This window comes from Brienomyrus brachyistius, unplaced genomic scaffold (assembly GCF_023856365.1).
Source record: "Brienomyrus brachyistius isolate T26 unplaced genomic scaffold, BBRACH_0.4 scaffold36, whole genome shotgun sequence".
Classification (NCBI taxonomy): domain Eukaryota; kingdom Metazoa; phylum Chordata; class Actinopteri; order Osteoglossiformes; family Mormyridae; genus Brienomyrus; species Brienomyrus brachyistius.
In genome coordinates, this window is record NW_026042311.1 from 2,657,401 (window position 1) to 2,759,863 (window position 102,463).

A 102,463-nucleotide genomic window follows, 5' to 3' on the forward strand; every position below is an offset into this window, starting at 1 on the left:
TGTTTTGCTTCCAACAGAAATCATTTACAATTAGAAATGTTCCATTCACTGAGGACCACAGTAAGAGGATCTATGAACAACTGTTATATATTTTACACTGAATCTCTCTTTTCCTTTAATGTATCTCTTTCTAACCAGAAAATCACGCTCAGAACATGCATTTCATTTCTTTGTTTAATTCTGTGAAGTTCCATAGTCCTTGAGCCGATGATGGTTTGTGTGCCCTGGCTGCACAGCTTCCAGTTCCTTAGGCCATTCCAAGCTCAACTGTTCTTTCAGGACCTGTCTTTGGCAGGGCTGGAAATTTGGGAAGTCCACTGGGTACTGAGGCCAAATGGGCAGCATGCCATGCTTTCCCGTCAGCCAGGATGGGTCTCGATGGGTGCAGAGAATTTCTAATGCCCTTTTTGCACATGCGCTGGTTTCCACAGCCGCACTCTGTGCCCTTCTCTGAATGAGGGAGTGCAAGCTCCCTGTCTTGCATCACAATACTGTTTCATGCGAGGTTGGCAAAGAGACACCCAGCAATGCACTTTATTATCATGTCACTTAAATATCACTTATGCCCCTTCAGTATCAGGCCAAGTACAAACACTACACAAGCAGAGTATTCTGTGGGGAAAAATTAATGTCCTCAACTGCTGAGAGCAGCGTGCTGGTGATGCTCTGTGCTCATTACATCTGTGAGCTGATTACTTTCTGTAGTGCTTTTTGGTGCTGGTAAGGTGGGTGATTTACACAGAGTACAAGGTGCAATGAACCAGCAAGGTTACCGCTCTGTTTTACAACTCATGCCACCCCCTGTGGTCAGCACTTCTATCAAGCAGCAAGGCTGATTCAAAGCACACTGGTGAAAGATGAGGAATCCAGAGAACTGTCCTGCTTGACTGGCCTACAGAATCATCATATCTCCAGCCTATCAAGCTCATGTGAGACCAGCTTCACCGTGAGGTCAGAGAAAATACCAAGCCAGTCCCACCTCTGGGAATAGCAGGATTGAAATTTCCCTTAATACTGTCATGAACGGACAGCTCTAATGGCAAAGGACTGCAAAGCTGTAATTGCTGCAAATATAGTTTTCATACAGTTTGATTAATTGAAAATGAAGATGAAACTTATTGCAATATTTATTATATCACAAAGCAGAAGGCAGCAGGGAAAAGTAAAAAAAGAATCACCCCAGATGGGACTTAAAACCACGATATCCAGCTCAGAAAGTCAGAGCCGTGGGCGTTTGGCCAGTGGGGCAACCGGCAGACCTGAGCTTATGACCGGGACACTTGACTCACAATGGAAGCTCAGCAAATTATAAGCAAGCCTGCAAAAGTGACATGAATGGATCTGTGTAATCTATGGTAAAATGCATCTTGGGGCTGAGACATTAACACTCACAGTCCATGAGAAGATGACATCCATCACTGGATCTCACTCAAATGCGCTCATCGAATTTCCGCTATGCCTTTGGCATTTAATGTTTTTACTTAGCTGAAGAGCTAACTGCAAACATTACTTGAATGGGAAATAAATAAAAAAAACATTTGCATTACAGCAATACGTCACACATGACTATGTAAGGGAATAGATGAAACCCTGAAATGCCGAACCTGAACAAGGTTTTCTGGATTACATTCATAATCCTTTGGATCAGCGACGACTGTTCAGCAATAAAACCAATAGGTAATGGACACAATCCACTCACCTACAGTAAAGGGGAGCTTCTCCAACTGCGGTCGTCTATCACTTCAAGGCCGGCAGTTGCTCTTCCTCTGGAGTTTCGCCTGAGTAAAAGAGGTAGGTGAGGAGGTGTACGCTCCAGGTTGAGGAGGAGACCCTTCAGACCACCGCTACTCCCCATCATACTGGCCAATGTATGTTCACTCCAGAATAAAATGGACTTATTGCATGCCAAGTGTCGGGTGGATCGGTATCACCTATGTTATTGCCCTGACTGAAACCTGGCTTGATGACACCATCTCAGACTCTGAGGTTATTCTCTCTAATTTTATGATCTGGCAGACTGACAGGATGTCTCAGTCAGGTAATAAGTGGGGTGGTAGGGTCGGCATATTTGTCAACGAGCGGTGGTACACGAATATTAAAGTACACCGCATTGTTTGTACACCTGACAGAGATGCTGATTCTATCTGTACGCCCCTTCTACCTTCCGTGGGAATTCCCTACTGTCGTAATTAGCTGTGTCTACATTCCACCAAGCACCAACACCAAGGCAGCGGCGGAGCTAGTGTGTGAAGATGCCACCTCCATGACGGCAAGATATCGCGACGCCCCGGAGTTACTGCGGGTGATTTTAACAACTGTAATCTCAACGCTGTTTTGCCATCTTTTCATAAGTATGTGGATATTCCCACTAGGAAGCTTAATACTCTGGACTTATGTTACAGTAACATCTCTGACGCCTTCATCGCGCGTGTACATCCTCCACTTGGCCACTCTGACCACAATGTTGTCTTCCTGCTACCTCACTGCAAACCAGAACTGATACATTAAACATTAAACCGCATGTGCACCTGGCCACCCTCTGGTCGGAGGAGGCAATTGAACGACTATAAGGTTCACTTGCATGTACAGATTGGGACATTTTCCAGGGTGATCAAAACCATAAAGTTTCTGTAATTACAGACTACATCAAGTTTTGTATTTATTCCAATATTCCCACCAGAACTGTCTGGGGATATCCTACCTACAGACCCAGTATTACTTCCCATGTTAAGCACAGCTTGAAGGAAAACACAAAGCATTTCTATGCAAGGACTGGTCTTCTGTCCAGTCACTCAGTAGACAAGTAAAGAATGAGATAATCAATGCCAAACTCAAATATAAGAATAGACTGGAGCAAGAGTTCAGTACAATGAACACCAAACAGGCCTTTTGGTTACTCACTGGTCAAATACCCTACCATGACCTTCATCCCATAGGTAATGATCTTACAACTTTTGCTGACTCCTTAAACTCCTTCTATACAATGTTCGATAAGCAGGACTACTCTGCTGTCTGTGAGGAGCTGCTCAATGGCCTTCCCTCTGATGATCCTACAAACCCCCCCTTTACTGTAGAGGATGTGAGGCAGCAGCTAAGCAGATGCAAAGCTGGCCAGGCCGCCGGGCCTGATCGTGTACCAGCTAAAGTTTTGAAGCTATTCGCCACAGAACAAGCTCCCATCCTTCATTCCATCTTCTGAAACTCATATAGATTGGTGAGCATTCCTACAATTTGGAAAACTTCTACCATCGTCCCGGGTGCTAAGAAACCTCGTCCCTCTGAGCTAAATCATTACCGGCCAGTAGCACTCACATCGATAATAATGAAATGCCTAAAGAAAATTATACTCCGTATCATCCAGCCAGCTGTCAGACCGCAGCTGGACTCATACCAGTTTGCCTCCTGGGTGAAGAGCGGAACAGAGGGTACTGTAGTATGTCTCCTCCACTCCCTTCTCCAACACCTTGAATCTCCAGGCACCTTCGCTACTGTCCTCTTCATTAACTCCAGTTCCGCTTTTATTATCATTCAACGCCACCAGATGATCAAGAAGCTTCAATTGAACATATCCCCATCTCTCATCCGTTGGGTCCATAATTTCCTCAGCAATAGACCACAGATTGTAAGGATAGGCACAGCCAGATCAGCAACTGTGATCAACAACACTGGACCCCCTCAAGGGTGTGTCCTCAGCCCCTTCCTCTTTACACTCTATACCAATGACTGCATTATTTTTCTAACTTTTTCAGTGTGAGATGAAGCTACTTCAGAAAAATGTACATTTTTTCTAACCCTTTTCACAAATATTTACAAGGGCTGCCAATAATTGTGGAGGGCGCTGTAGCTTCTCTAGCTATATTTTTATCAGTGAGCTCCCTTGCCTGCAAGTTTTCTTTTACATATTCTGCAGCACCACCTCCCTTCTTGCTTATCTGCTCCCTACTATGTAAATGATTCTCACTGACTGAACAACATTGAAATAATTGCTGTAGTTATGTTACAGTTTACTATGAAATGTTTCTGTGCAACAGGTCAGCAAAAGAAATGGGTGTGCAGAGGCCTAACAGTGAGGATACGTAAAGACCACCATCCTCAGCCTCAGCAAGTGGTCCATCAACGTCAAGCGGATGACAGTGAACAGCAAACCCCAGTTCTGCCAACCATAGTTACCCCATCAGCTTGGAGGGAATCAGTGGCTGAGGAGATGAGGAGATCCACGGGGCGGAAGGACCCATTCTCTGTGCCTGAGTACGAGATCCACCACTGGTCCGGAGTGAGATACTGGTCACGACAGCCAGAGAAGACATCTGTAAATGAAAAGTCCATTCTGGACCTTTGTAATGCCCTGCAGTCGTTTACTCTCTCTTGAGGGGGAGCATTATAGATTTCTAAGGCTAACAAGATGTCCAACACCCAGAACTGTATTTAAACCTTTAAAATTATAAAATAAATTCAGTCTGATATTGTGTCTGCCAAATAGTGTCATCAATTTGCATCATAAATATAACACTTAGCTGATGGTGGACCTAAATTTTCCAAATAAACCAGGAATCATACGAATCATGCCAGTGCACTTCGTACTGAATTGCACTGGTATAGTGATGTATGCAGGGTTTCATCTATTCCCTTACATAGTCATGTGTGACGTATTGCTGTAATGCAAATGTTCTTTTTTTTTTACAAAAAAACTTCCCATTCATTTGTGTTCCTGCCACTCTATAGCTAAGCACAAGCATTAAATGCCAAAGGCATAGCGGAAACTCAATTGCCGCGTTTGACTGAGATCCAGTGATGGATGTCATCTTCTCCTGGACTGAATGTCTCAGCCCCAAGATGCATTTTACCATAGATTACACAGATCCATTCATGTCACTTTTGCAGGCTTGCTTATAATTTGCTGAGCTTCCATTGTGAGTCAAGTGTCCCGGTCATAAGCTCAGGTCTGCCGGTTGCCCCACTGGCCAAACGCCCACGGCCCTGACTTTCTGAGCTGGATATTGTGGTTTTAAGTCCCATCTGGGGTGATTCTTTTTTTACTTTTCCCTGCTGCCTTCTGCTTTGTGATATAATAAATATTGCAATAAGTTTCATCTCCATTTTCAATTAATCAAACTGTATGAAAACTATATTTGCAGCAATTACAGCTTTGCAGTCCTTTGCCATTAGAGCTGTCCGTTTATGACAATATTAGGGGAAATTTCAATCCTGCTATTCCCAGAGGTGGGACTGGCTTGGTATTTTCTCTGACCTCACGGTGAAGCTGGTCTCACATGAGCTTGATAGGCTGGAGATGTGATGATTCTGTAGGCCAGTCAAGCAGGACAGTTCTCTGGATTCCTCATCTTTCACCAGCTTTGAATCAGCCTTGCTGCTTGATAGAAGTGCTGACCACAGGGGGTGGCATGAGTTGTAAAACAGAGCGGTAACCTTGCTGGTTCATTGCACCTTGTACTCTGTGTAAATCACCCACCTTACCAGCACCAAAGCAGTCCCATACCATTTTACTCCCTGTGCCATGCTAGGCAGAAGCATGGCAGCTATTCTTTGAAGTTGTGCTTCTAAGGCCAGCATAAAAGTTGTATTTTCCCTGTTGCAAAAAACACTGGTAGAGATGGCACAACGAGGCACTGAAGGTTTGAGCCTTTTTAACCATTGTATTGAAAACTGGTTCACTACTCGAAGACACAGTGCACATGGGTGACATTTTGTGGTGAAAGTATCACTCCTGATTTTATATATATATATATATATATATATATATATATATATATATACAGGTATGAATGCATTTGACTGTTCGTGTGTGTGTGTGTGTGTGTGTGTGCAAACTGACAGACAGCGTGCAAAGGCTCTTAATTTGGATATGTTTGTGAAACGTTCTGCTGCACAGCACAACAAAGAAAAACAACTGGTCAGTGATAATGAAAAGTACAATCAGCATTGTTTTAACCATGAGAGTCCAAATGCTTAGATAAATTGTCACTTTTTCAGTGTAAGTATGCTCCTGAGCTCCACGATTCTGAATGATAGTCGGTTGATTATGATTCTTTTTAGTTCCACAGTACATGCAGATACTACAATCCAAGCATGCACTCTTAGGTTAATTGCTATCAGTTTATATAAAGATTTATAGAAATTTCAGTCAGAGACTGGCTTCTGATATAGAAAGAATGTTTACATTTTTTTTGGCCGTGGAATAGTTTTTCAGTGCTGCATGTAGTTTCTCTTTATTGTTTGAATAGGGCACACTTACACATCAACAAGTGCAGTGGCAGTTGTGATGTTCTCGCATATGAGAAAATACAAGGACAACTTTTATTAAAGAAAACGAAAGGCTTTACTCTCCATACTCCAGTCAATTGCATGCATAGGCCTACTGCCGCATCTCACTTTGCCAACTTCCGCTTCCGTGCGGCTCAGGAGGATCTGGCTGCAGAACACTGGAAAGGGGTCCACAGCTCAAGGGGACCACCAGAGGACAGATGGAGTGGAACCGGGAACCAAGGGATTTGCCAGTGACTGGCACTCACTGTTGTTTTCGACTACAATAAAAACAGCTGTACTGGCTAAATAATGAGCATACAAAAGTAAAAAAAGACATGGATAGGAATAAAAAGGTAATTAAAAATAGAAAAACAACTGAAGAGTCATTCACACTGAACACACGTCTCTGCTCTCAGGACGATGATCCTGCCAACTGCGCCAGACTGTGACAGACCGAACTACAAAACTGTAGACTCAGTGGACAGCTGACTACGCCACCCTAGGAATTTCATCCAGCTTTCCATTGAGACTACAGTTTTGCAGTCTGTTCTGCCAAACAATGTATTAAAAAGTACAGTGTTATACATGACACTGTAATTAGTTCAATTCAAGAGATCTACTATCAAGTTATAATAGTGTGATTATCATAATCACACAAATATATGAATTCCTCTCATACTGAATTAAACAACCCTTTATGCTGTCCCTTTTGTGAATTAGTAAAAATCTCAATAGTCATATGCAATTCCAATTCCCCCTTTTATTTATTTTATGGCAGACAGACAGCAGTGTATTATTATATTATAATTATATTATATTTATTATAATTATATAATTATATAATATTATAATTATTATATATATCATTATATTAGGGTGCCCCTCGCAGAAGGTAAATTTAATCTTATTTAATTACATTTTCTATATAGTGTCAGATGACAGCAGACGTCATTTACTGTAAGGTTACCTTTACTATAGAAGATATAACAGCTCCCAAAGTTCTTCATCTGGTACAGAAAACATACGCCTGACAGATGTTGAAGTTTATTCCGTCTTTATTCTTCTAGACACCGTGAAAAACTATAAAATAAACATATTACTAAATTCCTGCATTACATTTAATCTTACAAGACATTCTAAAAGATCCATGATATTACCGCTAAACAGTGGCTCATACATCACCGCAATTCCACTTTTCAATACAAGACAACAAGTAAATACAATAAATATAAATTACCGTATGCGCCTTCTGACCAAATGCTTAGGAGTTATTACAGATCCTGCCGTGACAAGCCGACAAACCACAAGTTGACTCCATGAATCTCCCAGCATGCATTTACTCCTACCCTATTCCGTCACATATCATGTATTCAAGGGTTAACACGGATCAATTAAATAGTCAGCAGAGGGCACTGGCATACATTTCACAGTATACATTCTATATTAAATCAAACCAGCAAAAGGTGATTATAAAATAACCGTCTTAGCGACAGTTACAGAGTGGCGTAGTCACCCTTTCGCTCTATAGCGCCCCCTACCCCTACTACGATTATAATTATAATAATTGCCTCATGTGCAGTTACGCTGGTTAAATTACCTGGAAATGTTATTAATGCACATTCTCCTAGAAACTAACAACGGTGCTCACTCAGGTATATTTATAATGGTCAGAAAGCTGATGTAAAGTCTGATATAGTGCTGATGAATGTGTTATTTTGTAGACAGTAATAGGTTTAATTAATTTTATATTCCATTACTGTAGAAAGCTATACTTGCTTACTTAAGGTATTTTGCGTTATTAATATGTGATTTAAATGCAGGTAGTTTTATTACAGTCAGCTTTTATTCACAGTGAGTAGCTTGTCATCATGAAGAGGAAGTGTGACAATCGTGAGGTTTTGGGCAACCACAGAAAAGCAGGAAAGTAAGTAGAGACAGTGAGATAATTAGTGCCAGTCAGATGATAGATGTATACAGTATGTGAGTCAAAGGTTCTTCATATATTAATCATCCCATTCAGGTAACAAATCCTTAGAAATCCATTCCTGAGCATCATGCCAAGAAACACCACTTGTTTACTGATAACTGCTTTCATGTAAACTCTGCTGTGCTGAGAGTAAAGATGAAGAGGGAGAGACAGCAAGAGGCTGCTGACGGCAGAGAATGCAGGCAACATGGAGGGGAGTGAGAAAAGGAGCAAATATTGATGGTTAAGAGTGAATAATGACGTCACAGCAGCCTGATCCTGATGTTAGTTTAATATGCTTCTTAGTTTGGCCTGTGGTGTGTATTTCAGATACAGCATTTAATCAGGGAGACTGAGTGTGAGTCAATGGCAGAGAGAGAGAGAGAGAGAGAGAGAGAGAGCAGACAGGCAGATGAAGATGAAGGTGTATTAGGGAGGAGGGGGGAGGAGCTTGGACCTTCACCAAATCAGCCAAATGTAAATGTCACGTCTATCAAACAGGAGACCCTGCTTTCAGGAGAAATGGTTTAAAGATCACACTGGGCTCCCTTACAGCCCCCCCTCGTCTTAAGGGGGGTTCTTTGTTTCTACTGTGCAAAATAATTTGTAACACAAATGTCTAAACTGGCATGAAAGACACATTCAGCTCTTGTGAAGACTGGCATGTGAAACTGGAACAGGCACTGGGGAAATTCAGTGCACATAAAGACAGGCAGTGCCACAGATTAGCACTGATGACATGGATTCAGAAGATCAATCCTGTTAATATTCAACCTTCAGATGAGCTGGAAAGAGCAGCAGCAAGTGAGGAAAAATCTTCTGAAGTTAAGTACTTGGCACGGCAAGGCCTGGCTTTTCGAGGTGTTGGTAAGGAGAGTGGGAATTTCAAGCAGCTTCTAATGCAAACAGCAGAGGGCGATGCAGAGCTGACCATGTGGCTGAAAGGTCACTTTGATTTCACCAGTGCTGTTTAACTGTAACGCCTGTTCCTGGGTTGCCCTCAGTCCTTGTTATTAGTTATGATTCTCACTGTCCTGCATTGTGTCTTGTTAGCTGTGAATTTAAGTGCCTGTTCTGCTTCTGTTCTTTGATGCTTCATTATAGCTGTATGTTGTATGTATGTATATATGTATATAGTTCTCTAGTTGTGTTTATTCCATCATTTAGTTCATTCCTGGTCATTTGCAGTTTATTTTGGATCCATCCTGATCCTTTTGGTTTTGATGTGTGTGTTGTAATAAACCCTATTTTCCACCCGTGTCATGCACTGCCGCAACCAGAAGAGGGCAGAAGATATGGCACAAAAACAAAGGAAGAAGCCTAACTTTAAAAAGAACAAAAAACATCAAGACTCATCCAGCATGGGGTGGTGGGTTAACGAATAACACAAACAATCAAAGAATAAGATGCAAACAAAAGAGTGAAAAGATGCAGAGATGACTGAGAAGCAGAGGATGACTGGAGAAGAGACGACAGGACCAGAAGACAGGAGGGATACAGGGAAAGCGGAGAAGACAGTATAACTGAAGAATGGGAGAAGAGGAGAGACCACAGAGGAAGGAGAACATAGATGACTGGAGGGGAGGGAATATAGGAGCAACAGAGAGAAGGAGGAAGGGCTGCGGAGGAGAAGACAGGATAAGAGGGGAAAATGTGAGCAGAGAAGGACAAACACCCCCACTGCCCACCAAAGTGGACTTTTAAGTAAACCACAATTTTAGCCTTGGGCTCAATATCTGGACTTGTCTCTGTGTAGCAATGCATAGAATCCTTGACACTGGTTATGACTGTACTGTATTAGTCCTAAACCTGCCATTATAGTGTAAGGAGAAAAGATTTTTTTTTAAATAAATCATTTAAAAAAAAAGGTAGAGCGATGTAGCCCCCGGAGAAGTCCCCCCCCCCCCCCCAAAGCCCTGTTTGTTCCCTTCTAGCTACCAGATGAAACTCACAATGCACCCCAACGCCACCTAACTTCTCTTCCACATGATGCACCTTATTTACCCTCTGAATCCTGTCTATTATTGAGCGTTTTTCTATCCATTTGATTATAAGTTTATTACACTGTATGTACATTAGTCAGCCACATATGCTGTACGGCTTTGTTTTCCGGACAGTCTGGGCTACTCAGATGTGTCATAATTCGATTTGTAAATGCTGATAGTCTTGATATTATCCTTCTTATCAGGAAAAACTACTTCTGCATATAGATATTTCTCAATTTTTAGTCTCATCTAATATAAAAATTGGCAGGTAGTACAAATATAATCTTATAAATGCTGAGATTAGAGTATCTGCGATGCAGGAATGCAGGGGTTTCATTGGGGCCCTTTCTATGGCTTAGTACTGTGAAGGAGTACATGGTTAGTGCCAGGCGCAAATGAATATCTTTGATTTTGCATCCATGTGGTAACTTGTTGAAGTTGTCTGATAGTCAGTAATACATGGTTTAATTATTATGATTGTTTATTTATTACTTTATAACATCTAAAAGAAACTGAAATAGGAAAGCTTATTTTAATTTATGGTCCACTGGATAAACACAGACATTACAGACGGTTTTAGAGTCTAATGCTGAATGTTTTTTGCGATCATTTTTCTGCCTGCATATGCTGTGATTGGTGCAGTGAAATTTGAGAATGTGTTTGTGGTCAGTATCATAGCCTCAGACAACAAACCAACGCTGTAGCGTGTCACTGTGTTTACATGTGAGAGGGGTTCCAGTTACATAATGAACTCGTTCTAATTGTTTTGACGGAGCTCGACAAACCTAAAAAATAAATGCTGGTGTTATCAAAAACTATGTCATATAGCTATATTCCAGATTTATTACAGCCAAACACATCTCGGAGCTCCGAGGAACCTCCTTCTCCTTACATTTTCCTCCATCCCACTCTTCTCATCCCTCCATCCCTCAAATACTGTTACATTTGTCTTTTTTCCACATGCACACCCTATCTTGATCATACTCTGACTGCATGGCATCCATATGCAGGGCAAACTATTTTACAGTCTTATCTAGTATAATAGGACATAAACATTGAATTTGATAGTTATCTTTTATTTACACATTAGAACACATCGCATGAACATAAAGGGATCGTTTGCATTTGCAACCAACACCTCCGCAAACCCCCCTGCGGAATACTGGCCGCGGGCAGGGGTGGGAATCCCCAAGCTGGAAGACTGTACTGCGTCATGTTAACATTAGCTAGCTAGTTAGCATGGATACAGAGTGCACCGGACTAAAACTATAAAGGACGTAAGGTGTGTGATATAGTAAAACACTTACTAACTGGTAATGCACGTTAGCATTACGTTAAATGACAACTTTACCTGTTACTTACCAGAATAGCCTCCTATACGTGCGACGAATGACAGCAGGCAGAAGGCTGCGCGTTTTTCAGAAACACACCGGAGTTAAACTTACGCCGCATTATTTACCGGCACTTCTAACACCAACATTTGCAGCCATTAACTCATATGTGGTAGTAACACTGAAATTACTTTCTCTGCGTCAAAATAAGGCAACACTGTGATTTTGATACTTTATCATTTATACTTAACTGTACCTTCCTCCCATTCCTCAGTCTCTGCTTATTGACATTTAGGAGAGTGTCAGATATAAATTAACAATTCAAAATTATCAAACAAAGACAGACACAACACTGAAGAGATGACAAAGACACAGTTTGAAAAGTAAATATGTTTTATTGCAAATCTCTTATCTTAACATAGCCTACCTTATCATATGTTAACTTAGCCTATCATATTTTATCTTAGCCTATCTTGTCATATAACTTAACCTATCTTATCTTATTATATTTCAACTTAGCTTATATTAATATATTTCGTCTTAGCCTATCTTATATTTTAACTTAGCATATCTTATCCTATCGTATCTTATAGCTACATTAACACTTAAACAGTATCTCTTTCCGTTGGGTCCCGCGGGATCCCAGTCCCAATGCAGGGCTCAAACACGGGTATTCTAAGAAAAAGAAAATAAACACTTTACTTAACTTTACTTAAAGCAGTCATATAGCTGCATTATACATACCCAATTAATGCCTTATAAATCATTTATAAAAGTATTAAAAACACGGCTGTAAATACTTATACAAAGGCATAACACATTATAGCTATGTTGATAATGCATTATGAATGCTCTGATCTATATATACACAATAAATATCTTCATAATACATTATATCGGCCATTAATCCATAATAAACATGGCTATAATGTGTTATGCTTTTTTTTCTTCAATATTTATACCCATGTCAATAATATATTTATGGATGCATTACAGTGCATTGTGAAGGTGTCAATAATGTAGTTATATTACTGCTTTAAGTCATTTCTAAACCTGAATTCACAGCCTTATAATTACTGCCTCTTGCTACTTCTTCTGAAGGGCAGGGGACAGCAGAAGAAGCACCACTTCATCTTCTTCTTCTTCTTCTTGTGGCTCTTCTCAGTATCATCTTCAGAAAGATCTTCGGCATTCACATGGAATGATACTTCTTCACTGTAGATCTTCTCAGCAGCATCAGCATCTTCTTTTGTTTTATCTGTCTTCATCACTTCAGTTTCGTCCTCTTCCTCAGGTCCTTCTTCTGGTATAGTCAGTAGCTGTGATCTGTCTTCAGATGCCACCATACACTGAAACCTGACCAGTGTGGTAGCATCAGCATCTTCTGCCTGCTGGAATACCACATCAGCTTCTTCATTTTCCTCAGGTCCATCTTCCTGTAAAGTCTGCAGCCATATTCTGGCTACATATGCCGCCATGCACTGCCAACTGTCCACTGTGGCAGCATCAGTGTCTTCTGCTTCCTGAAGCTCCTCATCTGTTTCTTCATCTTCCTCAAGTTCTTCCTCCTGGATGGGTTCTAGCCAAGTTCTGCCTACTTGTGACACCACATATTCCACAGCATTCCCTGTACTTTTCCCTCCTCCTCCCTTAACCTCCTCCACATTCACTCCCACCTCACATCCATTCTCCTCACCTCCATTTAGCATATCCATCATACTAATACTAGCCTCTGTCCCCTCCATCACAACCCTGGAGGCCTTACCCTCAAATGTTCCCCACTCTGGTACCTCCACATATTCCTCACTACTCTGCCCCCTTACCTCACTTTCCCCCCGGCTTATCCGGTCCTTCCTGACTTTCTTTTTTTTGTTAAGGTAGCAAGTTTTATAAATTTCCCAGTCTTCAGATGAAAGGCCGTAATTACTCTGAAGACTTTGAGATGAAATACTAGTGCTGGCTAGCAGTCCATCCTTTCCCACACTCTCCCCTCCCTTACCCAAATCAGTAGACCCCCCCAATCCCCCCTTAACCCCCCCAGCCTGGACAGTGGGGAGTGTCACTGGTGAGAACTCCTCCACACCTTCTCCCCAGTTGATCACTTCATCCCACAGGTTCCAGGCTTCCCAGTGTTGGGTGTTGGTCCATCGATCAGCTCTCTCAATTTGCTCTCTGGGGAATAAATGAGAGATTAACCAGCACTTAAGAGAGATAATAAAATAAATAAAGAGCTGGAAATTCTTCAACCATACAGAAAATACAATTGTTATAATTATTATAATAAATAATTACAGGGTTCACATATATAAAAAAGAAAGAATAAAAGAAACAGCGAGCAAGATTGCAAAAAAAATCTACTGTAAAATGCACGATACTGTAAGTGCAATAGCATATTAAACAGTAATGTCACCAAATTATAACTAGAATCAAATACGAAACAACTGTGCTCCACATCAAATGAATACCCAGATGAATACTACCAAGAACTGAGTTAACACTAACCAAGCTAAGAATATTTGAAAGTGTTAATCCTGTGTAACAATGTAAATAGATGTAATGATAAACTTAGAAGCATCTAGCCTACTCCGAAAGTAATGCCCCAATTTTTTTTTAACAATTTACCTACCACCCTGTACAGTAGGGGGTCCCAACTTCCGGTCGGTGTTCCGGTACCGTCCGCGCGGAGTATTGCACCGGGCGGCAGACAACCGGGGTTAGAGGAGCCATCCGTCCCGTTTATTAGGGGATCGCGCCGTTTTGGAAAGAAAGCTGCCCGTATTGATGTACGGAAATACGCCATTAGCCCCGCATGTCCGTATACACCGTCAATCTCCCGCCGCTCGGCATGGGAACCCCCAAATTATACCGCCGTCTTACCCATCCGTGACACTTTTCTACGACGGAAACCGATCCGCGGACATCGAAAGGTTGGGAAGCCCTACTAAACTAGCATGTTTGAGATGAATTTACTAACCAAATAGTCTGTCATTATTTAAATATTAGCAACCACAGTAGCAATAAAAACCACTGCACTTTAAATGACGTTAAAAAATATGTAATATTAAAAAAATATGTAATGTTTTTTATTGTATTATAGACATTTACTATGTCATTATAGTATAAAAGGCTAAATAATCAAAGTAGCACAACATCAGTTGAAGAATTCAAAGACATTTTGGAGAGCTAACAAGCTACTCACCTCTGCGCCATTTTCACTCAGAGTTTGTTGTGCTTCAAACGGTAAAGTTTGTTTACGTTGTTTCTATGGAAACTGCTCTGACTCTCCGCTTGACCGTAATATAAAGGCATGTATGCAGTAATTTTCTGATTGCAGATTTGATCTGGCAAAAACTGGCACTATGATGGAAGTTATGCAGAAGTGCAGAGTAGATGGAATAATTTTTGTACCTCAATAAGATTGTATGCCGTTTGCCTGTGTCTCCAGCCAGTGCCGGGGGTGAAACGCGCCTGCAATTATCAGCGGGATAACATTATCGTTTTTTTTATTCTATGGAAAATGAAAGACCGATTTGCTGGCCAGATTTATTTATGAATCATAAACATGTTGTGGGCTATATAAGTAAAGTCAGGGCTCTCAAGTTTTATGCATTGACTGTGAGACACTTGCATTTCAACCAGTTCACATGCTCACGCGCCGCACCTTATGTTTGTCAAGCTGAGAAGTAAGGGTTAGGGTTATAATTATCAATAAATAATGTACTTCCCTGTGAAATAATGATGCTGGATGTTTATTTGCATATCATGATATGGTGCAGCCTTTTAATAGGTTTCTGTTTTTCTGTTAATCCTTCATGGTGTTGAATAAGTCAGCAAGCATAAGTGTAAGGCTAGTGAGTGACTGGTGTTTTCGGGGGAGACTCCCTAGAGCTGGAGAGAAATACCTTAAGGCACGGGATGAAAAATCCCAAATCTTCCAGGAAAAATGTCAGCATTATATGTATTTGCCACACAGAACAGAACAAAAAATTCCATAGGGAATCACACGCCTACCATAGTCACTATACTACTCAGAACGCCTGGCAGCCACCAAATCAAACATAGGAAAAGGTCCGGATTTATAGCGTTAGAATGTGGTAGAGACTAATATCCATAACGTACCATCCTAGAACACACTGTGTTCTAAAATTTAAGCCCAATTAAAATCTGAATATTAAATGAGGAAAATAATTTGATTTGTTCTTCTATCCCAAGTTGTGGTCTAAAAGCAATAAGACCACCATCCATTATGTCTGCTTTGGGGAAAATGCACTCCTGTAGCCACTAGGGGAGCTCTCACCTCTTCTGGGCCCAGCTAAATAATTATGTTACGCATTCTAACAAGCTTTATTATCTGTGTCAATAAGCCCTGCTTTTACACTAACACTCCTGCTGAGAGGCTAGTTTGATTACCAGTCTTGCCCTTGTCATTAGGAACACATGGGAATTTGCGCAGTGCTGTTTCACAGTGGATTCTCACTGGTTTTCCCCAAGACTGATACGATACATTTTATTCAGTTTCATACCACAGGTTATTGCAAGAGGGACCAATTGGTTTACTTTTATACTGGTGCAAGGAAACTATTATTATGATGGTGGGTTATCAAGCACAGTAGCTGGCTACCTCAGACATAAGACGCCCATTATGTACCTGTGTATCACCTATATGGGCTTGGAATCTGTATATCAATTGAAATAATTATTCATAGCCCAGATAGCATCATATTATTGTTTCAGCGTTGAAGTATAGTTAAATGCATTGAATTATGGTGTTAAATTATCAGCATTGAAACTGAATTGATTTTTGGTCAGATTTTCAATATTGAAAAATTAATGGTGGCGAAACCTTGATATAAAGTGACTTTTTCAACATTGAAAATAAGATGCTGAGTTAACATCAATATTATTGAAAATAAAAATGGAAAAATGAATTTATGGGGGGCGGCATGATGGTGCAGTGGTTAGCACTGTTGCCTCACACCTCTGGGACCCGGGTTTGAGTCTCTGCCTGGGTCACGTGTGTGGAGTTTGCATGTTCTCCCCATGTCGTCGTGAGGTTTCCTCCGGGTACTCTGGTTTCCCCCCACAGTCCAAAAACATGCTGAGGCTAATTGGAGTTGCTAAATTGCCCGTAGGTGTGTGTGTGAGAGTGACTGGTGTGTGAGTGTGCCCTGCAATGGGCTGGCCCCCCATCCTGGGTTGTTCCCTGCCTCGTGCCCATTGCTTCCAGGATAGGCTCCGGAACCCCCCGCGACCCAGTAGGATAAGTGGTTTGGAAAATGGATGGATGGATGGATGGATGTGCACCAAAGCACACACGTTTTTTTCTGATGGCTTAAACACATTTTTGTAACTACTGGCTATTTTGCAAAAACTCTGCACACAAATAAAAAAACCACCAAATCAGCAAAACATTGTAGGTCTCTTGCAAAAACTAATAAATCTTGCTTAACTCTTCAAACCTTTGTAAAAATGGTATTTTTGTACCAATCAGTTAACACAAACCATCATCTTAATAAGCATACAATGCACCAACTACACACTGATGGTAGGAATGGAAAACACATCTGGCTTTTGCTTTCTCTGTGCACGAGGTATGTCAATTTGAGGTCATACTTTTGTCATAAATAGTTCTGTAAACACAATTCAAGATTCAAATTTCAAGTATGAATGTTTATTCACATGCATCAAAAGAAACACAAGACAACATACAATTTCACTGAGAGAGAGAGAAAAAAAATCATTCTTGTCGTCTCTTTGGGTCCGGCCACAGAATTTCATCAACATCACATGCAATGCTTTCTATACCAAGGCACCGGGGAAACTCTCCTGGAGTGCCTTATCCTGGCCTGACATGATGCCTGGTCAATATTCTCACATGCCTCCTCCATTGCCTGTAAAAGAGCCATGCGTTGATGGGGATGACGATCATAGACCTTCCAGCACCAGGCAGAGAAGAATTCTTCAATCGGATTCAAGAATGGAGAGTAAGGCGGGAGGTTGAGTACAGTGAAGAGTGGGCGACTGTAAACCAGTTGCGAACTAAAGTAGTCCTATGGAAACTAATATTGTCCCATATGATGACATAACTGGTCTGTGAACATTAGTGAGCATATGATGTAGGCTGTCCAGGAATGTAATAATGTGTGCAGTGTTACATGGGCCCAGGGTTGCATGATGGTGAACAGCACCGTTCTGACTTATAGCTGCACACATAGTTATGTTACCACCACGCTGTCCTGGGACATTGGTTATGGCACCGTGTCCAGTAATGTTCCTGCCATGCCAACGCGTTCACTGTTTCTTTCAAAAGGGACTCTGTAAATGTGCTTCATCCTGATTCTGTTGCATGCCAGTACACGAGATAATGCAGAGATGCTCACATTGTTTATGTTTCGGAAGGTGGTGTCATCCTCTATTATGCGCTGCTGTATTTCTCGTAGCCTAATGGAATTATTTGTGATCACCATATTGACTATATGGGTCTCTCGTTCTTCAGTGAACAGTCTTCCTCTGCCCCCAGATTCTGGATGTCTAGCAGGTCTGTAGAGTAACCATTTCAGTTTTTACCTGTACAGCATTGTTGTGTTTCTCATTAGAGTATGGTACTATTACAAAACGTACTGTGAAGTAACTGTACTAACCGATTCTCATTTGGAACCGTCCTTATGATGCCTGCTACAGCGTAGCGGCTCAGGTCAGGCTGAACCCATTGGCCAGCTTCCCTCAGGGTCATTCCATGGTTGATCACATGATCCACTGTTGTAGCTCTGATGACATCAGTTATTCTTTTTCTTCTTACCCTTCCTTCTTCCTCTTCACCTCCTCATCCTCTAAATTCACCTCCTAGTCTTCATCCTCTTCCTTGCCCTTCTCTAATTCTCACTCTTCTCAGTCTTCCTTCTCCCTCCATTGTTCTCCACACTGAAAGCTTACTGTACCTGTGGCTTATTTATAGCGCTCATGCTGATTGCAAAGTGAACTAATTATCTAAAACCGTTTTCACATGTGACAGTGTGGCCAGACAGCTGGCAAAGTAGTGTAAACAATAGCCATAAATGTGTATAGTTTTACTAGGAGTGTGTTGATCATTTAGAAATTGTGTGTAAAACAGTGAGTTGTGTTTACAGTTCCGCAAAAAGAGTGCTGTGCAGTGGATTGTATTTACACATTTGCAAATTGTGTGTTACAAAAGTGCAAACTGAGTGCAAAACAGTGAGTAATTTTCCTATAACTATTAATAGTTTTATAAGAATCATTGTTAGTGTTTAAGTATTCAGAAAAACTGTAAAAAAATTAAACGGGGGTGACTGTCCATTAAGCTAATCTGCAATCCTATTGCACATAGCATGACACAGTACTGTTTTTGACTTTTTCTTTTAATCCACCGCGATTGTGATGAATGGGGCAAGAGAACAAAAACCACAGAAATGGCTCTTTGCATGCTATCCAGTGACTACGCGAGATGGTATAGTCTCTATGGTTTAACTAGAGAAGGCTTGGAGGAAAATGCTGTGGAAAACTGATTATTTTGTGTCTCATGCCTGGGCTCGCTAGGAAAAGCATAGAGACCATATGTATCTCTACAATTGTGGAGATTTCTGTGGGGTGCACATATATAGTATATATCAAATTTATATTATATAGATTATATCTAAGCATCATTCATACTCAAGTGAGAAGACAGTTATAAATCCATGTTAAGAAAAGGTTTCTGTGTCTGAAAGGTACAGAAAGAGCCTAACGCAGGTTTACAGGAAACAAAGGTGTGGTGTAGATCACAAGGACATGGACAGAGAAAGGCAATGGCACAACCCCTCAATATGATCAATTCATCTACTCTGTTATTAGATTTGTTTAAAATACGTGGGAAAAAAATTAACAATGCAGTCACAGAATAATTATTTTGCATTTTAAAATAGTTTAATACTGCAGCACAGGAACAATACATGCAAAAGTATGGCAAGGCGTTTTAACATTTAATCGCTAGACTGGATATGCAGATTGCAGATATCTCTAATTCAATTCTTCCTAGTCAAAGAGAGCATTTCAGATATTCACAATGACATTCTTCCTATCCACAATTGTCATTTCAGATATCTAGAATGGCTATGCGACGTACATCCGGTAAAATATAAGGCAGCTAAATTATTGATGCCATTCATACTGTTGCTATGACCGTTCACTATAAACTCCTTATTACAAATAAATGAATAACTACATACGTTCCTTGCTGAATATATAGTTTTTGCTGATAATGCAGAACAGAAAGTGATCAAAATGATAAGTTTAGCTCATCTGCACTGTTCAGCACAAAGACACCAGTGCAATTAAATCAATATTAGCCAGATTTACCATTTTTGCTCCAGTTTCATTAAATGTTAAAACTACCAGTTATACTTTGCAAAGATTTAACGATAACTGTTCTGCCAGTTTAAATAAACCCGTGATTCACCCCTCCAACAAATGGACTGTGCCGAATACAACATCACAGTCACGTATAGTTGCCTATACGTAATAACAACGTAGGACTCACATGGCTGAACATAGAGACCACGTGACTACAACGTACAGGGCACGTACTGCATACGTATAGCCCTTACGTCAAAAGGGGTGTGTACGTTTATGCCAACCAATAGCATAGATGCATTAAAGGTACAAACGTCTTAAGAGGTTCAAATTGGCCGCATTAACATGCAGTTTTAAGACGTGTTAAGATGTCCGAATGGCTTAACACGTAAGTAATATACGTGTTAAGACATAATTTGTTTGACGTGTTGGCATGGGCGTCAAAGTAGATGTTAAGTCCCAAATGGCCTTCCATAATAAAGTGATCTTTCAAAATAAAATCACAATCAAATTCTTCACCCTTTGGTTATTATTCTGTGTGCCTTCTCTTATGTGCAATGAAATAGACCAGGGTGACAAAATAAGTATTATATACAATGTTGTCATGGAAATAAATCAATACTTATGTTTAATCAATTTGCCTATGATTACAGTTTAAAAGAAAATTGCGAAGAGCCATTTTCCTTTGAGTCCCAATGATTTTGATTTCATACATCATAAATAAAACCACATATTTGTTGATAGTGATGTATTTGTGATTTTTTTCTATAGATCATCTGCAGTATATGGAGTCCCTTAGATGTCAGAGTGAGAAAATATATTTTTAATTGTTTTGTGTTTCCTCTCAATAGTTTTGCGTTCCCTCACAATACTTTTCCTAATAATAATAACTGTACTTTGTCCATTTAAAGTACAAAAGTTAGAATTAATGGATTAATAAGTATAAACCAAAATAATACAGACATGTCCAGTTACGTGTACTTTACTGTTTACAGTAACTGGCAGTCATTGGACATCAATGATTATCATCATTATTTGTTATTATTATTATTATCCATCCATTTTCCAAACCGCTTATCCTACTGGGTCACGGGGGGTCCGGAGCCTATCCCGGAAGCAATGGGCACGAGGCAGGGAACAACCCAGGATGTGGGACCAGCCCATCGCAGGGCACACTCACACACCATGCATTCACACATGCACACCTACAGGCAATTTAGCAAGTCCAATTAGCCTCAGCATATTTTTCGACTGTGGGGGGAAACTGGAGTACCCGGAGGAAACCCCACGACGACATGGGGAGAACATGCAAACTCTGCACACATGTGACCCAGGCGGAGACTCGAACCCATGTCCCAGAGGCAACACTGCACCACCATGCCGCCCCACTCTCAAGACCACATCATCTAATATAATCTCAATATGTGACTGTGTATATTTCTCACACAAGGATAACTGAGAGGTTATCTGACAATGCTCCAGTCCAGTGTCCATAATATACACTTCTTCATTACGCTAATCGTTATCAATCGCATTTTCAGATGCAGAACTTTGGGGACAGAAGCAAAAAAGTTACTCATTGATGCCTTTAGTGTAACTGAGCTACAAAAAAAATCCATCTGCTCAATTTTTGCTCCACTTCTCTTTTCCTGCATTTCCATGAAACTTTCAAGTTGGCGCTGGGGCTTGTGGTCAACCAATAGGAAAAGTTTATTACTATAAGCCCCACCCAGTAAGTCTTGGTCGAGAAAAAAGTATGTTCTTTTTGGAACTAAAAAATGGTTCAGGAACTACCTCCTAAGACCTTCAATTGGGCCAAGTTCGTGCAGTAGGAAATCGCCTTATGACCTGCACCCACAATGGCTTGTTTAGAGACACCGGTTCAGCTGCCTGTATGCTTTTTCACCTGCGGCAGAAACAGCAGGCAAACCAGCACAAACAAGGTACGAACATGCAGTAATGGGGGTTCAAATCCCCAGACAGCGCCACCCGTTGGGCCACATAGCATTTCATTTATCTGCAAATGTATATTTAAACCTTTGAGGTCCTTTGAGGGTTCTTTGTTTCTACTGTGCAAAATAAGTAAGTAAGTAATAGTATTTTGTGTCATTAATGTATGATTTAAATGCAAATAGTTTTATTACAGTCAGCTTTTATTCACATTGAGTAGCTTGTCATCATGAAGAGGAAGTGTGACAATCGTGAGTTTTTGGGCAACCACAGAAAAGCAGGAAAGTACAGACAGTGAGATAATTAGTGCCAGTCAGATGATAGACGTATACAGTATGTGAGTCAAGGGTTCTTCATATATTAATCATCCCATTCAGATAACAAATCCTGAGAGATCCATTCCTGAGCATCATGCCAAGAAACACCACTTGTTTACTGATAACTGCTTTCATGTAAACTCTGCTGTGCTGAGAGTAAAGATGAAGAGGGAGAGACAGCAAGAGGCTGCTGACGGCAGAGAATGCAGGCGACATGGAGGGGAGTGAGAAAAGGAGCAAATATTGATGGTTAAGAGTGAATAATGACGTCACAGCAGCCTGATCCTGATGTTAGTTTAATATGCTTCTTAGTTTGGCCTGTGGTGTGTATTTCAGATACAGCATTTAATCAGGGAGACTGAGTGTGAGTCAATGACAGAGAGAGAGAGAGAGAGAGAGAGAGAGAGAGAGAGAGAGCAGACAGGCAGGTGAAGATGAAGGTGTATTAGGGAGGAGGGGGGAGGAGCTTGGACCTTCACCAAATCAGCCAAATGTAAATGTCACGTCTATCAAACAGGAGACCCTGCTTTCAGGAGAAATGGTTTAAAGATCACACTGGGCTCCCTTACAGCCCCCCCTCGTCTTAAGGGGGGTTCTTTGTTTCTACTGTGCAAAATAATTTGTAACACAAATGTCTAAACTGGCATGAAAGACACATTCAGCTCTTGTGAAGACTGGCATGTGAAACTGGAAAAGGCACTGGGGAAATTCAGTGCACATAAAGACAGGCAGTGCCACAGATTAGCACTGATGACATGGATTCAGAAGATCAATCCTGTTAATATTCAACCTTCAGATGAGCTGGAAAGAGCAGCAGCAAGTGAGGAAAAATCTTCTGAAGTTAAGTACTTGGCACGGCAAGGCCTGGCTTTTCGAGGTGTTGGTAAGTGGGAGAGTGGGAATTTCAAGCAGCTTCTAATGCAAACAGCAGAGGGCGATGCAGAGCTGACCATGTGGCTGAAAGGTCACTTTGATTTCACCAGTGCTGTTCCTGGGTTGCCCTCAGTCCTTGTTATTGGTTATGATTCTCACTGTCCTGCACTGTGTCTTGTTAGCTGTGTATTTAAGTGCCTGTTCTGCTTCTGTTCTTTGATGCTTCATTATAGCTGTATGTTGTATGTATGTATATAGTTCTCTAGTTGTGTTTATTCCATCATTTAGTTCATTCCTGGTCATTTGCAGTTTATTTTGGATCCATCCTGATCCTTTTGGTTTTGATGTGTGTGTTGTAATAAACCCTATTTTCCACCCGTGTCATGCACTGCCGCAACCAGAAGAGGGCAGAAGATATGGCACAAAAACAAAGGAAGAAGCCTAACTTTAAAAAGAACAAAAAACATCAAGACTCATCCAGCATGGGGTGGTGGGTTAACGAATAACACAAACAATCAAAGAATAAGCAAACAAATGAGAGAAAAGATGCAGAGATGACTGAGAAGCAGGGGATGACTGGAGAAAAGACGACAGGACCAGAAGACAGGAGGGATACAGGGAGAGCGGAGAAGACAGTATAACTGAAGAATGGGAGAAGAGGAGAGACCGCAGAGGAAGGAGAACATAGATGACTGGAGGGGAGGGAATATAGGAGCAACAGAGAGAAGGAGGAAGGGCTGCGGAGGAGAAGACAGGATAAGAGGGGAAAATGTGAGCAGAGAAGGACAAACACCCCCACTGCCCAGCAAAGTGCACTTGTAAGTAAACCACAATTTTAGCCATGGGCTCAATATCTGGACTTGTCTCTGTGTAGCGATGCATAGAATCCTTGATACTGGTTATGACTGTACGGTATTAGTGTACTGTATAACCTGCCATTATTGTGTAAGGAGAAAAGATTTTTTTTAAATAAATAATTTTACAAAAAGGTTGAGCAATGTAGCAATGTTTGTTCCTTTCTAGCTACCAGATGAAACTCACAATGCACCCCCATGCCACCTAACTTCTCTTCCACATGATGCACCTTATTTACCCTTTGAATCCTGTGTATTATTGAGCGTTTTTCTATCCATTTGATTATAAGCTTATTACACTGCATGTACATTAGTCAGCCACATATGCTGTACGGCTTTGTTTTCCGGACAGTCTGGGCTACTCAGATATGTCATAATTCGATGTGTAAATGCTGACAGTCTTGATGTCATCCTTCTTATCAGGAAAAACTACTTGTGCATATAGATATTTCTCATTTTTTAGTCTAATCTAATATAAAAATTGGCAGGTAGTACAAATATAATCTTATAAATGCTGAGATTAGAGTATCTGCGATGCAGGAATGCAGGGGTTTCATTGGGGACCTTTTTATGGCTTAGTACTGTGAAGGAATACATGGTTAGTGCCAGGCGCAAATGAATATCTTTGATTTTGCATCCATTTGGTAACTTGTTGAAGTTGTCTGATAGTCAGTAATGCATGGTTTAATTATTATGATTTTTTATTTATTATTTTATAACATCTGAAAGAAACTGAAATAGGAAAGCTTATTTTAGTTTATGGTCCACTGGATAAACACAGACATTACAGACGGTTTTAGAGTCTAATGCTGAATGTTGTTTGCTATCATTTTTCTGTCCTCAGTGCTCTTCCTCTGGCAGGACTGGGGATGAGAGAGTCCAGTTGTTTGATGCAGTGGGTCGCTCTCACTGGATGGTCTAATTTAGAAGCTGATCATTTATGTCTGTTATTACAGTCAGTGACGCTAAAAGGTGAGCTTCAGTGAACAGTGTGTGGCAGCTGCAGGAACAGAGGCACTCAGGCAAACCCAAGTGCAGAATATTACCCCCGAATGGCAGCTTTTTATCAGCAACAGGGAGACCTGGGATGGGGGAAGGGTGGGGGGGGGGGGGGGCTGAAGGGCTGTTTGCTCTGGTGGGTCCAGGCCAGTCACTGGCAACGTCAGCACTGGTGTTTTGACAGGTCGCTGCTGCCTGTATTTTGTCTGAAATTTTGTGGTTTCCTTTCTATAGGCTGTCAGGCTGTAGAGTCACACAGAGAGGCTGTTCTTCCCTGACTTCAGCTCTGAAGTCAAACCTTAGAAAGCTGGATCTGAGCTACAATCACCCAGGAGACTCAGGAGTGAAGCTGCTCTCTGCTGTACTGGAGGATCCCAGCTATAAACTGGAGAAGCTGAAATGAGTAGAGAATGAATATTTTATGTCGGTTTCAGTCAAGTTTATTTGTATAGCACATCTTCATGCAAGAAGGTCATTCAAAGTGCTTTCCAGAAAAGATGATAAAAAATAAAATGCTTAATGCACAAAGTAAAATCGTAGGACTAAATATGACAATAAAAAATAAAAAAAAAAAAACATGAAACATTTAAGGAGAGATATTAAAAGTAGCAAATTGCCAGTCCCATCAGACTGCCATCGGCCATCGACCTGCGGCCCAGGGTGCTCCGGTCACAGGAGCACTTATGTTCCACCATGCTGTTCGTTATGGACACACTGTGGGCAGCACAGGGATTCAGATTGGCCAGGCCGTTCCTCCCAATCACACCCTTCCAGGTTTCACTGTCGCTACGCACATCAGCGTTAATGTCTCCCAGCAGGACAATGCAGTCCCCATGGGGGGCACCTCCCAGCCCCCCTCCCAGGTCTCGAAGCAGGCCAGGTACTCTGAGCTGATGTTCGGTGCATACGCATAAACAGTCAGACCCCCTCCGCCAACTTGAAGTGGAAGGGAGGTAACCCTCTCGCTCACTGGGGTGAACTCCAACGTTCTGGCACTGAATTGGGGGGGCTATTAGCTTATTTCGCAGAGGTCACCATTTTCAAAATGAAAACGAGGCTGAGGTGGGATGAATTCCACAAAATTCTTTGATGCTAGTGTGGCATATTGTTGTGAACCATGATGTACATCTTATCAAAGACGAGAATGTGATCAAGGTTTGTCTTTCCCTTGATTTCCTTGTAACCGGGACACTTAGAAGCTAAGTTCAAATTTAGAAAACACACTTTTGCAGAATCATGGATTTACAGTAGTGATGTTTCATATAACCAAGCTGCCTCCTGCTATAATTCCTCACAGTGGTGCTGAAGATTTTTATTTTCTATGTGAAAACCCATGATCCATTTGAGGTGAAGTACCTGACTCTGCTTGGACCTAAAATATATTCATACCCCTTTGATTAACTCTGTAATGTACTATATATGTTTAGTAATATGTATCCAGCATTTTCAGCCTCTCTCAGGATAATAGTGCTTGTTGTCTCAGAAAATTGTAAACTCAGAAAATAAATCAAGCTTGTTAATGACTAACGTTAGTTATTCATGCTGCAAAGAATATTTTGATGTTTGCTGATTAGCTAGTAGATTGACACTTAGGCTACGCCTGTCAAAATCCTTAACTTACCTTTAATATCAGTAATGTTCTCTATTCAGTCGCTGTATCCTTTTAACAGAACTGCTCTTGATATTCAACATCCCTCCTCAGCCCATTTTTCAGCATCGTTTATGGTAAAATGGATACCCTCACTCAGGCGTTACCCACTGATCTTACACCAAACTGTCATGGTTAGCACTGTGTTGGTTAGCAGCTAATAGACAAAGAAAAGTGATGGTTGTGCTGCAATTTTAAATATAAATATGCAGAGTTTAACAAAATATAATCTTCGTCAAAACTGAGGTGAGTGTTAATGTGCCACTTAAAAGCTGTACAATAAATTCATTGTTTAAAGGAATCTCTTCTGTGATTAATGTAACGGCTCACTGTGATGTAATATACAGTGCACCAATGCAAAAAGTGGTTTTAAAATTTAATTATTCTAATGTTGCACAGTTAAAAGAGCAGTTCAGGATACATTTCACTTCATGTTGTACCTGTATAACTATGCATGTCACAAATAAAGAATCTTGAATCTTAAAAGTCTTTCATTTTCCTAAAGGTGAACCGGTGTGAACTCACAGAGGAATGCTGTGAGGCGCTGGCTTCAGCTCTCAGATCAAACCACTCACATCTGAGAGAGCTGGACCTGAGTGACAATGACCTACAGGATTCAGGAGTGAAGCTGCTCTCTGCTGGACTGAGTATTCCACACTGTAAACTGGAGAAACTGAGGCCAGTATTACTGAGTATTCCTTCCACGTAGTAAACTATTTATTGAAAGGAAACATATTGTCAATAGGAAAGTAGTTACATTTACTTAAAAGTAATAATTGTATTGGTGATCTTATTTATCAGAGTGTTTTTGTCTGTCTCTCTGCAGGCTGTAGAGTCACAGAAGAAGGCTGTTCTTCCCTGGCTTCAGCCCTAAGGTCAAACCCCTCACACCTGAGAGAGCTGGACCTGAGCTACAATCACCCAGGACACTCAGGAGTGAAGCTGCTCTTATGGAATATTATTTAGCACTATATAACGTAGAATACAAGTATTATGATATTATTAAGATGTATGCCAAATATCCATGATGTAATCATTACAATGTAAACATTATAATGTAATCAACACAATATAATTGTAAGAGGATCACTTTTCCCCAATGATGCAGGTTTATAACTCGGCTAAACTGGGCACCAGGAATAAGAAACAGCTCACAACAGAAGTCTAGCAATAAGCCTTTATTACCAGGATTCCACAATTCAGTGTCGCTGCCTCAATAAGTGAATAGAGCACCCAGGCAGCACCACAACCCCCCACACAATGATCTCAGCAGAGCAATCTCTAAAACATTTGGGAAAACATTTCACACTCAGCTAAAACACCCAGCTAAAGTTCACACGTGTACAATAAAAAGGCCTGGGCAGCTCACATCAACACAAGGGCCATGAACACCAAAATCACATGTGATTCCTCCTAAACAACACAAATACACAAGGAAAAAAAATCAATTTATATCAAACAATATTATTTAAAGTAACTAGTTGGGGGAAGACAGCCCAATCCCCCGAAAACAAAACCCACAACACAAACCATAATCCAACTCCTAGAAGGAACCACAAACCTTTCCTGTGGCGCCTGGAATCCACGTCGCTGCCACCAATCGTGAACCGGCGTCATTAGCTTCCCAACTGTGCGCACCCCAATAACTCGCCGTATGTCCCCCCAATGCAGTAATTTTCCCCCAGTGCACGCGCTTCCACATCGGGCAGCTGCAGCATGGACTCCAAGCACCACCGAGCATATGGGGCCCCCGCCTTACTCCTTCGCTGACAATTTATGTTGTTCCTCCTTTCCCCTCACAGGTGTTTCCTATTAACCCTTATCACCATCACAATCCCCGCCTACACACGCACCCATCCAAGCACACACTAAGATTTTATATGCTTGTATAGTTGTGTTACTTTCTGCACGCTATAATTTTGTTTATTCCTTTCTGAATCTATCACTCCTTTTTTTTCTTTTTCCTGTCTTTTTTTTCTCCTTTTCCTTCTTTTTTCCCCCTCCTAATATGTCCCTCCACTACGGCCAGCTCACCCACTGCAATGTTTTTACATGTGTTAAAAGTGAAATAAATAAATAAAATTAAAATAAAAAGAAATAGATCAACATGAGGGGTCTATACAGAGTTTATAGATCCCCTCATGGTAAAGCAAGCATGTTTGGCACAGCAGTGCATTCAGACCATGATTCTGCTAAAGCTGCCGGACAGGACAAGGGGAAAAAAATAACATTTCTAGAGCCTCTTGATATGGGAAGTCAGAAACGTCAGGCCTATTTATTGAGATCCGCATGCAAGTTACAAGATGGTCTCCTGGCAGCCTATTGCGGATGTTTGGCTCAAGCTGAAAATATATTAACTGTTAGGCTTTAAAAACGATTGCTGATAGCATAAAATGGTGATAGTTTAAAGCAGAAAATTCCATTGTGAAACGTCTTTATCACCCTTTAAAAAACGCAGATATTTTTCTCTGCTTTTCAGGTGGCTGACGCTACATATTTTCTGATCATTATTATTAATTTCCCTTTGGCATAAATGCATTATTTTTTAATTGAACTGGGATTTTAGTTCCTTCACCTTTCTCTTTCTAGCTCGCTTTTCGGAGGGAAGTTAATGCCGTAGTTTTTATGAGCAGTCCGAAAATGCCGCTCCACATTTCCCTTCTTCGGAATAGCAATGGTAGACTGACAGATGAAACAAACGCACTTCGAATATGACCTTGTGGGGAAAAAGTACTCCTCCTTTCATTCCGTATGGAAGTGGTAGGTTATTGGCTTCGTACTTGGTCCTGCTCCCCCATTCAGTTTTATACCCTCTCTTAAGTTTAGTAGAAATAAATTGGAGGCGACTCGGTTGCTTACTGGAGTTTTGCAGCAGCTGGCGCGGTTGATCGCGTCATTGTTCCTCTATTTTTTATGTCATGCGATCTACTCAGTCTTTGCGATCGACCAGTAGATCGCGATCGATGTATTGGGCACCTCTGGTATAGAGAGAAAAAGCTTTTGTGCAAATAAGATAAATAACAAAAGGCTATTTAATTTGTTTATTAAAATGACAATGATATAGAGCTCTTCTATAGTAAAGGTAACCTTACAGTAAATAACTTCTGCTGTGATCTGACGCTATATAGAAAATGTAATAAAATAAGATTAACTTGGCCTTCTGCGGGGGGGCACCCTAATATAATGATAGGGGAAACACTGCTGTCTGTCTGCCATAAAATAAATAAAAGGGGGAATTGGAATTGCATATGACTATGGAGAGAATGGTTGGCTATGGTGAAAAAGGTGTGGAAATTTTTACTAATTCACATAAGGGACAGCATAAAGGGTTGTTTAATTCAGCAACGGAGGAATTCATATATTTGTGTGATTATGATAATCACACTATTATAACTTGATTGTACATCTCTTGAATTGAACTAATTACAGTGTCATGTATAACACTGCACTTTTTAATACATTGTCTGGCAGAACAGACTGCAAAACTGTAGTCTCAATGGAAAGCTGGATGAAATTCCTAGGGTGGCGTAGTCAGCTGTCCACTGAGTCTACAGTTTTGTAGTTCGGCCTGTCACAGTCTGGCGCAGTTGGCAGGATCATCGTCCTGAGAGCAGAGACGCGTGTTCAGTGTGAATGACTCTTCAGTTGTTTTTCTATTTTTAATTACCTTTTTATTCCTATCCATGTCTTTTTTTCCTTTTGTATGCTCATTATTTAGCCAGTACAGCTGTTTTTATTGTAGTCGAAAACAACAGTGAGTGCCAGTCACTGGCAAATCCCTTGGTTCCCGGTTCCACTCCATCTGTCCTCTGGTGGTCCCCTTGAGCTGTGGACCCCTTTCCAGTGTTCTGCAGCCAGATCCTCCTGAGCCGCACGGAAGCGGAAGTTGGCAAAGTGAGATGCGGCAGTAGGCCTATGCATGCAATTGACTGGAGTATGGAGAGTAAAGCCTTTCGTTTTCTTTAATAAAAGTTGTCCTTGTATTTTCTCATATGCGAGAACATCACAACTGCCACTGCACTTGTTGATGTGTAAGTGTGCCCTATTCAAACAATAAAGAGAAACTACATGCAGCACTGAAAAACTATTCCACGGCCAAAAAAAATGTAAACATTCTTTCTATATCAGAAGCTAGTCTCTGACTGAAATTTCTATAAATCTTTATATAAACTGATAGCAATTAACCTAAGAGTGCATGCTTGGATTGTAGTATCTGCATGTACTGTGGAACTAAAAAGAATCATAATCAACATATATAATTATGTAAATGAAAAACAAATACGTTGCATTTTCCTTAATAGTTTTGCACGTTGCCATAATTTATATTTAATTTAAAGTATGAAGCACCCAAGCAAAGTTTATGTTGAAATAATACTCAAGATTCTTACTGTAAGTCTTTACTCTGGCACAGTGGTGGATCTAGAAAATTTTACATGGGGTGGCAAGAGATTTTAACAGAGTGGCATGGAGGTTCAGTGAGAAACCGACTATCATTCAGAATCGTGGAACTCAGGAGCATACTTACACTGAAAAAGTGACAATTTATCTAAGCATTTGGACTCTCATGGTTAAAACAATGCTGATTGTACTTTTCATTATCACTGACCAGTTGTTTTTCTTTGTTGTGCTGTGCAGCAGAACGTTTCACAAACATATCCAAATTAAGAGCCTTTGCACGCTGTCTGTCAGTTTGCACACACACACACACACACACACACACACACGAACAGTCAAATGCATTCATACCTGTATATATATATATATATATATATATATATATATATATATATATATATATATATATATATATATATATAATCAGGAGTGATACTTTCACCACAAAATGTCACCCATGTGCACTGTGTCTTCGTTTTCAATATAATGGTTAAAAAGGTTCAAACCTTCAGTGCCTCGTACCATCTCTACCAGTGTTTTTTTCAACAAGGAAAATACAACTTTTATGCTGGCCTTAGAAGCACAACTTCAAAGAATAGCTGCCATACTTCTGCCTAGCATGGCAGAGGGAGTAAAATGGTATGGGACTGCTTGGTGCTGGTAAGGTGGGTGATTTACACAGAGTACAAGGTGCAATGAACCAGCAAGGTTACCGCTCTGTTTTACAACTCATGCCACCCCCTGTGGTCAGCACTTCTATCAAGCAGCAAGGCTGATTCAAAGCTGGTGAAAGATGAGGAATCCAGAGAACTGTCCTGCTTGACTGGCCTACAGAATCATCACATCTCCAGCCTATCAAGCTCATGTGAGACCAGCTTCACCGTGAGGTCAGAGAAAATACCAAGCCAGTCCCACCTCTGGGAATAGCAGGATTGAAATTTCCCCTAATATTGTCATAAACGGACAGCTCTAATGGCAAAGGACTGCAAAGCTGTAATTGCTGCAAATATAGTTTTCATACAGTTTGATTAATTGAATATGAAGAAGAAACTTATTGCAATATTTATTATATCACAAAGCAGAAGGCAGCAGGGAAAAGTAAAAAAAGAATCACCCCAGATGGGACTTAAAACCACGATATCCAGCTCAGAAAGTCAGAGCCGTGGGCGTTTGGCCAGTGGGGCAACCGGCAGACCTGAGCTTATGACCGGGACACTTGACTCACAATGGAAGCTCAGCAAATTATAAGCAAGCCTGCAAAAGTGACATGAATGGATCTGTGTAATCTATGGTAAAATGCATCTTGGGGCTGAGACATTAACACTCACAGTCCATGAGAAGATGACATCCATCACTGGATCTCAGTCAAATGCTCTCATCGAGTTTCCGCTATGCCTTTGGCATTTAATGTTTGTACTTAGCTATAGAGTGGCAGGAACACAAATGAATGGGAAGTTCATTTGCATTACAGCAATACGTCACACATGACTATGTAAGGGAATAGATGAAACCCTGCATACATCACTATACCAGTGCAATTCAGTACGAAGTGCACTGACATGATTCGTATGATTCCTGGTTTCTTTGGAAAATTTAGGTCCACCATCAGCTAAGTGTTATATTTATGATGCAAATTGATGACACTATTGGGCAGACACAATATCAGACTGAATTTATTTTATAATTTTAAAGGTCTAAATACAGTTCTGGGTGTTGGACATCTTGTTAGCCTTAGAAATCTATAATGCTCCCCCTCAAGAGAGAGTAAACGACTGCAGGGCATTACAAAGGTCCAGAATGGACTTTTCATTTACAGATGTCTTCTCTGGCTGTCGTGACCAGTATCTCACTCCGGACCAGTGGTGGATCTCGTACTCAGGCACAGAGAATGGGTCCTTCCGCCCCGTGGATTTCCTCATCTCCTCAGCCACTGATTCCCTCCAAGCTGATGGGGTAACTATGGTTGGCAGAACTGGGGTTTGCTGTTCACTGTCATCCGCTTGACGTTGATGGACCACTTGCTGAGGCTGAGGATGGTGGTCTTTACGTATCCTCACTGTTAGGCCTCTGCACACCCATTTCTTTTGCTGACCTGTTGCACAGAAACATTTCATAGTAAACTGTAACATAACTACAGCAATTATTTCAATGTTGTTCAGTCAGTGAGAATCATTTACATAGTAGGGAGCAGATAAGCAAGAAGGGAGGTGGTGCTGCAGAATATGTAAAAGAAAACTTGCAGGCAAGGGAGCTCACTGATAAAAATATAGCTAGAGAAGCTACAGCGCCCTCCACAATTATTGGCAGCCCTTGTAAATATTTGTGAAAAGGGTTAGAAATAATGTACATTTTTCTGAAGTAGCTTCATCTCACACTGAAAAAGTTAGAAAAATAATGCAGTCATTGGTATAGAGTGTAAAGAGGAAGGGGCTGAGGACACACCCTTGAGGGGGTCCAGTGTTGTTGATCACAGTTGCTGATTTGGCTGTGCCTATCCTTACAATCTGTGGTCTATTGCTGAGGAAATTATGGACCCAACGGATGACAGATGGGGATATGTTCAATTGAAGCTTCTTGATCATCTGGTGGCGTTGAATGATAATAAAAGCGGAACTGGAGTTAATGAAGAGGACAGTAGCGAAGGTGCCTGGAGATTCAAGGTGTTGGAGAAGGGAGTGGAGGAGACATACTACAGTATCCTCTGTTCCGCTCTTCACCCAGGAGGCAAACTGGTTTGAGTCCAGCTGCGGTCTGACAGCTGGCTGGATGATATGGAGTATAATTTTCTTTAGGCATTTCATTATTATCGATGTGAGTGCTACTGGCCGGTAATGATTTAGCTCAGAGGGACGAGGTTTCTTAGCACCCGGGACGATGGTAGAAGTTTTCCAAATTGCAGGAATGGTCACCAATCTATACGAGTTCCAGAAGATGGAATGGAGGATGGGAGCTAGTTCTGTGGCGAATAGCTTCAAAACTTTAGCTGGTACACGATCAGGCCCGGCGGCCTGGCCAGCTTTGCATCTGCTTAGCTGCTGCCTCACGTCCTCTACAGTAAAGGGAGGGTTTGTAGGATCGTCAGAGGGAAGGCCATTGAGCAGCTCCTCACAGACAGCAGAGTAGTCCTGCTTATCGAACATTGTATAGAAGGAGTTTAAGGAGTCAGCAAAAGTTGTAAGATCAGTGCCTATGGGATGAAGGTCATGGTAGGGTATTTGACGGGTGAGTAACCAAAAGGCCTGTTTGGTGTTCATTGTACTGAACTCTTGCTCCAGTCTATTCTTATATTTGAGTTTGGCATTGATTATCTCATTCTTTACATGTCTACTATGTGACTGGACAGAAGACCAGTCCTTGCATAGAAATGCTTTGTGTTTTCCTTCAAGCTGTGCTTAACATGGGAAGTAATACTGGGTCTGTAGGTAGGATATCCCCAGACAGCTCTGGTGGGAATATTGGAATAAATACAAAACTTGATGTAGTCTGTAATTACAGAAACTTTATGGTTTTGATCACCCTGGAAAATGTCCCAATCTGTACATGCAAGTGAACCTTATAGTCGTTCAATTGCCTCCTCCGACCAGAGGGTGGCCAGGTGCACATGCGGTTTAATGCGCTTCAGTTCTGGTTTGCAGTGAGGTAGCAGGAAGACAACATTGTGGTCAGAGTGGCCAAGTGGAGGATGTACACGCACGATGAAGGCGTCAGAGATGTTACTGTAACATAAGTCCAGAGTATTAAGCTTCCTAGTGGGAATATCCACATACTGAGAAAAAGATGGTACAGATGGTGTTACGTGCCGTAAGGTTTGGGGGGGGGATTGTCCTGATTGTTGTTCGGCTGCCTTCGTCTCCGCCTCCCGGACCTGGCCACGCCCCGAGCCTCGACGCTACTTCCGCGTTCGTGAATTGAAAAGGCCGGCGCGGGAGAGTAGCGGCAGCTCTGCTCATAGTTGGTTTTTGTTGTATTGGTTTGCTTGTGTTCTTGTGATTTATCGTGTATGACAGTTTTTGGTTTTCCGGTTTTCGTCTCTTGCCTTATCCCTCTGTACCTTTGCCTTTGGTTTTGACTGCTTTCTGGTTTATGATCTATTGCCTTCCTCCTGACTCCTCTCTTGCTTCGCCCCTCGGATACTGTGTTTCGGCTTTGGTGTTCTGTATGTCCGTTTCTGTTAAGTGCGTAGGGAGTGACGGCTGTTTTGGTTTGCGTACGTGTTGCTTATTCTGTGTTTTGGTTAGGGAGTTAGGATTAGTCTGTGTCATTTTCTTTTCGTTTAGAGTTAGCTTAGTTTGGGACGTATTCGTTAGTGGTGTTTTGTTTATTGTTTTGCCGGTGTCACTCCCGAAGTCTGTTGCCCTATTGTGTGTGAAGGTCTTTGTGAATAAACATAAAAAAATACAAAAAAAGATCCCTTTGTGTCCCGTGTTCCCTTTTCCCATACCCTGGTTGTCTCGTTTTCCCCTCTCCTTTCCCTTTACCTTTCTGGCGGTCCTCAACCCTAGACTGAGGATCGTAACAATGGCTAAACAGCGTTGACATTACAGTTGTTAAAATCACCCGCAGTAACTCCGGGGCGTCGGGATATCTTGCCGTCATGGAGCTGGCGTCCTCACACACTAGCTCCGCCGCTGCCTTGGTGTTGGCGTTTGGTGGAATGTAGACACAGCTAATTACTACAGTAGGGAATTCCCACGGAAGGTAGAAGGGGCGTACAGATAGAATCAGCATCTCTGTCAGGTGTACAAACAATGCGGTGTACTTTAATATTCGTGTACCACCACTCGTTGACAAATATGCCGACCCTACCACCCCACTTCTTACCTGACTGAGACATCCTGTCAGTCTGCCAGATCATAAAATTAGAGAGACTAACCTCAGAGTCTGAGATGGTGTCATCAAGCCAGGTTTCAGTCAGGGCAATAACACAGGTGATACCGCTCCACCCGACACTTGGCATGCAATAAGTCCATTTTATTCTGGAGTGAACATACATTGGCCATTATGATGGGGAGTAGCGGTGGTCTGAAGGGTCACCTCCCCAGTCTGGAGCGTACACCTCCTCACCTACCTCTTTTACTCAGGCGAAACTCCAGAGGAAGAGCAACTGCCGGCCTTGAGGTGATAGCCGACTGCAGTTGGAGAAGCTCCCCTCTACTGTAGGTGAGTGGATTGTGTCCATTACCTATTGGTTTTATTGCTGAACAGTCGTCGATGATCCAAAGGATTATGAATGTAATCCAGAAAACCTTGTTCAGGTTCGGCATTTCAGGGTTTCATCTATTCCCTTACATAGTCATGTGTGACGTATTGCTGTAATGCAAATGTTTTTTTTTTTTAATTTCCCATTCAAGTAATGTTTGCAGTTAGCTCTTCAGCTAAGTACAAACATTAAATGCCAAAGGCATAGCGGAAATTCGATGAGCGCATTTGAGTGAGATCCAGTGATGGATGTCATCTTCTCCTGGACTGTGAGTGTTAATGTCTCAGCCCCAAGATGCATTTTACCATAGATTACACAGATCCATTCATGTCACTTTTGTAGGCTTGCTTATAATTTGCTGAGCTTCCATTGTGAGTCAAGTGTCCCGGTCATAAGCTCAGGTCTGCCAGTTGCCCCACTGGCCAAACGCCCACGGCTCTGACTTTCTGAGCTGGATATCGTGGTTTTAAGTCCCATCTGGGGTGATTCTTTTTTTACTTTTCCCTGCTGCCTTCTGCTTTGTGATATAATAAATATTGCAATAAGTTTCATCTTCATTTTTAATTAATCAAACTGTATGAAAACTATATTTGCAGCAATTACAGCTTTGCAGTCCTTTGCCATTAGAGCTGTCCGTTTATGACAATATTAGGGGAAATTTCAATCCTGCTATTCCCAGAGGTGGGACTGGCTTGGTATTTTCTCTGACCTCACGGTGAAGCTGGTCTCACATGAGCTTGATAGGCTGGAGATGTGATGATTCTGTAGGCCAGTCAAGCAGGACAGTTCTCTGGATTCCTCATCTTTCACCAGTGTGCTTTGAATCAGCCTTGCTGCTTGATAGAAGTGCTGACCACAGGGGGTGGCATGAGTTGTAAAACAGAACAGTAACCTTGCTGGTTCATTGCACCTTGTACTCTGTGTAAATCACCCACCTTACCAGCACCAATGCAGTCCCATACCATTTTACTCCCTCTGCCATGCTAGACAGAAGCATGGCAGCTATTCTTTGAAGTTGTGCTTCTAAGGCCAGCATACAACTTGTATTTTCCCTGTTGAAAAAAAACACTGGTAGAGATGGCACAACGAGGCACTGAAGGTTTGAGCCTTTTTAACCATTGTATTGAAAACTGGTTCACTACTCGAAGACATGGGTGACATATCGTGGTGAAAGTACCACTCCTGATTATTTATATATACATGTATGAATGCATTTGACTGTGTGTGTGTGTGTGTGTGTGTGTGTGTGTGTGTGTGTGTGTGTGTGTGTGTGTGTGTGTGTGTGTGTGTGTGTGTGTGTGTGTGTGTGCGTGCAAACTGACAGACTGGGAAAATGAATTCAGAAGTTTTGTCTTGCTAAAAGTAAATTCATTTTTAGAGAAAATTAGTCACAAACGAAAACAAAAGAAACTGATGGATTTTTCTCTCTTTTCTTTTAAGAGAAGAAATAATAAAAGAAGACTTAGTTAGTTATTGAATTTATATAAAGAATAACAATCTGCCATTCTTTGCGGTCCCTTTTGCCAAGTTTAATGCCCTTTCTTGTCAATGACCATCATGAGCCTGCTATCAGTTCACACACACACACACACACACACACACACACACACACACACACACACACTCACAAGCAGGCAGGACAACCTCCCAGATGCCACTCTGAGAAGTGTAATGTTTGTGATCGTGGTTAATCTTATGCTACATTAAGGCCCCAAAGTTAACGATGGGGATTAAATCAGGCGATGAAGACAGCCAGGTTACAATTTCATCACCTTCCAAGCTGGTTTTAAGGTGATGTCATGGTCTGTGCCTATTCTTGAAGTTTCAACTTGTGAGCCTTATGCATTGTATTAAGCTGATGTCATTGTCAAAGTACGCATGAAAGAAAATAAGAGTATTTTACTGGGGAACGAGGATCATGACTACAGACTGTTGTGTGTCTGGCTGTAGTACCAACAGCAAGAAAATCCCAGATAGAACACTTTAAACCCAAATCTAAGTTTGTTCTTAGGTCCTACAGGCTTGTTGGCTCAGGGTGTCGTGCTCTTAACATCATGGCTGAGCTCTGCATGTGATATGCATGTTCTGCTGCTTGTTTCCTTGTGCCTGTGTGTGTCTGTGTCTGTCAGTGAGTCCTATGATGCACTGACCTTCTTGGCAGAATATTCCCCTTCCTTACAGTATGTCCTATTGTGACTCCCCTATGATCCTGTACTGAATAGATTATAAAATGCATGGACATAATCAAATGCTACATCTTCCTTAACTATTCATTTAAAATTTTTTAAATGATTTATTTTTCCACTTTTACGTTTAGTGGTCACTCCATAAGAGCTGTCCTTTAACGTGCTGCGCAGTGTCCCTGGATGCTTTGCAGTCCACTGCAAGGCTTGGTCTTGAGGAGTCAATTCATTATGAAATGACTCCCAGTCTGAGCTGTGAGCTAATGCACAATAACCAGAAGCCAGGTAGTGACTCTTGGTTATTGTAGTTGTTCTCTTCTGACCAGGGAGGTGTTCCACTAAGCAGGATTTCTCAGTTAGCGGAGTTAACTTAAGCTAGAAGTCATGATTGTTCAATAGGAATGCTCCTTACCTTTTATTGGACAATTATGAGTGAGCCAGTGTCTTGTTTCATAAGAGAAAATCTGTATCCATCTTCTGAATTATTCTGAATTATTCTACTTCTAAACAAACATTCATCCTCAGAGGTAGCATAACATCCTGGCAGCTGCTCAATGCAGCATTGAAAAGCACTACAGAGTAATGAGCTCACAGATGTAATGAGCACAGAGCATCACCAGCACGCTGCTCTCAGCAGTTGAGGACATTAATTTTTCCCCACAGAATACTCTGCTTGTGTAGTGTTTGTACTTGGCCTGATACTGAAGGGGCATAAGTGATAATTAAGTGACATGATAATAAAGTGCATTGCTTGGTGTCTCTTTGCCAATCTCACATGAAACAGTACTGTGATGCAAGACAGGGAGCTCGCACTCCCTCATTCAGAGAAGGGCACAGAGTGTGGCTGTGGAAACCAGCGCATGTGCAAAAAGGGCATCAGAAATTCTCTGCACCCATCGAGACCCATCCTGGCTGACGGGAAAGCATGGCATGCTGCCCATTTGGCCTCAGTACCCAGTGGACTTCCCAAATTTCCAGCCCTGCCAAAGACTGGTCCTGAAAGAACAGTTGAGCTTGGAATGGCCTAAGGAACTGGAAGCTGTGCAGCCAGGGCACACAAACCATCATCGGCTCAAGGACTATGGAACTTCACAGAATTAAACAAAGAAATGAAGTGCATGTTCTGAGCGTGATTTTCTGGTTAGAAAGAGATACCTTAAAGGAAAAGAGAGATTCAGTGTAAAATATATAACAGTTGTTCATAGATCCTCTTACTGTGGTCCTCAGTGAATGGAACATTTCTAATTGTAAATGATTTCTGTTGGAAGCAAAACAGGCAGTTCATAGTGAAAAGGTTTTGCACTTACAGGAAGGCACAAGCACAATGTTTTTTGTTGAACTTACATTATTGTTTTGTCTGGGGTGTAATGACCTTATAGGAAGAAATGTTACAGGTAAGGCGTGTCTTTTATAGAATACAGTGCTGCTGCAGGAAGAAGAATACATAAGTAAAGGGGGGATGTTGCGTTCAGTTAGTAATTGTTCTGTTTTCCATATTACTGTATGTCACAAGAGGGTGCTGTAAGGCTGTTTGATTCGACTTCAATTCCTATTCCAAGAGTCAAGAATGGATAGTTGATCCCTGGCAGCAGTTTTCCAGATTATCAACTTCAAAAACTTAAAAATATGATAGGAAAAAAGTCTTTGTAAAATTAAGAAGTATATAATACTATGAATGACAAGGGGTCTTAATACTTTTCATTTAATTTTATTAACTCAATCTTTTGCTGGCAAGTATACCTTTTAAATTATATACATAACAGTACAACTGCATTATTTGTGTTTTGTATGCACACTTCATACAAAGCAAAAGGTTATGGCGGCTACTTCATTAATAGTATTTCTTATTGATACTTTAAAATTCCGTTCTATTGCCCAACTCCCAAAGGATCATACAGTTTTATTGAAACATAGTAGTCTACGGAAATGTCAATACTAATCATACATTTCAGTGACATAACTAAATAGACATATGTTGACACACAGACACAGATAAAAACAATTAAACTCCCTCTATGTAAAAATGACATGTGACACACATCCTCAATGTTAAAATCCATGATTGTAAAAAATGACCATCGTTGCTAATGTTATATCTCAGGTCTCAGATTACTTCGTTAAGTGTCAATTAAACTGAAAAAAAAATCACAGAAAAAGGCAAGCTTATTTGCCGACATTTAGTAACCGACAAGCTGATTAAGGAGGACTAAACCTGTACCTGGCTTTCCTGTCAGCTCCTTGGGGATGGCTAATCTTCAAATTTTATTACAAATACTACAACTTTATTTTGTACCTTGCTTAAAGTAAAATTTCTCCAGACTACTAAATACCGCATTAATGGTGACATTTTTAAACTGATTCGCTTCTTTCGCCTCACTCTTCTCTATGTCACGGGTGGGCGTGGTTGATCTAGCCGGCTCCCGATTGGCGGGAATTCGGTAGCTCCTGTGTCATGTGACGGGTAGTAGCGTAGGCAGCACCGCCATAGATTTGAAACCCTGTGTGCCTCTTTGGGCGATACGCGATGTTGGCGCGGTAATTGTGAAATAGAGAATTCATAGATATGATTTAGTGAACCGACTATTTTCGAAACTGCAACAACATGAGGAATGTTAAAACTAGAAAACAGGGAACATTTCACAGGTAAAAAAATCTGCGGTACGGTCAAATAAGATACATAACATGTTTACTATCCTGTGATACTGACGGGATACTAGCATGATTAGTTTTTGTTGAGAATACTATGAGCAGTACTACATAAATTTGGGGGGGCAGTAGTGGTGGGCTTGTTTATTTATTCTACATAATTGTAAGATATAAATGCGTTAATTAGTAAAGAAGTTATGGCTAAAAGATCTTTCTATCTACACCCTGACATGTTGCTTGTTTATGTCTAATTATCGCTCCAAGATGGTGGCGCTGCTGACACGTTGTGGAAAAGCGAGATGAGGCATCTAGGCTTTCAAATTCATGAGCACCACGATGTACTTCGTTTAAATGGGAGGTTCACCCCAAAACTATAAAAAGATATTTTAGAGGGGCCTTAATGCTATCTATTCATCAAAGTTCTGCTGGGAGTTGTTCAGGTTTGGAAATATCAGCAGTAGAAATGTCGGGCTTCTATCGAAGTACACTACTCGTATCACTGCGCATTAGACACAAGCGCGAGCTCTCTGGCGATATCTGCTGCGCAGTGATATTATTGGTGTGTGGAGTCGGGTAGAAGGAAATAGTTCGTATATTAAACTGCTGTGGATTTTCTTAACCTGTTCCTGATTTCTGGTAAGAGATATTGCTGTTGAATTTTTCAAATACGTTGTTCTGGTGCTTTAAGTAGTGAAAGCAAAATTGAATCTTATTATATTGCTTATTCATTAATAAGTAGCTATAACATGTATACTGCCAAATGTTTTGATTTAATAAATATTTAAAATTAATAAATATTTCAAAAATACTTCAACATTTAAAATAGTTCATGATTTTCAGGAGCGGTACAGTGGTTAGCACTGTTGCCTCACACCTCTGGGTTCCAGGTTCGAGTCTCCGCATGGGTCACATGTGTGTGGAGTTTGCATGTTCTCCCCATGTCGTCGTGGGGTTTCCTCTGGGTACTTCGGTTTCCCCCCACATTCCAAAGACATGCTGAGGCTAATTGGACTTGCTAAATTGCCCGTAGGAGAGCATGTGTGAGTGAATGGTGTGTGAGTGTGCTCTGCGATGGGCTTGCCCCCCATCCTGGGTTGATTGATGGATGATTTTCAGGTCACACTGCCCCCTCAGAGCCCACCAATCAGTGACTGTCTCAGAGTGTGATGTAATACACAATGTCCGCACCACCCACTTTTCAGTGAGCAGTAAAAACACACCAGCTTGTCTCAGCGGACAGCGGCTCTTATCAGTTATGGGGAAAAGGACGAGATATCAAAAGTAAAAATAAATATATCACATTTGGTTAACATCAAATGAAAACAGCCCTGCAATAATATATTGGATTCTAGGATATCACCTATTAAAAGGGTGAATCTATTCTAGCAGACCATAAAAATCCAATTATGAACAGTGAAAATGGGCATAATAGGTCCCTATAAACGACAGGTTTCTGTCCATGGTGCTGAAAACCAGGATTGGCAGATTTCACATTACAGCGATTCCCCCACTATATTGCGGATTTTCCTCCGACGCCTCACAATTCTCTGCGTATCCCGTACATTGTTTGTGGTCCGATTGTTTTCGTTTTGTTCTAAGCCCTACGATGGAAGACGTTGACCATTCAGGAGAAGGTAAAACTTCTGGATGTGCTTCGGGAAGGAAAGCGTTATGCGGACGGCGTTCGGCATTATGGCTTGAATGAATCAACAGTACGCTACATGAAGAAGGATGAAAAGAACGTGTAAGAGCCATATATGTTTTTATTTTTATATATTCCGTTACATATATAGAGAGAAAGTTGTGTGTGTGTGTATATATATTAAAAATTATTATTATTATTATTATTATTATTATTATTATTATGTTACTCATATCCTTAGCCCGACATTTATCATAGCCCGATATATGTGTTTTAATGAGTTTACATGTGTTTAAAGCATGTGGGAGGGGTATTTTAAGGCTTAAACTTCAAAAAAGATTTATATGATCCTTCTGTATCGTGGATTTTCACCTATCGCTGATGGGTCTGGAACGCATCTTCCGCGATAGGCGGAGGATCAAATTTACCTTTTTAACCTGATTTAACTTCAACCCTCTTATTTTGTTAACAGAGTGTGCGGGGGGAATACAAAGGATTACAGTGGGTAATAGGTGATTTATATTGACCTTAATTATCACCCAAGTGACTCTGGACAATCAGCTCAATAATGCTTCCCAAAAGCTTCTCTCTTGTTCACTAGTTACACTTCATTACACCGAAATCAAGGAAGAATCAAATGTACAAGCCCATTATACCTATTATAAACACATAAAAAATATTTTGTAAAAACATTAAAAACAGATTAATATATATTGTCCAATTTGAAACTTTACATTTTGACCTCACTTAGAAAAAGCAGGTGATGACCAGCCCAACCAGCAGATCCGTCTGGTTGTACAGAATACCTACTCAATTAAATTTTGAGGTCATGACTAAACTAAATTTCAGCTCTGCCTTTAACTTCACCAGTTAGATAAAACTGATCATTGCACAGGGAAATACAGTGAAGCCATGAAACATACTAGATGTAAATATATTAATTTTCACATACACTTGAGCTCAGTGAATTCAAGCGTGTCATACACTGTAAAAAAAATAGAATCCACCAAAAAACGGTTTTAAGTTAATGGACTCTTCCTTCAATTTACAAATATTGTAAATTCAGTTTTCCACAGTATCTTAAATGATAGTTTATTTTCATTTTTAATTCTTCATTCTGCCAATGCAGATTTGTTTCTTTAATAAATGGTGTTGTTCATAAAAGTACAACAAGTAATTTGAGAATATAGTGATTCACTACATTGATTATTTTTCATAACTCAATGGCCCATAAACATACAGTTATCCATCTGAAGCTGGATTTAAACCAGCAAACTTTGGATTACAAGCCCAAATACTTGAGCTACTGAGTCACACACTTACATTGACTCAGCTTAAGTTGCAGAGACACAGTGGACTTTCTGTTGGATGTCAGACAGAACGGCAAAGGACCCCTCACTAACAGGAACCTAAAACACACAAACACCTGGGAACACTTCAAATGCGTGATCTGACTCTGCAAGGGGAGAACATGTTCACGTGGAGTCTTGGCTTTTCACAACGTTTCATTCCTGCTTATAGCTAAGGTTTTTTTTAGCCGTTGTCACTCTAAGGTTGCCCATTAATGGTTTGGAATTGGGAATGTAAAGCTGTTTTGTTAGCATGTCTGCCTTACAATTCCTTTACTGTAAGTCGAGGCCTGCTGGAGCTCAATTCTGCTTCATGGCACTTGCATTTACTCTTTATTTTGCATTACATTATGTGTGAGACTAACCCCTTTCTCTACCTCTCCATTCCTCCTGTCGAGCTCCATACAGAACTAGTGGAGAAAAGGGGTGCTTGGAGGGGGGACGATATCTCTGGATGCCCACTTAAGAAATATCTGCGTTACCTTCCAATACACCTTCCAAACTTAAGTGGATTGAACATGGGTGCTGTTGAATTAATAAAAAAATGCACTGTATTAAAAATTATTTTGTTTATATAACATAAAATTGAACTATAAACATGAAATTTAAATCTGTCGTGCAAAAATAGTCATGCAAAGTCATTGATTTATTTTTAAAACAATTGCACTGTGATACATTTAACATCATATTTTCAGTTCTGCCTAACTGCTTGTGGTGTCACATGGTGGTCGAAAATGATTTTACAGGCTTTTGTTGAAATTACCTTAAAAATTCATCTGGAATGTATCGATTTATGCTGTAATTAATGATGCAAATTAACGCAGATGGGGCCATTTTGACCCAAAACAGCTAGTTGGAGGGTAGCAATCCTCCAGATTGTAAAGGTCAAGATACTGGAGCAAAAAAGAAAAACAGTGAAAGCTGTCAGAAACAGGCAGGAAACTCTGCATGGATGTTTTTGAAGAGGTAGACGGGTCCAGTTGGCTGTATTAGTCAGTCTGCTAAGAAACATGGCGCCAACAAGCCCATGGCCCCTTTTCATGTAAAACTTCGTACAGGAGGCTGTTTGTGCAGTTTAGTGCCTTTGTTAGCCTCGTCTCCTGTAAATCATATAAGCACACCCACCACACCCCTAGGAGCATTCAGTGTGCCCCCACCTGCCAACCTGCCTGTCCCCCCAACCCACAGACCGTCTGTAGTTCTGAAATTTATCCACATGGCTGATGACCAAGTCTAAGGTAAAATTACATAAATGAAATTTTCAGTAAAATACTGTAAAATTCCCGTAATCTGGGAGACAGTGCAGAATTATTGAAGTCGGTCCTAACTCTGTCTTGAATATGTACCCAGCAGGCACCTAGGACTCGTATCTCCCTCTGAGAATCTCTTCTAATGCGCTCAGCAGCAGAAATTCTCTATCCTAGATGAGCCTGCAAAGTTCTGTAGAAGTTAAATATACTTTAGTCAAATGAGAGACTAACCTGCTGTCAGGCTGGGGAAGCTTGAACAAGGCCTTCATTCATGACAGCTCCACTTGGCTTTTTGACGAGTCCCCATTTAGATGCAGCACGTCAGAGACTGAAGAGCAGGATGAAGGCTGTAAGTGCAGTTTGCTGTGGATTATGACTGTGTTTAAATCTAATAATGGATGAGACAATTTACTTAAAGCATGATATAGTTCATATTGCTCTTCAGGCTTCGTGATAAAATATTAAAATTATGTACATGTATGTACAAAGTTGTACATGCAAAGAAAACAATGCAGAGCGGCAGGGCGCCTGGCCCAGAGGGTCTTCACATAGAATTCTACAAAGGCTATTTTTTCCTGTTGGATTAACAGCTTTGGTTGTCTTGCCCTTTAAAGAAATTCTCTCAAGAAAGAAGGTGCCTCTTACCATGTCACAAGCAATTAGTTTCACCCAAAAAGGAGGAGGACCCCTCTCTGCTCCCCGTGTTAGTAGGTTCTCCCCGACTCCTTCTGCTTATTCCTTCCTCCCTACCTCCTATTTGTGCTCTCCTCCTCCTCTTGGGTTCTATTCATGTCTTTTGGTTAGCAATAAAACCCACAAGGCTGCCCTTGGATTGTCCCTCTTCCCATCGTAACATATTATGTATTACATGATTATGAAGTGATTTGATTATTATACAATAGTCAATTAACCACTTTGTTTCTTCAACTTGTCTATCTTCTGAATCATCAGATATATGTCGTAGCTGGTAATTTGTTACACTCTGCTGTCAGTGCCAGTGTAGCCTAGGTACAACCAGTCGTATGTTTCGGTCATGCTGATGTTTGAACAATTTTTAGGAACATATTTTCATAATGTTTTCTCATATATGTGGTGTGATAATTGAGCATGACCCCACTGTTGCTGTGCTTGGTGCTCCTGTCATGATCTGTAATCTCTTATTTTTTCATGTCTCCTCTTACTCATGCCAGCAGAGGTCGCTGCTGGCCCTTTGTAACCCTCCTAATTCTCCTGTATCCCCATTATAGTTCTCCATCCTAACCCTGTACACCTGTTTTGTCGCTGATTAGTGTGCTGTGTATAAATATGCCTGCCCTCACTGCGTTCCCCAGCTCAGTCATTGCTGTTCCATGTGTAGTCTGTGTTTCCTTAAAGTCCACGTCTGTCTCAAAGCGGCTGCATTTGAGTCGAGTCTCACCCGATGCTCACATCTCCCCGCAGAAAAACAATACACCGCCTCACAGGCCAGAGCCACAGCCTTCTCCTCTCTGCTGGGTGGAAGAACAACTCTCACGCAGTGGAAGTCCTCCAGACCCCCTGCCTTCAGACAATAGGTTAAAGATGTGTTTTCTATGTTACCTATTGAAAATCTGAGATACAGCAGAGGCAAATGTAGGAAGAGCTTTCATGCTCTCTGGTAGGAGACTGAAAATGTGGAGGGCCTGTATGTCACTTGGAAGATATTATTTAATCCCTTATATTACAAACCAAAGAATATTGCACTACACCATTACTAGGCTACACAAAGTTATTTTAACAACCACTGAATGGAAAAAGGTCAGTGCTGAATATATATATATCTGTGGAGCAGCAGCAGACCTTGCTGGGCCGGAAATGCAAGCAGCATTGTCCACATTACCACTCTCTGTACTTGGATTGACCGAATGCTCAGACCGTAGGATAAGAATTAATACTTTTTATTGATCCCCATCAAGATATTTTCGTTTTGCCTCCCCCAACTTGCTCAGAGTGAGCTGGCCGTGACGGGAAGCCAGTCATAGTGGCACCCAGGGAGCTGGGGGCCTTGCTGAAGGACCCACAGATGTGCCCAGGCTGGGCTAAAATGGGCAATTTTCTGATCACAGGGACAGAGGCTTAGCCCACCGAGCTACACACTGCCCCTAAATTTAAATTTATATGTAACCTGTGTGTGTATGTGTTATCTAGATTTGCCCTGTATGTTTCTAACTAAATCTAATCCACTAAATCTACCTACTATAATTATAAGTACCTCACTATACCTATATCTAACACTGCCATTCATCACCAGTGTTACATGTCAGGGCTTCGCTGCAATAGATCCCTCAGTGCTGCAGGTTATTACTGTGACTTTGCACACACACACGTTGCTGCTTCCTCAGCCAGTGTCACATATACTTTATTACACACAGACCTCAGTAATCTCTGATACACTCACACCTGCTCACTTTACATCCATGGTTAAATTCTCCTAATGGAATCTATCTTAATGTCTTTATTCTATTTTATTTTAATTGTTGCCATATTATTCATTGTATTGTTCTTTCAATTTTATTTCTATTTTATTATTGCTAATACACCGGATCTGAGTGCCTCATTTTGTTCCCTTCATGTAGAACACGTTTTGTAATGACAATGAAACATCCTTATCCTCATCTAAATCACACTGTCTAACTACTAACCTGTTTAAATAATATAATTGGATTTCAAAGGTTAATAGTCACTCAATTACCCCCTCAGCCCAACAGTACCACAAACACCCAACATGCACGGAAATTTTCTCCTAAGTTGTTTTCCCTGCCTGGAACAATACCACAGCAGTCACATGGACTAATGTTTCAAAACATTTCGGAAACCTTGCATTGAAACTTGAGGTCTTTAGGAGGGATCAGTCCTGGGTGGCAAAGTTGCCATCACAAAGGTTTTTGATTAAGGGATTCATGATGCCAGGTAGCCATCTTTCACAAGCTGGTGGGCTGTGCCACTGATGCCTTTGCTTTGGTTTTATATGTCTGTCCTGGTTTGTGTTCTTGCCACTTCAGGTTCCCTGGTTTTGGTCTACATTCCTCGGTCCTCTGCTGTGGAGTCTACCTTCTGCTTCACCTCATTCTGGAGTCGCCCATCCAGTCAGCGGCCCATGTCCCCTTGGTTCCCTGTTTCCAGAGGTTGGTCTGCTAGTCTCCGGGGCCAAGGGGCAGAAATCTGCCATGTTGGATGGGTGGCCCAGGTTGGGGTGCTCCATCATAGACTGGAACATGAAGGATTATAAATGATTTTTAACCAGTATGTACCGAGTGTGCGTCGTGACGAAAAGAATGTCATGAGAACATTTAGGACTGACTGCAGTATTAGTTCAAAGCATGATTGTGGTTTTCTTAATTTTTATTGATTTATTTTTGGATTATTAATTTTTTAAAGTAACTTGATTCAGTTAAAAGGGGTTTGTCCATTTGCTTTAGCAGAAGTTTGTGTAAGTATGATGTTCACCTTCCCTTTTCATAGTCTAGTCTTTGTCAAGTTTTATGCTTATTTCCCCTGGTTAAGTTAATCTGACTTGTGTGTTTAGGAGGGTCAAACAGGCTTTTTGTTTGTAATGGAAGCACAGGGTCTGTACTTGCAGCTTATTTGCCATGTTAATAGAAGCATTTTACCTTCCTCTCTAATCTCTTTTTTTCTTGGCTCTCACTGCAGTCTCCTCTATGCCAGGGTTTCTCAAGCCAGTCCTTGGACCCCACTGCAAAGATCCACAGTTTTGCTCTGTCCAAGCTCTCAGCACAGCAGTAAAAGGTGACTGTTTGGTTCATGCATGCAGGGATCTGGGACAGAGCAAAAACGTGGAGCTGTCTGGTGGGCTGAGGAATGAGTTTAGAAATGCTGCTGTATGAAGTATTAAACCATTTGACCGGTTGGATAAATGTTAAAATGTTTTCTCAAAATATAAAAAGAGATAATCTTCTGTTTTGCGTCTCATTACAAGCAAACTTGTTTTTTGTTTTTATGTCACTCTAGTATTTGATATCTAATATTCAGTCTTCTGGCAATATAATCTGGTGAATGGGGAAAGACTTCCACCTGGGGCTCCGGTTTCCTCCCACAGTCCAAAAGTGCGCAGGGTAGGTTAATTGGCAAATCTGAGTTGTGAGTGTTTGCGCCCTGCAGAGTGTTGACTCCTGCCCAGGGTTGGTTCCTGCCTACGCCTGTTGTTCCAAGGACAGGCTCCGGTCCCCCCCGCGACCTCAGTTTGGCTTGCTGTCTCCCCACTTGGTTTTCTTTGGTTTACGTCTTCACTAGCCTCCTCGTTGCTTTGACTTGTGTGTAAGTTATGTATGTGTGATTGTATTGCTGCATAGGGAGTGACTGCTATTTTGTTTTGCAAGTGTGTGTTGGACTCTGTTTATTTGGTTAGGGAGTGAGGTGGAGTGTTTGTCTTTTGGTTTCCTTTTCTTTTGCACTTAGGTGAGATTAGCTGTGGGTCGCACTTGATAGTTGGGGATTTTGTTTGTTATTTTGGCTGTGGTCACTCCCAATGTCTTTTGCACAGGGTTATTTGTTCAGTTTCAGTATTATACATGAAAAAAAATGAAAATACAAAAAATATCCCTTTGCCCACTGGTGTTCCCTTGTTGCCCTCTCCCTGTTTGTCCCTTTGTCCCATTCCCGTTTCCCGTGAATACTGTTACACTCCAACCCTAGACAGGATATCAAAACAGCATCTTACCTATAGTTTTAAAAGAGATGAGGGATATTAATCATTGACCTTTATCTTTGCTATTTCAGAAATCCGTATCTGCTACCTTGTGACTGGAAGTATACACTGTAAAAAAAGGCAAAATTTGTCACAGTTTTAAATGATTTTATATCAGCCAATTTGACTACAGTATAATTATTTTTTTCCTCTTATGTTAAATGACAGAAAAGTTTTATCAAAACTACATTGCATAACTGGCATCGTAGTACTGATTAGCACCGATTCAGACATCCCGATGAACAAATATGAAGTTCATTTAAACTGTGGTACCTTAAATCCGTCAAGTTACCTCGATAAGCCAGTAACCCTGATTTGTAGTATAGGCCACTGATCACAAGCACTCTGTGTAAACGTATTGTTTAACCGGCGCTGTTGCATTACCAGGGTGAGAGGTTGACTTGCTGGTTAGCTATAAAAACAGACGTTAGTGCAACTCCACGTTAATGGTGCGGTCATCATGGCTTATAAATGCTTATTATCGTTCATCATTGTTTGTGTCAGTAACGATAACATAAACAAGGGTAGGCACCAGGAGAACATCATTGGCTCTTGCATCGATTACTTTTCCCGTAACACCCTTTAGATTGTTTCCCTGAAGGGCAGCAAACCGACAATTTCGGTGTGATTGAGCTGATCACGTGTGCATGGGGAGGGAATGCGGACCACATGACCTTCCCGGCGAGCTCAGCACATCCAGCATCGCTTCGCAAATACAATCAAAATGTTTTATCTTTATTCACACTTTCTATCTTTATTCATTATCTCTACGATCTCACTGCTGGACGAATGCCTGGCATTCAGAGCATTCTTTATTAGCCATTTGCCTTTGGATGCAGTTTATTTGCATGCCCCAAAGCTTCCAGGCATCAGTAATTGCTTCCCACGTTACTCCGGTCCTGGGGTCTTCTGTAACTGCCCTTTGGGATTACATATATTCAGCATATGCTTTTGTCCGAAGTGAGGAGAGTTTGGGGTCAGAGCACTTGGGTCTAAGGGACTTGCTCAAGGGCTTAACAATGTTACGATTACTCTGCCATGGGAGTTGAACCAACAACCAAACTGGCAGAGATGGCCAACCTGCTGAGCTCCACACCCGCTGACGATCTCCTTTTCCTGTCAGCTGCAGTCTCCATGGACCTGAGTCCAGAGAAGCACTCTGAACTTGAGGACATCCGGCTGAGGAAAGGAGCCCTTCTGCTGGAGATCCAGAGGCTGCGGGAGGCGCTGAGAGAGGCCCTCATGGAAGTGGAGGGCCTTGAATCCAGCACCAAACGCAGCCAAATCTTAGAAAAGAATAGGCATGTCGCCATGGGAAGAAAGAAATTCAACATGGACCCTAAGAAGGGTATCCTGTTCATGGTACAAAACAATCTTCTCCGGCACACGTCTGAGGACATCGCCCAGCTCCTATATAAGGGAGAGGGGCTGAACAAAACAGCCATTGGGGATTACCTGGGTGAGAGAGACGACTTCAATATCCAAGTCCTCCAAACATTTCTTGGGCTTCATGAATTCGCAGGGTTCAACCTGGTACAGGCTCTCAGGCAGTTCCTCTGGAGTTTCCGTCTGCCAGGAGAAGCACAAAAGATTGACAGGATGATGGAGGCCTTTGCGCAGAGGTACTGTCAATGTAATCCTGGAGTCTTCCAAAACATTGACACCTGCTATGTACTTTCATTTTCCATAATCATGCTAAACACTAGCCTTCATAATCCAAATGTGTGAGACAAGCCCAGTGTGGACAGGTTCATCTCCATGAATCGAGGAATCAATGATGGAGGCAACCTGCCAGATGATCTCCTCCGAAATCTTTATAAGAGCATAAAGAATGAGCCATTCAAGATTCCTGAAGACAATGGGAACAATGCCTTCTTCAACCCTGACAGAGAGGGTTGGCTCTTCAAACTGGGAGGAGGACGGGTGAAAACATGGAAAAGGCGGTGGTTCATCCTGATGGATAACTGCCTTTACTACTTTAAACATACTACGGATAAGAAACCCAGGGTGATCATTCCGCTGGAGAATCTGAGCATCCGTGAGGTGAAGGATCTCAGGAAGCCTAACTGCTTTGAACTGTACATCCCTAACAACAGCAGACAGCTGATGAAAGCCTGCAAAACGGAGGCGGACGGTCGCCTGGTAGAGGGCAATCATGTGGTGTACCGCATCTCGGCGCCAACCCCTGAGGAGAAGGACAAGTGGATACAGAGCATCACTGCTGCTGTGAGCACTGACCCTTTTTATGAGATGCTGGCAGTAAGAAAAAAACGGCTGAATAAATAAATAACGATAAAGACTGTGTGAATATGGTTGGATGTGCTATTGCAGAAAGTATTTATTTCAGAACAAGGAACTTTGCACAAAGTAATGTTTAACCTTAAGGTAGCATGACCGAATACCAGGTTTTGTTTTGATGCGACTTATTGTTCACTACAGATTTTATCATCGAAATGCCCTGTCCTTTTTTTGTATAAATGTGAAATTAAATGTTATTTGCACTGTATTGCTGATCTTTATGTCAGAGTACCTTTTTTTCTGAGAATCCACACTGCTGTAAATTTGCATCAACATGATTGGGATTGGGATGGAAAAATTATTTTCCATCTTAACCCATATTCTAAGCATATTGATTTCTGTTGTAAATTTTACTTTTACAGCAGTATGATTTAAGACACTAACAGCAATTCATTTTTCAACCAGTAATTGTTAATGTGATAGGAATTGCATTCAACAGCAAATGCGTTCAACTTAACCAAATGTATAAATCTTACATATTCTGATGATTCGACATTCCCCCGACGTCTGTGTGATGTATTTCAGCAACAACACGCAGTTAATGAGATCACTATGCGGAATTTAGCCGACTGTTATTTTACTGATTAGGATATATCACCCATGATTGGGGTATACTATATATCAAGGGTCAGCAACCTTTTTGAAACTGAGAGCTACTTCACGGGTACTGAGCCATACAAAGGCTACCAGAACAGACTTTACCTAAACTTATCTAAACTTCATGTAGAATAAACACGTTTTAAATGTTTTTTTGGATATTGTCATTTTCTATCTATATAAATACAAATGTGATTAAAGAAGAATAACAACAAGATACAATGAAATTTTAGTCGCTGCCCACTGGTGAGTTGTGGTATTTTTAGAACAGGTCCGTGGACAACTCATGTGGTCCTTGGGGGCATCCTGGTGCCAGTGGGCACCATGTTGGTGACCCCTGTTCTAAATGGTATGTAGGGTTTGCAAACTACACCAACGCTTCTGATGTAGCTACATTTAGGCTTATAGTGGAATAATATAGTGGAAGATTCCTTGCGTGAGTGTCTGAGAGCGTGAAAGTCATGCCAGATGCATGGTAGTCGGCAGCCCTGCTTTCCGTGTGCATCTGTCTCTTACTTTAGGTGGCTAGAGATTCAGCATTACTCAGGATTAGGAGCCACTTGCACTGATAATAATTAGTTTCTTTTTCCCCTTGCAGTCTGCTGCTGTATAACATTATGAAATCAGCCCAAAAATCCGCAACCCATGACCTCCTAATATTTACCCGAAACTATGTTTTCAAAATAGCACAATTGGGCATGAACACCGCGGACCTGGAAACTCTGCTGAGCATTGAGAACCAGCGTGCAAAGGCTCTTAATTTGGATATGTTTGTGAAACGTTCTGCTGCACAGCACAACAAAGAAAAACAACTGGTCAGTGATAATGAAAAGTACAGTCAGCATTGTTTTAACCATGAGAGTCCAAATGCTTAGATAAATTGTCACTTTTTCAGTGTAAGTATGCTCCTGAGCTCCACGATTCTGAATGATAGTCGGTTTCTCACTGAACCTCCATGCCACTCTGTTAAAATCTCTTGCCACCCCATGTAAAATTTTCTAGATCCACCACTGTGCCAGAGCTAAGACTTAAGAATCTTGAGTATTATTTCAACATAAACTTTGCTTGGGTGCTTCATACTTTAAATTAAATATGAATTATGGCAACGTGCAAAACTATTAAGGAAAATGCAACGTATTTGTTTTTCATTTACGTAATTATATATGTTGATTATGATTCTTTTTAGTTCCACAGTACATGCAGATACTACAATCCAAGCATGCACTCTTAGGTTAATTGCTATCAGTTTATATAAAGATTTATAGAAATTTCAGTCAGAGACTAGCTTCTGATATAGAAAGAATGTTTACATTTTTTTTGGCCGTGGAATAGTTTTTCAGTGCTGCATGTAGTTTCTCTTTATTGTTTGAATAGGGCACACTTACACATCAACAAGTGCTGTGGCAGTTGTGATGTTCTCGCATATGAGAAAATACAAGGACAACTTTTATTAAAGAAAACGAAAGGCTTTACTCTCCATACTCCAGTCAATTGCATGCATAGGCCTACTGCCGCATCTCACTTTGCCAACTTCCGCTTCCGTGCGGCTCAGGAGGATCAGGCTGCAGAACACTGGAAAGGGGTCCACAGCTCAAGGGGACCACCAGAGGACAGATGGAGTGGAACCGGGAACCAAGGGATTTGCCAGTGACTGGCACTCACTGTTGTTTTCGACTACAATAAAAACAGCTGTACTGGCTAAATAATGAGCATACAAAAGTAAAAAAAGACATGGATAGGAATAAAAAGTAATTAAAAATAGAAAAACAACTGAAGAGTCATTCACACTGAACACGCGTCTCTGCTCTCAGGACGATGATCCTGCCAACTGCGCCAGACTGTGACAGACCGAACTACAAAACTGTAGACTCAGTGGACAGCTGACTACGCCACCCTAGGAATTTCATCCAGCTTTCCATTGAGACTACAGTTTTGCAGTCTGTTCTGCCAGACAATGTATTAAAAAGTGCAGTGTTATACATGACACTGTAATTAGTTCAATTCAAGAGATGTACTATCAAGTTATAATAGAGTGATTATCATAATCACACAAATATATGAATTCCTCTGATACTGAATGAAACAACCCTTTATGCTGTCCCTTATGTGAATTAGTAAAAATCTCCATAGTCATATGCAATTCCAATTCCCCCTTTTATTTATTTTATGGCAGACAGACAGCAGTGTATTTTTATATTATAATTATATTATATTTATTATAATTATATAATTATATTATATTATAATTATTATATATATCATTATATTAGGGTGCCCCTCGCAGAAGGTAAATTTAATCTTATTTAATTACATTTTCTATATAGCGTCAGATGACAGCAGACGTCATTTACTGTAAGGTTACCTTTACTATAGAAGATTTAACAGCTCCCAAAGTTCTTCATCTGGTACAGAAAACATACGCCTGACAGATGTTGAAGTTTATTCCGTCTTTATTCTTCTAGACACCGTGAAAAACTATAAAATAAACATATTATTAAATTCCTGCATTACATTTAATCTTACAAGACATTCTAAAAGATCCATGATATTACCGCTAAACAGCGGCTCATACATCACCGCAATTCCACTTTTCAATACAAGACAACAAGTAAATACAATAAATATAAATTACCGTGTGCGCCTTCTGACCAAATGCTTAGGAGTTATTACAGATCCTGCCGTGACAAGCCGACAAACCTCAAGTTGACTCCATGAATCTCCCAGCATGCATTTACTCCTACCCTATTCCGTCACATGACCATGTATTCAAGGGTTAACACGGATCAATTAAATAGTCAGCAGAGGGCACTGGCATACATTTCACAGTATACATTCTATATTAAATCAAACCAGCAAAAGGTGATTATAAAATAACCGTCTTAGCGACAGTTACAGAGTGGCGTAGTCACCCTTTCGCTCTATAGCGCCCCCTACTCCTACTACGTTTATAATTATAATAATTGCCTCATGTGCAGTTACGCTGGTTAAATTACCTGGAAATGTTATTAACTGCACATTCTCCTAGAAACTAACAACGGTGCTCACTCAGGTATATTTATAATGGACAGAAAGCTGATGTAAAGTCTGATATAGTGCTGAATGTGTTATTTTGTAGACAGTAATAGGTTTAATTAATTTTATATTCCATTACTGTAGAAAGCTATACTTGCTTACTTAAGGTATTTTGCGTTATTAATGTGTGATTTAAATGCAGGTAGTTTTATTACAGTCAGCTTTTATTCACAGTGAGTAGCTTGTCATCATGAAGAGGAAGTGTGACAATCGTGAGTTTTTGGGCAACCACAGAAAAGCAGGAAAGTAAGTAGAGACAGTGAGATAATTAGTGCCAGTCAGATGATAGACGTATACAGTATGTGAGTCAAAGGTTCTTCATATATTAATCATTCCCATTCAGGTAACAAATCCTTAGAAATCCATTCCTGAGCATCATGCCAAGAAACACCACTTGTTTACTGATAACTGCTTTCATGTAAACTCTGCTGTGCTGAGAGTAAAGATGAAGAGGGAGAGACAGCAAGAGGCTGCTGACGGCAGAGAATGCAGGTGACATGGAGGGGAGTGAGAAAAGGAGCAAATATTGATGGTTAAGAGTGAATAATGACGTCACAGCAGCCTGATCCTGATGTTAGTTTAATATGTTTCTTAGTTTGGCCTGATGTGTGTATTTCAGATACAGCATTTAATCAGGGAGACTGAGTGTGAGACAGAGACAGTGACAGAGAGAGAGAGAGAGAGAGAGAGAGCAGACAGGCAGGTGAAGATGAAGGTGTATTAGGGAGGAGGGGGGAGGAGCTTGGACCTTCACCAAATCAGCCAAATGTAAATGTCACGTCTATCAAACAGGAGACCCTGCTTTCAGGAGAAATGGTTTAAAGATCACACTGGGATCCATTACAGCCCCCCCTCGTCTTAAGGGGGGTTCTTTGTTTCTACTGTGCAAAATAATTTGTAACACAAATGTCTAAACTGGCATGAAAGACACATTCAGCTCTTGTGAAGACTGGCATGTGAAACTGGAAAAGGCACTGTGGAAATTCAGTGCACATAAAGACAGGCAGTGCCACAGATTAGCACTGATGACATGGATTCAGAAGATCAATCCTGTTAATATTCAACCTTCAGATGAGCTGGAAAGAGCAGCAGCAAGTGAGGAAAAATCTTCTGAAGTTAAGTACTTGGCACGGCAAGGCCTGGCTTTTCGAGGTGTTGGTAAGGAGAGTGGGAATTTCAAGCAGCTTCTAATGCAAACAGCAGAGGGCGATGCAGAGCTGACCATGTGGCTGAAAGGTCACTTTGATTTCACCAGTGCTGTTTAACTGTAACACCTGTTCCTGGGTTGCCCTCAGTCCTTGTTATTGGTTATGATTCTCACTGTCCTGCATTGTGTCTTGTTAGCTGTGTATTTAAGTGCCTGTTCTGCTTCTGTTCTTTGATGCTTCATTATAGCTGTATGTATGTATATAGTTCACTAGTTGTGTTTATTCCATCATTTAGTTCATTCCTGGTCATTTGCTGTTTATTTTGGAACCATCCTGATCCTTTTGGTTTTGATGTGTGTGTTGTAATAAACCCTATTTTCCACCCGTGTCATGCACTGCCGCAACCAGAAGAGGGCAGAAGATATGGCACAAAAACAAAGGAAGAAGCCTAACTTTAAAAAGAACAAAAAACATCAAGACTCATCCAGCATGGGGTGGTGGGTTAACAAATAACACAAACAATCAAAGAATAAGCAAACAAATGAGAGAAAAGATGCAGAGATGACTGAGAAGCAGGGGATGACTGGAGAAGAGACGACAGGACCAGAAGACAGGAGGGATACAGGGAAAGCAGAGAAGAGAGTATAACTGAAGAATGGGAGAAGAGGAGAGACCGCAGAGGAAGGAGAACATAGATGACTGGAGGGGAGGGAATATAGGAGCAACAGAGAGAAGGAGGAAGGGCTGCGGAGGAGAAGACAGGATAAGAGGGCAAAATGTGAGCAGAGAAGGACAAACACCCTTACTGCCCAGCAAAGTGCACTTGTAAGTAAACCACAATTTCAGCCTTGGGCTCAATATCTGGACTTGTCTCTGTGTAGCAATGCATAGAATCCTTGACACTGGTTATGACTGTACTGTATTAGTCCTAAACCTGCCATTATAGTGTAAGGAGAAAAGATTTTTTTTTAAATAAATCATTTAAAAAAAAAGGTAGAGCGATGTAGCCGCCGGAGAAGTCCCCCCCCCCCCAAAAGCCCTGTTTGTTCCCTTCTAGCTACCAGATGAAACTCACAATGCACCCCAACGCCACCTAACTTCTCTTCCACATGATGCACCTTATTTACCCTTTGAATCCTGTCTATTATTGAGCGTTTTTCTATCCATTTGATTATCAGCTTATTACACTGTATGTACATTAGTCAGCCACATATGCTGTACGGCTTTGTTTTCCGGACAGTCTGGGCTACTCAGATATGTAATAATTCGATTTGTAAATGCTGACAGTCTTGATATTATCCTTCTTATCAGGAAAAACTACTTCTGCATATAGATATTTCTCAATTTTTAGTCTCATCTAATATAAAAATTGGCAGGTAGTACAAATATAATCTTATAAATGCTGAGATTAGAGTATCTGCGATGCAGGAAAGCAGGGGTTTCATTGGGGCCCTTTCTATGGCTTAGTACTGTGAAGGAGTACATGGTTAGTGCCAGGCGCAAATGAATATCTTTGATTTTGCATCCATGTGGTAACTTGTTGAAGTTGTCTGATAGTCAGTAATACATGGTTTAATTATTATGATTGTTTATTTATTACTTTATAACATCTAAAAGAAACTGAAATAGGAAAGCTTATTTTAATTTATGGTCCACTGGATAAACACAGACATTACAGATGGTTTTAGAGTCTAATGCTGAATGTTTTTTGCGATCATTTTTCTGCCTGCATATGCTGTGATTGCTGCAGTGAAATTTGAGAATGTGTTTGTGGTCAGTATCATAGCCTCAGACAACAAACCAACGCTGTAGCGTGTCACTGTGTTTACATGTGAGAGGGGTTCCAGTTACATAATGGATTCGTTCTAATTGTTTTGACGGAGCTCGACAAACCTAAAAAATAAATGCTGGTGTTATCAAAAACTATGTCATATAGCTATATTCCAGATTTATTACAGCCAAACACATCTCGGAGCTCCGAGGAACCTCCTTCTCCTTACATTTCCCTCCTTCACACTCCTCCCTCAAATACTGTTACATTTGTCTTTTTTCCACATGCACACCCTATCTTGATCATACTCTGACTGCATGGCATCCATATGCAGGGCAAACTATTTTACAGTCTTATCTAGTATAATAGGACATAAACATTGAATTTGATAGTTATCTTTTATTTACACATTAGAACACAATGCATGAACATGAAGGGATCGTTTGCATTTGCAACCAACACCTCCGCAAACCCCCCTGCGGAATACTGGCCGCGGACAGGGGTGGGAATCCTCAAGCTGGAAGACTGTACTGCGTCATGTTAACATTAGCTAGCTAGTTAGTATGGATACAGAGTGCACCGGACTAAAACTATAAAGGATGTAAGGTGTGTCATATAGTAAAACACTTACTAACTGGTAATGCATGTTAGCATTACGTTAAATGACAACTTTACCTATTACTTACCAGAATAGCCTCCTACACGTTCGCCGAATGACAGCAGGCAGAAGGCTGCGCGTTTTTCAGAAACACACCGGAGTTAAACTTACGCCGCATTATTTACCGGCACTTGTAACACCAACATTTGCAGCCATTAACTCATATGTGGTAGTAACACTGAAATTACTTTCTCTGCGTCAAAATAAGGCAACACTGTGATTTTGATACTTTATCATTTATACTTAACCGTACCTTCCTCCCATTCCTCCGTCTCTGCTTATTGACATTTAGGAGAGTCTCAGATATAAATTAACGATTCAAAATTATCAAACAAAGACAGACACAACACTGAAAAGATGACAAAGACACAGTTTGAAAAGTAAATATGTTTTATTGCAAATCTGTTATCTTAACATAGCCTACCTTATCATATGTTAACTTAGCCTATCATATTTTATCTTAGCCTATCTTGTCATATCTTAACTTAACCTATCTTATTATATTTTAACTTAGCCTATCTTATTATATAACTTAACCTATCTTATCTTATTATATTTCAACTTAGCTTATATTAATATATTTCGTCTTAGCCTGTCTTATATTTTAACTTTGCATATCTTATCCTATCGTATCTTATAGCTACATTAACACTTAAACAGTATCTCTTTCCGTTGGGTCCCGCGGGATCCCAGTCCCAATGCAGGGCTCTAACACGGGTATTCTAAGAAAAAGAAAATAAACACTTTACTTGACTTTACTTAAAGCAGTCATATAACTGCATTATACATACCCAATTAATGCCTTATAAATCATTTATAAAAGTATTAAAAACACGGCTGTAAATACTTATACAAAGGCATAACACATTATAGCTATGTTGATAATGCATTATGAATGCTCTGATCTATATATACACAATAAATATCTTCATAATACATTATATCGGCCATTAATCCATAATAAACATGGCTATAATGTGTTATGCTTTTTTTTCTTCAATATTTATACCCATGTCTATAATATATTTATGGATGCATTACAGTGCATTGTGAAGGTGTCAATAATGTAGTTATATTACTGCTTTAAGTCATTTCTAAACCTGAATTCACAGCCTTATAATTACTGCCTCTTGCTAATCCTTCTGAAAGGCAGGGGACAGCAGAAGAAGCACCACTTCATCTTCTTCTTCTTCTTCTTGTGGCTCTTCTCAGTATCATCTTCAGAAAGATCTTCGGCATTCACATGGAATGATACTTCTTCTTCCCTGTAGATCTTCTCGGCAGCATCAGCATCTTCTTTTGTTTTATCTGTCTTCATCACTTCAGTTTCGTCCTCTTCCTCAGGTCCTTCTTCTGGTATAGTCAGTAGCTGTGATCTGTCTTCAGATGCCACCATACACTGAAACCTGACCAGTGTGGTAGCATCAGCATCTTCTGCCTGCTGGAATACCACATCAGCTTCTTCATTTTCCTCAGGTCCATCTTCCTGTAAAGTCTGCAGCCATATTCTGGCTACATATGCCGCCATGCACTGCCAACTGTCCACTGTGGCAGCATCAGTGTCTTCTACTTCCTGAAGCTCCTCATCTGTTTCTTCATCTTCCTCAAGTTCTTCCTCCTGGATGGGTTCTAGCCAAGTTCTGCCTCTTTGTGACACTACATACTCCACAGCATTCCCTGCACTTCTCCCTCCTCCTCCCTTAACCTCCTCCACATTCACTCCCACCTCACATCCATTCTCCTCACCTCCATTTAGCATATCCATCATACTAATACCAGCCTCTGTCCCCTCCATCACAACCCTGGAGGCCTTCCCCTCAAATGTTCCCCACTCTGGTACCTCCACATATTCCTCACTACTCTGCCCCCTTACCTCACCTTCCCCCTGGCTTGTCCGGTCCTTCCTGACTTTCTTTTTTTTGTTAAGGTAGCAAGTTTTATAAATTTCCCAGTCTTCAGATGAAAGGCCGTAATTACTCTGAAGACTTTGAGATGAAATACTAGTGCTGGCTAGCAGTCCATCGTTTTCCACACTCTCCCCTCCCTTACTAACCCCTCCCTTACCCAAATCGGTAGACCCCCCCAATCCCCCCTTAACCCCCCCAGCCTGGATAGTGGGGAGTGTCACTGGTGAGAACTCCTCCACACCTTCTCCCCAGTTGATCACTTCATCCCACAGGTTCCAGGCTTCCCAGTGTTGGGTGTTGGTCCATGGATCAGCTCTCTCAATTCGCTCTCTGGGGAATAAATGAGAGATTAACCAGCACTTAACAGAGATAATAAAATAAATAAAGAGCTGGAAATTCTTCAACCATACAGAAAATACAATTGTTATAATTATTATAATAAATAATTACAGGGTTCACATATATAAAAAAGAAAGAATAAAAGAAACAGCGAGCAAGATTGCAAAAAAAATCTACTGTAAAATGCACGATACTGTAAGTGCAATATCATACTAAACAGTAATGTCACCAAATTATAACTAGAATCAAATACGAAACAACTGTGCTCCACATCAAATGAATACCCAGATGAATACTACCAAGAACTGAGTTAACACTAACCAAGCTAAGAATATTTGAAAGTGTTAATCCTGTGTAACAATGTAAAGAGATGTAATGATAAACTTAGAAGCATCTAGCCTACTCCGAAAGTAATGCCCCAATTTTTTTTTAACAATTTACCTACCACCCTGTACAGTAGGGGGTCCCAACTTCCGGTCGGTGTTCCGGTACCGTCCGCGCGGAGTATTGCACCGGGCGGCAGACAACCGGGGGTAGAGGAGCCAGCCGTCCCGTTCATTAGGGGATCGCGCCGTTTTGGAAAGAAAGCTGCCCGTATTGATGTACGGAAATACGCCATTAGCCCCGCATGTCCGTATACACCGTCAATCTCCCGCCGCTCGGCGTGGGAACCCCCAAATTATACCGCCGTCTTACCGATCCGTGACACTTTTCTACGACGGAAACCGATCCGCGGACATCGAAAGGTTGGGAAGCCCTACTAAACTAGCATGTTTGAGATGAATTTACTAACCAAATAGTCTGTCATTATTTAAATATTAGCAACCACAGTAGCAATAAAAACCACTGCACTTTAAATGACGTTAAAAAAATATGTAATATAAAAAAAATATGTAATGTTTTTTATTGTATTATAGACATTTACTATGTCATTATAGTATAAAAGGCTAAATAATCAAAGTAGCACAACATCAGTTGAAGAATTCAAAGACATTTTGGAGAGCTAACAAGCTACTCACCTCTGCGCCATTTTCACTCAGAGTTTGTTGTGCTTCAAACGGTAAAGTTTGTTTACGTTGTTTCTATGGAAACTGCTCTGACTCTCCGCTTGACCGTAATATAAAGGCATGTATGCAGTAATTTTCTGATTGCAGATTTGATCTGGCAAAAACTGGCACTATGATGGAAGTTATGCAGAAGTGCAGAGTAGATGGAATAATTTTTGTACCTCAATAAGATTGTATGCCGTTTGCCTGTGTCTCCAGCCAGTGCCGGGGGTGAAACGCGCCTGCAATTATCAGCGGGATAACATTATCGTTTTTTTTATTCTATGGAAAATGAAAGACCGATTTGCTGGCCAGATTTATTTATGAATCATAAACATGTTGTGGGCTATATAAGTAAAGTCAGGGCTCTCAAGTTTTATGCACTGACTGTGAGACACTTGCATTTCAACCAGTTCACATGCTCACGCGCCGCACCTTATGTTTGTCAAGCTGAGAAGTAAGGGTTAGGGTTATAATTATCAATAAATAATGTACTTCCCTGTGAAATAATGATGCTGGATGTTTATTTGCATATCATGATATGGTGCAGCCTTTTAATAGGTTTCTGTTTTTCTGTTAATCCTTCATGGTGTTGAATAAGTCAGCAAGCATAAGTCTAAGGCTAGTGAGTGACTGGTGTTTTCGGGGGAGACTCCCTAGAGCTGGAGAGAAATACCTTAAGGCACGGGATGAAAAATCCCAAATCTTCCAGGAAAAATGTCAGCATTATATGTATTTGCCACACAGAACAGAACAAAAAATTCCATAGGGAATCACACGCCTACCATAGTCACTATACTACTCAGAACGCCTGGCAGCCACCAAATCAAACATAGGAAAAGGTCCGGATTTATAGCGTTAGAATGTGGTAGAGACTAATATCCATAACGTACCATCCTAGAACACACTGTGTTCTAAAATTTAAGCCCAATTAAAATCTGAATATTAAATGAGGAAAATAATTTGATTTGTTCTTCTATCCCAAGTTGTGGTCTAAAAGCAATAAGACCACCATCCATTATATCTGCTTTGGGGAAAATGCACTCCTGTAGCCACTAGGGGAGCTCTCACCTCTTCTGGGCCCAGCTAAATAATTATGTTACGCATTCTAACAAGCTTTATTATCTGTGTCAATAAGCCCTGCTTTTACACTAACACTCCTGTAGCCACTAGGGGAGCTCTCACCTCTTCTGGGCCCAGCTAAATATTTATGTTACGCATTCTAACAAGCTTTATTATCTGTGTCAATAAGCCCTGCTTTCACACTAACACTCCTGCTGAGAGGCTAGTTTGATTACCAGTCTTGCCCTTGTCATTAGGAACACATGAGAATTTGCGCAGTGCTGTTTCACAGTGGATTCTCACTGGTTTTCCCCAAGACTGGTACGATACATTTTATTCAGTTTCATACCGCAGGTTATTGCAAGAGGGATCAATTGGTTTACTTTTATACTGGTGCAAGGAAACTATTATTATGATGGTGGGTTATCAAACACAGTAGCTGGCTACCTAAGACATAAGAGGCCCATTATGTACCTGTGTGTCACCTATATGAGCTTGGAATCTGTATATCAATTTAAATAATTATTCATAGCCCAGATAGCATCATGTTATTGTTTCAGCGTTGAAGTATAGTTAAATGCATTGAATTATGGTCAGTGTTAAATTATCAGCATTGAAACTGAATTGATTTTTGGTCAGATTTTCAATATTGAAAAATTAATGGTGGCGAAACCTTGATATAAAGTGACTTTTTCAACATTGAAAATAAGATGCTGAGTTAACATCAATATTATTGAAAATAAAAATGGAAAAATGAATTCATGGGTGGCGGCATGATGGTGCAGTGGTCAGCACTGTTGCCTCACACCTCTGGGACCCGGGTTTGAGTCTCTGCCTGGGTCACGTGTGTGGAGTTTGCATGTTCTCCCCATGTCGTCGTGAGGTTTCCTCTGGGTACTCTGGTTTCCCCCCACAGTCCAAAAACATGCTGAGGCTAATTGGAGTTGCTAAATTGCCCGGAGGTGTGTGTGTGAGAGTCACTGGTGTGTGAGTGTGCCCTGCAATGGGCTGGCCCCCCATCCTGGGTTGTTCCCTGCCTCGTGCCCATTGCTTCCAGGATAGGCTCCGGAACCCCCCGCGACCCAGTAGGATAAGCGGTTTGGAAAATGGATGGATGGATGGGTGTGCACCAAAGCACACATGTTTTTTTCTGATGGCTTAAACACATTTTTGTAACTACTGGCTATTTTGCAAAAACTCTGCACACAAATAAAAAAACCACCAAATCAGCAAAACATTGTAGGTCTCTTGCAAAAACTAATAAATCTTGCTTAACTCTTCAAACCTTTGTAAAAATGGTATTTTTGTACCAATCAGTTAACACAAACCATCATCTTAATAAGCATACAATGCACCAACTACACACTGATGGTAGGAATGGAAAACACATCTGGCTTTTGCTTTCTCTGTGCACGAGGTATGTCAATTTGAGGTCATACTTTTGTCATAAATAGTTCTGTAAACACAATTCAAGATTCAAATTTCAAGTATGAATGTTTATTCACATGCATCAAAAGAAACACAAGACAACATACAATTTCACTGAGAGAGAGAAAAAAAATCATTCTTGTCGTCTCTTTGGGTCCGGCCACAGAATTTCATCAACATCACATGCAATGCTTTCTAGACCAAGGCACCGGGGAAACTCTCCTGGAGTGCCTTATCCTGGCCTGACATGATGCCTGGTCAATATTCTCGCATGCCTCCTCCATTGCCTGTAAAAGAGCCATGCGTTGATGGGGATGACGATCATAGACCTTCCAGCACCAGGCAGAGAAGAATTCTTCAATCGGATTCAAGAATGGAGAGTAAGGCGGGAGGTTGAGTACAGTGAAGAGTGGGCGACTGTAAACCAGTTGCGAACTAAAGTAGTCCTATGGAAACTAATATTGTCCCATATGATGACATAACTGGTCTGTGAACATTAGTGAGCATATGATGTAGGCTGTCCAGGAATGTAATAATGTGTGCAGTGTTACATGGGCCCAGGGTTGCATGATGGTGAACAGCACCGTTCTGACTTATAGCTGCACACATAGTTATGTTACCACCACGCTGTCCTGGGACATTGGTTATGGCACCGTGTCCAGTAATGTTCCTGCCATGCCAACGCGTTCACTGTTTCTTTCAAAAGGGACTCTGTAAATGTGCTCCATCCTGATTCTGTTGCATGCCAGTACACGAGATAATGCAGAGATGCTCACATTGTTTATGTTTCGGAAGGTGGTGTCATCCTCTATTATGCGCTGCTGTATTTCTCGTAGCCTAATGGAATTATTTGTGATCACCATATTGACTATATGGGTCTCTCGTTCTTCAGTGAACATTCTTCCTCTGCCCCCAGATTCTGGATGTCTAGCAGGTCTGTAGAGTAACCATTTCAGTTTTTACCTGTACAGCATTGTTGTGTTTCTCATTAGAGTATGGTACTATTACAAAACGTACTGTGAAGTAACTGTACTAACCGATTCTCATTTGGAACCGTCCTTATGATGCCTGCTACAGCGTAGCGGCTCAGGTCAGGCTGAACCCATTGGCCAGCTTCCCTCAGGGTCATTCCATGGTTGATCACATGATCCACTGTTGTAGCTCTGATGACATCAGTTATTCTATTTCTTCTTACCCTTCCTCCTTCCTCTTCACCTCCTCATCCTCTAAATTCACCTCCTAGTCTTCATCCTCTTCCTTGCCCTTCTCTAATTCTCACTCTTCTCAGTCTTCCTTCTCCCTCCATTGTTCTCCACACTGAAAGCTTACTGTACCTGTGGCTTATTTATAGCGCTCATGCTGATTGCAAAGTGAACTAATTATCTAAAACCGTTTTCACATGTGACAGTGTGGCCAGACAGCTGGCAAAGTAGTGTAAACAATAGCCATAAATGTTTATAGTTTTACTAGGAGTGTGTTGATCATTTAGAAATTGTGTGTAAAACAGTGAGTTGTGTTTACAGTTCCGCAAAAAGAGTGCTGTGCAGTGGATTGTATTTACACATTTGCAAATTGTGTGTTACAAAAGTGCAAACTGAGTGCAAAACAGTGAGTAATTTTGCTATAACTATTAATAGTTTTATAAGAATCATTGTTAGTGTTTAAGTATTCAGAAAAACTGTAAAAAAATTTAACGGGGGTGACTGTCCATTAAGCTAATCTGCAATCCTATTGCACATAGCATGACACAGTACTGTTTTTGACTTTTTCTTTTAATCCACCGCGATTGTGATGAATGGGGCAAGAGAACAAAAACCACAGAAATGGCTCTTTGCATGCTATCCAGTGACTACGCGAGATGGTATAGTCTCTATGGTTTAACTAGAGAAGGCTTGGAGGAAAATGCTGTGGAAAACTGATTATTTTGTGTCTCATGCCTGGGCTCTCTAGGAAAAGCATAGAGACCATATGTATCTCTACAATTGTGGAGATTTCTGTGGGATGCACATATATAGTATATATCAAATTTATATTATATAGATTATATCTAAGCATCATTCATACTCAAGTGAGAAGACAGTTATAAATCCATGTTAAGAAAAGGTTTCTGTGTCGGAAAGGTACAGAAAGAGCCTAACGCAGGTTTACAGGAAACAAAGGTGTGGTGTAGAACACAAGGACATGGACAGAGAAAGGCAATGGCACAACCCCTCAATATGATCAATTCATCTACTCTGTTATTAGATTTGTTTAAAAAACGTGGGAAAAAAATTAACAATGCAGTAACAGAATAATTATTTTGCATTTTAAAATAGTTTAATACTGGAGCACAGGAACAATACATGCAAAAGTATGGCAAGGCGTTTTAACATTTAATCGCTAGACTGGATATGTATTGCAGATATCTCTAATTCAATTCTTCCTAGTCAAAGAGAGCATTTCAGATATCCACAATGACATTCTTCCTATCCACAATTGTCATTTCAGATATCTAGAATGGCTATGCGACGTACATCCGGGAAAATATAAGGCAGCTAAATTATTGATGCCATTCATACTGTTGCTATGACCGTTCACTATAAACTCCTTATTACAAATAAATGAATAACTACATACGTTTCCTTGCTGAATATATAGTTTTTTGCTGATAATGCAGAACAGAAAGTGATCAAAATGATAAGTTTAGCTCATCTGCACTGTTCAGCACAAAGACACCAGTGCAATTAAATCAATATTAGCCAGATTTACCATTTTTGCTCCAGTTTCATTAAATGTTAAAACTGCCAGTTATACTTTGTAAAGATTTAACGATAACTGTTCTGCCAGTTTAAATAAACCCGTGATTCACCCCTCCAACAAATGGACTGTGCCGAATACAACATCATAGTCACGTTTGACACGTAATACATACGTTGCCTATACGTAATAACAACGTAGGACTCACATGGCTGAACGTAGAGACCACGTGACTACAACGTACAGGGCACGTACTGCATGCGTATAGCCCTTACGTCAAAAGGGGTGTGTACGTTTATGCCAACCAATAGCATAGATGCATTAAAGGTACAAACGTCTTAAGAGGTTCAAATTGCCCGCATTAACATGCAGTTTTAAGACGTGTTAAGATGTCCGAATGGCTTAACACGTAAGTAATATACGTGTTAAGACATAATTTGTTTGACATGGGCGTCAAAGTAGATGTTAAGTCCCAAATGGCCTTCCATAATAAAGTGATCTTTCAAAATAAAATCACAATCAAATTCTTCACCCTTTGGTTATTATTCTGTGTGCCTTCTCTTATGTGCAATGAAATAGACCAGGGTGACAAAATAAGTATTATATACAATGTTATCATGGAAATAAATCAATACTTATGTTTAATCAATTTGCCTATGATTACGGTTTAAAAGAAAATTGCGAAGAGCCATTTTCCTTTGAGTCCCAATGATTTTGATTTCATACATCATAAATAAAACCACATATTTGTTGATAGTGATGTATTTGTGATTTTTTTCTATAGATCATCTGCAGTATATGGAGTCCCTTAGATGTCAGGGTGAGAAAATATATTTTTAATTGTTTTGTGTTTCCTCTCAATAGTTTTGCGTTCCCTCACAATACTTTTCCTAATAATAATAACTGTACTCTGTCCATTTAAAGTACAAAAGTTAGAATTAATGGATTAATAAGTATAAACCAAAATAATACAGACATGTCCAGTTACGTGTACTTTACTGTTTACAGTAACTGGCAGTCATTGGACATCAATGATTATCATCATTATTTGTTATTATTATTATTATCCATCCATTTTCCAAACCGCTTATCCTACTGGGTCACGGGGGGTCCGGAGCCTATCCCGGAAGCAATGGGCACGAGGCAGGGAACAACCCAGGATGTGGGACCAGCCCATCGCAGGGCACACTCACACACCATGCATTCACACATGCACACCTACAGGCAATTTAGCAAGTCCAATTAGCCTCAGCATATTTTTGGACTGTGGGGGGAAACCGGAGTACCCGGAGGAAACCCCACGACAACATGGGGAGAACATGCAAACTCTGCACACATGTGACCCAGGCGGAGACTCGAACCCGGGTCCTAGAGGTGTGAGGCAACACTGCACCACCATGCCGCCCCACTCTCAAGACCACATCATCTAATATAATCTCAATATGTAACTGTGTATATTTCTCACACAAGGATAACTGAGAGGTTATCTGACAATGCTCCAGTCCAGTGTCCATAATATACACTTCTTCATTACGCTAATCGTTATCAATCGCATTTTCAGATGCAGAACTTTGGGGACAGAAGCAAAAAAGTTACACATTGATGCCTTTAGTGTAACTGAGCTCTTTTCCTGCATTTCCATGAAACTTTCAAGTTGGCGCTGGGGCTTGTGGTCAACCAATAGGAAAAGTTTATTACTATAAGCCCCACCCAGTAAGTCTTGGTCGAGAAAAAAGTATGTTCTTTTTGGAACTAAAAAATGGTTCAGGAACTACCTCCTAAGACCTTCAGTTGGGCCAAGTTCGTGCAGTAGGAAATCGCCTTATGACCTGCACCCACAATGGCTTGTTTAGAGACACCGGTTCAGCTGCCTGTATGCTTTTTCACCTGCGGCAGAAACAGCAGGCAAACCAGCACAAACAAGGTACGAACATGCAGTAATAGGGGTTCAAATCCCCAGACAGCGCCACCCATTGGGCCACATAGCATTTCATTTATCTGCAAATGTATATTTAAACCTTTGAGGTCCTTTGAGGGTTCTTTGTTTCTACTGTGCAAAATAAGTAAGTAAGTAATAGTAAGTATTTTGTGTCATTAATGTATGATTTAAATGCAAATAGTTTTATTACAGTCAGCATTTATTCACAGTGAGTAGCTTGTCATCATGAAGAGGAAGTGTGACAATCGTGAGTTTTTGGGCAACCACAGAAAAGCAGGAAAGTAAGTAGAGACAGTGAGATAATTAGTGCCAGTCAGATGATAGACGTATACAGTATGTGAGTCAAAGGTTCTTCATATATTAATCATTCTCATTCAGGTAACAAATCCTTAGAAATCCATTCCTGAGCATCATGCCAAGAAGCACCACTTGTTTACTGATAACTGCTTTCATGTAAACTCTGCTGTGCTGAGAGTAAAGACATGGAGGGGAGTGAGAAAAGGAGCAAATATTGATGGTTAAGAGTGAATAATGACGTCACAGCAGCCTGATCCTGATGTTAGTTTAATATGCTTCTTAGTTTGGCCTGTGGTGTGTATTTCAGATACAGCATTTAATCAGGGAGACTGAGTGTGAGTCAATGACAGAGAGAGAGAGAGAGAGAGAGAGAGAGAGAGAGAGAGCAGACAGGCAGGTGAAGATGAAGGTGTATTAGGGAGGAGGGGGGAGGAGCTTGGACCTTCACCAAATCAGCCAAATGTAAATGTCACGTCTATCAAACAGGAGACCCTGCTTTCAGGAGAAATGGTTTAAAGATCACACTGGGCTCCATTACAGCCCCCCCTCATCTTAAGGGGGGTTCTTTGTTTCTACTGTGCAAAATAATTTGTAACACAAATGTCTAAACTGGCATGAAAGACACATTCAGCTCTTGTGAAGACTGGCATGTGAAACTGGAAAAGGCACTGGGGAAATTCAGTGCACATAAAGACAGGCAGTGCCACAGATTAGCACTGATGACATGGATTCAGAAGATCAATCCTGTTAATATTCAACCTTCAGATGAGCTGGAAAGAGCAGCAGCAAGTGAGGAAAAATCTTCTGAAGTTAAGTACTTGGCACGGCAAGGCCTGGCTTTTCGAGGTGTTGGCAAGGAGAGTGGGAATTTCAAGCAGCTTCTAATGCAAACAGCAGAGGGCGATGCAGAGCTGACCATGTGGCTGAAAGGTCACTTTGATTTCACCAGTGCTGTTTAACTGTAACGCCTGTTCCTGGGTTGCCCTCAGTCCTTGTTATTGTTTATGATTCTCACTGTCCTGCACTGTGTCTTGTTAGCTCTGTATTTAAGTGCCTGTTCTGCTTCTGTTGTTTGATGGTTCATTATAGCTGTATGTTGTATGTATGTATATAGTTCTCTAGTTGTGTTTATTCCATCATTTAGTTCATTCCTGGTCATTTGCTGTTTATTTTGGAACCATCCTGATCCTTTTGGTTTTGATGTGTGTGTTGTAATAAACCCTATTTTCCACCCGTGTCATGCACTGCCGCAACCAGAAGAGGGCAGAAGATATGGCACAAAAACAAAGGAAGAAGCCTAACTTTAAAAAGGACAAAAAACATCAAGACTCATCCAGCATGGGGTGGTGGGTTAACGAATAACACAAACAATCAAAGAATAAGCAAACAAATGAGAGAAAAGATGCAGAGATGACTGAGAAGCAGGGGATGACTGGAGAAGAGACGACAGGACCAGAAGACAGGAGGGATACAGGGAGAGCGGAGAAGACAGTATAACTGAAGAATGGGAGAAGAGGAGAGACCGCAGAGGAAGGAGAACATAGATGACTGGAGGGGAGGGAATATAGAAGCAACAGAGAGAAGGAGGAAGGGCTGCGGAGGAGAAGACAGGATAAGAGGGGAAAATGTGAGCAGAGAAGGACAAACACCCCCACTGCCCAGCAAAGTGCACTTGTAAGTAAACCACAATTTCAGCCTTGGGCTCAATATCTGGACTTGTCTCTGTGTAGCAATGCATAGAATCCTTGACACTGGTTATGACTGTACTGTATTAGTCCTAAACCTGCCATTATAGTGTAAGGAGAAAATATATTTTTTTAAATAAATCATTTTAAAAAAAGGTAGAGCGATGTAGCCCCCGGAGAAGTCCCCCCCCCCCCCCCCCAAAAGCCCTGTTTGTTCCCTTCTAGCTACCAGATGAAACTCACAATGCACCCCAACGCCACCTAACTTCTCTTCCACATGATGCACCTTATTTACCCTTTGAATCCTGTCTATTATTGAGCGTTTTTCTATCCATTTGATTATAAGTTTATTACACTGTATGTACATTAGTCAGCCACATATGCTGTACGGCTTTGTTTTCCGGACAGTCTGGGCTACTCAGATGTGTCATAATTCGATTTGTAAATGCTGACAGTCTTGATATTATCCTTCTTATCAGGAAAAACTACTTCTGCATATAGATATTTCTCAATTTTTAGTCTCATCTAATATAAAAATTGGCAGGTAGTACAAATATAATCTTATAAATGCTGAGATTAGAGTATCTGCGATGCAGGAATGCAGGGGTTTCATTGGGGCCCTTTCTATGGCTTAGTACTGTGAAGGAGTACATGGTTAATGCCAGGCGCAAATGAATATCTTTGATTTTGCATCCATGTGGTAACTTGTTGAAGTTGTCTGATAGTCAGTAATACATGGTTTAATTATTATGATTCTTTATTTATTACTTTATAACATCTAAAAGAAACTGAAATAGGAAAGCTTATTTTAATTTATGGTCCACTGGATAAACACAGACATTACAGACGGTTTTAGAGTCTAATGCTGAATGTTTTTTGCGATAATTTTTCTGCCTGCGTATGCTGTGATTGGTGCAGTGAAATTTGAGAATGTGTTTGTGGTCAGTATCATAGCCTCAGACAACAAACCAACGCTGTAGCGTGTCACTGTGTTTACATGTGAGAGGGGTTCCAGTTACATAAGGGACTCGTTCTAATTATTTTGACGGAGCTCGACAAACCTAAAAAATAAATGCTGGTGTTATCAAAAACTATGTCATATAGCTATATTCCAGATTTATTACAGCCAAACACATCTCGGAACTCCGAAGAACCTCCTTCTCCTTACATTTCCCTCCATCCCACTCTTCTCATCCCTCCATCCCTCAAATACTGTTACATTTGTCTTTTTTCCACACTCACACCCTATCTTGATCATACTCTGACTGCATGGCATCCATATGCAGGGCAAACTATTTTACAGTCTTATCTAGTATAATAGGACATAAACATTGAATTTGATAGTTATCTTTTATTTACACATTAGAACACAACGCATGAACATGAAGGGATCGTTTGCATTTGCAACCAACACCTCCCCAAACCCCCCTGCGGAATACTGGCCGCGGACAGGGGTGGGAATCCCCAAGCTGGAAGACTGTACTGCGTCATGTTAACATTAGCTAGCTAGTTAGCATGGATACAGAGTGCACCGGACTAAAACTATAAAGGACGTAAGGTGTGTGATATAGTAAAACACTTACTAACTGGTAATGCACGTTAGCATTACGTTAAATGACAACTTTACCTGTTACCAGAATAGCCTCCTACACGTTCGCCGAATGACAGCAGGCAGAAGGCGGTGCGTTTTTCAGAAACACACCAGAGTTATATTACTGCTTTAAGTCATTTGTAAACCTGAATTCACAACCTTATAATTACTGCCTCTTGCTACTTCTTCTGAAGGGCAGGGGACAGCAGAAGAAGCACCACTTCATCTTCTTCTTCTTCTTCTTGTGGCTCTTCTCAGTAGCATCTTCAGAAAGATCTTCGGCATTCACATGGAATGATACTTCTTCTTCACTGTAGATCTTCTCGGCAGCATCAGCATCTTCTTTTGTTTTATCTGTCTTCATCACTTCAGTCTCGTCCTCTTCCTCAGGTCCTTCTTCTGGTATAGTCAGTAGCTGTGATCTGTCTTCAGATGCCACCATACACTGAAACCTGACCAGTGTGGTAGCATCAGCATCTTCTGCCTGCTGGAATACCACATCAGCTTCTTCATTTTCCTCAGGTCCATCTTCCTGTAAAGTCTGCAGCCATATTCTGGCTACATATGCCGCCATGCACTGCCAACTGTCCACTGTGGCAGCATCAGTGTCTTCTGCTTCCTGAAGCTCCTCATCTCTTTCTTCATCTTCCTCAAGGTCTTCCTCCTGGATGGGTTCTAGCCAAGTTCTGCCTACTTGTGACACCACATATTCCACAGCATTCCCTGTACTTTTCCCTCCTCCTCCCTTAACCTCCTCCACATTCACTCCCACCTCACATACATTCTCCTCACCTCCATTTAGCATATCCATCATACTAATACCAGCCTCTGTCCCCTCCATCACAACCCTGGAGGCCTTCCCCTCAAATGTTCCCCACTCTGGTACATCCACATATTCCTCACTACTCTGCCCCCTTACCTCACCCTCCCCCCGGCTTGTCCGGTCCTTCCTGACTTTCTTTTTTTTGTTAAGGTAGCAAGTTTTATAAATTTCCCAGTCTTCAGATGAAAGGCCGTAATTACTCTGAAGACTTTGAGATGAAATACTAGTGCTGGCTAGCAGTCCATCCTTTCCCACACTCTCCCCTCCCTTACCCAAATCAGTAGACCCCCCCAATCCCCCCTTAACCCCCCCAGCCTGGACAGTGGGGAGTGTCACTGGTGAGAACTCCTCCACACCTTCTCCCCAGTTGATCACTTCATCCCACAGGTTCCAGGCTTCCCAGTGTTGGGTATTGGTCCATCGATCAGCTCTCTCAATTCGCTCTCTGGGGAATAAATGAGAGATTAACCAGCACTTAACAGAGATAATAAAATAAATAAAGAGCTGGAAATTCTTCAACCATACAGAAAATACAATTGTTATAATTATTATAATAAATAATTACAGGGTTCACATATATAAAAAAGAAAGAATAAAAGAAACAGCGAGCAAGATTGCAAAAAAAATCTACTGTAAAATGCACGATACTGTAAGTGCAATAGCATATTAAACAGTAATGTCACCAAATTATAACTAGAATCAAATACGAAACAACTGTGCTCCACATCAAATGAATACCCAGATGAATACTACCAAGAACTGAGTTAACACTAACCAAGCTAAGAATATTTGAAAGTGTTAATCCTGTGTAACAATGTAAATAGATGTAATGATAAACTTAGAAGCATCTAGCCTACTCCGAAAGTAATGGCCCAAATTTTTTTTAACAATTTACCTACCACCCTGTACAGTAGGGGGTCCCAACTTCCGGTCGGTGTTCCGGTACCGTCCGCGCGGAGTATTGCACCGGGCGGCAGACAACCGGGGGTAGAGGAGCCAGCCGTCCCGTTTATTAGGGGATCGCGCCGTTTTGGAAAGAAAGCTGCCCGTATTGATGTACGGAAATACGCCATTAGCCCCGCATGTCCGTATACACCGTCAATCTCCCGCCGCTCGGCGTGAGAACCCCCAAATTATACCGCCGTCTTACCCATCCGTGACACTTTTCTACGACGGAAACCGATCCGCGGACATCGAAAGGTTGGGAAGCCCTACTAAACTAGCATGTTTGAGATGAATTTACTAACCAAATAGTCTGTCATTATTTAAATATTAGCAACCACAGTAGCAATAAAAAACCACCGCACTTTAAATGACGTTAAAAAATATGTAATATTAAAAAAAATGTAATGTTTTTATTGTATTATAGACATTTACTATGTCATTATAGTATAAAAGGCTAAATAATCAAAGTAGCACAACATCAGTTGAAGAATTCAAAGACATTTTGGAGAGCTAACAAGCTACTCACCTCTGCGCCATTTTCACTCAGAGTTTGTTGTGCTTCAAACGGTAAAGTTTGTTTACGTTGTTTCTATGGAAACTGCTCTGACTCTCCGCTTGACCGTAATATAAAGGCATGTATGCAGTAATTTTCTGATTGCAGATTTGATCCCTATGCAGTAATTGACCACTGACCTCTTGGACCCTCTGGGCTGCCTTCACCTGCATTGAGGCAGCTGTTACGTTTGCTGTCATTACATTCAGCCCAAAATATCAAAGTACAGGATTTAAGATTTGAATTAGTAACAGGACCATGGGAAACAAAACATATATGTTATTGATCCCTCGAAGAAAGTTTTCAATTTTCTCCTTCTTTCAGTTCTTAAATAACGTGTCAGTTTTTGCTCTGTTTGGTTGGGATTTACCATTTTAACATTGTAGCAGTTCCTAGGCAATACACAGACAAATTCTTTTTTTTAGGATGGAATTGTTATGCTGTAAACGATTACCTTCACGTTTCAACAAAGGTACTTGCTTTTGATATATAATTTTTTGTACATGTGTACTCTGGTCATACCCCTTGTACATATGGATGGCATGGAAGGACAGTCACTGCTCTCACCTATACTGTCCCTGTCTGCTTTTCTCATTTAAGTGTTGATACGGCAAAAGAAGATGGACCTTTTGTAGAAATTTCCAGCCAGAGACTTGGTTCCTATATGAAGAGAATATTTTATTTTAATTCAGGCTAAGAAACTACAGAAAACCAGCTTTGCATGTGATCTCCCCTTTACTGCACAAGGAGGGCACACACATCAACAATTAGCAATGCAGCAAAATACAGATGAACAATTTTTCACAGTTTCAGAATAAATCAGATTTCTCTGTAATTCAGAGATTGTCTAAGACTAGATCATTTTCTGCACTTGAACCTAATTTCAAGATAAATGACACCTGGGTCTATTAAAAGAAGGTGATGCTGCCTGACCCACCAACCAAGGCAGGGAGGAAAGGGAGGAATACTAGTCAAAGGAAGGAAGAAAAGCAGCCCACCCTATCTCATGGTCATGGATACAAAAGTCAGGGAGTGTTACGAAGAAGACACCACACTTAAGACCATTGGTTTTATGCACTGAATTACACCAGATAGAGTTTTTGCATTCTAGCTGTGTTACGTAACTTCATTTGTTTCCACAGAATGCAGGACATAATTTAGGGTGCCAAACAAGACAGCGGAACTGCAGTATAGCCAATTATTTGTTTCAGTAGTTTTATAACAACTCGAACATAAAATGTTTGTTTTTCTTAGATAAAAGTCCAGTTGAAACAGACTTTATTTTTAAATGTTAGATTGGATTTAAGAGATGGAACATGTTGCTTGTGTTAATACTGCTTTGATTTTGAGGATGAAGTCTGAAGTGTAGGTGACGTGTAACAGGTTGTTATTTTACTTTTAATTTATAATTATACAAGATTCTGTTTTCCTTCTTCTGTCTAACCTGATGGGTACAATATCCTTTAAACTTTCCCATGATGCTTTTGTCCTGCATCGCCCCTCCCTCTGTCTTTTCCCCTTTATAAGGGTCCCGACCTCATTTCCTCTTCCCTTTGGTGTATTGCACACGTGGGAAGAGGTGAGGATCTAGTGGCACGGTCCCCCGAGTTAGTAAATCAATTGTATAATTATGACCCATATATATTATATTTGATTTATTATTCATCATAAGCAGGGGATAGAAAACACGTCTATACATAAGTATATACATTGTTTTACTTTGTGCAGAGAGAGCGAGAGGGCCAGAGCATATGAAGTTTACCCCTTTCCTTATTGTTCCCAACAGTTTCAATAAAATCCAGGAACGACAACGGCGTCTGTAATATCCCTTCCTCCTGCACCCGACACACACCTGATAACACCCCAAAACACAATGCAGAGTATAGGCAGGGAATGACCGGTTACATAGGTACACTAGTGCGGCTTGTAAATATGCCCTTAATTTATGCCTGAATATCCCTCCCATATAGTGGCTGACCACATATCATGTGAAAGACCCGGAGAGAGTGAGTGTATATATATATATATATATATATATATATATATATATATATATATATATATATATATATATATATATATATATATATATGTATGATGTGCATGTGAGAGACACCATCGGAAGTCCGGTTCAGTTCCTCAGAGGCACTACTATGGAGGCGCTTACAGTAATAAACTTGCTGACCGCAGAAACTGGCACTATGATGGAAGTTATGCAGAAGTGCAGAGTAGATGGAATAATTTTTGTACCTCAATAAGATTGTATGCCTTTTGCCTGTGTCTCCAGCCAGTGCCGGGGGTGAAACGCGCTTGCAATTATCAGCGGGATAACATTATCATTTTTTTTATTCTGTGCAAAATGAAAGACCGATTTGCTGGCCAGATTTATTTATGAATCATAAACATGTTGTGGGCTATATAAGTAAAGTCAGGGCTCTCAAGTCTTATGCATTGACTGTGAGACACTTGCATTTCAACCAGTTCACATGCTCACACACCGCACCTTATGTTTGTCAAGCTGAGAAGTAAGGGTTAGGGTTATAATTATCAATAAATAATGTACTTCCCTGTGAAACAATGATGCTGGATGTTTATTTGCATATCATGATATGGTGCAGCCTTTTAATAGGTTTCTGTTTTTCTGTTAATCCTTCATGGTGTTGAATAAGTCAGCAAGCATAAGTGTAAGGCTAGTGAGTGACTGGTGTTTTCGGGGGAGACTCCCTAGAGCTGGAGAGAAATACCTTAAGGCACGGGATGAAAAATCCCAAATCTTCCAGGAAAAATGTCAGCATTATATGTATTTGCCACACAGAACAGAACAAAAAATTCCTTAGGGAATCACACGCCTACCATAGTCACTATACTACTCAGAACGCCTGGCAGCCACCAAATCAAACATAGGAAAAGGTCCGGATTTATAGCGTTAGAATGTGGTAGAGACTAATATCCATAATGTACCATCCTAGAACACACTGTGCTCTAAAATTTAAGCCCAATTAAAATCTGAATATTAAATGAGGAAAATAATTTGATTTGTTCTTCTATCCCAAGTTGTGGTCTAAAAGCAATAAGACCACCATCCATTATACCTGCTTTGGGGAAAATGCACTCCTGTAGCCACTAGGGGAGCTCTCACCTCTTCTGGGCCCAGCTAAATAATTATGTTACGCATTCTAACAAGCTTTATTATCTGTGTCAATAAGCCCTGCTTTTACACTAACACTCCTGCTGAGAGGCTAGTTTGATTACCAGTCTTGCCCTTGTCATTAGGAACACATGAGAATTTGCGCAGTGCTGTTTCACAGTGGATTCTCACTGGTTTTCCCCAAGACTGGTACGATACATTTTATTCAGTTTCATACCACAGGTTATTGCAAGAGGGATCAATTGGTTTACTTTTATACTGGTGCAAGGAAACTATTATTATGATGGTTGGTTATCAAACACAGTAGCTGGCTACCTCAGACATAAGACGCCCATTATGTACCTGTGTGTCACCTATATGGGCTTGGAATCTGTATATCAATTGAAATAATTATTCATAGCCCAGATAGCATCATATTATTGTTTCAGCGTTGAAGTATAGTTAAATGCATTGAATTATGGTCAGTGTTAAATTATCAGCATTGAAACTGAATTGATTTTTGGTCAGATTTTCAATATTGAAAAATTAATGGTGGCGAAACCTTGATATAAAGCGACTTTTTCAACATTGAAAATAAGATGCTGAGTTAACATCAATATTATTGAAAATAAAAATGGAAAAATGAATCTATGGGGGGCAGCATGATGGTGCAGTGGTTAGCACTGTTGCCTCACACCTCTGGGACCCGGGTTTGAGACTCTGCCTGGGTCACGTGTGTGGAGTTTGCATGTTCTCCCCATGTCGTCGTGAGGTTTCCTCCGGGTTCTCTGGTTTCCCCCCACAGTCCAAAAACACGGTGAGGCTAATTGGAGTTGCTAAATTGCCCGTAGGTGTGTGTGTGAGAGTGACTGGTGTGTGAGTGTGCCCTGCGATGGGCTGGCCCCCCATCTTGGGTTGTTCCCTGCCTCATGCCCATTGCTTCCGGGATAGGCTCCGGACCCCCCGCGACCCAGTAGGATAAGCGGTTTGGAAAATGGATGGATGGATGATGACATAACTGGTCTGTGAACATTAGTGAGCATATGATGTAGGCTGTCCAGGAATGTAATAACGTGTGCAGTGTTACATGGGCCCAGGGTTGCATGATGGTGAACAGCACCGTTCTGACTTATAGCTGCGCACATAGTTATGTTACCACCACGCTGTCCTGGGACAATGATTATGGCACCGTGTACAATAATGTTCCTGCCATGCTAACGCGTTCACTGTTTCTTTCAAAAGGGACTCTGTAAATGTGCTTCATCCTGATTCTGTTGCATGCCAGTACACGAGATAATGCAGAGATGCTCACATTGTTCATGTTTTGGGAGATGGTGTCATCCTCTGTTATACGCTGCTGTATTTCTCGTAGCCTAATGGAATTATTTGTGATCACCATATTAACTATATGGGTCTCTCGTTCTTCAGTGAACATTCTTCCTCTGCCCCCAGATTCTGGATGTCTAGCAGGTCTGTAGAGTACCCTTTTCAGTTTTTACCTGTACAGCATTGTTGTGTTTCTCATTAGAGTATGGTACTATTACAAAACGTACTGTGAAGTAACTGTACTAACCGATTCTCATTTGGAACCGTCCTTATGATGCCTGCTACAGCGTAGCGGCTCAGGTCAGGCTGAACCCATTGGCCAGCTTCCCTCAGGGTCATTCCATGGTTGATCACATGATCCACTGTTGTAGCTCTGATGACATCAGTTATTCTATTTCTTCTTACCCTTCCTCCTTCCTCTTCACCTCCTCATCCTCTAAATTCACCTCCTAGTCTTCATCCTCTTCCTCGCCCTTCTCTAATTCTCACTCTTCTCAGTCTTCCTTCTCCCTCCATTGTTCTCCACACTGAAAGCTTACTGTACCTGTGGCTTATTTATAGCGCTCATGCTGATTGCAAAGTGAACTAATTATCTAAAACCGTTTTCACATGTGACAGTGTGGCCAGACAGCTGGCAAAGTAGTGTAATCAATAGCTATAAATGTGTATAGTTTTACTAGGAGTGTGTTGATCATTTAGAAATTGTGTGTAAAACAGTGAGTTGTGTTTACAGTTCCGCAAAAAGAGTGCTGTGCAGTGGATTGTATTTACACATTTGCAAATCGTGTGTTACAAAAGTGAAAACTGAGTGCAAACTGAGTAATTTTGCTATAACTATTAATAGTTTTATAAGAATCATTGTTAGTGTTTAAGTATGCAGAAAAACTGTAAAAAAATTAAACGGGGGTGACTGTCCATTAAGCTAATCTGCAATCCTATTACACATAGCATGACACAGTACTGTTTTTGACTTTTTCTTTAAATCCACCGCGATTATGATGAATGGGGCAAGAGAACAAAAACCACAGAAATGGCTCTTTGCATGCTATCCAGTGACTACGCGAGATGGTATAGTCTCTATGGTTTTACTAGAGAAGGCTTGGAGGAAAATGCTATGGAAAACTGATTATTTTGTGTCTCATGCCTGGGCTCTCTAGGAAAAGCATAGAGACCGTATGTATCTCTACAATTGTGGAGATTTCTGTGGGGTGCACATATATAGTATATATCAAATTTATATTATATAGATTATATCTAAGCATCATTCATACTCAAGTGAGAAGACAGTTATAAATCCATGTTAAGAAAAGGTTTCTGTGTCGGAAAGGTACAGAAAGAGCCTAACGCAGGTTTACAGGAAACAAAGGTGTGGTGTAGAACACAAGGACATGGACAGAGAAAGGCAATGGCACAACCCCTCAATATGATCAATTCATCTACTCTGTGTCTTCCTCCCAGCTGTCAAAGTAATTGTCAGCAAATGATGTACTTGACACGTACATTATTTACGTGTCAAGCCGTTCGGACGTTTTAACACGTCATGTCCAGTTACGTGTACTTTACTGTTTACAGTAACTGGCAGTCATTGGACATAGTGCAATTATTATTATCATCATTATTTGTTATTATTATTATCCATCCATTTTCCAAACCGCTTATCCTACTGGGTCGTGGGGGGTCCGGAGCCTATCCCGGAAGCAATGGGCACGAGGCAGGGAACAACCCAGGATGTGGGACCAGCCCATCGCAGGGCACACTCACACACCATGCATTCACACATGCACACCTACAGGCAATTTAGCAAGTCCAATTAGGCTCAGCATGTATTTGGACTGTGGGGGGAAACCGGAGTACCCGGAGGAATCCCCATGACGACATGGGGAGAACATGCAAACTCTGCACACATGTGACCCAGGCGGAGACTCGAACCCGGGTCCCAGAGGTGTGAGGCAACACTGCACCACCATGCCGCCCCACTCTCAAGACCACATCATCTAATATAATCTCAATATGTGACTGTGTATATTTCTCACACAAGGATAACTGAGAGGTTATCTGATAATGCTCCAGTCCAGTGTCCATAATATACACTTCTTCATTACGCTAATCATTATCAATCGCATTTTCAGATGCAGAACTATGGGGACAGAAGCAAAAAAGTTACTCATTGATGCCTTTAGTATAACTGAGCTACAAAAAATTACATCTGCTCAATTTTTGCTCCACTTCTCTTTTCCTGCATTTCCATGAAACTTTCAAGTTGGCGCTGGGGCTTGTGGTCAACCAATAGGAAAAGTTTATCACTATAAGCCCCACCCAGTAAGTCTTGGTCGAGAAAAAAGTATGTTCTTTTTGGAACTAAAAAATGGTTCAGGAACTACCTCCTAAGACCTTCAATTGGGCCAAGTTCGTGCAGTAGGAAATCGCCTTATGACCTGCACCCACAATGGCTTGTTTAGAGACACCGGTTCAGCTGCCTGTATGCTTTTTCACCTGCGGCAGAAACAGCAGGCAAACCAGCACAAACAAGGTACGAACATGCAGTAATGGGGGTTCAAATCCCCAGACAGCGCCACCCACTGGGCCACATAGCATTTCATTTATCTGCAAATGTATATTTAAACCTTTGAGGTCCATCTCAGGCTCTGTGCAAGCAGAGATCAGGTCACTGAAATCTGAAGCAGTGTGTTACTAATCTTACTAAAGCATGACAGAAGTGCTCACTTCTTTAACATTTATTCAGTGATCAAAGCATTGACTGCAAAAAACAAGGAGACCACAACATCTATAAAAGGTGAAAACACCAAATGTCAAGCGCCCCCCCCCCCCCCTTAAAGGGGGTTCTTTGTTTCTACTATGCAAAATAAGTAAGTAAACTTTAAGGTATTTTGTGTCATTAATGTATGATTTAAATGCAGGTAGTTTTTTTACAGTCAGGATCCTTATAGAGAATCTCTATTAATCCATTTAAAACCTAAAACTGGCTACATCAAAAGTGTTTGGGCAGTTTGCAAATCCTAAAGATTATTTACAAGGTAATAAAACGGTTATATAAATGTGAATACGTGTGTAGACTTGTCTCGAAATGAAAATCTCACGCCAACCAGCTGACCAAAGTTGGCAACCCTGCGTAAGTCGGCCCTTTATTTTATATGCAAACATGATCATATGCAGGGGGCACATAACTGGTGTGAAAGTACTTATTCGCCGTTTAAACCGATACGCGCGGTAATGTCTTGTAGCAGCGCAAATACGTGTTTATTTTATGTACATTCGCAATGTTATGACAAGAAATCATTGTGCATTTTAGCCTTCATGCCGCAGACGAAGTACAAATTAGCCACATAAATGTTAAGATGCAGGGTAATTTCTTTTCATAACAGCGTGAATGCACATAAAATAAATGGTACGCATTTGCGCTGCTACAACAAGGAGTTGCCGCGAGTGTACAGGGAATGCGTACTTGCGCACCATGCAGTTATGTGATCCTGATCATATGTATAGTATATTGTACAATAAATGCTATGACATTTAAGTTGTATTGTTGGATCTTTTTTAATCATAATTTTCTTCGTTCATTCCTGCCGACAGTTGGGGCAGAGACTGTCATATGCTCTGGGTAACACTCACAGCCAGACGCGGCCTAACAGTAAAACATTTAGAAATGTGACAAAAGGTCTTCTGTTTGTCCATTTATTCCTACATAGAGTTTTAATCCCGTTTACATGAAAATCTGTACTTATTGTGTCCCTGACAATTCCAAATTTCTTTTTGCAGCAAACTGACAAACCGAATAAGCCCAGGACACTGGAAAATACTTGAAAAACATGGTAAAGTGGATTTCAGCATTTTCTGTCGTCACATTTGTATTAGAATTGTAACAAATGTCTTCGTTAGTACTATATTGTATTTCGCAGGATGTTCCTTGACAGATTGGTTCTGTGGACTGTGGTGCGTTCATGTTGATTGTTGTCACGTCACGGATCGGGGAAGCAGGAGCAGGAAGACGGAGAATCGGGAAACAAAGGATTTATTGGGGAAACCAGCTAGGAACACGGGGCAATAGAAGTAGCGACTTAAATGACATGACTGGGGAAACATATTTTGACGCGGAGTTAAATACATAGGACTAATGAAAACAACTGGAAACAGCGAATGACATCGGGGTTCCACACGAGGTTAACGAGGGGGCGTGGCACACGGGAGGAGCGGACAAGCGGCGCATGACAATTGTAAGACAGACCACCTTGAATTGTTGGACTTGTGATACAGAGAATGTATTGAAGTTTTCCCCCCTCCCCTCCCTTTTATCAGTATGCACTCTGCATGGCCTTGGTGTGTCTTGAGTATTACAAAATGCACCATGAACTGTCTATATTATATGTTTTTATACTACGGGACCGTTGAATGCTTGAATCTGATTGGCTGACGAACGTTCTGAGGTGTGCAATTATTTTCAGATAACCGCACGGCGAACGTAGTTCCAGGTAGCTCTCTTGACCGCATTACAGTTCCATATCACTTCGCATAGTTAACTGTAATAACGGAAATTAGCATACAGTACCTATACAGCACACAGGACTAACAAAAACAACAACATGACAGACGATTTTACGAAAGTAAATTTTAATAATTACGGTGAATATGAAACTTTCAACAACTGGGCTGCAGCAGTATTAGTTAGCCTAGTGTACCAACTTAAAGGCTACACATGACATTTCTCGCTAGCGAGGTAATAACAGCGCTGCATCTTAAAGCAGACTTACAGTTTAGAGACGGTGCTTCAGAACACTGTTGAGGGACACACAGAGGTAGCCTAATTCATACAAGCTCTCTCTCTCTCTGTTTCTCTTTCTCTGTCTCTCTCGCTCTCTTTCTAATAACTTCATTATTAACTGCATTAGTCTGCTATCAACGGCTCAAGCCTCCATTGCCAGCTTTAAAATGACGTTTTGGAACTAGCAAAAGAGTCGTTGGATAAGACGCGGAAGAAATAATCCTACTCACAATAGCGATTTAAGTAGAAAAACCAGACGAATCCCTTGAAATATATCATCTGATCGATGTCTTGAGGTGTGGCAACCGTAGTATAAGCGGAATAATTGACTCCGGACCGTTGAATTATTAGAAAATAATGCACACCCGAGGTGTAACGGCCACTCCGCTTCGCGTCGTGGCCGCATTACCACCTCGGGTGTGCATTATTTTCTAATAATTCAACGGCCCGTCGTCAATTATTCCTTACATAAATAATAGTTTATTTTCCTTGTGACGTGTCTGTGCTTAATAGTATTAAATAAGAGTTAAAATAACCGCAGTTTCCTCAACTAATGTATTTCATGAACTGATATTTTCCCAACAAAACCCATGTTTGCATTCAAATCTCTGTCATATTTTCTACATAATATTTGCAACAACCATTATGAAAATTTTGCAGAATATGTACTACAAGCCTCTCCAGTTGCAGCCACACCCATATCCAAACTCACATATAAGGTATATTTGTTTATGTGTGTTTCCAAGGTACCAGCATTCCTACAGAGCCATGTTGCATAATATATCCAAATATAGGCAATTTCAGTGAGTCCTGATGCATTATGCATACTGCTTCCAAATCTGTAATCAAAGCACTGACTGCAAAAAACATGGAGACCATAATGTCTCTAAAAGGTGAAAACGCAACATGTCAAGCGCCCCCTACTGGCTGGCTGCAGTACTATTATTAGCACCACCTATGTGCTAATACCCCCAATGTGTTTCAGTGGTAAGAGGCAATTTTCCACATTACTTTCATGTCTTTCTATCTACACAATAACAAAACATTTCTTCTCAATGTATTATTAGTTATGTAATTAATGTCATCTAAAAATGAACGTCACTAATATTATTATTACAATTAATTTGAATATTTTGTAAAATGAAAATCTATACTTTTCTTCAACACAACATGCAGCTTCTATCCCAAGCACAATCCACATTATTACTTAAAAGCTTATTGACCCTCTGATTCTGGTATGACTTACTTTTCAGTAATTTCAAGTAAACATCATGTGTGTTGTATTTGTATCAGGAAACCAATCTTATCGACATCAATAACTGAAATAAACACACAATCATTCAAACTTCAGCACTTTTTAATTTTGTTTTGTCTTTCATTAAAAGCTGCAACATCAAATCTGGCCAGTTCTGATCTGCCTGCCATTTTTGCCTAAAAAATAAATGCTGGTGTTATCAAAAACTATGTCATATAGCTATATTACAGATTTATTACAGCCAAACACATCTCAGAGCTCCGAGGAACCTCCTTCTCCTTACATTTGGGGAAGATGGTGGCGCAGGAGGTAGTGCTATCGTTTAGCAACCAGAGAGTTGCAGGTTCAAGCCCTGGTTTCTCCTGACCCCATGAAAGTGTCCTTCAGCAAGACGCTGAACCCCAAATTGCTCCCGGCATGCAGGTTGGCGCCTTGCATGGCAGCCTCCGCCCCCGGTGTGTGGATGGGTGAATGTGAGGCATGAATTGTAAAGTGCTTTCAGTTCTCATAAGAGTAGAAAAGCACATTTACCATGTGTTTTGGATTTGGATTGTATTAGTGTGTAGTTAATCGCCTATGTGTCACAGTAACATTTTCACAGGAATTTGGGAGATTGAAGTGTTATCCTCCTGTTGGTGTAAAACTATGATATGATGCCTGTCAAAGTGTGTCAGCTTCGCCATTTCAGAACCGCTGCTGAAATCATCCTAGTATTTGCAGCGACCGTCCAGTGCAGCCATGTATTTTTTGACTTGACCACTAACATACCTCATACAGCTAGTCAGTCTCTCACTGACTTTTTAAACCAATATATTTAATTATTTAATTGATAATGGTGAAATTTAACAAAATCATGGAACGGCTTACTAGTTTTTTATTGTGTTACTCTTAATTTGCAGACGTTCTAATGTTAAATTGTGTTTTTTGTTCTAAGCCAAAATACACTTGCTACCCAGATAAACAGCTTCAAACATTTCTTTGGACTGCCTAACACTTTTGCACAGTACTGTATATACATACACACACACAGTTATACAGATGTATAGAGAACATGCTTGAGCAATTATGACGACCATTTTGCATGTAATGACTTATACAATGAACTAACACCAGATGTTTTGGGGGATCAGACTTTTCAACAGAGAACCAGTATAATATGTGACCCATCACCACGAAATGAGTCTTATTCCCCACCCATAAGAGTCACCCATAAGACTCATTTCATGGTGATAAGTCACATATATTTTGACCAACATGTCATGAACAACTGAAAATGTAGGAATCAGCAGATGATTGTACATAATTATTCGCACGACTGAGCCAAAGCATTTGCAATTTCACCAAAAGAATGAGACTTTGCATGTATGATGTGCAAAAGGGACTCGATGATGTGGAGGTTGTACAAGTAGTTATGAGAATTTCATTTCTGAGCTGGGAAATGTACCAAAGTGACCGAGAAAACCTGTAATATTGTTCTGCTGTACACTAGAGTAAACGCATGCGCTGGACTATTCACAGTCCCATGGAAGAAGCTAAATCACATTTCCTCAAGTGGAATTACATCAAATAAAATACTCTGTTATTTTAGAAATCTGCTGCATGGCCACAATTCTGTGTCACATCAGCCGCCTGTCAGCTATGAGAGATGAATCTCTCCTATAATCAGCTCTCACTGTACTGTACAGATCTGTGTGGACCACAGGCTTTAAAATGTTCATGTGCTAAGGGCTCTCAAACAGAATTTCAGAAAATACTGTTCCATCCATAAAGTTTTTTGCAATTAACTTCTTTATCTTTATAATTTGCATAATTTAAAGCCTGACAGGCCAGCAGTAGTTGCTGGGGATGTTCACATCTCCTTCTTTCAGAGTTAATAGTCAGGGATGGTGTCAACCGAGCTCTCGCAGGGAAGCACAGACCCAGAGGTGCAGAACCAATTGATCTTTATTAGATCACTCAGGCAACAGACTTTCAAGGGGCGAGATGGCTGGGATGGTCGTGGTCGGAAAAGGAGGTCAGCAGCCGGGGTGGTCAGTCCTACGGGCAGGCATGGGACACGAAGACACAGGGAAGGGGAGATGAGAGATCCTGGGACTGGTAGGGAAGGCAGGGCAGGAGGTTCAAGGTCGAGGGCTGGTCTGGGGAAGGAAGGTAAACAGGGTAAGGTGCACACAATGGGCAGACGGAAGCAGTAGGAAACGAGGGAAAGACAACGGACAAGAAATCGCTCTGTACTGCTATAGAACATAGGCAAATACTTCGCAACCCAAATTGCGTGTGTCACGCTTATGTAGTCTCCCGTTTTGGACTCTAATTGGACCTCTCCGTCGGTCTACACCCGGGAGGCGTGACAGATGGCTTTCCCAAAGGCGAATTAGCGAATAATAAACAAAATAAACAATGTAAGTAAAGAATGAGTGTGGTCTATGTGTGTTTCCCAAAAGCCTTCATTATTCCAGAATTAACAGACAAACTTTAAGTAGCACTTTGTTGGCTCTTCCCAGCCTCCATGTGAGAAAAGCACAAACTGCCAATAACAGGAAAATCGATTCCAAGTATGTCAATAGCAAAATGCGAGTCAAATCATTGCTACATGACACATGTAAACATGAACAATATAACATATAATCCAAATCTAAACGTCTGAAAACGCACAGACTGAATACCAAATTAAATTATCAGTTACCAATAGGTTGAAAACGTGATGGGGCTCTTTGTACAAAGAAACCATGGACAGCAGCCAGAGAAAGAGGAAACATCAGCTCTGCAAGGCGGCGATACAACTAATGGAGGAGGTGGGGGAACAATGGAGGGAAATCGCTGCCAGGATGAAAGGCTACTGTGGCCAGCAGTGATCTGGGACTGAAGTCTGCAGGAAATGGCAGGACTTCTGCAGCCTCGCAAAGTGATAACTGGGGATAAATGGGGATTGGGGATCATGCTGACTGGGCAGGGGGTCAGGAGCTGTGTCACACACACAGGACAACACAGAGGGAGCTGCAAGCACTCGGGAAAGAAAAGGGTCATTTTTCATAGACACAATTCCTCACTACGGCTTGTGGGGACTGAGCGTCTTCATATACAGTCAGAGGATGAGGGACCTGGTCACAGCGATGGCTGGCAGCTCTTAGCCCCCCAGACGCGTTGATTGGTACACAGGGCGGTTGTTGTGCCAGGGAATGCAGTTGATTGCAGTTCTTCCTTTGCAGTACAAGGCGAATTTGATCAGTGAAATCATTCATTGTATTCATATTGCCAACAGGTATGGAATGTACTGTGAGACCTTTTGGACTGGGTGAATGTTAAGTGGGACAGAGGTAAACTGGGACACTCATATGTCTGATACTCTGTATGGGTCTTATATCAGCAGCATTGTTACATTGCCCAAAAAAGAGCATCAGTGTGTTTTGGCCAAACTCTGTGTCTCTGTGACACGACAGCAGGCAAAAATTCAAAGGAAGAAGGATGTAGAAAATAAGGAGTGGGTGGGAGCACTGGTTACTCTACCAGCATTACCCACTGATCTAATACCAACCGCCTCCTGTTGGCATTCCTCACTTCCTCACGGGTGGTTCTCTGCTCGACCGTGGGCCTCTTACGGTTTCTATGATGTCACACCATTTGATCTTGACATCAGTCCAGGGTCTCATCCTCTCTGTCCTCAGTGCTCTTCTTCTGGCAGGACTGGGGATGAGAGAGTCCAGTTGTTTGATGCAGTGGGTCGCTCTCACTGGATGGTCTAATTTAGAAGCTGATCATTTATGTCTGTTATTACAGTCAGTGACGCTAAAAGCTGAGCTTCAGTGAACAGTGTGTGGCAGCTGCAGGAACAGAGGCACTCAGGCAAACCCAAGTGCAGAATATTACCCCCGAATGGCAGCTTTTTATCAGCAACAGGGAGACCTGGGATGGGGGAAGGGGGGGGTGGGGGGGGGGGGGGTGCTGAAGGGCTGTTTGCTCTGGTGGGTCCAGGCCAGTCACTGGCAACTTCAGCACTGGTGATTTGACAGGTCGCTGCTGCCTGTATTTTGTCTGAAATTTTGTGGTTTCCTTTCTATAGGCTGTCAGGCTGTAGAGTCACAGAGAGGCTGTTCTTCTCTGACTTCAGCTCTGAAGTCAAACCTCAGAAAGCTGGATCTGAGCTACAATCCCCCAGGAGACTCAGGAGTGAAGCTGCTCTCTGCTGTACCGGAGGATCCCAGCTGTAAACTGGAGAAGCTGAAGTGAGTAGAGAATGAATATTTTATGTCGGTTTCAGTCAAGTTTATTTGTATAGCACATCTTCATACAAGAACGTCATTCAAAGTGCTTTCCAGAAAATATAAAAAATAAAATGCTTAATGCACAAAGTAAAATCGTACGACTAAATATGACAATAAAAAATTAAATTAGAAGAACATGAAACATTTAAGGACAGATATTAAAAGTAGCAAATTGCCAGTCCCATCAGACGGCCATCGGCCATCGACCTGCGGCCCAGGGTGCTCCGGTCACAGGAGCACTTATGTTCCACCATGCTGTTCGTTATGGACACACTGTGGGCAGCACAGGGATTCAGATCGGCCAGGCCGTTCCTCCCAATCACACCCTTCCAGGTTTCACTGTTGCTACGCACATCAGCGTTAATGTCTCCCAGCAGGACAATGCAGTCCCCATGGGGGGCACCTCCCAGCCCCCCTCCCAGGTCTCCAAGCAGGCCAGGTACTCTGAGCTGGTGTTCGGTGCATACGCATAAACAGTCAGACCCCCTCCCCCAACTCGAAGGGGAAGGGAGGTAAGCCTCTCGCTCACTGGGGTGAACTCCAACGTTCTGGCACTGAATTGGGGGGGGCTATTAGCTCATTTCGCAGAGCGCACCATTTTCAAAATGAAAACGAGGCTGAGGTGGGATGAATTCCACAAAATTTGTTGATGCTAGTGTGGCATATTGTTGTGAACCAGGATGTACATCTTATCAAAGACGAGAATGTGATCAAGGTTTGTCTTTCCCTTGATTTCCTTGTAACCGGGACACTTAGAAGCTAAGTTCAAATTTAGAAAACACACTTTTGCAGAATCATGGATTTACAGTAGTGAGGATGTTTCATATAACCAAGCTGCCTCCTGCTATAATTCCTCACAGTGGGGCTGAAGATTTTTATTTTCTATGTGAAAACCCATGATCCATTTGAGGTGAAGTACTTGACTCTGCTTGGACCTAAAATGTATTCATACCCCATTGATTAACTCTGTAATGTACCATATATGTTTAGTAATATGTATCCAGCATTTTCAGCCTATCTCAGGATAATGCTTCTGCTTGTTGCCTCCTCTGCCTCGCTTTACATTCAAAATGGCGGCGGTGTGAAATCAGCACATAAGTAGACCCACACCTGCCCAGCACCTCTCACCAAGGGCAAGTCAAGAGTGGAATAGAGGGGAGTCCAGCCCCTCTCACCAGGGGCAAGTCAAGAGTGGAATAAAGGGGAGTCCAGCCCCTCTCAAGCCCAACCTGTGCAGATATTTAGTCGGTATCTCTCTACCTCCCCAACCAGCTCAGGTTCCTTTCCCACCAGAGAGGTTACATTCCATGTTCCTAGAACCAGAACTGGTAGCCGATGATGGGTCCGCCTAGGCCCCTGCATACACTGCCACCTGATCCACATTGCACCCAACCCCCACGGCTCGCCCTGCAGATAGTGGATACACAGGAGGGGGAGCCCATGTAAATTAGGCGCTCACCTGCCCCAGGGAAGGGTCCCGGTCTCCCCAATGTGGGCAGGGTCACATGATCCTTATTGTAAGTGACTCACACTTTCTCTGGCCGCTCACCCAGGAACAATTTGCCTTGGGAGACCCAAACAGGGGCAGCTCCCCCGACAACATAGCTGCTAACCTCAGAGGGACACGAACCCTTCCAGCACAATAGTGTCAATACATGGAAGGGCCCAAACGTCACCCCCGATCTACCAACATACTGTCCTGGCTGACCTCCCTCAAGAGTTACCCACTGATCTAATACCATACTGACATAGATAACCTCCCTCAAGCGTTACCTACTGATCTAATACCATACTGACAAGGATAACCTCCCTCAAGCGTTACCCACTGATCTAATACCATACTGTCATAGATAACCTCCCTCAAGTGTTACCCACTGATCTAATACCATACTGTCATGGATAACCTCCATAGAGCGTTACCCACTGATCTAATACCATACTGTCATGGATAACCTCCCACAAGCATTACCCACTGCTCCAATACCATACTGTCATGGATATCCTCCATCACATGTGACCCACTGATCTAATACCATACTGTCCTGGCTGACCTCCCTCAAGCGTTACCCACTGATCTAATACCATACTGTTATGGATAACCTCGCACAAGCATTACCCACTGATCTAATACCATACTGTCATGGATAACCTCACTCAGGCGTTACCCACTGATCTTACACCAAACTGTCATGGTTAGCACTGTGTTGGTTAGCAGCTAATAGACAAAGAAAAGTGATGGTTGTGTTGCAATTTTAAATATGCTGAGTTTAACAAAATACAATGTTCCAGTCAAAACTGAGGTGAGTGTTAATGTGCCACTTAAAAGCTGTACAATAAATTCATTGTTTAAAAGAATCTCTTGTGATGAATGTAACGGCTCACTGTGATATAATATACAGTGCACCAATGCAAAAAGTGGTTTTAAAATTTAATTATTCTAATGTTGCACAGTCAAAAGAGCAGTTCGGGATACATTTCACTTCATGTTGTACCTGTATAACTATGCATGTCACAAATAAAGAATCTTGAATCTTAAAAGTCTTTCATTTTCCTAAAGGTGAACCGGTGTGAACTCACAGAGGAATGCTGTGAGGCGCTGGCTTCAGCTCTCAGATCAAACCACTCACATCTGAGAGAGCTGGACCTGAGTGACAATGACGTACAGGATTCAGGAGTGAAGCTGCTCTCTGCTGGACTGGGTATTCCACACTGTAAACTGGAGAAACTGAGGTCAGTATTACTGAGTATTCCACACTGTAAACAGGGGATACTGAGGCCAGTATTACTGAGTATTCCTTCCACGTAGTAAACTGTATTTACTGAAAGGAAACACATTGTCAATAGGAAAGTAGTTACATTTACTTAAAAATAATACTTGTATTGGTGATGTGATCTTATTTATCAGAGTGTTTTTGTCTGTCTCTCTGCAGGCTGTAGAGTCACAGAAGAAGGCTGTTCTTCCCTGGCTTCAGCTCTAAGGTCAAACCCCTCACACCTGAGAGAGCTGGACCTGAGCTACAATCACCCAGGACACTCAGGAGTGAAGCTGCTCTTATGGAATATTATTTAGCACTATATAACGTAGAATACAAGTATTATGATATTATTAAAATGTATGCCAAATATCCATGATGTAATCATTACAATGTAAACATAATGTAATCAACACAATGTAATTGTAAGAGAGGATCACTTTTCCCCAATGATGCAGGTTAATAACTCGACTATACTGAGCACCAGGCATAATAAACAGCTCACAACAGAAGTCTAGTAATAAGCCTTTATTACCTTGATTCCACAATTCAGTGTCGCTGCCTCAATAAGTGAATAGAGCACCCAGGCAGCACCGCAAGCCCCCACACAATGATCTCAGCACAGCAATCTCTAAAACACTTCACACTCAGCTAAAACACCCAGCTAAAGTTCACACGTGGACAATAAAAAGGCCTGGGCAGCTCACATCAAGACAAGGGCCATGAACACCAAAATCACATGTGATTCCTCCTAAACAACACAAATACACAAGGAAAAAAAATCAATTTATATCAAACAATATTATTTAAAGTAACTAGTTGGGGGAAGACAGCCCAATCCCCCGAAAACAAAACCCACAACACAAACAATAATCCAACTCCTAGAAGGAACCACAAACCTTTCCTGTGGCGCCTGTGTTACACACGTTACGACAAAAGCATTTGGCTGGGGTGTAACAGGTCGGCTTTTATTCTGTAATCACAGAAAATAATAATCAAACATAAAGGCTGCGCCGTGCTGACTGCTGAACGTAGCTCGCGCTCGATCTGAGCTGCTTCTACAGTTCGCAGTCAGTCTCTCTGTCTCCCAGGCGCCATTACTGCCCCCTCTGGCGCAAAAAGGGTATAGCACCAGAGGTTACTGTTCATGCAAGCCAGTGTGAGGGTGTGCCACACAGCAAAAACAATGAAAACACAAAATACAACAAAATAATTAACTGAACCGTTGTTGAAGGGCTGCCTTTCTATAAACAAATACTCCTGGGTGCCGCACCCTCCCCTGCTTATCAAAAGAAGAAAAAAAAAGTTTTTTTTTTTCCTTTTTCTTTTTGAATATCGACCACGCTGTATTATCCAAACAGTGTCCCTTGAACGTATATGGTGAGTATATGAACATAAATATACACATACACGCATCCCCTTTCTGGTACCACTGGTAAGGAGCAACTTGCAATTACCTTTTTCACATACCACGCAATACCAAAGGTACTGTAGGAAGAAGCACATGTTGTTTCTCCCGATGAATACACAAGTTCACCTTACAGTGTTCACTGCTTATATCCTAGTGACCAGACACATACACGGCCTACTCTGTCACTTTGTCTGTTACTATATTACCACATAATCTCAATGGAGACACTGCTGACATAAGTAATACAGTCCCCTTAGTCTCTATGCATTGCACTTCAGTGTTCTCGGAATCATTAGTATTTCTCATCACAGTCTTATAGAGTTCATATCAGTAGTTCAGTCTTCCATACGCTGCTCGCATGGTGTTTGATGTCCACGGTCACCAGAGGTTCTGTGAGCATGGGGGTGAGACACTCACCTCGATGCAGTCCATACCCACTGGTCTCCTGGTAGGGTGTCCGAGCTGATCATAGGAGAGGACCTGGGGCCGCCGCCGCTCCCTCTGTGGGTGGATGTGGGATGAAGGTGCTGACCACGGCATGACATTAGAGTCTCTGCTGGGGCGCATTCTCGTCTGAAGGATGGTCACTGGGCTGCTCCAGATCTGCTCCGTCCTCTGCTGTTGGCGGGCGATCCTCTTCTGCCTCCGAGGCCTGGTCGTCAAGGTGATGAGTGTCCTCTGCTCGGGGTTGCTCCAGCTGCTGCTCCGGCTCAGATATGTGCCTCTGAGTTCTGCTGTCCTTATGAATTTGTCGACGAGGAGACCTCCAGACAAGAGCACCTTCCTCATCACTGTCCGTGTCTACAGTCTCTTGTAATGTCTCTCTTTGTCTCCATACTTTTGTTTGTGTCTTTTTCTTCTGTTGGTTTTGCTGTTTGATGTCCCGTCTTTCCACCGGTAAGCTGTCACATGGAAGGAGCAGGTTTCGGTGTACTGTACGGCTTTTACCCCCTTGTTCCAACTTTATATCATAAACAGGCATGTCCGGGCTCTTTTGGGCAACTATTACATACACCATATCTTCCCAATATGAACGGAGCTTACCAGGCCCCCCTCTCTCTTTGAGGTTGCGAAGGAGGACTCGGTTCCCTGGGTACAGCTGAACACCATGTGTTTTTTGGTCGTAGTAGTGTTTCCCCCTCGCAGCTTCTTTCTGTGCTGTTTTTGACGCAATCTGGTAGGCCGCTTTCATTTGTGATTGCCATTTTTCCACATACTCCTCATAGCTGACTTGTTGTTCTCGGTTGGACAAGTTGAACAGGATGTCCACTGGGAGTCTGGGAGTGCAGCCGAAAAGCAGATAATATGGGGAGAACCCAGTGGCTTCGCTCTTAGTGCAATTATAGGCGTGCACTACCTTTGCCAGCGATTCCTTCCAGTCCGCTTTTTCACTGTCTGTGAGGGTTCTCAGCATGGAGAGCAGGGTCCGATTAAAACGTTCCACCTGCCCGTTCCCCTGTGGATGATACGGCGTTGTGTGGGAGCCACGAAGACCACAGACTTTCTGGAGCTGGGCAAACAGTTGGTTTTCAAACTCTCGGCCCATGTCGTGGTGAATTCTCGCAGGAAAGCCATACTTCAAAGAGAAATGGTTAAAGATTTTGTCCACCACTGTCTTAGCCGACTTGTTCTTTGTTGCATATGCTTCAGCGAAGCGCGTGAAATGGTCCATTACCACCAGGATGTATTCGTACCCGTGTTTGCATGTCTCTAAATGCAAAAAATCGATTGACACCAGTTCAAAGGGGTACATTGTGGTAATAGAGGTTAGTGGAGCTCTGTGAGTTCTATGGGGTCGTTTTCTTTTTATGCACTCACAGGCATGCATCACAAAATGCTCTACATCTTTTTGCATTCTTGGCCAGTAAAATCTTTCCCTTATCAGTCCCAAAGTTCTTTCCGCCCCCAGGTGTCCCATCTCCTTGTGCAGTTCTCTAAAGACAAGACTGTGGTGTACTTTTGGAAGTAGGAGCTGGCCTCTACCCTTAACTCGCCTGTAGAGGACGCCATCCTCATTCACATATAGTTTGTTCCACTGTCTCAGGAGAAGTCTAACATCAGGTGACTCTTTCTTAAGGGCTTGGCCTTTGGGCAGGTATTCACTGTTTCTGTAGTGCAGGACAGGCCCGATAACAGAGTCCTGTTCTTGACTGGCCCTGATTTCAGCTGTTGAGAGGGTCTTGCCTGGTGGTGCCGCCGCATCTTGAACTAACCCGATGGCGTTTTCGCTGATGATGTAGTTCTCTGGGCCTGTGCTCCTTTTCTGCAAGTAAACACTATCAGTGGCGGCTTTGATGTCATCCTGTTCCACTTCAGCTGTACATTGTGCCATGTACTGATTTATATCCAGAGGTAACCTGGACAGGCCATCTGCATCCGCGTTTCTTTTTCCAGGCCTATATCGGATTGTAAAGTTGAAATCGGCCAATTCCCCTACCCAGCGGTGACCAGTTGCATTCAGTTTTGCCGTAGTGAGAATGTATGTTAAGGGGTTATTGTCTGTATACACAACAAAATGTGGGACGTAGAAGAGGTAGTCGCGAAAACGCTCACATATCGCCCGCTTTAAAGCTAAGAATTTTAACTTCCCAGAATGCATATGATAGTTCTTTTCTGGGGGTGTCAGTGTGCGCGAACCGTAGGCTATTACCCTCAGTTTGCCCGCTTGATGCTGATACAGTACTGCCCCTAGACCCTCTTGGGAGGCATCGCAGTGCAGTATGAAGGACTGCGTGAAATCAGGATACCCTAAAATGGGTGGCTCTATTAAACAGTCTGTGAGCTTGTTCAGAGTCTCTTGGTGACTTTCCGTCCATGTTATGGGTGTGCTAGGAGGTGGCCGTCCTCTGTATTTTTTATTGACCCCTATTTTTTTTGTCTTCAGTGGTGGTGGCTTGTCTGCAGGCAGGGTCAGGAGCTGGTAAAGCGGTTTGGCCAGTTTGGAAAAGTTTGGGATATATGACCGGTAGTATGACAGGAAACCCAGGACTCGGCTCAGCTCACCTACAGTGGCTGGGGGCTTGTCTTTGAGTGCCTGGACAGGGGCTATTTCTGCTGGATCCATCGTGTACCCCTGCCCTGACACCATCCGTCCCAGGAACCGGACCTGCCTCTTAAAAACACTACATTTGTGAGGAGTGAGCTTGACACCATGTGTTTGGTACCTCTGTAGCACATCACGGATATGTTGGACATGAGTTTCGAATGATGGTGAATGCACTAAGTTGTCGTCCAGGTAGGGCTGACAGACAACATCACGCAATCCCTTCAAACAGTCCTCCATACTCCGTTGGAACTCTGCTGGGGCCGAACTGAGACCAAAAGGTATGCGATTCCATTGGTATAGACCCCAGGGAGTAATGAAAGCTGTCAGGGGGCGGCTCCCCGGATCCAAGAAGCCCTGATGGTATGCTTTGCCCTGATCAAGCACTGAGAACCAGGAGCTGCCATGCAGAGAGTCCAACATGTCCTGAATTCTCGGGATAGGGTGCCTGTCTGGTACGGATTTCCTGTTGAGTTCTCTGTAATCGCAACACAGCCTCAGTTCACCTGACTTTTTCCTGACACAAACGATCGGAGATGAGTAGGGTGACCTTGACTCAGAAATCCAACCCCTATTTAACAAGTCTTGCAGGTAGTCTTTAACTTCCTGACGCTTTTATCTCCTCTAGGTAACCCAGGATCGTACGAGGGGACAATGTAAAGTCTTGCTTGTCCGTATTTACAATGGAGATCGGAATATATACTGGCCTTTCCTGCGGGACAGTAACCAGTCCTACTTGGATCACCAGGCCCCCAGGTAGCCGTGACAGCTCATCTGGGACGAACAGTAGACTTCGGCCTGCATACTGGGCCCCCACGTGTGCACGGATGTATGTGGTGCTTATTTGGGCTGCCGGCAGGAGAATCTCCTTCTTTCCTGTGTGGACTGTCCCAACATTTTGATTGTCTTTGCGGGTCTGCAAAACCTTCAGCATGGACTTGGCTGTTCTGACAGACACTGAGAATGTCTGACTGATCTTCTGTATGCGCTTTCTTTCCCCGTGTCCTTTGTCCCACTTGCCCACTATTTCTTCTATTACATTGAACCCTATAATAGGCTGTTCTGCAACATTAGAGTCACCAGAGACTAAAATGGGAACGAGTAATGCCCTAGTGGGAGAAGTGTCACAATCCAAGTGAAATTCCACCTCTATCCAGCCCAGGTAAGGTATTTCAGTACCATTTGCTGCTAAGGCTACCAGTGGTTCGGATAGGAGTTCTGAAAGGGACCTTAGTGTGCTGCGAGGGAGGTGTTTCTTCCTCCAGTCATTGTTTATTAAGCTTGCCTGGGCCCCGGTGTCCCATAGAGCGTCCACTGGTACTTTATCGAATCGGCACCGGACAACACATCTTCTTCCGATGAGGCTGATGAGCTTGGTTTGGCGCTGAGAGGGCATGTAACCGTCAGAATGTGGGGGAGTCTTTCTCTCTTCGGGCTTGCCTGACGGCTTTAATGAGCCTTCAGAGTTGGCCTGTAAGGATGCAATGTCAATGTGGGACCCGAAACGTGACTGGGCTACTGCTGGTCCCCCTCCAGCAACCGCTTCCCGTTTCCCTGCAAGTTCCTCTGTCTGCAGCCGCGGGAGAGATGACCTTCTTGTCCACACCTGAAGCAGTGTCGACAGGTGTCCCCGCTTCTCTGCATGTTTGGCATCCTTTTGCCCTAGTGGATGTGCGCTTTGGTGTCACAGCCCCAGACTCCGTATACAGTTTCTTAATCTCTTGCACATCTGCTCTTAGGCCCTCAATCAACCTTACAGTCTCTGAATCTGGTCCTCTATGTTGCACTGGTTTCTTCTTACTGCTTTTGTCACTTTCTTTACTTCGTCTTTCATCCAGTGTGTCGTTGTCAATGTCTTGTGGTGGATGATTGTGAATGAACTGCACCTCTGCTTGTATCTCGTTTACTCTGGGTGGTTTGGCTGATGCATGTCTCTTAAGTTTGTTTTGTCGCTCTATTTCAAGGCTAGCAGCTTCGTTTATTTTTTCAATTAACACCTCATCCGGTACATTTAAGTTGCTCAGGTAAGGTTTCAACTGGAACTTCACTGCTTCATTTAACAAACCCGTCTCGAGTGACCGCAGGAACTTACGTTGGACCAGATTTGAACTGAACCGTTCCCCCTCGTCGTCTTCTCCAGATTTGCAGAGCAGTTTCTCTCTCAGCTCTATTGCTCTAAACAGGAAGGCTTGAGCAGACTCTTTGGGGTCTTGGTATATATTCATGAGTCTGTGTAGCAGATCTGATGATGAGTCAACTTTGTAGTGTCCTCTTAATATAATTTTGAGAGTGCAGAGCGTGAGGTCCCGCTTCACTTCCAGCAAGTCCCTGAGGTGAAGGCCAGGGCTAACTGCTTTTATGACAGCTTCAATTATCTCATTTTCAGAGAATCCCTTCCTGATGCCTGACTCGATCTGGTTATTGAGACTGGTGAAAGAAAGCTTGTCTTTCTGTCCTGCTTCCCCGATCTGACCCCAGATTTTGAAGTCTCTCTTTAATGTGACTTCCGGCACTCTGGGTGTTGTAGGTGGACTCACCTCTCTTACAGTAGTTACTGCCACGCCACCCAATCTCGCTGTCAAAGCGTCCATCTTCTCCTCCAGGATGCGACATTCGTCTGCCTGCGCCTGCTGAAGTCGCGCGTATTCCTGCTTGAGTTTTTCTAGGGCGATAACTTCTGATTTTTGTGATTCTGGTTCAGCTTTAGTATGTGCTTTAAGTGTCTGGACAACTGACTGGAGTTCGCTAACAAACTGCTGGAAAACCTGGGGATCTTCACCATCTTCTATTTCGGCAATTGTGATTTCCACCATCTTCATCAGGGCGCGGCGGGTCTGTCCGTTGAACCCTTCACCTGCCGGTTCGCTGCACTTGAGATGCTGGCACACTTTGACGAGCTCTGGTTTCCCCAAAGTCCACAACGTCGCAATAGTCTCATCCAGTACTTGCTCCATACTTGTTCTTGTGTGACGTCTAGGTTCGGCTCACGAGTAGGTTGTTTCAGGATGCAAATTATAATTTTTTTTAACTCTCCTGGCTGGCTCGCCAAAATTATGTTACACACGTTACGACAAAAGCATTGGGCTGGGGTGTAACAGGTCGGCTTTTATTCTGTAATCACAGAAAATAATAATCAAACATAAAGGCTGCGCCGTGCTGACTGCTGAACGTAGCTCGCGCTCGATCTGAGCTGCTTCTACGGTTCGCAGTCAGTCTCTCTGTCTCCCAGGCGCCATTACTGCCCCCTCTGGCGCAAAAAGGGTATAGCACCAGAGGTTACTGTTCATGCAAGCCAGTGTGAGGGTGTGCCACACAGCAAAAACAATGAAAACACAAAATACAACAAAATAATTAACTGAACCGTTGTTGAAGGGCTGCCTTTCTATAAACAAATACTCCTGGGTGCCACATGTACATAATTGCACAATTAGTTTAGTTCATGTGGAGGATTAAAAGCTAAGTGCAGCAGGGGGCTGTTTGAGAAGTTGTTATAGCAGTCTAAGGAACCAGCAGTTAGCACAAATAATTACAATTACTACATAATTGTTTAAATAAAACTACAAAAAGTTTTATTTCGTGCTTGGAATGAGACACTGCAGCCCACAATATTTGTTGGTAATGATGTCACACATCATGAATCATGTACATATCATGTTTTATATGGAGCAAGCAAGCATTGCAGAAATCAAATATAATCCAGCCTAGTAATCAGGTCAAAGAACGTGACCTGTTTTTTGGAACTTACATGCAGAAAATGACCAGTAGAACGTGGTCATATTAATGATCCTGGAACTGGACCAAGGAACTTAAACTCCTTTAAACTCAAGCTTTAACCTCAACAGTTCCATGTACTGGACAGCAGAAAATCCAAATCTTTTTTTATGGTACATGGAGTCAAGGAAAAATATCTCTCTCTGTGTCGGCTTCAAAACCTACACAAAGACATTCAGTAGGAGCTTAGACTGAATACATCAATTAATACTGAAAGACCCAGCAATTACAAAAATTATTCCCAATCTAGTGAAGAATAGTTAATGTTAACATAAACAATATTAAAATCTTGTTTTGACTGGAGATATTTTACTTACACAAAGTACAAAATGCCCAGGAATCCCTCTAAGAAAAGTTTCACAAAGGTTTAATACAGGTGGAGAAGATAAATATAGTTTAATTTTCATTTATAAATGTTAGACTGGAATCTCGTATTAATCCTGTCCTTTTCAAGTATTTTGTAAAGGATAACTAACTGTATTTGATTTGTCTATTGTTAATAGCTGTTCTACGTCTGTAATAATAGTTTGTGATCTTCAAACTATACCAGTGCAGACCAACAGGATCCTACACCACACACAGAAAAATAGACTTACAGGTAAGGAGGCCATTGGGTCACAGCTTGTGGGAGGCAGCCATGTTGGGACAACATAGGAATCAACAATAAAAATATCCATCCATCCATCCATCCATTTTCCAAACCGCTTATCCGACTGGGTCGCGGGGGGTCCGGAGCCTATCCCGGAAGCAATGGGCACGAGGCAGGGAACAACCCAGGATGGGGGGCCAGCCCATCGCAGGGCACACTCACACACCATTCACTCACACATGCACTCCTACGGGCAATTTAGCAACTCCAGTTAGCCTCAGCATGTTTTTGGACTGTGGGGGGAAACCCCACGACGACATGGGGAGAACATGC

At 41.6% G+C, this 102,463-nt stretch overlaps 1 protein-coding gene and 1 pseudogene across 9 annotated transcripts; one reads left to right on the forward strand and one right to left on the reverse strand.

Annotated features, from left to right (window-relative positions):
- Positions 1-11,951: 11,951 nt before the first annotated feature.
- On the reverse strand, positions 11,952-74,580 carry LOC125722006 (uncharacterized). Of its 9 annotated transcripts, none has more exons than XR_007386049.1 (3): positions 74,415-74,580; positions 59,956-61,338; positions 11,952-12,036 (listed from the first exon to the last, which is right to left on the reverse strand). XR_007386049.1 is itself a non-coding variant. In XM_048998267.1 (2 exons), exons 1-2 carry the CDS (start codon positions 74,334-74,336, stop codon positions 12,620-12,622), a joined length of 672 nt encoding a protein of 223 aa, XP_048854224.1. In that variant the 5' UTR covers positions 74,337-74,580; the 3' UTR covers positions 11,958-12,619. The 9 variants fall into 9 exon arrangements, 3 of the variants coding, with proteins under 3 accessions (XP_048854224.1, XP_048854223.1, XP_048854222.1); XR_007386048.1 differs by having other exon boundaries at positions 59,956-61,211; positions 74,288-74,580; XR_007386050.1 differs by having other exon boundaries at positions 59,956-61,170; positions 74,247-74,580.
- Positions 45,128-52,427, forward strand: LOC125721989 (cytohesin-2-like; annotated as a pseudogene).
- Positions 74,581-102,463: the final 27,883 nt, after the last annotated feature.

Bases quoted from the DNA above. Each gene is read 5' to 3' on its own strand.
- LOC125722006 (XM_048998266.1), bottom strand. From the start codon at position 74,336: ATGGAGGGGACAGAGGCTGGTATTAGTATGATGGATATGCTAAATGGA.